At 34.6% G+C, this 144179-nt stretch overlaps 4 protein-coding genes across 9 annotated transcripts; 2 read left to right on the forward strand and 2 right to left on the reverse strand.

Moving 5' to 3' along the window:
* Positions 1–4072: 4072 nt before the first annotated feature.
* LOC129750777 (mitochondrial nicotinamide adenine dinucleotide transporter SLC25A51-like) lies at positions 4073–7212 on the reverse strand. The gene is made up of 4 exons (XM_055745818.1): positions 6900–7212; positions 5853–6681; positions 5656–5785; positions 4073–5099 (listed from the first exon to the last, which is right to left on the reverse strand). Exons 2-4 carry the CDS (start codon positions 6341–6343, stop codon positions 4815–4817), a joined length of 906 nt encoding a protein of 301 aa, XP_055601793.1. The 5' UTR covers positions 6344–6681; positions 6900–7212; the 3' UTR covers positions 4073–4814.
* A 14092-nt stretch (positions 7213–21304) lies between these two features.
* LOC129750776 (cyclin-dependent kinase 7-like) lies at positions 21305–22560 on the forward strand. Its single transcript, XM_055745817.1, is given in 4 exon segments — positions 21305–21476; positions 21541–21598; positions 21601–21743; positions 21745–22560. Coding segments are annotated over 4 exon segments (1026 nt in total). The 5' UTR covers positions 21305–21422; the 3' UTR covers positions 22516–22560.
* Positions 22561–24948: 2388 nt separating this feature from the next.
* Positions 24949–25710, reverse strand: LOC129753907 (uncharacterized). The gene is made up of 2 exons (XM_055749757.1): positions 25255–25710; positions 24949–25200 (listed from the first exon to the last, which is right to left on the reverse strand). Exons 1-2 carry the CDS (start codon positions 25708–25710, stop codon positions 24949–24951), a joined length of 708 nt encoding a protein of 235 aa, XP_055605732.1.
* Positions 25711–31768: 6058 nt separating this feature from the next.
* Positions 31769–84742, forward strand: LOC129750774 (phosphorylase b kinase gamma catalytic chain, skeletal muscle/heart isoform-like). Of its 6 annotated transcripts, XM_055745809.1 has the most exons (11): positions 31770–33013; positions 52007–52176; positions 52510–52642; positions 60859–61010; positions 61075–61165; positions 61477–61613; positions 67875–67972; positions 72899–72982; positions 73624–73638; positions 75454–75612; positions 83321–84742. In XM_055745809.1, the coding sequence occupies exons 1-11, from the start codon at positions 32922–32924 to the stop codon at positions 83453–83455; spliced, it is 1266 nt and encodes a 421-aa protein (XP_055601784.1). In that variant the 5' UTR covers positions 31770–32921; the 3' UTR covers positions 83456–84742. The 6 variants fall into 6 exon arrangements, with proteins under 6 accessions (XP_055601789.1, XP_055601784.1, XP_055601790.1 ...); XM_055745814.1 differs by lacking the exons at positions 75454–75612; positions 83321–84742 and adding an exon at positions 75093–75441 and having other exon boundaries at positions 31769–33013; XM_055745815.1 differs by lacking the exon at positions 75454–75612 and having other exon boundaries at positions 84163–84742.
* Positions 84743–144179: the final 59437 nt, after the last annotated feature.

Below are 144179 nucleotides of genomic sequence, written 5' to 3' on the forward strand. Positions count from 1 at the left end.
CCGAATTCTGGAGCATCGGTTTTCCTTCACCAAGTTTAGAATGACCGCTTCGCAAGAGCTCGAAGAAAACCCGTGCACCGATCACCATATTGATGGGACCCCGCGTAGCAAACGATGGATCAGCAAGACGAACGTTCTTCGGAATGGCCCAATCGCTTGTATCAGCGGTGCTTGTTGGAAGATCGCTGGTAACCTTATCCAAAACAATAAACTCCAGCGGAATTCGGAAGTTGTTGAATCGTGAGGCAACCGTAGCGACAGTCGAAAATAGTGAAACTGCAGAAATACTTCCTCCTATGCCAGCAATCTCCGTGTTACCAGGAGTCTTCCGCGAATTCAGAAGACGACGAAACCATTCAGTCATGAGATTCGGCTGTGAAGCGCTATCAAGCAGAACCCGAGCGAGGAACGATGTACCCTTTGGACCGAAAACTTTGACAACAGCAGTGGCAAGAAATACCTGATTCGAAGGGGAGAGGTCGAGACGTTTGGTCCCCGAGTGCGTATGGGCGGAGAGGCTGAGAGGAGCGGAAACAGAAAGCGAACGATCGTCACCAGCGGAATTCGAAACTGATGACTGGTTCTCGCTTTGGTTTATGCTGGACCCACGAGCTGTATCCAAATCCGGGACGTGCAATAGTGAGTGATGCTTATTTCCGCATATTCGGCAGGCTCCGTACTTGCAAGTAACGAACGAATGTTTTCCAAACAGGCAGTTAACGCACAATCCAGCTTCGTTCACGATCGCAGCACGTTGAGTATATAACTGGCATTTGTTTGAACTGGTCGCAGAAATCGCATTTTAATATTTTTAAAGAATTTGCTTAGTGTCTTCTACCAAAATAAACACACCCTCATAAAAAAAGCTCGTGAAAATTCTGAACAGTGTTACTTAAATTTCATATCAGTATTTTATTTCAATTTTTGTCACGATTTTCGCAAAGTTTCAAAGGAATCTCAACATATCCAAGCTTTAAAAAGTGTTATTCGAAATTTTCTGGATAAATTATGACCAGTTGTCGAAAAATGTTAATTTTGAAAGAACAACTTAAAAAAAATGATTTGGACCCCGTGATGGTATTTTTTTTTAACTCTGGAGTTAAACATTATCATAGCATAGCATAGCATAGCATAGCATATCATTGGGTGACTACACACATCTTGCATTGGCTGATACATGCGGTACAACTTATTATCAAGAACAATACAAGATGCCAAAATGAGTATCTGGATTCAGAACTCATTTCAAGTGTTGCCATTGAAAATCAGTGTAGTACTACAATGCACACCTCGACAAGTCAATGTAATCATAGTGGGGATAATCTGAAACAGCTAAAGAAACTTTTTAGGTGCAGAGAACTCATACGACCCAGGATGCTGTTTTCAGATAGGAAGGGGAAAGGTTGTTTTATAGGAAATCCTACTTGGCGGATAGGATTGATGAAGAATTTAAATACAATTGCTAAATCATATAAGCTTATAAAAAAAAGAGAAAACAGGAACGAGCTCACCAATCTGTAGACAATTGTAGATGGACATCGTACTATGCAAGATGCGCCGCGATACACTTTTACTACGCCTACATCCACCGGCTTCTGATTTAATGAATGCAAATCGCATTGCAAAAATATCTTCAGATGGTAGCAGTAGTTAGAGTCAAAAACACACTGGCGATGACTGCGTGGAAGCGCTACAGCAATTCGTCTGAAGATAACAATTTTTGTATTGTTAATAATTAACTTATTTTTCGCGGTATACATTCAAATTTATTAAATGAACATTTTAAAGCTGGAATTTTCCACTACACTAAGTTTGTGATTTTCTTCGTTTTATATTTTCATCTATTCAAACTACACTTCCGGTCATTTTGCTCTCACAAAACACGTGCATCGTTTTTTTAAAGACTCACATACGGCATAAAAAGCACTTTTACATCCCGTTAACACTGAATTCTGATGATAGCACAAAACAAAATAAACGCTCTGCTTTTCGGAGCTAGCGGTAAGATCCGCTAATTGAAATGAATGCACCTATTTTCCTCTAAATTTCCCGAACAACTTGCGAACTTTTTTCTCTGCATCTTAGTTGTTAATAGCTTCACCACGTTTCACCATTATTTTGTACTTGAAACTAAAAATTGATTAGATTTTTAATCGAATTCACTAAAATTTTTTATTCGCGAAAAAACGGACGGAAAAAACGCGACGTCGGAAAAACCACGTGCGTTCAACTCTGGAGTTAAACATTATCACTCGAAAATTAGAGTATTAGCATCTTTTTAAAGTTTCCAAATTTGAAACAAAAATTTAACTTTGATTCGTTTGTTTTTACATGATTGATAGTTTTTTTTTCAATAAATCATGATGTGCGATACTTGAAGAAAATTTAAGAGCCTCTTTAAAATTTTAAATTCAGGGATTTCGGTAAAATTTGTGTTTTTTTTTTCAATTTAGAGGGGTAATTGAAGAGATATTTTTTAACTGTTCAATTCTGTCTTGGAAATTTAAACTATTATTCTTAATCTTGAATTTTGGATTGAATCCCTGATCTTGGAACCAAAACTGAATTTCGGTTTCCTTTTGTCAATTTTCCCGGTTTTGGGTCTAAATTCCCGGTTTTCCCGGTTCTGTGGCCACCCTGTGAACGAATATTAAGCTGCGTGAAATAAATCTTCGGATTAAGTTTTCTTTTGAATGAACCTTTTGTGTGAAAGTTCCCGTATTTTGGTTAATCGGAGGACAAAAATTTCCTAAAATGGATTTTTTTCATAAATACTCATTGCGCAAGTTCAAAAGATCTAAAATTTAGCAGAAATACTTGAAAATGCATTAGGCACAACTTAGGCGGCATCCATAAATTACGTAACGCAAAAATTGCACTTTTTTGACCCCCTCCCCCCCGTATGTCACAAATTGTAACGCTTCGACGTACCCCCCTATGAAAATTACGTAACGTTGATAATAACCCCCCCCCCCCCCCACTCATCTTCAAAGGTAAAAAATTATTTCAACATATATTTTCTAACGTTCTTAAAAACGGAATTAATATCGATCTATCCAAATCGCTTCTTAGTACTCATTGATGATAACTCTCTCATAAAGTAAATTGATTGTCTTGTTATGAGTTGCTCTTTGCTTGTAAACTGATGATCAACCTTGTTTACTTTAATTTGTTCAAGAAGCCTATTTGTTATGCGAAATATATTCCATTGAGTAATATTAGTCGCAAGAATCAAAATTGCATATTTTGAATAAATTGAGAAAAAATAGTAGAATTTACGTCTTAAGGTTGAATTGAGTTCTAGGGGGTAAATGTACCTAAATATAGGGTTTTTTTAACGGTTATTTCACGGATATTCAATACACTTTTCAAGAAGTCTATTTCAGAATCTTTAAAGAAGAAAGATTACAAACCAGTTTCAATCATGTTGAAGCTTACAAATTTTAAACTGATTTTGGTTTGCATATCATTCTGCCAAAATTGCATGACACAAAAAAGTTGCGATTAAACTGAAATTTTTAAGGAAAAAATCGTTACGTAACGATGAGCATACCTCCCCCCCTCCCCTATGTCACAATTCGTAACGTTCGAGCTAACCCCCCCCCCCCCATAAGAGCGTTACGTAATTTATGGATGCCCCCTTATATGAGTCCAGCTTTGATCTGCTAGTCTGATCTTGTCTGATACATATCCGCAATTAAAATTATTGTGAGAAAGAAGCTCCCGATGGTTCCAGTTGGATAAAATAAATTTTGTCTGTTAAAATTTGAAGATTTTTTATTTAGGTACAGCTCCATAATTGGAATTGGTTTCTAATTTTGAACCTTGGGAATGAAAAACTGAAATTGAAAAATTAAAAAATAATTCCACGATGCCAAAAATAATCAAATGTTTCAACGGTTATGAAAAACGTAGTATGTTAGTATGTAGGTAAACAAATGTCATCGAAAAAAATGAAACTAACTCTGTGTCTTTAAATATACCAATATCAAGTTTAATTGATTTTGTTTTCCACTTGTGTTAGCACATGTCAAATCGATTCGCGATAAACAGTTTTCTCGAAAAGAAAAATAAACTTCAGACGACATAGGCACACACAAACTGTGCGACGAAAGACAAAAGTACGGCTACGTTATGCCTAATATTATACATAGTAATGTTCTAAACATTTATACAACATTTTTATACACTTCCAACGGGATTCACACACTGGTCGTTCGTTTTCGTTATTAACATTCAACTTATCATAATTAGGTAGTGGGGTTGCTTGCAGCAAATCATAAAGAAACTATGCATGAATTACGGACTATGAGAAAGGTGCGCTTCTTTGTACAGACACTCGATGAGAAAACGGTTGGTGTGATCAATTTTATTGAATCACATTCCGGACTGAGAGAAAGGAACGAAAGTCTCGCGGTTTCTATTGCTGGTGTGGTAAATGCACATTTTGGGGAGTTGAAGGCATAGGTAACTAAAATTATAACTTTATCGGATTCTAAAATGGTATTTACAGTGGCTGTTCAAAGTGTGAGACTTCGAAAATGTGTATTGAACTATTTTTTTCGTGTATTTTAATAATCAGTTGACTTTCACGTGTCAATTTGCTAGACTAGAATACTAGTGATTTGTTGCTAATGAATTCCAACCGACCATTTCAGCTAAAGGAAACTATAAAATAAAATATTTACATCACAATAGTTGATCTCTTTGAATGGTTCTTAAACGACCAAACACTTCTTTCAGAAGTGTTTTGTTTTCCCTATTACACACTATTCAAGCTTATTGTCAACCCCTCCCAAAGCGACGCCGCTTTTCTAGTAGAAAACCTTCTTCAGCTGCTCGTAGGCACTGTTCATGATGCCCCAGCTGAAGAAGGCCCGGGTGCAGTTCATGCTGACGCCCTTGTACACATTCCGCAGTTTGCAGTCCCGTTCACGGTAGATCTGCTGCATTGCGACCCACATGCTGTCGTGAGGACCTCCGCAGCGGCTTTGCATCATCACCTTCAGTACATTGAGCGGGTAGAACACCGAGCTGATGAAGGCCCCGATGAAGGCGCCGGCAATGAATTCCTGGGTCCGTTGGCCGGCTATGGTGGCCTGAAATTGGGGACACAGAAAAAAAGGAAAGTTGTTAACACCACTTAATCACTTAACCACGCGAAGGAAACAGAATAATAGTAATCGTGAATACTCCCACACTCCCATTCATAAAGCGTGTTGGCGGTTGAAATGCTAACGGTTATTAAACCTGACAACACGACCTAGATTTTGAATTCAGGAATCACATTAATATACCTCCGAATTTATCAATATCAATATAGAACAATACATTTAATGAATCTTATATGAAGTAACAAATCACAGTATGGTTTTTTATTCTAGTTCAGTCGATTTTTTTTAATTACGGTAGGCTACATTTTTAAAACAAGAAAGATGCAGAATTCAGCCCAAACCTATTGCGGGACCACAATTTAAAAGGGATCTCCGTTTAAATAATGAGAGGAGCCTATAGCTTATCTCCTACAAGCCTGTCTGATGCTAGTCTATGCATCGGTTTCTTCACTTCCGTAAATAAAATGTCTATTTATGAGCTTCATTCATCACGACGCCGCACGTGTCAAAAGAAGCAATAAATAAATCCCAGTTTACATACCCGTTTAGTCAGCCGTTCATCAGCTTCCTCTCGCAGCACAAAAAACATAGCATTCGAGGGCCCGTTACGCCATAGTACGGGAATTAGTCCTCGATACAGCTCCCGGAAGCCGTACTCGATGAAGATAAGTCTAAAAAGTGTAATCGATGTTATGAGAAACATTTTTACTGAGAAAAATAATGAAACTCGATACGCACCGGAAAGCATGAGGCGTGTTGCGATACTTCTGATGGTAGGTGGCGTCCGCCAGAAGCGTTTGTATCCGTTCGAAGGGCATCAGCACAGCTTCCACAGTTCCCGCCGTCATACCGGCTACGATTTTAGCGGTATACTGATTGACACCCCAGGTTTCCACCAGAGGCCTCCGGGTCCCGTCGTACACTCCGAACATCAGCGACAGGGAAATGGTTTTCTGAGCCAGCGGCGGAAATATCCCTCGGTAGAGAAAGGTAATACCTTCGCTCCGCAGCTGTCCGAAGGCCTGATTCAGCTGCACCCCGTGAAGCATCTGACGAAAGATCATTTTGTAGATTGGGTAGGTGACGGCAATGTTCACGAAGGCTGCCCCCCAGCCACAGGCAAATTCTCGCCAGCAGAAGAGGGGCACTGTTTGGCTAGCTCCGCATGCATTTTTCCTTGAGGGAGGTCTCGGAGGGTCTAACTCCTTGCCCGACCGAATCATGGCCATCGTTGGTCGGGCGTCCGGGTTTTGTTTTTCGTTTGAGGGAGAAATTTTGAATGATTTTCTATGTATTCTAGCACCGGATTAATTTGGGTTTTCCTTTATCACAAATCTCGCTCGGTGCCAAATTTCGTTGCAGTTCAGTCAACTTGCAAGGAGGCTATTTGTTTTGTCGTACGAATCAGTTTTAATTTAAATCAGCATATCGCCGTCCTTCGTGCAGCTGCCGTGCTCAAGATTTGTTGCCTTTTGAAGTACTTTCTCATTTTATTTGTTGTTTCATTCTTTGGAAACATCCGGCTCATGCCTATCCTTGCAGAATGTATCGAATTCTTCCGAATCACCTAAAATCAAGTGATAGATCCAAATTAAAGGTTTGTTATATAATGTGCGATGTGGTAATGATTGCTATTATTCAGTGTCACTTTATCAAAAAGCGTAAATTTCTGGTTTTCAAACGTGCCTCCCCATGCATTGCTCAGCATTTATTGTTCACTCGCAGTCGATTATCTATCGAACAAAAGTGCATTGTTGAGCGTTTTTTGCTATACAATATACATACCAAACTAACTAGGATCAGACAGAATCTTCACCCAGAACGCGAGTCACGCGATTAGAAGAATCTATCTGCGTGGTGCTGCTGCTGCTGAGTGGGTGGCAAATTTTAAAGCGACGTTCTAAAGTTGAACAACGACACTGTTTGCTAAATGTTTATCACCAATCGGCTCAACTTTTCACGGAAAAAAGCAAACAAATCCACCTCAAAATCCAATCGAAAACTACTTAGAATTTAGAACAACCACTTGAGCAGCGCGTTAATGTTTTGTTGCTGCTGCCTTGCAAAACAGCTGCTGCTGGCTGATGATGGGAGGGATTTAAATTGCGATGACGTTTAAAAATTTTTGCGAGAGTTTTCCACAGGGTGGTTCGCCGATGTGTTGATGTAAAATTCGAGCTGAAACCATTCGAGCAGTTAGCACTGAAACAAAATATAGGCTCACAATATATTGCTAGAGTTCTGAAAAAAATGTGGTATAGTTTAAAATTTGTTTTAAGGATCTAAAACCGCTAAAACCTGTTGACAAAAATGACAAAAATGATAAAAATGACAAAAATGACAGAAATGACAAAAATGACAAAAATGACAAAAATGACAAAAATGACAAAAATGACAAAAATGACAAAATGACAAAAATGACAAAAATGACAAAAATGACAAAAATGACAAAAATGACAAAAATGACAAAAATGACAAAAATGACAAAAATGACAAAAATGACAAAAATGACAAAAATGACAAAAATGACAACAATGACAAAAATGACAAAAATGACAAAAATGACAAAAATGACCAAAATGACAAAAATGACAAAAATGACAAAAATGACAAATATGACAAAAATGACAAAAATCACAAAAATGACAAAAATGACAAAAATGACAAAAATGACAAAAATGACAAAAATGACAAAAATGACAAAAATGACAAAAATGACAAAAATGACAAAAATGACAAAAAATGACAAAAATGACAAAAATGACAAAAATGACAAAAATGACAAAAATGACAAAAATGACAAAAATGACAAAAATGACAAAAATGACAAAAATGACAAAAATGACAAAAATGACAAAAATGACAAAAATGACAAAAATGACAAAAATGACAAAAATGACAAAAATGACAAAAATGACAAAAATGACAAAAATGACAAAAATGACAAAAATGACAAAAATGACAAAAATGACAAAAATGACAAAAATGACAAAAATGACAAAAATGACAAAAATGACAAAAATGACAAAAATGACAAAAATGACAAAAATGACAAAAATGACAAAAATGACAAAAATGACAAAAATGACAAAAATGACAAAAATGACAAAAATGACAAAAATGAAAAAAATGACAAAAATGACAAAAATGACAAAAATAACAAAAATGACAAAAATAAAAAAAAAAAGACAAAAATGACAAAAATGACAAAAATGACAAAAATGACAAAAATGACAAAAATGACAAAAATGACAAAAATGACAAAAATGACAAAAATGACAAAAATGACAAAAATGACAAAAATGACAAAAATGACAAAAATGACAAAAATGACAAAAATGACAAAAATGACAAAAATGACAAAAATGACAAAAATGACAAAAATGACAAAAATGACAAAAATGACAAAATGACAAAAATGACAAAAATGACAAAAAATGACAAAAATGACAAAAATGACAAAAATGACAAAAATGACAAAAATGACAAAAATGACAAAATGACAAAAATGACAAAAATGACAAAAATGACAAAAATGACAAAAATGACAAAAATGACAAAAATGACAAAAATGACAAAAATGACCAAAATGACCAAAATGACAAAAATGACCAGAATGACAAAAATGACAAAAATGACAAAAATGACAAAAATGACAAAAATGACAAAAATGACAAAAATGACAAAAATGACAAAAATGACAAAAATGACAAAAATGACAAAAATGACAAAAATGACAAAAATGACAAAAATGACCAAAATGACAAAAATGACAAAAATGACAAAAATGACAGAAATGACAAAAATGACAAAAATGACAAAAATGACAAAAATGAAAAAATGACAAAAATGACAAAAATGACAAAAATGACAAAAATGACAAAAATGACAAAAATGACAAAAATGACAAAAATGACAAAAATGACAAAAATGACAAAAATGACAAAAATGACAAAAATGACAAAAATGACAAAAATGACAAAAATGACAAAAATGACAAAAATGACAAAAATGACAAAAATGACAAAAATGACAAAAATGACAAAAATGACAAAAATGACAAAAATGACAAAAATGACAAAAATGACAAAAATGACAAAAATGACAAAAATGACAAAAATGACAAAAATGACAAAAATGACAAAAATGACAAAAATGACAAAAATGACAAAAATGACAAAAATGACAAAAATGACAAAAATGACAAAAATGACAAAAATGACAAAAATGACAAAAATGACAAAAATGACAAAAATGACAAAAATGACAAAAATGACAAAAATGACAAAAATGACAAAAATGACAAAAATGACAAAAATGACAAAAATGACAAAAATGACAAAAATGACAAAAATGACAAAAATGACAAAAATGACAAAAATGACAAAAATGACAAAAATGACAAAAATGACAAAAATGACAAAAATGACAAAAATGACAAAAATGACAAAAATGACAAAAATGACAAAAATTACAAAAATGACAAAAATGACAAAAATGACAAAAATGACAAAAATGACAAAAATGACAAAAATGACAAAAATGACAAAAATAACAAAAATAACAAAAATGACAAAAATGACAAAAATGACAAAAATGACAAAAAATGACAAAAATGACAAAAAATGACAAAAATGACAAAAATGACAAAAATGACAAAAATGACAAAAATGACAAAAATGACAAAAATGACAAAAATGACAAAAATGACAAAAATGACAAAAATGACAAAAATGACAAAAATGACAAAAATGAAAAAAATGACAAAAATGACAAAAATGACAAAAATGACAAAAATGACAAAAATGACAAAAATGACAAAAATGACAAAAATGACAAAAATGACAAAAATGACAAAAATGACAAAAATGACAAAAATGACAAAAATGACAAAAATGACAAAATTGACAAAAATGACAAAAATGACAAAAATGACAAAAATGACAAAAATGACAAAAATGACAAAAATGACAAAAATGACAAAATGACAAAAATGACAAAAATGACAAAAATGACAAAAATGACAAAAATGACAAAAATGACAAAAATGACAAAAATGACAAAAATGACAAAAATGACAAAATGACAAAAATGACAAAAATGACAAAAATGACAAAAATGACAAAAATGACAAAAATGACAAAAATGACAAAAATGACAAAAATGACAAAAATGACAAAAATGACAAAAATGACAAAAATGACAAAAATGACAAAAATGACAAAAATGACAAAAATGACAAAAATGACAAAAATGACAAATATGACAAAAATGACAAAAATGACAAAAATGACAAAAATGACAAAAATGACAAAAATGACAAAAATGACAAAAATGACAAAAATGACAAAAATGACAAAAATGACAAAAATGACAAAAATGACAAAAATGACAAAAATGACAAAAATGACAAAAATGACAAAAATGACAAAAATGACAAAAATGACAAAAATGACAAAAATGACAAAAATGACAAAAATGACAAAAATGACAAAAATGACAATAATGACAATAATGACAATAATGACAATAATGACAATAATGACAAAAATGACAAAATGACAAAAATGACAAAAATGACAAAAATTACAAAAATTACAAAAATGACAAAAATGACAAAAATGACAAAAATGACAAAAATGACAAAAATGACAAAATGACAAAAATGACAAAAATGACAAAAATGACAAAAATGACAAAACTGACAAAAATGACAAAAATGACAAAAATGACAAAAATGACAAAAATGACAAAAATGACAAAAATGACAAAAATGACAAAAATGACAAAAATGACAAAAATGACAAAAATGACAAAAATGACAAAAATGACAAAAATGACAAAAATGACAAAAATGACAAAAATGACAAAAATGACAAAAATGACAAAAATGACAAAATGACAAAAATGACAAAAATGACAAAAATGACAAAAATGACAAAAATGACAAAAATGACAAAAATGACAAAAATGACAAAAAATGACAAAAATGACAAAAATGACAAAAATGACAAAAATGACAAAAATGACAAAAATGACAAAAATGACAAAAATGACAAAAATGACAAAAATGACAAAAATGACAAAAATGACAAAAATGACAAAAATGACAAAAATGACAAAAATGACAAAAATGACAAAAATGACAAAAATGACAAAAATGACAAAAATGACAAAAATGACAAAAATGACAAAAATGACAAAAATGACAAAAATGACAAAAATGACAAAAATGACAAAATGACAAAATGACAAAAATGACAAAAATGACAAAAATGACAAAAATGACAAAAATGACAAAAATGACAAAAATGACAAAAATGACAAAAATGACAAAAATGACAAAAATGACAAAAATGACAAAAATGACAAAAATGACAAAAATGACAAAAATGACAAAAATGACAAAAATGACAAAAATGACAAAAATGACAAAAAATGACAAAAATGACAAAAATGACAAAAATGACAAAAATGACAAAAATGACAAAAATGACAAAAATGACAAAAATGACAAAAATGACAAAAATGACAAAAATGACAAAAATGACAAAAATGACAAAAATGACAAAATGACAAAAATGACAAAAATGACAAAAATGACAAAAATGACAAAAATGACAAAAATGACAAAAATGACAAAAATGACAAAAATGACAAAAATGACAAAAATGACAAAAATGACAAAAATGACAAAAATGACAAAAATGACAAAAATGACAAAAATGACAAAAATGACAAAAATGACAAAAATGACAAAAATGACAAAAATGACAAAAATGACAAAAATGACAAAAATGACAAAAATGACAAAAATGACAAAAATGACAAAAATGACAAAAATGACAAAAATGACAAAAATGACAAAAATGACAAAAATGACAAAAATGACAAAAATGACAAAAATGACAAAAATGACAAAAATGACAAAAATGACAAAAATGACAAAAATGACAAAAATGACAAAAATGACAAAAATGACAAAAATGACAAAAATGACAAAAATGACAAAAATGACAAAAATGACAAAAATGACAAAAATGACAAAAATGACAAAAATGACAAAAATGACAAAAATGACAAAAATGACAAAAATGACAAAAATGACAAAAATGACAAAAATGACAAAAATGACAAAAATGACAAAAATGACAAAAATGACAAAAATGACAAAAATGACAAAAATGACAAAAATGACAAAAATGACAAAAATGACAAAAATGACAAAAATGACAAAAATGACAAAAATGACAAAAATGACAAAAATGACAAAAATGACAAAAATGACAAAAATGACAAAAATGACAAAAATGACAAAAATGACAAAAATGACAAAAATGACAAAAATGACAAAAATGACAAAAATGACAAAAATGACAAAATGACAAAAATGACAAAAATGACAAAAATGACAAAAATGACAAAAATGACAAAAATGACAAAAATGACAAAAATGACAAAAATGACAAAAATGACAAAAATGACAAAAATGACAAAAATGACAAAAATGACAAAAATGACAAAAATGACAAAAATGACAAAAATGACAAAAATGACAAAAATGACAAAAATGACAAAAATGACAAAAATGACAAAAATGACAAAAATGACAAAAATGACAAAAATGACAAAAATGACAAAAATGACAAAAATGACAAAAATGACAAAAATGACAAAAATGACAAAAATGACAAAAATGACAAAAATGACAAAAATGACAAAAATGACAAAAATGACAAAAATGACAAAAATGACAAAATGACAAAAATGACAAAAATGACAAAAATGACAAAATGACAAAAATGACAAAAATGACAAAAATGACAAAAATGACAAAAATGACAAAAATGACAAAAATGACAAAAATGACAAAAATGACAAAATGACAAAAATGACAAAAATGACAAAAATGACAAAAATGACAAAATGACAAAAATGACAAAAATGACAAAAATGACAAAAATGACAAAAATGACAAAAATGACAAAAATGACAAAAATGACAAAAATGACAAAAATGACAAAAATGACAAAAATGACAAAAATGACAAAAATGACAAAAATGACAAAAATGACAAAAATGACAAAAATGACAAAAATGACAAAATGACAAAAATGACAAAAATGACAAAAATGACAAAAATGACAAAAATGACAAAAATGACAAAAATGACAAAAATGACAAAAATGACAAAAATGACAAAAATGACAAAAATGACAAAAATGACAAAAATGACAAAAATGACAAAAATGACAAAAATGACAAAATGACAAAAATGACAAAAATGACAAAAATGACAAAAATGACAAAAATGACAAAAATGACAAAAATGACAAAAATGACAAAAATGACAAAAATGACAAAAATGACAAAAATGACAAAAATGACAAAAATGACAAAAATGACAAAAATGACAAAAATGACAAAAATGACAAAAATGACAAAAATGACAAAAATGACAAAAATGACAAAAATGACAAAAATGACAAAAATGACAAAAATGACAAAAATGACAAAAATGACAAAAATGACAAAAATGACAAAAATGACAAAAATGACAAAAATGACAAAAATGACAAAAATGACAAAAATGACAAAAATGACAAAAATGACAAAAATGACAAAAATGACAAAAATGACAAAAATGACAAAAATGACAAAAATGACAAAAATGACAAAAATGACAAAAATGACAAAAATGACAAAAATGACAAAAATGACAAAAATGACAAAAATGACAAAAATGACAAAAATGACAAAAATGACAAAAATGACAATAATGACAATAATGACAATAATGACAAAAATGACAAAAATGACAAAAATGACAAAAATGACAAAAATTACAAAAATTACAAAAATGACAAAAATGACAAAAATGACAAAAATGACAAAAATGACAAAAATGACAAAAATGACAATAATGACAATAATGACAAAAATGACAAAAATGACAAAAATGACAAAACTGACAAAAATGACAAAAATGACAAAAATGACAAAAATGACAAAAATGACAAAAATGACAGAAATGACAAAAATGACAAAAATGACAAAAATGACAAAAATGACAAAAATGACAAAAATGACAAAAATGACAAAAATGACAAAAATGACAAAAATGACAAAAATGACAAAAATGACAAAAATGACAAAAATGACAAAAATGACAAAAATGACAAAAATGACAAAAATGACAAAAATGACAAAAATGACAAAAATGACAAAAAATGACAAAAATGACAAAAATGACAAAAATGACAAAAATGACAAAAATGACAAAAATGACAAAAATGACAAAAATGACAAAAATGACAAAAATGACAAAAATGACAAAAATGACAAAAATGACAAAATGACAAAAATGACAAAAATGACAAAAATGACAAAAATGACAAAAATGACAAAAATGACAAAAATGACAAAATGACAAAAATGACAAAAATGACAAAAATGACAAAAATGACAAAAATGACAAAAATGACAAAAATGACAAAAATGACAAAAATGACAAAAATGACAAAAATGACAAAAATGACAAAAATGACAAAAATGACAAAAATGACAAAAATGACAAAAATGACAAAAATGACAAAAATGACAAAAATGACAAAAATGACAAAAATGACAAAAATGACAAAAATGACAAAATGACAAAAATGACAAAAATGACAAAAATGACAAAAATGACAAAAATGACAAAATGACAAAAATGACAAAAATGACAAAAATGACAAAAATGACAAAAATGACAAAAATGACAAAAATGACAAAAATGACAAAAATGACAAAAATGACAAAAATGACAAAAATGACAAAAATGACAAAAATGACAAAAATGACAAAAATGACAAAAATGACAAAAATGACAAAAATGACAAAAATGACAAAAATGACAAAAATGACAAAAATGACAAAAATGACAAAAATGACAAAAATGACAAAAATGACAAAAAATGACAAAAATGACAAAAATGACAAAAATGACAAAAATGACAAAAATGACAAAAATGACAAAAATGACAAAAATGACAAAAATGACAAAAATGACAAAAATGACAAAAATGACAAAAATGACAAAAATGACAAAAATGACAAAAATGACAAAAATGACAAAAATGACAAAAATGACAAAAATGACAAAAATGACAAAAATGACAAAAATGACAAAAATGACAAAAATGACAAAAATGACAAAAATGACAAAAATGACAAAAATGACAAAAATGACAAAAATGACAAAAATGACAAAAATGACAAAAATGACAAAAATGACAAAAATGACAAAAATGACAAAAATGACAAAATGACAAAAATGACAAAAATGACAAAAATGACAAAAATGACAAAAATGACAAAAATGACAAAAATGACAAAAATGACAAAAATGACAAAAATGACAAAAATGACAAAAATGACAAAAATGACAAAAATGACAAAAAATGACAAAAATGACAAAAATGACAAAAATGACAAAAATGACAAAAATGACAAAAATGACAAAAATGACAAAAATGACAAAAATGACAAAAATGACAAAATGACAAAAATGACAAAAATGACAAAAATGACAAAAATGACAAAAATGACAAAAATGACAAAAATGACAAAAATGACAAAAATGACAAAAATGACAAAAATGACAAAAATGACAAAAATGACAAAAATGACAAAAATGACAAAAATGACAAAAATGACAAAAATGACAAAAATGACAAAAATGACAAAAATGACAAAAATGACAAAAATGACAAAAATGACAAAAATGACAAAAATGACAAAAATGACAAAAATGACAAAAATGACAAAAATGACAAAAATGACAAAAATGACAAAAATGACAAAAATGACAAAAATGACAAAAATGACAAAAATGACAAAAATGACAAAAATGACAAAAATGACAAAAATGACAAAAATGACAAAATGACAAAAATGACAAAAATGACAAAAATGACAAAAATGACAAAAATGACAAAAATGACAAAAATGACAAAAATGACAAAAATGACAAAAATGACAAAAATGACAAAAATGACAAAAATGACAAAAATGACAAAAATGACAAAAATGACAAAAATGACAAAAATGACAAAAATGACAAAAATGACAAAAATGACAAAAATGACAAAAATGACAAAAATGACAAAAATGACAAAAATGACAAAAATGACAAAAATGACAAAAATGACAAAAATGACAAAAATGACAAAAATGACAAAAATGACAAAAATGACAAAAATGACAAAATGACAAAAATGACAAAAATGACAAAAATGACAAAAATGACAAAAATGACAAAAATGACAAAAATGACAAAAATGACAAAAATGACAAAAATGACAAAAATGACAAAAAATGACAAAAATGACAAAAATGACAAAAATGACAAAAATGACAAAAATGACAAAAATGACAAAAATGACAAAAATGACAAAAATGACAAAAATGACAAAAATGACAAAAATGACAAAAATGACAAAAATGACAAAAATGACAAAAATGACAAAAATGACAAAAATGACAAAAATGACAAAAATGACAAAAATGACAAAATGACAAAAATGACAAAAATGACAAAAATGACAAAAATGACAAAAATGACAAAAATGACAAAAATGACAAAAATGACAAAAATGACAAAAATGACAAAAATGACAAAAATGACAAAAATGACAAAAATGACAAAAATGACAAAAATGACAAAAATGACAAAAATGACAAAAAATGACAAAAATGACAAAAAATGACAAAAATGACAAAAATGACAAAAATGACAAAAATGACAAAAATGACAAAAATGACAAAAATGACAAAAATGACAAAAATGACAAAAATGACAAAAATGACAAAAATGACAAAAATGACAAAAATGACAAAAATGACAAAATGACAAAAATGACAAAAATGACAAAAATGACAAAAATGACAAAAATGACAAAAATGACAAAAATGACAAAAATGACAAAAATGACAAAAATGACAAAATGACAAAAATGACAAAAATGACAAAAATGACAAAAATGACAAAAATGACAAAAATGACAAAAATGACAAAAATGACAAAAATGACAAAAATGACAAAAATGACAAAAATGACAAAAATGACAAAAATGACAAAAATGACAAAAATGACAAAAATGACAAAAATGACAAAAATGACAAAAATGACAAAAATGACAAAAATGACAAAAATGACAAAAATGACAAAAATGACAAAAATGACAAAAATGACAAAAATGACAAAAATGACAAAAATGACAAAAATGACAAAAATGACAAAAATGACAAAAATGACAAAAATGACAAAAATGACAAAAATGACAAAAATGACAAAAATGACAAAAATGACAAAAATGACAAAAATGACAAAAATGACAAAAATGACAAAAATGACAAAAATGACAAAAATGACAAAAATGACAAAAATGACAAAAATGACAAAATGACAAAAATGACAAAAATGACAAAAATGACAAAAATGACAAAAATGACAAAAATGACAAAATGACAAAATGACAAAAATGACAAAAATGACAAAAATGACAAAAATGACAAAAATGACAAAAATGACAAAAAATGACAAAAATGACAAAAATGACAAAAATGACAAAAATGACAAAAATGACAAAAATGACAAAATGACAAAAATGACAAATGACAAAATGACAAAAATGACAAAAATGACAAAAATGACAAAAATGACAAAAATGACAAAATGACAAAAATGACAAAAATGACAAAAATGACAAAAATGACAAAAATGACAAAAATGACAAAAATGACAAAATGACAAAAATGACAAAAATGACAAAAATGACAAAAATGACAAAAATGACAAAAATGACAAAAATGACAAAAATGACAAAAATGACAAAAATGACAAAAATGACAAAAATGACAAAAATGACAAAAAAATGACAAAAATGACAAAAATGACAAAAATGACAAAAATGACAAAAATGACAAAAATGACAAAAATGACAAAAATGACAAAAATGACAAAAATGACAAAAATGACAAAAATGACAAAAATGACAAAAATGACAAAAATGACAAAAATGACAAAAATGACAAAAATGACAAAAATGACAAAAATGACAAAAATGACAAAAATGACAAAAATGACAAAAATGACAAAAATGACAAAAATGACAAAAATGACAAAAATGACAAAAATGACAAAAATGACAAAAATGACAAAAATGACAAAAATGACAAAAATGACAAAAATGACAAAAATGACAAAAATGACAAAAATGACAAAAATGACAAAAATGACAAAAATGACAAAAATGACAAAAATGACAAAAATGACAAAAATGACAAAAATGACAAAAATGACAAAAATGACAAAAATGACAAAAATGACAAAAATGACAAAAATGACAAAAATGACAAAAATGACAAAAATGACAAAAATGACAAAAATGACAAAAATGACAAAAATGACAAAAATGACAAAAATGACAAAAATGACAAAAATGACAAAAATGACAAAAATGACAAAAATGACAAAAATGACAAAAATGACAAAAATGACAAAAATGACAAAAATGACAAAAATGACAAAAATGACAAAAATGACAAAAATGACAAAAATGACAAAAATGACAAAAATGACAAAAATGACAAAAATGACAAAAATGACAAAAATGACAAAAATGACAAAAATGACAAAAATGACAAAAATGACAAAAATGACAAAAATGACAAAAATGACAAAAATGACAAAAATGACAAAAATGACAAAAATGACAAAAATGACAAAAATGACAAAAATGACAAAAATGACAAAAATGACAAAAATGACAAAAATGACAAAAATGACAAAAATGACAAAAATGACAAAAATGACAAAAATGACAAAAATGACAAAAATGACAAAAATGACAAAAATGACAAAAATGACAAAAATGACAAAAATGACAAAAATGACAAAAATGACAAAAATGACAAAAATGACAAAAATGACAAAAATGACAAAAATGACAAAAATGACAAAAATGACAAAAATGACAAAAATGACAAAAATGACAAAAATGACAAAAATGACAAAAATGACAAAAATGACAAAAATGACAAAAATGACAAAAATGACAAAAATGACAAAAATGACAAAAATGACAAAAATGACAAAAATGACAAAAATGACAAAAATGACAAAAATGACAAAAATGACAAAAATGACAAAAATGACAAAAATGACAAAAATGACAAAAATGACAAAAATGACAAAAATGACAAAAATGACAAAAATGACAAAAATGACAAAAATGACAAAAATGACAAAAATGACAAAAATGACAAAAATGACAAAAATGACAAAAATGACAAAAATGACAAAAATGACAAAAATGACAAAAATGACAAAAATGACAAAAATGACAAAAATGACAAAAATGACAAAAATGACAAAAATGACAAAAATGACAAAAATGACAAAAATGACAAAAATGACAAAAATGACAAAAATGACAAAAATGACAAAAATGACAAAAATGACAAAAATGACAAAAATGACAAAAATGACAAAAATGACAAAAATGACAAAAATGACAAAAATGACAAAAATGACAAAAATGACAAAAATGACAAAAATGACAAAAATGACAAAAATGACAAAAATGACAAAAATGACAAAAATGACAAAAATGACAAAAATGACAAAAATGACAAAAATGACAAAAATGACAAAAATGACAAAAATGACAAAAATGACAAAAATGACAAAAATGACAAAAATGACAAAAATGACAAAAATGACAAAAATGACAAAAATGACAAAAATGACAAAAATGACAAAAATGACAAAAATGACAATAATGACAAAAATGACAAAAATGACAAAAATGACAAAAATGACAAAAATGACAAAAATGACAAAAATGACAAAAATGACAAAAAATGACAAAAATGACAAAAAATGACAAAAATGACAAAAAATGACAAAAATGACAAAAATGACAAAAAATGACAAAAATGACAAAAAATGACAAAAATGACAAAAATGACAAAAATGACAAAAATGACAAAAATGACAAAAATGACAAAAATGACAAAAATGACAAAAATGACAAAAATGACAAAAATGACAAAAATGACAAAAATGACAAAAATGACAAAAATGACAAAAATGACAAAAATGACAAAAATGACAAATATGACAAAAATGACAAAAATGACAAATTTGACAAAAATGACAAAAATGACAAAAATTACAAAAATGACAAAAATGACAAAAATGACAAAAATGACAAAAATGACAAAAATGACAAAAATGACAAAAATGAAAAAAATGACAAAAATGACAAAAATGACAAAAATGACAAAAATGACAAAAATGACAAAAATGACAAAAATGACAAAAATGACAAAAATGACAAAAATGACAAAAATGTCAAAAATGACAAAAATGACAAAAATGACAAAAATGACAAAAATGACAAAAATGACAAAAATGACAAAAGTGACAAAAATGACAAAAATGACAAAAATGACAAAAATGACAAAAATGACAAAAATGACAAAAATGACAAAAATTACAAAAATGACAAAAATGACAAAAATGACAAAAATGACAAAAATGACAAAAATGACAAAAATGACAAAAATGACAAAAATGACAAAAATGACAAAAATGACAAAAATGACAAAAATGACAAAAATGACAAAAATGACAAAAATGACAAAAATGACAAAAATGACAAAAATGACAAAAATGACAAAAATGGCAAAAATGACATTTTCCTTCATTATTGTTGTTACGTGATATTCATAAATTTTTTTGTTCATTTTGCCATTTTTAATTTGTTTTTTTTATTTTTGTAATTTTTATATTCATCTGCTATTTGTTTTTTTTGCTTTTTTTTTTTTCATTTTTCTGTTAAGTTCGGTATTCATGAACAACAAGTTTGAATTTTATTTTATAAAGTTTGAATTGAAGCTTCAAAGGTTTAATTGCGCAAAAAGGAAATTCATTATCAAAAACAAAAGATAATTATCATTAATGATTTTGTTTTGATCGTTGTGCTGAACATGTTTTTGATTTCCGAAATCTTAATGAAATTATTCAAACAAGTTTTCTGTACTGGTTTGAGGAACCTGATGACGCATTCAATTTACTAAGGTAAATTTATTTCAGTGTGGTTTGTGCTCGAATTTGAATCAAATCAAACAAACAAACAAAAAACAGGTAAACACGTTGTGGTTTTCGCAAGTTTACGAAAAGTTTACCGGTTTTCTGAATCCAAAAAGTTTTATTGATATTCAACAAGTTGTGTGTGAGTAATTAGTCCCATAATTAGAATGGACGCTCGTTTAACGCGATACGAGAAAATTGAATTCTTGGGCGAAGGTCAGGTATGGTAACATCGAGTTTTCCATTTAAGAAAAAAAAATCTAAACAGGTATTACAAATTTTCAGTTCGCTACCGTTTACAAGGCAAGGGATTTGGAAACGAACGAAATTGTTGCGGTCAAAAAATTAAGGTAGGAAATCGAGAGGAAGCAGCCGATGGAATCAACCGGACTGCGTTGAGGGAAATAAAGCTGCTTCAGGAATTGCACCACGAAAACATAATCGGCTTGTTGGATGTTTTTGGGCACAAAAGTAACGTGTCTCTTGTTTTTTGACTTTATGGACACGGATCTGGAAATAATTATCAAAGATCAAAAAATCATATTTACCCCAGCTAATATCAAGAGTTACATGATTCAAACTCTGAAGGGGTTAGAGTATCTCCACATTCACTGGATCCTGCATCGGGATTTAAAACCTAACAATCTTCTCCTCAGCGGGTCTGGGTTATTGAAAATAGGAGATTTCGGTTTGGCGAAATTTTTCGGGTCTCCCAATCGAATAAACACCAACCAGGTGGTAACCCGATGGTATCGTTCTCCGGAACTGCTGTTCGGAGCTCGGCAGTACGGAATCGGGGTAGACATTTGGGCTGTTGGATGTATCCTTGCCGAGTTGCTTCTTCGGGTTCCCTTCCTACCGGGAGAAAGCGATCTGGATCAGTTGACTAGAATTTTCCAGGTAATGGGCACACCGACGGAAGAAAATTGGCCGGACGTTAAATCGCTACCAGATTTCGTTCAGTACAAAATGTTCCCAGCCATTCCACTGCGGGATATCTTTACAGCAGCAGGTGATGATCTGCTGGAGCTAGCAAACAAGCTGTTAGCACTGTGTCCCTCGAATCGGTGTTCCTGTACGGAGGCGCTGAAAATGCCATATTTCTCGAATAAACCCGCACCGACCATGGGAGGCAAACTGCCGATGCCGGCTAGTTACTACGCCGGCGGAAAAGATAAGGAGGAGAAGCAACCCACCCTGAAGCGAAAACTGCCGGAAAATGTTGACGGAGCGACGTTGCCCAAACGGTTGCAGTTTTAAAAGGGAAGTATTGATTTTCTTTTTTTTGCTATTTAAATTATGTTAGGTTGTAAAGAATAAAACTCACTCGTTTCCTAAACTGTCTCCACCAAACAAATGCAAAAGAAACCTTCCCTATTAGATTAGGTTGATTCTACAATAAGCAGAGGTGCAAAGAGTTCCCTTTATGCTATATGCAGCGCCGATTCTAACCGCCCAATGTCAGCTACGGAAGAATCATTTTTCAAAGTTGCAAAATGATTCTTTCTTCTTTACGAACAGAACGTCGAACATGTCTGCAAGTAAAAGTCAGCCCATTCGATAAAATCCTTAGACTCCACGTTCCGAAAAATTCAAACGATTCTCCGAAGTTAGGATCACTTGAAAGTCCGAAGATAAAATCACTTGAACCGAACAGAAAGTATCATTTCCAAAGATTGTGGCATGTCTGCATGTTGCTTGCTTGCGCAGTGATGCACGATACTAACAAATTACGCGCGAACACAAACGATTGCTGGCGAAAAAAAACCACCTCCACCCCGGCTGGGGCTGAGTAAATGACCTAAAGTTTGTACAAATGCAGAGGGTTTTTTTTGTAAATAAATGCAGAGGGTTGTTTGTATAAAATATTTCGATCCAGACCGATTTTAATCAAACCGATTGCGCGCTCATTCAAGCAGTGCCTATGCACGATGAAAATCGTCGGTAAAGGACATACAGTCAATCGCAAAATTAGTCGTACACCCGTTATTCATTCTAAGTTTATTGGTGTTTTACAATAAATAATTAAAAACAACTTTAATCTATTAAAAAATACCTCCTTTTTACTCTTTAACTGTGAAAAAACAAAATAAAAATTATTTACTTTTTCACTTCATATTTGAAAAAAAACAACAAAAAAAACACCATTTCAGGCTTGGCAAAATTTATCGTACAGTACTACTTTTTCTTAAAATCTTAATAAACATCAATTGATAGAAAGTAGCCAAATCAAAAACAACTAAATTATTATTTGGTTTGACCGTCTTTGGCTTCTATCACTTCTTGCAAGCGTCGTGGCATCGATTCGACGAGGTTTTCGGTCGCACAAGATGGAATTTTCTCCCAGATCTCCTTAATCGCCGTTCTGCCTTCTTCCTAGGATTTTTTATTTTTTAGGCGATTCTTGACCTCCCACCAGATGTGTTCTATCGAGTTCAGTCGGGAGACTGCGGAGGCGTTTTTAGTTGTTGAGGTGTATTATACCTTTCTCGTACAATAGCGATATGTTTGGGATCATTATCTTGTTGGAAGTAGTAATTACGAGGTAGCCCCAATTTATCCACGGAAGGCTGCAGGTTACGCTTGAGGATATTCAAATAACCCATCTTGTTCATCATTGAGTCAATGAATTCCAGGTCCAGAGGCCGACATTGAACCCCACAATATCTGGTTGCCGCCACAGTGTTTTACAGTTGGGACCGAATTCGTGGGGTGGAGCTCTGTTCCAGGTTTTCTCCACACCATTTCTTGTCCATCCGATCCGAAAAGGTTTATTGTTGTTTCGTCGGTAAATATAACTTTGTTCCAGAACTCTCTAGGCTTATTAACATAAGTCTTAGCGAACTCCTGTCGTTTTTTCATATTTATCATTGAGGGCTTCTTACTGGCTACACGACCTCTCAAACTGCTCCTGTGCCTACCCTCCGGACAGTATCTGCGCTGACAGGTCTTCCGATGGTCTCAGTGACTTCAGCCGTCAATTTCGGAATATTTGTTTAAGGTTTCCTTTTAAGAGTTCGCATAATTAGCTGTTCATCTGTAGGAGTCAAGATGCGTTTTCGACCTCTTCCAGCGATATTTTTCTCGGTTTCCTCGTATTTTCACTTTTTGATGATGTACTACACTGTAGAGTGAGTTCTCCTGATAGCTTCTGCTATTTCCCGCAATGAATCCGCGACAACACATATGACATACTTATTATTATTATCAACCATCGCGTCGCAATGTCCGATTCCTTGCGCTTGCTTGCCATTTCGATCAAAACTCTTCGAAATTCTGCAAATAGGTAAACAAAAAAACACTGCCCAGGCAGCTGCTGGGTGTTGACATTACACACTGATAAAAAAAACTTCGATTATCCGCATTGGTCTTGTTTACACATCAAACATTTCAGATTACGATTCAGGTGTACGATCAATTTGGCATATCTCTCATATAGGATTTTTATCAACTTCTTGAATTATAAAATAAGTAAAACATATTTTTCAAAATCTTCACGATCAGATCAATAGCTAAATCTGTAAACAATTAATGTGCATCAAAATCATAATAGTTGAACCATTTTTTCAATTGAAATACACGTGTGGTTAAGTTAACGTGTGACAGTGGAATGATTTATTTTAACTATCTTACAACTAGGCACGGATTACTAAGATAAGATCATAATTAAATCTACGCCTCCTACACTCCTCCCTAATTTGTGACGCCTACAAGTCCACAAAATCGCTGCTGCTTCTGGATAGCTAGAAGCTTTGTGAACCCATCAGCCGGTTGATCCGTCGTCGGGATGTACTTCACCTTCACCGCTCCTTCCTTCAGACTCTCATGCACAAAGTGGTAACGAATGCTCACGTGCTTCGTTCGGGGGTTGTACGCTCCGTTTCCAGCGATGTTGATTGCTCCCTGGTTGTCGCAATAAATCAGTACTGGTTCCTCCTCGAAAATCTGCGACCGCAAGTTCGTTCACCACATGGCCTCTTGGATGGTTCGAGACAGAGCCATGTACTCCGCCTCACAAGATGACAGGGCGACAGTCAGCTGCTTCTTGACGTTCCACGAAACGGCTCCTCCCTGCATCGTGAACACGTAGCCAGTCGTCGACCTTCGGTTGTCCGGATCTCCTCCCCAATCGGCATCGCTAAAACCGACCAGCTCAGATGATCCACGCTTGCTGTACTCCAGCTTATTCGTTGTAGTACCCTTCAGGTAGCGGATGATTTTCTTGACTGCTTCCCAGTGCTGTCGTCCTGGATTCGAACCAAATTGACTCACTGCATTGACCGCAAAGGAAATATCTGGACGAGTTACTTGAGGTGCGAACGACAAAGATCCCACCGCTTCTTTGAATGGCACCTTCTTCATTTCAGCTTCTTCTTCCGGACCATTGGGACCCATGGACTTGCCCAACCTCACGCTCGGATCTGCTGGAATAGACATCGGTTTCGCATCTGCCATGCCAAACCGCTGGGTAATCTCCTTGACGTATGCTTGTTGATCGAGCCAGAGCTTTCACTCTTCTCGATCCCTCGTAATTCGGACACCTAGACAGTACTTGGCCTCACCGAGATCCTTCATCTTGAACTGCTCGCACAAGTACGCCTTCAGCTTCTGCTTCAACTTCCGGTCATTGGTGAAGATCAAGAAATCGTCAACGTAGATGGTGACGAACATTAACTTTTCTTCACGCACCATCCAGTACAGGCAGGGATCGACTGAAGAACGATTCAGTCCGAATCTCTGCAGTACATCATCCAGCTGAGCATTCCAAACGCGGCTTGACTGCTTCAAGCCGTACAGTGCCTTCTTCAGCCGGCAAACCTTGCCGCTCCGGTTCTCGACACCCTGCGGCTGCACCATGTATATTTCTTCGTCCTTCAGCTCGCCCTGTAGAAATGCCGTCACGGCGTCCATCTGATCGATGTCCAGATCATAAAGCACAGCCAACGCCATGAGGTATCGGACCGTCGCGTACCGCACGACGGGGGAATACACCTCATCATAATCCAGTCCTGGCCTCTGGGAACAGCCCTTGACTACGAGACGAGCCTTGTACCGCTGAACAACTCCATCGGGTCCACGCTTCGTTTTGAAAACCCACTTGTTCCGTATAGCTTTCCGCCCCTCGGGCAGATCGGTCAGCACCCACGTCTCGTTTTCGCTCAACGACTGCAACTCTTCTTCCATGGCTCGAACCCAATGCTCTCTGTCGGACCGACACAGAACCTCGTCGTAGGTAGTTGGATCGTCCATCTGCTTCGCATCATCGGCCGTCTCGGGTGGCAACTGAGGGGAAACACTTTCACCAGAAAAGGATCCATAGCTAACGAAATCAGAATACTTGCCTGGATACCTGCGCTCCCGACCGCTGCGCCTCAACCCTAGCTCATTAGCTGGTCTTTGAATTTGTGGTGGGAGCGCATTTTCGGCAGATCCGGCACCGTCACCAGCAACTTCATTTCCAGCATTAACGATGCCAGGAAGGATAACGGCATCGCCCGACAACTATTTAGGCACGGATTACTAAGATAAGATCATAATTACATCTACGCCTCCTACATTTTCACACCAAATAAATTAAAAGAGTTGGAAAACCATGTGTGCACGATTTATTTTGCGATTGACTGTAGGTGTCGAGTTGGATGACGAAATCAGTCGGTTAAAGCAAGTTCACTGGTGTTGGGAAAAAGTGGTAGAAATTTTGTCACTTTTTGCACGTTTTGAAAATTTTTCCATGCAAAAACATTTTCAAGATCTGTAGCCTTCAAGTTTTTTAAAAACACGTGTTGTAGTTTCGCATGCAGTGATGCAAAAATAGCAATATTTCTATCACATACGGCTGAAATAGAAACAGTGCTGTAAAAAATACAACGCCCAAAGATCTTGAAAACATTTTTGCATGGTAAAATTTTCTAAATTTCTTCCACTTTTTCCCAACACCAGTGAACTTGCTCTTAGGATTTGGAAGCAAACTCCATGTACGGTATGGTAAGAAGGATTTGTCACAAGGTAGGTAACCCTTTCTGTTGAAGCCCCCCCGTTCGTGGAAAGGAGAGATCGTTTCTACTTTCTGGTACAGCGAGGAATACTTCATTTACACATGATAAATGAACATCATACATGTGTTGCTATGCATCTCAGGGGGCTCTTCCTAAAGATGTGGTAGGTAGTGCTCGGAATACTTGCAACAGAAAAGAACTAATATGTATGTTAAATTAATTTCTTCTTGTTTATTGCAGAAAGTTGCGGCCGAACTGTTTTCAGTAAATAAAAAAAGTATTGAAACAATCTGTTCAATCGCTCCGATGGGTTCAATGTATTCAAAATTAGTTACTGATTTATAGAATTTTGATATTATCCAGTTGAGGTTTAAAGTGAAATATCTTTCATGAACAAAGCAAGCAAGAAGGAACAAAGTCTTACAAGGAAATTCGGCAGATGACGTAGGTTGCCATGTAAAAATTACACGAGTATGCATGAACGCTGTATAAAATGTAAACTTGTGTGCGTGAGTCCCATTGATCTTCAGCACCTGGTTATCTAGACAGATTGGTCCCGAGTATTGCTCAAATTTATCGTGATTTTTGGAACATGTGTGTGTGTGAGCGAATTGAAAGATGGAATCGTTGGAGATTTGGATGGAGGGTGTGAGCATGTCATTCTGTATTCGAAATTAGAAGACAGTGGTTATCAGCGGTTTTACGTAGTTTGCGAAATGGAAAGCCGGGGCTCCTCTTCAACGCACGCATCGGACCTCATCCGTGTAGAGGATATAGATAGAAAAGTAGAAGATAGAGAAACTAAATAGAATTGAGCATCCATATGCATACAAAATAGAAAAAGTTCTGAACGAAAAATGTTCTCTTTATCAATTTAACCTTCCAAAGCCGTTCGCTAAATATCCGTTTAGGGCAAATATGAGTTGTAATTTGATTTCGTTCTCCTGGCTGTAAATGTTAACCGATTTTGATGATATTATATTCATTGTGTAGGTAATTTATTCTAATTACTCAACATTTCAAAATAAAGTCGATATGTATTATCAGGTTTTCAGAAACTGGTTCAGAAAGTTAAAAGTCCGAAAAATCAATTTTATTTTTAAAGTACTCATAACTTCTGACAGCTTTTCTGTATTTAATTATTTCATTGATGTTTGAAATCGTCAAGAATCCATCTATCCGACAATGTATAGATATGTTGGGGTCCAATGAAAGTTTTCACCGCTATGACAGATCTTCCGGTAGAAAAAAGTCTTAATTTAAAAAAACGACATCCAGTTTTCACTTTGCTAAGCTGTATTTCATTTCTCAATGAACCGATTTTAAAAACTCAAATTTTAGTTTTTTGGCGTTAATTTGATCATTATTTTCATGGAACATACTTGGTCTGTCAAAACTACCAGTTCATCAGTATATTGGAATGATGATAAAGATGTTTGAAATGTGCGCTTCGGGTCATATTGACCCGAACGGCTTTGGAGGGTTAAATCCAGAGAGAAAAAACCCATCGATTTTGCTCCGCCCATTTCTCTGACGCTCGGGTATTTGACGCTATAAAAAGAGCGTACCCAACGCAGTAGGGCTCAATTCTATTTAGTTTCTCTATCTTCTACTTTTCTATCTATATCCTCTACAATCCGTAGCCTTCAATGCACGACGTCTCCACTGCCCGCTTCTGTTGTAGCTCCACGACCTTTCTTCTGGCTTCCGGCTAGACAATCTAGTGGCTCCAGCCCGTCGAACTTCTGGCTCGACGTCCTCCAACTAGCCTCCAGGTACCATGACCTTCTACAACAACCTTCCAATTGGCTCCTGGTTCGACCACCTTCCAGCTGACTTCTGGTCTTCCTTATTACGGCTCGAAGCTTTCTCCTGCGCCTCGAATTGGCGATGGGCTCGCTCGGAATCACGATATACGATTTCTCATGTGTTAAACGGAAAAAGCAATAGCCTTCACTCCAATTTCACTCCGATTAGCTGTCATTTGTATGGAAGTCTGTGTAAGAGTAGAGAGAAAGCATTGTTCTTTTTAGCAGTCTCATGCCCAATAAAGCTTGCTCTTTATTCTTGCACAGACGTTCATAGGCATGACAGCAGATCAGAGCAGCGATGTCATATTTTTGTCTGTATGATCAATATATCATATCTCTTTCTGTTTCATTGGGACTCTTATGGACGAGAATAGGACACACTTCCCAAGCAACCAAAAATCACATATTTACTTGAATGAAGGCATTGAAAGTTACATATTGACTGATAAAGAGAATCAACTGCCCAATTCCCTTTAGTGAACTTTATGTACTCATTAACGAACTTGAAAGTTGCAAAAGTGATTAATATGTACGTTGTATGTGACTTGTTATGCCCAATTCCCATGAGTGACAACTTGAAAGTTGCAAAAGTGATCTATACGTACGTTATACGGTACTTAAGTCACATAAAGGGCACTAAAGTGCTCAAACCGGGATTTGGTTAGTCACAAAAAGTGCATTGATGTGCTTTCAAAATAAAATCACCACTTCGAGTTTTAGTTTCAATTAGAACAACATCTAGGCGTGGTCTTGTGGTAGCGTGTTCGATTCTCACCACGAAGGTCGGCGTTCGAACCCCGAGCCGGTCAAGTTTTTTTTTCCATTAGTTATTCAGTAATTGAATGGTCACTCAATTACGTTTATGTAGGAATTGTAGGAAAGAAGCAATTGAGCAATTTGTCGAGTTTGGAATCCGGCGCGTGACATTATGGCGGCACCGGTACAAAACACAGTAAATACTCAAGAGAAGATGATATGAACCGAAGCCAAGAGTTCAGTTGAGATAGAGAGAGATATTTTGCTCATTTTGCGATTTTTTGGAAGCTGAATTAAGAGGCCACTGGAAGCTGAATAGAAGGTCGTCGAGACTTGTTTTTGAACTTAAAAGTATCAATAAGAACTTAAATTTTGAGCTGCAAAGGACGTACTTCATCCCGAATAGCCAAGACCGCGGTCTTACAGTGAATAAACAATAATTTTTAACATAACAGTGAATAACAATGTAAAATCAAAATCTTTCCTTGGAAGTAAAATTTGTGTATGAAGATGAAATTACCATGAATATTACAGTAACCATGAAAACCACTGTAAAAATATATTCTTTCATTGTATGTTCTGCCTAGTTAGTTGGATTTCAAAATGAGCGTGTAGCATTTGCTGTCAAACGAAAATTTTCATCAGGTTTGGTGCACGTGGTACGCGGAGGTGTTTGAATTTTTTTTTGTTCAAACTTTGCCCAAGAGCTGTAAATTCACTTAAAATAATGGTATGTTGTATCGATTTTAAGGATTAAGCTGTTCGAAACTTATGTTTTTTTTATTTCAGGAGAAGCAAACGATATTGAGGCAGATCAGTCTACGGAGAATCGCGCTACCGAATGTCTGCCGAAAAATGAAATTCTGTGACGGTGGATTTCTCAAGGAGGATTTCTGGAGCTCAACCTGAGCTAGTATACATAGAACTCGCGAAGAAACAGTGACTCTCAAAGAAATATTTATGTAAATTTGTAAGTGGATTGTGATTTGTGAATAAATATTATGACATAAATGAATCTATTTGTTTTTTTTATTTCCCTGACTAAGCAATGCAATATGAGCTGAAGCGAAAAAATATAAAATCCATGAAAAAACCGTGAAAATTAATGATCATCGTCAAAACAATGAAAGTAAAATGAATATCACGATTCCCTTGTAAACAGCTGGAAGCTAAAATAACCATAAATATTATCGTTTTGTGTTCCGAAATGTATGGAAAAAAGTTGATTTTTTCATTGTTAAGTTGCTTAACAACCCCCTTTTTTCATGGTTAATTTCGCGAAAACCATAAATTTCAATGTCGAAAAAGATTAACTTCACAGTTAATTCAAGGTTTCCTGCACCATGATATTCATGTGTCAACCGTAAAATCCATGGTAGTGTGAAAATGAAATTCATGGTTTTTTCACAATGTTTTTCTATTCGGGATATCAATGATGGGCTGAGTAAGCGTTTTTGTACCTGTTTTATGGGACTTTTGGTTGCTTGGGAAATGATACAGATTTTTTATGGCACCGCTGGATCTGAGTGAAATTCAAGTGAAGGCTATTGGTTTCTCACTTCTACACTTCGGAAGTTGTAAATACATGATTGCGTGTGCGCTCATCGCCTATCAGTTCGAATCATTTCCAAGGTGTTTGCACCATACTCGACCTTTCGAATGAATTGTTTTTGAGTGAATGTGTTATGTGTATCTGTCAATATATTTTCAAAGAACAAGTCAATCAATTGCTCAGATCATGGAAAATTAGCAAAGCTTCAATGTTGCATAGCTACTCTAACAGAACCTGCATATACCTAGGTAACCCTAAAAATTTGTTCACCCTCTGGTGTCGATTCCGAGAACTACCGTAGGCAGCTTTCTTGATTTGACAGTTCGCACTTGCTTCTGTTTTGTTTATTTTTCTGTCCACACTCACGATATATCTTCGCCTGCACATGTATCGGTCCGGTCCCTGTCGTAGAGCTGGCATGTGCTTTCTTTACTTGCTCGTGTTCTTTCGTTCCGATTTGGCAGTTTTGCAGTTTTTCCCCATCTATCATTCCGTTAGATACGGTTTCGTGAAACTCTCTGCGGAGACGACTACTGAATTCAATCACAAAATCGACTGCAAACACACCTGAACATCCGTCTATTTACATAATTTTTTTCTTGGAAATTATCATCATTCATCGTTCGAAGTTGGTGGTCGCCATTTCATTAAACATTGGAACGCACATTGCAACGGATTGTGCATGTCTATCGAGAGTTGATTCAAGTTGTTTAAACGCTTGTATACGCGGATCGGAGTGATGTGACAGAAGTTTTTTTTATGGTGCGTTTGATTTTTTTTTTGTTTTCCTATTTTCGTGTGTTCTAACCGCACTGTCGTTGATTTTCGCTGGTGAGAGTGTCGTGCCCCTTTCTCGGGCAATCTCGTTTATGGTGTCTTCGTTCGTTGAAGAGTGTGATGTGTGATTACTTTACTTTGATTGCTCTTAGTGGTACTGAACATTTAGTCCGACTTCGATTCCGTAAATTCGGTGGCCCGCATCGTGTGTAGTTTGATATCTTGTGAGTGACAATTTCCCTTCCCGTGTTTCGTATAAGTGTCACACCCCCTTGAATGCTTGCATGGTCAGCAGATAAATAATAAAAGCAAAAATAATAATAACAAGGCGGTGTAGCAGTGTTGGTCAATCGCCAACACCACCAAAACCCACCAGTAGTCGGGAGTCGCTTTAACCTTTCTGACATTGAAACTGCGAGCTGTGGGTTCACTTCTCTGTGCGAATCGGTTGTGGCAAGTTCGGTAAAAATTGAGTGTTGCTCTGTGCGGGGAACCAAGGTTGGCGCTACCTGTAGTAGGGACTCCAATCGGAAAAAAATCCTAGGTAGTGCGTGGTCAAACCGGAGTATCACCAATCAAAACTCGAATGGTGTTGTGAAGCCAACCAATTCTAGATTGTGCATTTTTTTTCTGTGTTACGACACCCTTTCTTCGGGGGTTTCTATTCTTCCTTTTTTTTCCTGCCCACGTCCGAATTCCGGCTAAACCAGCGATCGAGGAGCCTCTTGGGCGAGGGCTAGGGCCAAGAGGAAGAAGATAAGTCAGTTGAAAAGGATGGCCAAAGACGAGGAAGATGATCTGCTGCCGGATAAGGATGCGGCCAAGGGGTTCTATGCCAAGTACGAGCCCAAGGAAATTCTCGGAAGGTATGTCGATGTTCAACTATTTTCACCCTAACACGTTTAATATCTTGTGAAAAATCAAAATGAAAATTGCATTGCATCTTGAACCCTAGGAAAACATAACTTACCAACATGCATACGCTCGAAATATGTTAAACGATAGGTGTATTTAAACTGATCGCCAAAAATTAATGAATTCAATAAATTGTTCGGTCTGTGAACTATTATCTCCTACTCCTATTATAACCTACGATGAGTTGATATACCTATGTACCTACGTAATTGGTAAATGAAAGTCTCAAAGCGGTATAGTGTAATGTTGCATCATGTCAATCTTTTGACCATTTCTAAACTATTTGTTTACATTGTAACACTCGGTTGGTCTGAAATAAACATTTTTTTTTATTTGTATGCGCATATATTACACGACTTATGCCTAAGACCAATGAGTCCAACTCGGCTTAACAGTGTTTATTCAAAGTTATTCTTTTTTCTGGAATAGTCGGAAATATTGACTGAAAAACATTGAGTTATGTATATAAGGTACAAACCCAACAATCTGGTAATGTTCTTCAACACGTTCATCAGCAAGCCCAAATGGGATGAACTTCTTTCCAGGCCCATTGAAGTCTGTAGTCTCCCGAGCAACCAGAAGTCACATATTCACTTCAAAGAAGGTTTTGAAAATTACATATTGGCTGAAAAAGAGAAACAACTGCCAAATTCTCTTGAGTGAGTGAACTATATGAACTCATTTATGAACTTGAAAGTTGCAAAAGTGCTATATATGTACGTAGTAAAAGAGTTAAGTCGAAAAAAGGGCACTAAAGTACTCTAAATAAGATTTACTAAGTCACAAAAAGTGCATTGAGGTGCTTTCTGCCTGGCTGGCAGGATTTCTGGTCAAGCGGGTGCGCATGCAGGTTTATATATTACTACGAAATCATATCACTCCCAGGGTGGCCACTCATTCGGGAAAAAGTCGGGGATTCCTCCAAGGAACCAAGAATCTTAGGCTTAGCTGCTCAGTGCATATTTTTCAGTGCTTTGAATGCTCCAAAGTAACTAAAAAATTATGAAACTAACAGTTAAATAAAAAAAAATTAAACTCGAAACTTCGAGCAACTCAAAATTGATAAAATTGTGTACTTCAGTCCAGTTGTAACCGAGAAAAAGCTGGTAGAAATATGATATTTTTCCGTTTGAATTTCTTTGTGATTTTTAATATGTAAAATCAACTTTTTTGTTTAAGTAATGGAATGCCTTTTCCAAAATTCCGAATATCAACCAATGAGGCATCTATTGGAAATTACAAGTTGCACATGTGTAATAATTGCATTAGAAATTGGAGCTCCGGAGGATATCTGCAGACTGCATATAAAGCTAAGTGAGAGATTCGTCGTTTACTTTTCTTAGAGAGATTTGTTGAATTTCAATACATGGCGGCTCCAAATAATTAAGAAAAAGTCATATAAGCTGATGTCTAGGGTGAAATTGAAATAGAAAGAGGTTTTTTAAGCTTTGCTGAATAGACTTGTTTTGGAACTTGAAAGTATCAATAAGAACTTTAATTGTGAGCTGCATAGCACGTACTTCAGATCAATGATGGGTTGAGTGAGCTTTTTTGTACCTTTTACCTTATTCAGCTTCTAGCGGCTTTTTAATTCAGCTTCAAAAATCGCAAAATAAGCAAAAAATCTCTCTCTATCTCAACAGCACCCTTGGCCTCGGTTCATATCAACTTCTCTTGATTATTTACTGTGTTCTATACCGGTGCCGCCATGATGCCACGCGCCGGATTTCAAACTCGACAAATTGCTCATTTGCTGCTTTCCTACATATATCGCCTCAGAATGGTCACTCAATTACCAAATTACTTATCGAAAAAAAACTTGCCCGGCTTGGGGATCGAACCCCGACCTTCGTGGTGAGAATCGAACACGCTACCACAAGACCACGCCAAGATGTTGTTTTAACTGAAACTAAAACCCGAAGTGGTGATTTCATTTTGAAAGCACATCAATGCACTTTTTGTGACTTACCAAATCCCGTTTTGAGCCCTTTATGTTACTTAGTAAATCCCATTTTGAGAACTTTTGTGCCTTTATGTGACTTAAGTCCCATACAACGTACATATAAATCACTTTTGCAGCTTTCAAGTTCATTAATGAGTACATATAGTTCGCTCATGGGAATTGGGCAAAATAAGTCACATACAACGTACATATTAATCATCTTTTTCAACTTTCAAGTTCATTAATGAGTACATAAAGTTCACTAAAGGAAATTGGGCAGTTGATTCTCTTTGTCAGCCAATATGTAACTTCCAAAGCATATGTTACATGCTTTGGACGGCTCATTAGGCGGCGCACACCTTCTTCGTCCATCGTTTTAGCTATCTTATTCCACCAGGCCTTCATCTGATTGATGTCTTTGACAACCTGCATGTTCAAAAATGGTAAGCCTAAAGACCTTCTTAATTCTTTGATCGAGAAGGCAAACAACGCGAGGCAAAAAGTACCCAGCCAACAATTTGGTTGGTATATCAAAAGATATACGTACGTCTATGTCAACACTAATCATCGTATAAGACGTTAGAAAAAAGCATATACCTACCAAAAGTGGAGACGATATACGTACATGTTTTCGAAATTTTCTGGTTTACAACTTCGACATCATATATGATGTTATTTACGTTGCCAGAAATGCGTTGATACTTTATGTCGCATTGGCAGCCTTCTGTACGTTACATTAAAGGATTCGATTCAAGCACAACTACGATGATGGGATGATTGACAGTTCCAACCACATTTTATGCGATGTGTGTTTTACTCTTTTACTTGAAGCGATCTGACGATGAATTGGTGATCTAAGTCAATGAGGTACACTTTTACTAAGGTGGCACAAAGGAACGCACACTATTGCACGTCGGAGGGAAAAAAGAAAAATAAACATAAACAAGCCCTGCGTCGCGACGCGTCGTTGTCAAGAAGCTTAATTTATCCTAGGCAAAATTCGTCGCAAAAATGGTCGGTAGTGACGTCACTTCTGGCATGGTAACTATTGCCATATTCGTTTTCATCTGGTGGAAAGATGGTTGTGCACCAACTGCTGTCATCTTCATATAAAAAAACGTTTTGACAGCACTTGGTGCACTGCCGGTGCACCACCAGGATGAAAACGAATATGGCATATGTTTACGAAGAAAAAACTTTACTTCTACTTTTACAACGTTTCTTTCTCATCACCTCTCTTTCCATCACATTGGATCTAATTCACCCTTTATGCGAGGTTTGTAATACTTTTGTACGACTTGAAGCAATCTGATGATAGATTGGCGATTTAAGTCACCCTTTTTGCGAGGTGTTTTGTACTCAAGTACGACTTGAAGCAATATGACACACGACTGACTGTTTAAGCGACACTTTATACGAGGTGGGATGAAGGACTTGTACAATATGTCTGCTAAAATAACGTACAAGAATTAGAACGATATGGCGTCATGCGCGATGAATATCAATATACTCATATATGAAGTCGTACATTAGGTTTAAGTTATTACGAATCGGAACGGCGATCTATACGACTGGTTAAACTCGTGAAAATGTTGTAGCTATATCGAAGCGACATGATGTTAATTTACCTCTTAGTGTGGCATTCTATACAATATATAAAGTGAAGGGATAGACGTTATATTCTTTACGAATCTATCTGAAGTAATTTACGATTTCGATACAGAATTGATTTATGTTCAAATAAAACGTTTCTTAAGAATTCTTTTGCGATGGTTATAAGATTTTATTCCTCATTGATCGTAGTATATACGACTTCATTCAACACATCGTAACTAAATCGTATTTCATTTTGGATCCAACATCTTCTACGATGGATATACGATATATTCGAATGTTAAGTATACACATTTACGAATCCGATTTGAATTGCACCCGTTTACGAGTTTGGTGATTATTTATTTTACGATTTCATGTTGGCTGGGTAAACCATTTAAAGGGTGAACATAAATTGGAAAGATAATTTCTAGTCCCGAACCCAAAAGTCCCCTCCCTGTATTGCCTTCCAAAAATACACAAAAACCCGATTGCGATGAGGCCTATTTCTTCGAATATTTGCACTCCAACTGAAAAACTGGCAGCGTGGCTGGTCGAGGAAGTGAGAAAATACTCGATCAAACACGAAAAGAGTGTCAAAAATTCGGTGGAGCTAGTTGAAAAATTGAAAAACTTCATCCCCGACGCTTTACGCAGCCTTGGGAGACATTTGGAAAGACGCAGAGTACCATCAAATTGTATAGAAGCATACGTCACCATAGCTGAGGTACGTATGAACCAGAACTATTTCATTTTTCGGGGTAGATTCTTCAAACAAACCTTTGGCCTCAGTATGGGAAGCAAACTAACCCCTTTGCTCGCTGAGCTGGTCATGAGCGATTTCGGAGGCGATCTACCGATATCAACCGGTCGCTACATAACGGTAGATTCAAATCATTTTGACACAAAAACAAGCTGCGTATCATTCAATGGCACACCGACTGTTCAACATACAAAGCGAAAAATAAAGGATATTATTGGCGGCCAATCTGAACGGTTATGATGAAGAATTCGTGTATAAAATCCTTCGCAAACATGAAAGAAAAAATGTTCCGAAGTAATGCTACCGCTTTCAAACCAAAAAAGGAAGAATCTCAAAGGGTCAGTTTGCCCTTCCACTCACCTCTAACTAATGGTATTCGGAAGATCCTTTCCAACCATGGTTTGAAAGTGGCATACAAAAGTTCCAATACCTTAAAAGATAGTTTGGTCAACTAAAAGATAAGGTGCCTCCGGAGGAGGCAGATACCTTGCAAGACCTGGCCGGCAGTCTATATTGACCAAACAAGGCGCAAATTTAAAACACGGATAAAGGATCATAAAAACGCCGTAGACAACAACAGATCCAACGAATCCAGTGTAGCCGCCCACGCATCAAAATTCAACCATTCCATAGATTGGGAATAGGTGAAATTCAAATAATTTGTTCGAAAAGCGTCGCATTTAAATGCCTGGGAATCGATGTACATCACGACTTCAGAGAGGCCTTATAAGAACGAGGATGGCGCGTCAATCATTTCGCTGCTTTTCAACTTGGCAAACAAAAATGTTTAAAAAACCAACCCCCCTTCGACAAATGCTGTAGTAGGATAGTATGATGCTCTGTTAGTGTTTTTCTTCTAGGTAATCAACCCAACATCGTCCTGTAGATGGGCAACATCGAGCCCGAAACCGATCGACAAAAAGATAATTTGTGTTAATTGTGTAGTTAAAAGTTCTTACGTTGGCACAACCTACTAAAATGAGTAGCAGAGTAGTGGGGCTTGAAAGTCATATGACTGTCTAAACGAAATCAAACATCTTTAATTCTGTCTTCACGATGCAGTTGTTCATTAACAACATAATATTCGTGCAAGAAAGGTTGTTTCCTGCGTCCAAATGTTATGATACAACACTTAAAACTAGACGGTTGACAGCACACCAATGATATATGATCCGAAATATTTTCAGATCATCCGCATACAGGAGTACGCCACATTCAACAAGAAGCATGTTTATATCATTGCAAAACAGCGTAAACAGTAATGGGCCAAAAATACTGCCTTGTGGTACCCCTGAAGTTGGAATGAAATCGGTTGATTCAGCGGAGCCAATTCTGACAGCTAGACGACGGTTTGAGGTTACTGATCTTTTCGGAAAAAAATTCAGAAATCCAACTCCGGCCAAACCTTTGAGCAGACAGCTAGGCGACGTGACACCTCGATAATTACGCACATCCTATTTGTCACCTTTTTAAAGACAGGGCTCATGATCTCTTCCAGGTGGCAGGAATATTTTGTTGTTTGATGGACTGGTTTAATATGTGAGTTAGTGGCTTTACCAGTGCGGCGCTACACCTTTTCAAAACCCACGAAAGTATGCCATCTTTTCCGGTTGTGGTAGAACACTTCAAATTGCTGAAAGCATCAAGAATCATTTTTTCGGAATAGCGAAGACGTCAAGGTCTGAGAAATCTCTGGGATAGTACGACCACTGCATTGATTTGATCTGTACTTAACGATTGGATCGGAAAAAAACTAGAAAAGTGACTGGCAAACAGGTTACATTTCTCGGCAGAAGATGGCACAGAATAAGTTATTACATCATGATTAGTTGTGATTTTGGAAATTGTTACGCGAGAAACACATCGAACCTTTATCATCCAGAGCAGATTAATTTTGCAATTAATTAGGGATCATTCAAATATTACGTAACGCTTTTAGGGGGGGGAGGGGGTATTGCAGTTTGTTACGCTTTGTGGATTTTGCTTTGAAATTTTAAGACGAATGTGTTACGTAGGGGAGAGAGGGGGTTGAAAATGCTCGAAAATTGCGTTACGTAATATTTGAACGGCCCCTTAGCAGTAGCAGCAGAATTTTCACTGAAAACTTTTTAAATGCGTGTAGGTAATAAGAAATATTTTACCAACACTCATAATGATTGGATTTGTAACCGAGGCACTTCCACGAAAAATATTTGACAAAGTACAAATTGCGATCAAGGCCACGCCGAGTTCAATAAATGAAGGTGTCGACTGGAAGATCAACTTTCACTGTACGCCTAAATTTGTAAGTATACCTAGTCCCATTACATTCTCGTTACATCTACAGAGTGATTTCGAGGAAGCAAGAGCGCGTATTTGAAACCGTTCATTATCCATGAACCAGAACAGAAAAGAGACATACGGGTAAACGATGTGGTAGGGATCCGGAATGAGGTTTTGCTGGTGGAAGCATCGATCAATCTACTCCAATTGGACTCAATTGAGGCGCCTCGACGAAAACCAATCAACGATGGTCAAGTTTGTTTGCGGCAAGTTCCCGGCACTCTTCGGGTTTCTCAAGTGTCCCCAGAAACGCCGGCACTGAAGTAAATACAGCGCCATGAATGGGCTAACCAGGGAAAGGAGCAGTCGGACAAGGGCACTATTGCATCATCTATTTACCCGAAACGATGGACGAGGACGACGACGACGATGTTGGAAGTGCTTAGGAAAGCTCCATTCTTGCGTTCTTCAGATTTGCGTATACTTATTCGTATAGAATGTTCAGGTTCGCGAAAATGCGAACTTCGCCGTATGTATCAAGGGATTTTTCGTGTGTCGCTAATTGAAACGAACCCAGTTCACAGTTCTATTATTAAAATCATCGGCTACAACATTCAATAAGACGTTGTCGTCGTCGTCGGCCTAACAAGCGTCACCGAGAGTATCGGTTTTCAAAAAAAAAGTAGCATTTGTCGCGATACATTGGGCGGCCACGCGCCGCCAATCGGCAGTTGTTAAAAACCGTTTTGGCCCCCACAATTCGTTCAACACGGCACTTGGACGACATATGTATAACAACTCAATATAAGTACTATGAATATGTATTGAAACTTTTAAGACGGTTGTCTGTCTCATCGACAAATTGCGAAAAGCTCAGCGAAATTGTTCGGTACATAGGTAGCCATCCACATCGCCTGAGCTGTTCGGGTACATTTCAAACACGAAGGAACTTTCTGGGACGATGAAAGAAAAATCTTGTCAAGAAGAGGAGGGTGTGAGTGAACAGTAGAGATTAGGAGAGGCAAAGAGGGAGGCCGGAACACGGGTTGTCTGGTTGATGACGACAGTGGCCCAACCTCCAATCGGACAGCTGACGAAAGGCCAACGCTACGTGCTGATTGGTCCGACCGAGTTTACGTGCCTGGCGTTCGAGGAAAAGCGCTTACAAATTTGAAACGATATTATGATAGCTGGCTTCCAAACACACAAACAAACCGAAAATCGCACCACCAGCTCAGCTCACAAGCTCAGTGCCAATGGACGACGCGTAGTTAGCCTGTACCTACTAGTATGTTAAAATTTGTGTCCTAGCCAAGCCGGTCACCGAAAACGGTTCATGTGACTTCATGGCGTAGAGCGTATAGTCAGCTATTTACTCAAAACTACGGGTAAAGAACAGAGGGGACGGTAGTCTGACCCACAGCTTGAATGTAAACAACAAGCGGAATCAACAAGAAAACAATCTACTAAGCTGAGTAATTAAAACGACTACTAGGTAGTCGCAGAACAGGCCTCCAACAACAATAACCCGAGACACCTATTAGTACTACAACACGGATCGATTCTTGTGTGACCTGACTCGGCACACGTATATAATAAACGCGACTGTGTATTTATAACGGATATTTTTGGAACAGCAGCGCACATTTGATTGAATCCGTAATTGGATTTGAATGGGGAACATCGATAGCAAAATAACTATTATTCAGCAAATCAATTGTGTGATTTTGCAAAAACAAACAAAACTGGCTGATGTGATGGTGCCCGATATTATTATCAACGGTTGAAGGATTGATGAACTTGAATGGAATGCGATTTTTGCGGAGTCCGGCAGGCGACTCGAGTGCCGGTTCAGTATGACGCAGCAAAACATGATCGATGCCGGGTATGCCGATGCCGTCCCGGTGTAAAGTAGATTGTAAACTGAATCCGGAAACGTACAGCAAATTGTTTACACACCAGAAGCTGTCGCCCCCAAACGTTCGAAAGTGAAACTCATCATCAACGTTATGTCGTTCGTTGACATTTGTCCGTCATTGCCATGACAGTCATCTTCAGAACTGAAATTTCAATAGTATTAAAACGTTTATCCAGAAGAAGTTCTACGTATAAGAAAATGTCTTAAAAATTTTCTAATCACATCATATAACGATGATCTCAATTTAAACATTGTTCATCTAGCTAGGTTCTAAATTATCAAACACTAACAGCTTGACTCAAGCCAACTTAATGTAAAGGTAAATGCCACCCGCACACGACCAAATCACGACATAATCAGCTGCCGCCCACCCCACAAGAGTGCCCACTTACACGGATTTACTTAGATAATACGTAATTGGGGAACTCTCTTCTCTAAACTCAAAAATCATCTAACTAAACATATTCTCTGAATCAGTAGTTGGTTCCTTGTGTAAACGTCTTGTTTACGGATTAAAATTTCTTTTGTTGTCCCTTTGGTTGCGGACGACTAGCTAAATCTACCCTCCTAGGAAATGCAAATTTACTTTCTGATTATACCGGCACGTCGGTCTCACGCCGACAATAAGCGCTTGAGAATGGCCGTTCAAGGGATGTTACTACTGAGCGAGTCAGATTTTCCAATTGATGATCCCTTCCGGGTAATGGACTTGGAGAATTCAGATTGGGCTGCCGGATGTTTGATTCTCTTATGTTCGAAGAATAATATGCTTTTTGGAAGTCGTGATTCTGGCACCGATTATACTGACATGACACTTATAATAAAAATCCAATCATTTTCTGTCTAATTTTTCCATCTATCATCGGTATCGCGAACCTTGCAAAATTTGATTAGGAAAAATTTACCTGTTTAGCCCGGTGGCATTGCCTATTTTCCTAGAAGGTTGGATAGCACTTTCCCACTGGGATAGCATTTCATCAAAAGCGATCGATGCGCACTCTGGAATCGATATTGCGGATGCGGTGGTGGGGGTGAAACGCAGCCAAAGTTTGACAGCTAGTTGTTGGCTGGCTGCTAGCTGGCTGGGAAGCCAGGTGCTCTGATTTTTGGTAAAACACAAAGTTTTGCCAATCATCAAGATATTGCTCAGACAAAGATTTCGCCTTGGTTTTTTCAAAAATAATCCTTTGAAGCGAAAAAAATTCTTCCGGCTGAGTTCCGGGCTGGTAACTAAAGCTGGATAACGTTGGACCAATAGACGACGGGGCCAGCTTTGTCGGTAGCAGTGAGTAACATTAATTATCCATTACTTATAATAGATTTATGCTTATTCAACACTATTTTCTTCCAAGAGCTGTCTGGAAGCAGCAGAAAGTCATCGAATCGGATGGTAATATGGCGAGGGATGACATTCCATCGTCCGAGTAGCGGCTGGCCTCCCTGCAGGAACATGTGATCTTCATCGAGATGAAACAGCTGCTTCAGGAGGACCCCCGGCTGTTGCCATAGCTGCTCCAGAAGATCCAATCGAGTAATCCGAATCTGATGGGTATCATTTGGGAAAACCAGATGAAGTTTTTGGCCCTTTTGAACGAGGGAACCGGTGGCAGTGTCGTAGTGCATGATGTAGCCTCGACTGCCGCTTCGATGGTGAACACCCTGAGTCTGACCTTGATGCCATCGATCGGACAAGCAACATCCGGTTTAGGATTATAGTTGTTTGGTGCACCCTTAAAAGATCCTTCCTATTATCATGGTTAATCACAGCTATTTCGGAGCATCCGAAAAGTGCGGAGTGTATTGTAATTAAGAAAACAAACCAAAACCCAATTTGATTTTAAATCTTTTGATCTTCGGTCTACGACATGCACAGACATACATAGACTTTTTTTGTTTAATTTTGTATCTCAAACACCTGGCACCCCTGGACCCCCTTTTTCGTAAACACTTCAGCCAGCTGTCAAAACTTTTTTCAATATGACTGATCGTGCGATTTGGCATGAGAGACCACCATACTAGATTCATCATGGTCTGAACCATTCTTCAGAGCCTTGAAGGCTATTTTATGTTTAATATTCACAAATCTTTTGCCGAGTGCGCCTAATTGCGGTTGCTCTGTCGGGCGGGTGGAAATCGCTCGCTCTTAACACTAGAAAGACTGCACCATTCAAAATGACTGGTTTGACACTTTGTTTGATGAATATCTTTTAAATACTTCGCTTTAAAAATTCGCAAAAAATACGACTTTTCATGAATTTTGAATCTCTACAAAACTGTGTATTTTTTATTTCACTACAGCTCTTTTAATACGCGAGAAAAATTTCGCCATGGACACTCGGACCGTGACCAGTCAAAATGACTGGTAAAAATCACAACCCTATAACTCAAACAAAATGAAATTTTTTCGCTTGCTTTTGGTTTCATTTGCAATCTAGATTCAAGACAATGAACCTTAGTTGATTAAAGGTGGTCAGAAGTGTCTCATTCCTCATGAAATTATTGATTTTCGATGAGAAGTCATGAAGATTTGTAGAAAAAGTTCCCGGATTGGCCGCTGTGCAAGCGCTTCAAGCACTTGACTCCCAATTTTTTTGGTCTGTTTTGTTGCTCAACTACAATCGAACTTTCTGTCAAAATTTGGCGAAATTTCATCAAGATTTGTAAAAGTTATGTTAGATTGAAAACAAGTCCATTCGAGTAATCGAGTTGTTTTAGGTGATAAATATGTTTTATACTAAACTAGCAGACCCGGTAAACTTCGTCTTACCATGTTTAATTTGGCGTCTCGCTTTCGTGAACATTTCCTAGTTTTTTTTTTTTACATATCCTTCTTTTCCGTTTACTCGAATTGTTACGCTTAATTCTATCGGAATCAAACCTAAAAATTTTAACTCAATTCTACGGGTCTGTACATAGATTATCAAAACATTACCATCTTACAGGAAAACTTTTCATCTACTTTTCTTTGATTCGGATGCTTTGAATATTGTCGAATGGTGTCAGGTATCAGCTTCCCGTTGAAAATTTGAGCTTTTCAGCACTCAACGTGACCATCAAACCTCATGCAGCATGCTTAAAAATACCACTCTTTATAACTTGTTCCATAAATAACTTTATGTTGATAATATCCATGTTTCATTTATTGAATACCATTAAGTTGATTTACTCCGTTTTGCTCGAGTTCACATTAAGGTTTAAATCGAAATCAAAAGTTTCTCATTAATTGGAATTTATTGCTTATGAAACTTTATGAAAATAGAATTTTGAATATTGGGACCATTTTAGGAGTATTTGCCCAATATTATGCCTAACGCAGTACTTTCAGCTCCCGACTTTCTTCGGATGGTATAGTTTTTAGAACTGAAGAAATAAAAAAAACATTAGAGAAGATTTTTTACTAACCATTTCCAAGCAGCTTTTTGTTCACTATTTTCACCCTTGGTTATTAAAAAAATCCATATTATCATCAAAACCGTGACAAAAAAAAATCACCATTTTATTATTTATTTCAGCAAAAAATGCGAATTAAATTCCTTTGAACATTAATCCAAATTATTTAAGAGGAGAAATCACCGTGAATTTGTTTTATGAAATGAATTTGCGGCTTTATCGGTGAGGGTTAAAGAGTTGAAATGAAAGACGGATAGAAGATCAGAAGAAAATTCTAAGGTGGTGAAAAGAGCGAAGAGCATTTGAAATAGAAGCTTGACCACATACTAAATTCTTTGTCCCACACCAATTAACTGTATTGAAGAAGTAGTACCCAATAGAGAAGGCACTACGTTTTTCGATACAGTTAATTATGGATGGTTCGACCGCCATGTGAGTGTGCACATGTGCCGAACGGAATCATAAAAACTTCTGCTTCCGCTATCAAAAAAATAATGCTTCTGGAATATAAATCACAGAACAACTTTTCAACAAAAAAAAAAGGATCTAAAGTCTCTTCTATGAAACCAAAATATGTTAAACATTAACACACTTTCATGTTAAGTACGTAATTGAATTCTGTGTAAACAAACAGTGAACTTGTAAACAGTTTTTCGGTGAATGATTTAAAAAAAGGTGAGTTTATTAAGACAGATTGTTTATTTGGGGCTTGGGTTCAACGATTTATAGATGAAGAAATAATGTATACATTTTTTGTAAATGCTGAACGTTTGCACTTGCTCTAGTGTATCTTTTAACTGAAAATTCTTTCTATTTTATTGATAAATTTCACTTTGCAAAAAGTCAAAAAGTTCTTTGCATTAGGTCTTGAAAAAAACATCAATTCTATATAATCCTTTTTAAAGGACAGGCTCTTGTTCAGTTCATGTGTCTGTTCATCTTCAATAGATTTTGATGTTGTTCTGTAAATATCAAAGCACCCGAAAAATCTTCAGTTAAGCACATTTGTACATGTTCGAAAAATGTTTCTAGCGGTATTGGATCATAAAATTGTATGTAAATCTTCCCACTTTCTTTTTTTTTTTCAAATGTCCGCAAAGAGTCGTACCATAATTTTATATGCATCAGTACTAAATTCATATTTTTCAGACAACAATTTCTTCTGAACTTAAAATAGTTTTTTTTAATCGTTTAAATGGTATTGGTTTGATCGGCAAAATATCAATCTGGGTCACATCTAGGCGTCATTCATTACTATGTGCTGTACAAATGATTGAGGAATCAAGAAGAAAAGAAAACACATCTAGGCTTCATATCGCCACCACATGTATTGAAATTACGCCGGGTTTAAAAATGCGCGCCCAAATATTTCAACTAATCAGTATGCTATGCCATGGGTACTATCCTCTCTCGACGCTTGCCTGCGACGCCTTGAACGACCATGGAGACGGAAAAAATCGCCCGGCGCCCGTAGTGAAGAAAATCTCGAAAAATGGATGTCATGACTTTAATTTCATTCAAAAAACTACAAATTTAATTATTACGGACTATTGATGCGACTTTCTGTTATTTTTATTCGATATGAACCGATTCGCATGGCTACAGAATATTCTAAAAATAATTTCATTCAAATCGTTTTCGTCATTTCGGAGGAGTAGTACTACAAACACCGTTACAAGAGAATTTTATATAATAGATTAGAATGAATAAAATAGTTATGAATTGTGTACTCATTTATTCAAATTTGAATACATCAGCTATTAAACTGATAAATTAAATGATATTTCAACATGGGTGCATGGAATATTTTTTATATGTTGGTTATCCACCATGGGTGCACGGATTCACCGCAGTTTCTGCCCAAGTATGTATTCACATGCATTCTTAGATTATCAGGTCCGAATTTCCAATGCAACACTTACAGGTATTCCGGCACCCGTGTATATACCTGGCCAGCTGTCAACTGATTGAACATTCTTAGTGAACATTCTTATTATAAGAGGAAACACCTCTTACCTGTCGGCAACTTATGGGGTTTGAACCCAAGAGTTTTCTTGCCGATACTGGGAATCGAACCCAGTACGCCTGACATATCTAGACCAGACTCGCGCCAGCCTATCTTATAGACCACATCGGGGCTAAGATATTTCAACATGAGTGCACGGAATGGCTGTAAATTCGCCGTTGTAAATTATATAGAAATAAATAGTTTTCAACTTGCTTCAGAACTCAAAATATTTTTGAGTTAGATATGCTAGGTATTTGAAATGCAATATTGGTCAATCGGAAAACAAATCAACGTGTACATTGGACAATGTTGATTCATTATTTTTAATTTTATTGTTTTCCGTCACACGACATAACTTGATGCATATAATTCCTAAAGTTCACTTGGTCCATGGTAACCGTTTTACAATTTCTTGGATGTTGATCAGATCTTATCAGATAAATATACGATTGCAAAAACCTGTTTTTTAATAATAAATAAATAAATTTATTATTTTAAGATATAATTGGAATATTGTCTTTTCCAGGAATGAAGAAAACGGAACTTGAAATAAAAATCGTTATTTAAATCATTATGTCTGAACATGAAAGACATGGTTTCGACTTTGGTTTAGTTGAGATTTTGTAAAAATACTTTTCAAAAATTTGCAAAAAGTCTAATATTTGATTAAAACGCGGTGAATCCGTGCACCCATAATGAAAAACCATGTATATAACACAAATTTTCATTTGAATCTATAAAAGTCTTTATTCTTTACCTTTAGCATGCAAACAAAATGATTTTGGACGAATGGCGGTGAATCCGTGCATCCATGGTAAATTGCCCTACTTATAGAAAAAATATGCTTAAAAACCTACAATATCAGGTATAATTTATGGGCAACGTGTTGAAAAATTTCAGAGCGATGGATGCTAGAAAATATCTACTAAACAAAATTGAAGTGAAACCGTGCACCCATGGTCAACACTCATAGCCATCTAACATGATTTTATAATTAGATTGATAATGTGTTTTAATTTTTTGATAATTATTTGAAATATTCATTTTATGACATACACGCGTTCGTCAACTATGCCAAAATGAGGTGATTCCGTGCACCCATGGTGAAAAATTATTTCCATTTTATAACAATAATGTTATCGAATAAATAACAAAATAATTTCAAAAGAAAAAAGTTAGAAATATTATGATATAAAAAATTTCCCCTTTACCAGTCATTTTGACTGGTCACGGTCCTAATAGGTATATTCAATTTGCCGGTTCTTCTAGTGTTAAGAAAAGAGAGGGAACTGGCTGTTTTCTACAAAAAGCCCTCATACGATACAGTGTATCAGTCAAAGAGGATTCCAGTGTAGGTTTATGTATTAGCATTCCAGAATTATTTTTGCACGTAGCCGGGACGGGCATTTTATGGCAATTTTTTTAAACCTTGTGAAAACCAAGCGTAGAATGGAAATTCTGAAATTGTTTATAAAATATATCTGCTTCGTTGATAAATGTAACGGTAGAATCGATATAGCTGAACTAAATTTCCATCTAGATGTTGATGAGTGATAAAATAAGAAGAGACAAAATTTGTAAGATAAATTGACAAATAAAACTTAATTTTTATACAAAAAAAAACGGGTGAATAATTAAAAAAAATTTCATTCCAAAAACCGTACAATATCCGGTCAAATCTGAGAAAGTATCCTCAAGGGAAAAGTGAAGAAAAATGATATGATTTTTTTTGTTGCAGCTCATCATCAGTATTGACTTCTTTTTTAAAGCATCCGAAAAAGAAGTTTTTTTTTATGTTTGATTAATGGGAAAAATCCGAGTAGTTTTTTACGATATTCGGACATTCCTCAAAAATTTCATTGAAAAACCGGGCGAGCCCGTTTAAATCCAAGTAATCTGGAATACTTATTATGCTGATCAAATTTGCGATTGGCGTTCGAATTCACCGTCTAAAAGCACGTTTGATATCCATTTACGCCAGGTGCCTAGAAAATATAAAAAAATATATCCTTACGGCACTAAGTGCCATTAACTTTAACAAAATACACATTCCATTGTAACGTGAGTTAACTTTTTCGTACTTTTTTGCATTGTTGTTGTTTAAGAGGCCAATAAATTTATTCTAGAATTAAGAAAATAAATGCAAATGGAAGCGAATTGAATTTCTTTCAAAACTAATATTGTTTGGTCAATAACAATTTTATGGTGTTTGCGTTGCCATCGATAACTTTTATGACGAGAATTCGCACTATAATTGATCATTTCTGACTATTGTATACACCACCTCAATTTCCTGTTCTCTATGTGGAAATATCGTTGTAAGTTGTAGAAATTACAAATATCTACAATTTAGTGTACGAGATTTGTTGATTAAATAACAATAGACAGAGTTACGCCCTTCCTAAGTTGTGACAGTTGATATTTGATTGCAAGTTTTCTGAGTATAAGCTTCTATGAAAAACTTGTTACATATTTGAAAGTGGATTCAAATTGAGTTTACGACTTTTTCTCTACTCTTCTCGTTCAATAGGTCCAATATCATTTGAAATCTTTTAAATTACAGTATTATTCTGCAAAAAATTGATCAAACATATGTTTTCCATGATTTACAGCGGGTTTATGAATGTCAATTTGCAAGGAAACTTGAAACAAGCTGGTGGGTTTTGATTTGAAAAAAAATTTTTTTTGTTTGGTTCAGCACCAAAATAAGACAAATTCATTTAAATTTCAAATTCATTTCTCAGGGAAATTGATTGATTTCTCAGGGAAACATTAATTTACAAAAGTACTGCTTCGCTAGGTAACATTAACTTAAATTAGCCAGAAATCTTTGCCTATAGAACACACCGTGAAAATAACGCGGGAATCTGGAAAAAATTTTGGAAATAAATCTGCCAAACCACCACAAATCGTAAAAGTAAAGCGTTTCACCGCAATTTTTTTTTTAATTTTTTCGATTGAACAAAGCTTTTGTAGCTAGCCATTGGTACAAGACACATCTATCTAGCGGAACTAAATGAATGGCGCCCAGCGATGAAAAGATAGATTTCTTGGGCAACGTTGTTAATTCGCATATTTTCATATAAAGTATAAAGTCGAGAGGTTCAAAATAACGCAATAAAAATAATAACTTTTTTGTTGAGCATTTTTTAAATTAAATTTTTATAAATTTATACGTATCTCCTTAGGTTGAAATTGTAGAACTTTGACATGTTCAACAGAGTTATGTATTTTGTTGAAATAAACAACTTTGTAGAAGAAATCGAAGCCCGAACGAGTTTATCTGACTGAGAACGCACTTCAATAGCTGATTTGCTTCTCTTGCCACACTTGAGTGGACGCTTGGTTGCTCTGAAGATTACTGAGCATTTTTGAAGCTTCACAGTTGGGAAGAGCACAGCGAATGAACTGTTCGCTATAGCATTGAGAAACTGAGATAACTCTGTACATTCTTTTCACTAACCTTAGGTTCGCGTCTTAACTATCTATAAAAGATCTTGTTTGGACTTGCATTTCTATGACCACGCAGAAAATTTTGTTGATGTTTAATTTTCAATCTAGGAATTTCAGCAGGAATATTGTTCATTAGGTTATGTTTTAAAACGGAATACCATGTGTATAAACAATAAATAGGAATTTCAGCCTACTTCAATTTTTATGTTTAATTGTTAAAGCAAAGGGAAAATCTGCAAAAAATCTAGGCATTATTCTAAAAAATACAAGAGAAAAAAGAAAGGAAAATACTTGAAAATTAAAAGTTTTTATTGAATCACAGCAGCAGTGTTAAAATTTTATCTGAGTAGTAAACAAAAATTTATGTTCATTTTAAAAAATTTTAAAAGTCGTTTTCAAACACAAAATCTAAAATTTTTCATAGAAAAATTCGAGTTTTTCATTTGAGTTAGAAAATAATCTGAATAAGCCCGGGTAAAATCCTGGAAATTTCAAACAAATATCTGGGCATCCCGGCCAGTTTTGATTTGACTTATATCGAATTCTTTATTGGATTGATGGGCAAACCTGGATATATCAAGAAAATCTGGAATAAACGATTATCGATGTATAAAGCGGAACTTGTCAGCATTCTCCTGTACGATCTACAATAAAAGATACACGGATACACATAAATGATTTACTCAAACCATAAGTTTTTGATGATTGTGTAGCTTTTTCAACATTTCTTTTAGATATATTATGAATTATTCAAAATCATTTGAAAATTTTGACAAATGTGTTATTTTATAAATTTTAAAAATAAATATTCGGTCTATTTGGCCGAATACTTAGCTCAACTATTCTATGAGCCGAATATTCGGCTTAACGGTTTTTTGGCGTTATTCGGAGCCGAATATTCGGTACATCTCTAGAAACTTAGTTTTTTTCGATAGCGTTTATTCATGTTGGTTAGATCTTTTCTCACATGTGTCTTGTGTGTTTTTGGAGAGTTAAGTATATTCCTATTATTATAATTGAAAGGAAGTTTTTTAAACGGTACCATACTATATAAAACCCAGTAAAATATAAATATATCTTTTTTTAAGGTGAGGAGGATGGGTCAAAGGTTGGATAATAAAAAAAATGCGTAAATTCTCGGCCCGAAATTCGATTCTCCACTTCAATATCAGTCATTCTAAAATCTTCGGAATCGTAGATTATTTAATATGAAATATTTTCAATAATGGAAATATCTAATTCAAATTTCTTTTTTTTTTTTAAATATATGAATCAACCCAACTTTCGAGATAAAAATAATTTCTTATTTAAAAAAATCGTAATCTTGGACAATTATGGAAATTGTAATGGTATTTCAAAGTCGAATGCTCGTTCATAAGCTAATTAAATGTCTTATGGACAGTTTTTTTTTTATCATTCAAGTGCATTTTTGAAAAATGAATTATTGATCTTTCAAGCATTTTTATATCTAAAGCTTTTTAAACATATAAATTTTAAATTCAGATATCCCATTTTATGCAAATTACGTGAAGTTTTACGAATCTCTTATTTTAAATATTTGTGTGCTACTAAAAAAACTAAACGGTTTCATTCTTTCTCAACTTCCCCATTCCAGAGGCATCAGTTCCACGGTGCGACGATGCATCGAGAAGGAAACGGGCAAGGAGTTTGCGGCCAAAATCATCGACCTCGGAGCAGCGGAATCCGGGGACTCGAATCACATGCTCGAAGCAACCCGGCAGGAGATCCAAATCCTCCGGCAGGTTATGGGCCACAAATTCATCAGTGAGTGTTGTTGTTGTTGGTGGTGGGAGGGTAATGAGTATGAGGTTGATGATGCTGATGCAATTCATGTTCGACTGGTGTTAGTTGCTAATTTATCGGAAAGTTGTGAAATTGCTTCACATTGCAACCGAAGACATTTTTGTGGGGGGTTAACCTTCTGGGAGGTTGCCGAAAGTTGTTGGGTGCTTGCCTTCGATCCGGGCAGTCATCGATCTTCCAAAGTGGTGATGCGTGCAGCTTTTAACGTGCTCTTGTCTTGTTCTCTGTTTTGTTTCCCCGAATCTTCCGGACACTTTCATCATCAACATCACCATCCCCAAATCGCCCAAACAGTCGAGCTGCAGGATGTGTTCGAGTCGGATGCCTTCATCTTTCTGGTGTTCGAACTTTGCCGGCAGGGTGAGCTGTTCGATTATCTGACATCGGTAGTGACACTGTCCGAGAAAAAGTCACGTTATATTATGAGGTAAGTGAGAGGCCCCCTGAATGATTTATTCAACCATAAACGCGCTAGAACTAACAAGTTGTACAAATATGTATGTTGGCACCTGCCAGGGCACGTGAATTATTCTAAGTAGGAACGGAAATTAGATCCCTTTTAAAGAATGGCCTACCCGGTCCAGTTAAGTTGTCTCGCATCGGACATCAGATGTCTATCCATTTTGGTGACGCGAGAGGCTTTCATGTGATTCGAAGAATGTTGATAACTGTCGATTCCTCGTCAATAATCAATCAGCTATGACCGAATAGAGAGAGTGAGTTTGACTGGTCGGGTGGTCCAATTAGCGGGATTGACCGTAAAAAGATCGAAATAATGTCTATCGGTATTGTGTGAAGCACAATAATTTTGTTCTATTTCTACGCAGGTCAATAACAACATTGCTAATGTTCTCAGTTCTAAATTTAGAATCTTTAAAGGGTTCAACAATATTATAGGAAAAAAAACAACTGAAAAAAAAAATCATAAGTCCAGTGTCAGGCAAACATTTTATTTTCATTATTGCTAGTAGTTAATCCAACATGGAAAAATACAGAAAAACGCAATAAAATCCTGTTAAATATATTTATTAATGTGTATATGTGTGTGGAAAACATAAAATCTCACACGCAATAACCGAAAAAGCGGATATTTGAAATTTGAAGCCCACTGATAATCATGAAATTTAAAAATAAGAACTTGATCACGAAATTCAGGACAAATTTCTAGAGACGAACCAACCAAAGGCTGAAAGTCTCTTAAAATAAAGAAAAAAATAAGGACAAATTTTTAAAAATGTCATCAAATGCAAAAAAAAACACATTATATGAAAATAAATGCAAAAACGGCTTGAACATGCTATAAAAAATGAAATTTAAATTATTAGAAATTCTCGCTAAATCGTGACAAAACCTTCAAAGGTCGAATCAAGTAATAACGAATCATGAATGTCGGTTTAACTGAGATAGGAACACGATCACGAAGCTCATGTTTAAGAATATAAAAATTGCACAAAAAAAATAGCGATAAATGTTCAGAACTGCTTGGCAATGCAAAAATGAAAGTAACTCTATCCAAATCTCATAACACGCTCGGAATGTCATCTCAAAGTTTGTTTTAATAACTAAAAAATGGATAACATCTCGACAAATGACAAAAAAAATAAATAAAAAAATGATCTCAAAGTTTGGCTTTAGTTGCCGAAATAGCTATTGTTCGCTTAGAGATTCAAAAAAAGTTCGATACGATGTCAAAAAAAAACATTTAATTTTTTTTGGGATTCCAAGAACGTTATTAAAACGCAAAAAATACACCAGCAATTTGGGCCGTTATAAAAAAATTCGAATGTCTTTTTTTTAATTTTTTCATCGAAATTGGAAAAGAATTAGTCAAGCAAAAAATGAAAAAATAATATTTTAACTAATTTCTCTCCCATTCAAAATTTGTTAAACTTTAACAATATGCAAAACAATTCGAAATTTGATCCTAAAATCGCTCATAACATGAAACATTACTCATAACGATGCTTGGAATGTAAAAATGCCTTAAAATACAAAATGAAGAAATAAGAACGATGTTAGATTTACAAACAAAATGGTTTGGAAATATAATATGATCCAAATAGCGCTAAAGTTTGGAGCGGCTTCAAATAGCTAAAAATTTTAAGAAATTTTACCGGAATCGAATGTTTAAAACTTATTTCCCATTGCGAAAAAACGCTGAGAACGAAATGGCCAGCGAAAGAAAAAACCAAATGGCAAAATGTCCACGAAATTATAATTACGGAAAAACATTTGAAATGTAAAAAGAAAAATTAATCGTGTTTCACTGTTACAGACATCTTTTTAAGATATCTCTTGGAATATGTTGTGTTTATGTTATTGACAAGTACAAAAAGGAAACCCAATTCTAGAGAAAAACCCTCATCAACATTCTCGTATTGTCTTCATTCTTTGCGCTACCAATCGTGTTCGTTAAAAATCTGGATGTGCAAATTAAGAAGGATCAGGATATGGTTCAGTATGAGTCTGGATCAGAATTAGAATTAGAAACAGGATCAAGATGAATATCAAGATCAGGATCTGGATTTGGATAAGAATCCAGATAAGGATCTGGAACAAGGGGGAAAACGACAAAAATAACACAAATGACAAAAATGAAAAAAAAAAAAATACAAAAATGACAAAAATGAATAAAAATGACAAACAAATAACAAAAATGATAAAACTGTCCAAAATAAACAAAATGGCAAACAGGCAAAAAAGAGGAACGACAAAAATGACAAAAATGACAAGAATGCCAAAAATGACAAAATTACAAAATGTCAAAAAATTACAAAAATTACTTAATTGACAAAAAAGATCAAAATGACAAATATGACAAAATGGACGAAAATGACAAAAATTGACAAATGACAAATTTGATCAATTTAAAAAAAAAAGATAATATGACAAAAATCACGGAATTGAAAAAAATGACAAAACTGACAAAACTGAAAACTGACAAAACTGACAAAACTGACAAAAATGACAAAAAATGACAAAAAATGACAAAAAATGACAAAAAATGACAAAAAATGACAAAAAATGACAAAAAATGACAAAAAATGACAAAAATGACAAAAATGACAAAAATGACAAAAATTACAAAAATTACAAAAATTACAAAAATGACAAAAATGACAAAAATGACAAAAATTACAAAAATTACATAAATTACAAAAATTTCAAAAATGACAAAAATGACAAAAATTACAAAAATGACAAAAATGACAAAAACGATAAAAATGACAAAAATCACAAAAATGACGAAAATTACAAAAATTACAAAAATGACAAAAAATACAAAAATTACAAAAATAAAAATAATGACAAAAATGACAAAAAAGAGATAAAAGAAAGAAAAGACAAAAAAGACAAAAATGACACCTAACCTACCTAAGGGTCCAGCGCCGATTGACCGGCGCATAGGGCTGAGATAAAAGATCTCCACTGCTGGCGATCCGGAGCCAGCGTCTTCACTTGCTGCCAGCCAAGGTTCTCGTCAACTGTGCGGATTTCAGCGGCTAGACTTCGCCGCCACGAGCTTTTGGGCCTGCCTCTTCTTCGATGCCCATCTGGATTCCAGTCAAGCGCCTCTCTGCAAATCTCGTTTTCATCTCTTCGCAGCGTGTGCCCAATCCATCTCCACTTACGTTCCCGAATCTCGATTTCTAGCGCCTTTTGATGACACCGGCGATGAAGTTCAACGTTTGAGATCCAGTTGCCAGGCCACCAAGCGCGGATGATGTTCCGCAGGCACCGATTCACAAAAACTTGCAGTTTTCGCGTCGTCACCGCATATGTGCACCAAGTCTCACACCCGTACAGCAATACGGATTTGACGTTTGAGTTGAAGATTCGGATCTTAGTTCGTAGAGAGATCTGGCGTGACCGCCAGATGTTTCGGAGACTCGCAAACGCAAATCGGGCTTTTCTGATCCGGGTTTCGATGTCCTTCTTGGTACCACCATCAGGCGTAATCTGGCTACCAAGATACTGGAAGCACTCCACTGTCTCAACCTGTTGTCCAGCTACCACGAAATTGGAACGATTTTCTGTATTGATTTCCATCGACTTGGTCTTTCCGACATTGATTTTGAGACCTGCTGCCTTGGAGCTTTCGGTGAGGTCGTCGAGTTTGCTCTGCATGTCTTGTTGTGTTTGGGCGAGCAAAACAATATCGTCTGCCAGGTCAAGGTCGTTCAGTTGCTCCATGGTTGAAGGATTCCACGGCAATCCTCGGTTTGGTCTACAGTCAATCGATCCAGTCAAGATCTCATCCATTACGATGAGAAAAAGCAGCGGTGACAAAATACATCCTTGTCTCACTCCAGCAGTTACCGGGATTGGTTCGGACAAGACACCGTCGTGTAAGACCTTGCACGAAAATGCCTCGTACTGTGCTTCGATGAGATGGACTAGTTTCTCTGGGACCCCTCGTCGTCTAAGAGCAGCCCAGATGTTTTCGTGGTTCAGTCGGTCAAATGCTTTTTCGAAATCAACGAACACCAGCAGAAGAGAGTCCTGGAATTCGTTGATTTGTTCCAGTATTATTCGTAGCGTTGTGATGTGGTCCACACATGATCGTCCGGATCGGAATCCAGCTTGTTGCCGTCGGAGTGTAGCGTCGATTTTCTCCTGGATCCTGTTCAGGATCACTTTGCAGAGTACTTTAAGGGTTGTACAGATCAAAGTTATGCCACGCCAGTTACCGCACTCTGTTAGGTCTCCTTTCTTTGGGACCTTTACGAGGATACCCTGCATCCAGTCGGCCGGGAATGTTGCAGTATCCCAAATGTCAGCGAAAAGACGGTGCAACATTTGTGCTGACAAGGCAGGGTCGGCTTTGAGCATTTCAGCAGGAATGCAATCGATTCCAGGCGCTTTGTTGGATTTCATGTCCTTGATTGCCGCTTCTATTTCAGCCAGCGTGGGCGCTTCCGAGTTGACGCCATTAATGCGACTTACTGTGGGCGCCTCGAGCTGCGGGTTCTGTTGGCCATTGCTATTTGTAACTCGGAAAAGTTGATCAAAATGCTCAGTCCAACGCTTGAGCTGATCTGTTCGATCTGTCAGCAGCTGACCTGCTCGGTTTTTCAGCGGCATTCTTGCATTAGTCCTTGCACCACTAAGGCGGCGAGAAATATCATATAATAATCGGATATCTCCAATGGCGGCGGCTCTTTCTCCCTCTTCGGCTAGGGAGTTTGTCCAGGCTCTCTTGTCTCGTCTACAAGCTCGTTTAACTGCCTTTTCCAGCTCCGCATATCGTAAGCGGGCGGCTGCTTTGGCTGACCCGGTACATGCCTGCTCAATTCCGACTTTCGCCTTTCTCCGATCATCGATCATCCTCCAGGTTTCATCCGACATCCATTCACTTCGTCTTCCACAAACTTTACCGAGAGTACCATGGCTCGTCGTGATAAAGGCATTCTTGATTCCACACCACTGTTCTTCGACTGTTCCGTCTGTCGGCAGTTCCGAGGCTCGGGATTCTAGCTGTTCAACGTATGCCCTTTTCACCTCTGGATTCTCCAACCGGCGGACGTCGTATCGACACCCGACTTTCTCCTCGCGCCGTTGGACACGCGCAACCCTCAGTCGTATCTCGCCAAGGACGAGGTGATGGTCGGATGCAATGTCTGCGCTTCGTTTGTTGCGGACATCAAGAAGGCTCCTTCTCCATTTTCGACTGATGCAGATGTGGTCAATTTGATTTTCTGTTCGGCCATCTCGGGATACCCAAGTGACCTTATGTGCTGGTCGATGGGGGAAGAGCGATCCACCGATCACCATGTTGTTGTTGCCACAAAATTCTACAAACAGCTCTCCGTTTTCGCTCATCTGTCCTAGACCATGGCGCCCCATGATGCGCTCAAAGTCCTGATTATCGGAGCCAATCTTTGCGTTGAAGTCGCCTAAGTGGATTTGAATGTCACCCTTCGGAATTCTCTCAACCACGCTGTTCAATTGACTGTAAAACTGCTCTTTCTCCTGCAAATCGGCAACGTCAGTTGGCGCATAACACTGGACCATTGTAAGGTTTCTAACCCGTGTTCTGAATCTGGCTACGATTATTCTTTCGTTTATCGGTTCCCATCTTATGAGGGCCGCATGGGCCTGCGGGCTTAACAGGAAACCAACTCCTCGTTCCCGAGTAGTTGTCATGACAAAAATGACAAAAAAGAGATAAAAGAAAGAAAAGACAAAATTGACAAAAATTTCAAAAAATACCAAAAATAAAAATTATTACAAAAATGACAAAATTGACAAAAATGACAAAAATGACAAAATGACAAAAATGACAAAAATGACAAAAATGACAAAAATGACAAAAATGACAAAAATGACAAAAATGACAAAAATGACAAAAATGACAAAAATGACAAAAATGACAAAAATGACAAAAATGACAAAAATGACAAAAATGACAAAAATGACAAAAATGACAAAAATGACAAAAATGACAAAAATGACAAAAATGACAAAAATGACAAAAATGACAAAAATGACAAAAATGACAAAAATGACAAAAATGACAAAAATGACAAAAATGACAAAAATGACAAAAATGACAAAAATGACAAAAATGACAAAAATGACAAAAATGACAAAAATGACAAAAATGAAAAGAATGACAAGAATGACAAAAATGACAAAAATGACAAAAATGACAAAAATGACAAAAATGACAAAAATGACAAAAATGACAAAAATGCCAAAAATGACAAAAATGACAAAAATAAAAATGACAAAAATGACCAAAAATGACAAAATTGACCAAAAATGACAAAAATAACGAAAATGACAAAAATGACAAAAATGACAAAAATGACAAAAATGACAAAAATGACAAAAATGACAAAAATGACAAAAATGACAAAAATGACAATAATGAGAAAAATGACAAAAATGACAAAAATGACAAAAATGACAAAAAAAATACAAAAATGACAAAAATTACAAAAATGACAAAAATAACAAAAATGTAAAAAATGATAAAAGTGACAAAAATGACAAAAAGATAGAAATGACAAAAATGACAAAAATGTTAAACTGACAAAAATGACCAAAATGATGAAAATTAGAAAATTGACAAGAATGACAAAAATGACAAAAATAACAAAAACGATAAAAATGACAAGAATGACAAAAATGACAAAAATGATAAAAATGACAAATATGACAAAAATGACAAAAATTACAAAAATTACAAAAATTACAAAAATTACAAAAAGAACAAAAATTACAAAATTACAAAAACGACAGAAATGAAAAAATTGACAAATGAGAAATTTGATTAAATTGAATTAAATGACAATATGACAAAAGTCACAAAACTTTAAAAAAGACGAAAATGAAAAAAATCGCTAAAATGGCAAAAATGCTCTAAAAAGACAAAATTGACAAAATGCCAAAAATTATTAAAGTAAGAAAAAAAAATTTTCGAGTGGAATCATTTCGATTGTGGACCGTAGACTGAGTCGATTTTGGGTCATTTTTGAATTCCTTAAACCCTGGGGTTTGAAATGCGTCGACTTGGTCCGAAACTCATCCATGATTTTTTGTAGGATTTTTAAGTAATGTTTACATATTTGAAGTAAATTTGAACATTTATTTTTGTATGGAAAAATTGAATATTTGTACTGAAAAATCAACATCATGTTTGTTTCTTCTGTGGAACCGAGCCAGCTAAGGGTTTTTGTGCCAATTTTTAAAATTCCTAAAGAAATTTTTCCGCTGAACAACTTTGTCGAAGACCGTTCCTTCGTATCTTATTAGGAAAAAAAGTTATTAGCTGTTTAACAGGGGTATTTCTTTTCGCATTGATACCCAATAATTCAATTAACATCACTGCTGGGTGTGCCTAGCGAGGTATTTCATGACTACTTTTCATACAATACTTCGCAAGGCTCAAGTAGTGATGTCAATTGAATTTATTGTTTATCAATACAAAAAGACATACCCCTGTTACAGCAAATAACTTTTTTCCTAATAAGATACGAAGTAACGGTCTTCTACAAAGTTGTTCAGCGGCAAATTTCCTTTAGAGAATTTATAAATTGGCGCAAAAACCATCAGCTGGCTCGGTTCCACAGAAAAACCAAAATGATGTTGATTTTTTAGTACAAAATATTCAATTTTCCCTTACAAACCGAAAAGTTCAAATTTACTCATGTAAACGTTACTTAAAAATTCTATAAAAAATTATGGATGAGTTTTGGACCAAGTCGAAGCATTTTAGACCCCAGGGTTTGGGAAATTAAAAAATGACCCCAAATCGACTCAGTCTATTGGGACTTTGGGACAGTCTTGTGGTTTTTGAGAAAAAAACGGTCTTCTTTCCGAACAACTTGAAATATTAGATTTATATTCATTACCTACGATTGACCTAAAATTTATTTCTACCGTTGAAAGAAGCCGAAATTGAAATAAATTGGAAGGCCCACCCTCCTTAGAAACATGTCATTCGTGACTACCAATTGTCACCTCCAGAAGACGAATGCGGTAAACGCTGGACCCTGGCTGATAATTACTGGCGTGTGGCTGACCGAAACCGTTTTTGGCTGGTCGTCAACCAAAGAACAACTGTTGTATTTTAGATTTCGTGAAGAGTGTTTTTTTTTTATTTTTCTCAATAATGTTTTTTGAATTTCTCCACAGGCAAATCTTCGAGGGTGTAGACTACATCCATTCGAAAAACATCGTGCACCGTGACTTGAAGCCGGAGAACATCCTGCTGGACGACAGTTTGAACGTTAAGATTACCGATTTTGGTTTCGCCCGGAAGCTCAAGGAAGGCGAAAAGTTGTACGGTTGGTTTCAATTGGGATTTAAAAAAGTTTCTGATACTAATTGCATGTTTTTTTATTCTTCTAGATCTCTGCGGCACCCCCGGTTACTTAGCCCCGGAAACGCTGAAATGCAACATGTTTGACGATGCACCGGGTTATTCCAAGGAAGTTGACATGTAAGTATCACTATTCAAAATCGGTCTCGATCCAAATTAAAGCAAGAAGCTTTACGGTTGTTAGAAACTAAAACTGCAAAAAAAAAAACTGCAGCTCGTGATCGTTCGCGTTCGCCGACGACGATCGCCACCATCAAGGGGCGGATTCACGGTTTATGATTTTCCAATTTGAACGTTTTTTTTTCGCTCTATCGTTTCATGCGTTTTCTATTGAACCCTGGGCGTTTGAACTCGCTTGACTTCGTCCTGGTGGAATTTTCTTGGACTCATCGACGACGTATCGATCGTTTTTGACGACCTGTCACCGACAGTTGGGCCTGTGGTGTCATTATGTTCACACTGTTAGTCGGTTGTCCCCCGTTCTGGCATCGGAAGCAGATGGTCATGTTGCGGAACATCATGGAAGGCAAATACAGCTTCACCTCCCCGGAGTGGGCTGACATATCCGGTGAGTACAAGTTGTGTATTATGTTAGCTTGCAGGTTATTGGGTATTTATTATAAGTTGGTTCGGAAAAAATGATTGGTGGTAATATGAATATGAATAAGTGAACAGCAATTCAATTATTTGATTCCTATCACATCTTCGACACTCACTTGAATAGACTTCAATTTGATATGAAGGTATCAAAATACTTGTACTTCTTACACAGTGGCCCGAATACCACAACAATAGCTTGATTCACACCTTCGACCACCGTGAGAATGAGCATGTGATAAATAACATCAAGATTGATTTGGGAAATTACAAACAGCTCTTCGTTTTTTGACAACCTCAAGTAGTAAAGATTAAGAGGCTATATTTATAGATATATAGAACTAAACAAAAAAATCACAATTAAAAGGATTCAGAGAGAAAAGGACTAGAAATATTTGATCGCAATAGTCCAAAGTGTTTCCTGATCATATTTCTGATGAACGCAGTAATTGAAAAGACGTTTGAAGTGTTTGGTAGTCTGGTAACAACTAAAGTTTTATGGCGTCGATATACCAAACCAATGTCCGAAGTGGCTTCCAGATACCCCAGAATTCGTCTCAGATGAGTCCAGTGAATGTCAACTTCCTCTTACGATTCTGTGAGGTACTTTGTCGAAAGCCTTGGCGAAATCTACGTATATCGAATCCACTTGCAGTTTTTTCCCGTTGCAGAATGCAAATCGCTGGCATAGGTAATTAGTTTTGTCAAGGTTGATCGTTTCTTGATGAACCCGTACTGGACATCGTTGAATATTGGAGTGGCTGCTGAATAGATTCTCTCGTATATCAGGACTTCTAGCACTTTGGAAAATCAGCAAAGAACCGATATTGACCTGTAATTCTCCACACGATGAGCATTTCCTGACTTATGGATCGGTGAGATTGATGCGATTTCCACGGAGTAGGAAAAGTATCTTCCGAGATCGATCGATTGAAAATCATGCACAGCGGTGTGACATGCGAAGCCGCTAACTATTTCTAGAACAAGCGATGTTGGAATCCCATCAGGCCTAGATCCTTTCGAGGGATCAAGAGAATTTAGCACTTTTAGAACTTCTTGTTCACTGAAAACGGGTTGCGGTAGACTGATGTCATAGCTAGTAAGTGTATCAAAGTACACATTGTTACAATCAGGAGTGACTGGGCTATACACGCTGCTAAAAAAAAACCGGCAAACAAGTCAGCTGACTCTTTGATGCTTTCCGATGTGCGCCCTTGAAGCGTCACAGACGATGGGATACAGTTAGTAAGGCGGCGGCCTTTGATGTATTTCCAGAATGTCGAAGGATCTTGTTTCACGTTGCGTTCGATGTTAGAAATGTATTGGTTGAAATCAGCGTTGCGAAGAGTCGAATATTCAATCTCTAGCCTTGAGAGCATTGACTTGTTTTGGTCCGTTCGGTCTCGAAGGTAGCGTTTACGGGCTTTGCGAACTAAGTTCCGGCTTCTCCGTAACTCAGAATTCCACTAAGGGAGCTTGTAAGGCTGGTGTCGGTGTAGTCGTTTAGGCGGCGTGTGAATGCCTGAGACGTCCCAGAGATGATCATAGAAGGTTGATACAGCAACATCGATGTTCAGATATCCGAAAAGTATTTGCCAGTGTGTGTCCAGTAACATTTTCATAACACGGTCGGTATCACAATGCATAAAATCTAGATTTAGTCTATGCGGGCTAACGGGATCCGTAAGCTCGTCAGAAAAATAGTCGAGCAGTTAAACAGTAGGATGATGATGTCGGTCGGTATTTAAATTACCTTTGGAGGGTGTAAAATAACTGCTGAATCAGGTTTATTAACAAACAGAAGGTATAGAATTCTACCATTGGCGTTCGCAAGTGAACACATCTGAGACAACCCGCAGGCAATCGTCGATTCGATGACAGCAAGCTCCTGCTCGGTGGAGGCGTTCACTGGTAAAAATCCATCTGCATCCTCGTCGAGCAAAGCAGTAGCAAATTCAGTAAGTTGTAATCCTCAGCTACGACGATTATATCATTACTACTAACCATATTCATCAGGAAATCGAGAACAGACATGTGAGCCGCGTACATGACAGTTTCGCTGTTTGGCCTAAAATAGGCACAGCGGAAATAGACATTCCGATTCCGATTTTCACAACAACTTACTCTAAGCGATCACAGCCTTTTTTTTAGTTGGCAACCACAGGTGGTAAATCCCGGTTTACGGATTGTTTTTCAAGGCACGGCGAGCCACCGCGTCCCCCCAGTTTGCTACTGGGTCCATGAGAACAATGGGAAAACTCATGATATACTCCGTGTATACCCCCTACTCCGTAAACTCCACCTGGGGCCGCAGACCTGGTTCCCACCTCGAACTGCTTAGTACACTATGCTTCAATAGCGGGAGGTCTATTCGCGCTAATGCGCTCCAAGGCAATACTCATTAACGAGACCACTTTCAGCAAAACCTCTCATCCTTACGACTCGTCGCCTGAACTCTCCTCTAACGACTTGAGAACCGACATCTCCTCGCAATGACTCGAGATTCCTACACAAACCTCTCCTCTTCGCGACTTGAGGCCTGATCTCTCCTCTAACGACTCGAGATCCGACCCCTCCTCGCATCGACTCGAGGTTTACCTCTCCTCTGCACGATTCAAGGTCTGATCTCTCCTCTAACGACTTGAAATCTGACCTGTCCTCGTAATGACTCGAGGTGACCACTTGTACCCCTCCTCTTGTTGATAAGGGTCCTGATCCCTCCTCTCACGACTCGAAACCCGACCCCTTATCATAAAGACTCGAGGTTGACCACACAAACCTCTCCGCCTGAAGGTTTGAGGCCTGACCTCTCCTCTAACGACTCGAGGCCCGACCTCTTATCTTCAGGGTTCGAGGCTTGCCACCTTGCCCGTCGTGTGCCTGATCGAGAACAGCTTATCCTAGACTCGCGCCTGTCACGGCACACGCGCGGGACTTAACGCTACGACTCGGATGATTCCCGACGAAGACGTCATCCTACTCCGACTCGAATGGCTCACCCGGCGTCGAAAGCCACTCTACCCGTGGGTATTCCCCGAACGTGGAATAACCCTTTCCCAACGATTTCCACTGGGAAGAAGGTCAAGTCTCATCTCCGCAGCTTCTGTCGTTGAGAATCGCCCTACTCGGTTACTCCCCGAAGGTGGAGCATTCTACGCACGAACGCGGCGCACCCACGGCATCCGCTACGCAGAAGATGTTGTCTTATCTTTGTAGCTTCAAACCGTGGGGTCGGACGCACTCTACTCGACAGCCCCCCGTCGATGGAGTCTGTCTACTCCGACCGTTGTCCGGTCTTCTTTATCCACCTTGGCTGGATTTTTGGCCCGCGGATTTTCCTGCCCGTTGTGTGCCAGATCGAGAGCAGCTTGTCCTGGACTCGCGCCTGTCACGGCACACGTTCGGGACTTGGAACGCTACGACTCGGCGATCACAACCTAGTTTTGCCACCGAGGCTACGTCTATACCATGTCTAACATGTCTATTAACACACCTCCTCCACGTCATAAATGGCTTGTATTAGCATTTCTATCACTACGGTAGATCTTAAAGTTAGAGGCTAGTTCACTGTTGCCGATGACGTTCTTTAGCCAAGTCTCTGTTATCTTGATGACATCATAGTCACATGAAGACAGTGCTAAAAAAACTCATTAGTTTTGGTACGCATACCACCGGCGTTCTGGTAGTACATCATTAGCTGGGCGTTTGAGTTCATTGGGGCGGAATGAGCGAGAACTGATGTAGAAGGAGCAGCAGTGGCGGGTTGAGTTTCTAGATACGGTTGATTATCGAAATTGGTCGCCTCGCTCAAATAGGAGTCGCGAAAGGTGTCATTTGATTCGGTTTGAATTCCAAACGGGGCTGCTTCGGGTTGGTAAAAAAACGTTCGGAGGTATTCTCTACAAACTGGCGAAAACGAATTCCAGCGGGCCAGATCTCTGATGACAAAGCTTTCTCTTTCAGGTCGAGAGAAATTCAAACTTTGTAAGGAACAAATGACATGGTGCTAACTTCTCTGCCCAGGGGAACCAATTTTTGAGTTGGACTTCATCGGTACCTTATTCTGAACGCACAAACTGCAGAATGTTTTCTTCAGGCGCATTTGTAGCAATACCCGAAAGATAGGGCCAGAATGAGAGAGGTGCCGTAGTTTTGAATCGTGATTTCGTTAGGCCTCGGAGTTTAACATCTGGTTCGTCGCTCTCGAGTCTACATACCAGTCGATTTTTGATCGAGCATCAGTTTTACCAAAACTATGCAAATTACAGCCCAGAAAAAACTAGCGAAGCTTCAAAGACTAGCAACGCTAGCTATAACTGGCGCAAAGCGAAGCACACCGAATGAGACTCTAAATGCACTACTAAATATTCTGCCTCTACATCAATTCATTGAGTTAGAAGCGGAACGTAGTGCCTTGAGACTCTCCAAACACAAAACGTTCTATGAAGAAGATCTTACAGGACACCTCAAAATCCTAAAGAAATTTAAACTAAACTCACTTATTGTGAAAAATGATGACTGGATGGAGCCCATTTTTAACCTAGACATACCAAACAATTTAACTATCAATGATAGGGATGTGTGGGAATCAGGTGGACATGCGGTTCCTCCCAGATCGATCCTATTCTTCACTGATGGGTAAAAAATGGATAATAAAACTGGGGCAGGGGTCTTCGGACCTAGACTCAGGATCTCAATTCCTATGGGAAACTTACCAACAGTATTCCAAGCTGAAATTCAAGCAATTCTAGAATGCACTTTAGACTGTTTGAAAAGGGGATACAGGTACACAAGTATCTGCATATTCTTTGATAGCCAGGCTGCTCTTCAAGCACTAAGTACGTTCACATGTTACTCCAAACTAGTTTGGGGGTGTATAGTTGCACTAAGAAACCTGGCCATAAGGAACAGAGTATCTTTATTCTGGGTACTGCGGGTACTGCCACTGCGGTATCCAAGGGAACGAAGAAGCAGACCAACTAGCTAGGGAAGGATCTCAGGGACTGTTGATTGGACCTGAACCTTTCTGCGGAGTATCGAGAAGTGCCTTGACTATGGAGCTCAAGAACTGGGAAAGCACCACTATTGTTTCCAACTGGAAAACAGCAGAGGGAGCAACTCAGGCAATAAGATTCATTGAACCTAGCGCACGACTCTCCAAAAACATGTTGAACTTAAGTAAGCACGAGTTAAGTACTTACACAGGTTGACCGGACATTGTCCAACAAAACAGCATCTCAAAAGGATAAATATAATTCAAAACGATGACTGTCGGTTCTGAGGGTTCGAAAAAGAAACTGCAGAGCATCTTCTATGCAACTGCTGCGCCCTCCTAAATAGGAGAGAGCGAGTACTTGGGGCAAAGTTAATAAGCGCACAAGACATATGGTTGCATATCAGCCCTAAGCAGGTTATATCATACATGTTTGATATCATACCCGATTGGGATAAAATGCTTAGTCAGCAATCAACTGTCACTCCAATCAATAGTGCAGGTGAACCTGAAAGCATATAGTAACGCGGGGTAAATACCACAATAGATCAACTACTGGTCGCAGGGGGCTCTCCCCTACAAGAAAAAAAAATCAGTTTTGTGCATTGAGCATAAGCTTCTAAACTCAAGACTTATTCTTTTGATTTTTGAGCCTGCTATCATGTTATTCGGAATGTTAAAAATGCAATAATTACGTTATCCTGACCAGCTCTGCTTTACTTACATAGCAATCACTTGGGTACCAAAATCTAAGTTTGTTAAGGTTATGCTGAAGTAACAATCACCCAGAAAACTGTGCTTTTGACGAAGAACATTTAGAATCATCTATCAAAAAACCAATTTAAAGTCAAATTCACGAAGGTCATTCATAAATTAATTGAACAACAGTGAACTCAAGTGACATCCTTGGGGAACTCCACAAGAAAAATAAATTTAAAGTTCTATACATGTATGTAACTCTGTCTGCCGAGTGCAATCTGCCTCAAAGCTATGACTCTAGCCTTTGAATCAACTATGTTATGGGTTCCATTTGATCCAGTTTATCAATCAGAAAGTTCAAACTTGAATGCTTCAGCAAAATTCACATCCACTTACATCTTTTTCACGAGACAATTACTGTCACACACATATGTGAAATATGTCTTAAATGTGTTTTTTTTTCTTGAAAATATTTGAGAATGCTAAAATATAATATTTAAGTAAAAATACTAATCTCCTTTTTCTTCCTTTCATCCACAGAGGACCCGAAGGATCTGATCCGCAAGTGTTTGGTGGTGGATCCGTCCAAGCGCATCACCGTGACCGAGGCCTTGAAGCACCCGTTCTTCAATACAGTAGTAAGTAGTAGCGTTGGCGTGGCCAGGGAGGAAGCGTTCTTAAACGGCGCCTTCAACCCATCCCAAGCATCGCCACAATCATCGCCATCATATTCGAGCATCTTTGCTCCGCGGTTGATGCCCGCAAAGTTTGCAACAACAACAACAACTAGAACCTTGACAGTTCGTTCGCTTCCAATGCAAAAACAACAGAAACCACAGCAACAATCACAGCAACTACACCAAGAGCAACTTCAGCGGAAGCAACAACAAGAACGACGTCTTCGTCGTCGTTCTCAACAGTTGCATCTTCAGTTGCGAAAATCAAAAAATTTGCACCCTCAACTTATAGCTAGGTTGATCCGATTGGCACACTGTAGTAGTTTGGTGCCGAATAAGCATCGAGAAAAAAAGTTAACTGATCATCGATTGCAGAGAACGCAACAAGCACTGCTGATAGATGCATTTCTATTTCCTCACTAGATAGCACCCTTAACAGTAGAACGCATAGTTTAGTAGTCGAACTCAGTATTATCTAAATTTTTTTTAATTGGTCAAAGACTCTTCTAGAAACAAACTCTTCAAACAGCTTTCCACTTTACTGTACAAATAAACAAAGACACACCCACCCGGCAAAAATTCAGCCGACACATATGTGGGGCTTCAGTGAGTGCGCTTTTCAAGTTCACCCCTCTCGTTCGTTTCAGTTGTATGATTCTGTTTTTTTTTGTTAATTGTTTCCCCCCTCTTATATTTAAGTATTGCTCCAAAACAACAACGAAAACAGTTAACCTCAAACATTCGTTTGACCGTTTGAAGAGTTTTGTTTAGGGTTTTTTTTTTCTGGGTAGCTTCTTTTTATCCTTGCTTTATAGATTGCTTTTCGGAATCGTTTAGATTTAGTTTCCACTGATTTCATCACCATCCAAAATCTTCTGTAGAATAGCAAAAAAAAATGCATCACTTTTTATACGGTGAAAGAGAGAAATGTTTGCAGGAATTCGGTTTTAACTGGACCATTTTAAAAATAACTGTAACCTGTATAATAGAGATGAAAAATTTATAAATTGTATGTTTTTAGAGTTTTGGAATAATCGGATCCAAATATGAATATTGCAGACACTCTTGCTGACTTCGAAACGAGAAAAAAATATTAAATTGATTACCTGACATTTAGAGTTACGATTTGTAGACAATCATCAAAGAATAAAAATAATGACTTCATAAATAACATTTGTTCGTCACAATAGACGTCTGCTCAAGTCATGTGACGATGTGACAAATATTGGCGTTGGTTTAAAAATAGTCCCGCATCGCATTTATTCGGTGTGTATCATCCTGATGGGGGTGACAATTTTTTCTAAGAAGGAAAAGAATACTTAAACAGACGATTATTTTTGCTATCGTGAAACGCACCTACCTGAATTGACCTCAAGTTTTTTTTTCAATTTATCTTATAGCACAAACAAAAACAAAGCAAACCAAGCAAAAATTTAGTTAGTAGTTAGTAAATAAGATATGAAAATAATTTGATCATAATTGCCAATTTGATAATAACAAAATAAATCAAATAAAAAAAAACTTGTTAAAATGAAGAAAATAAAAATGTTCGAAATAATCCGAAAATTTGAACAATAAATTAAATAAAACAATAACCTAATTGAAGCAAATAAAAAAAAAAAATTAATAAAAACAAAACATTTTTAAGAATCGAAATTTACATAAGACAAAATCAATGCATAAGATTCAAAAATATTGAAAACGTTCATATTTCTGGACAAGGTTTGTCTTTTAAACCGGCAGTTCGTTTTTTTTTTCTAATGTTTCGAAATTCATGAAAAAAAAAACAAAAATAATAACAAGTTAAAATCGAAAAAAAACTAACTAAAGAATACATACCTATTAAGTACAATGTAAAATGAATAAATCTTAAAATAAATTAAGAACAAGTTACAAAAAAAATTAAAATATTAAACCGTAAGAAAAAAAAATATTCAAAAAAATAAAAAATAAATTTTAAAATTACATTAAAAAAAGTAAAAGAAAATATAATAAAAAAAAATATAATTAAGTAAATAAAAAAACTAAGTAAAGAAAAAAAAATAATTAAGTAAATAAAAAAACTAAGTAAAGAAAAAAAATAAAAAAGTAAGTAAGGGAAAAATGTAAATAAAAATTAAAAAAGTAACTAAAAGTAAAGAAGAAAATTCAATTAACGAAAAAAATAGGAAATGAAGAAAAACTAAAGGAAAATATATTAAATAAAGCACCACAATTGTAAATAAAGTAAAAAATTCTACAAACATAAAAAATATATCAACGAAAAAAGGGAATGAATAAAGCAAACTAGCAAATAAAGAAAATAAAACAAAACTAAAGAAAAAATAATAATAAAAAGAAAAATAATTTAAAAAAAAATAATAAAAAAAACAAAAATAATAATAAAACAAAAATAATAAAAAATAAAAATAAAAAAAAAAAAAAAATAAATAATCAAACCAAAAAAAAATTTCAAAAAAAAACAAATAGAATAAATAAAAAAGTAAATAAAAAATTATTTAAAACTATTAAAAAAAAGAAATAAAAAAAGGAAATTTAACAAAATTTTCAAAACTTGGTAAAAAAAATAAAAAGAAAGAAATAAGAAAAATAAGAAATAAAAAAAATTTAGAAAAATAAAAAATAAAAAAAATTAAAAATAGAAGAAATTAAAAAAATTATACAAATAAACTTTATAAAAGTTAAATTAAAAACATAAAAATGAAAATTGAGTAAAAAAATAATTCAAAAAATTAAAGTAAATAAAATAAAATAAAATATTTTTTTTAAAAATAAAAAATAAAAGATATAAAAAATCTTAATAGAAAAAAATAAAATTTCAAAATAAAAATAAAATTTGAAAATAAAATTTAAAAATAAAAATAAAATTTAAAAATAAAAATAAAATTTTAAAATTAAAATAAAATATAAAAATAAAAATAAAATTTAAAAAAAAATTAAATTTAAAAATAAAAAAAAATTTAAAAAAAAAAAAAATTTAAAAATAAAAATAAAATTTAAAAATAAAAATAAAATTAAAAAAAATAATATTAAAAAAAAAATAAATAAATAAAATTTAAAAAAAAATAAAATTAAAAATTAAAAAAAAATTAAAAATAGAAAAAAATTTAAAAATATAAAAAAAATAAAAAAAATAAACTAAGAAAAACAAAAAGAAAAATAAAAAGAAATAAAAAAAAATAAAAAATAAAAAAAATAAAAAAAATAAAAAAAATAAAAAACATAAAATAAAAAAAAATAAAATAAAAAAAAGTAAAATAAAAAAAATTAAATAAAAAAAAACAAAAAAAATAAAAAAAATTAAATAAAAAAAAACCAAAAAAATATAAAAAATTATATAAAAAAATAAATAAATTAAATAAAATAAAAAAAATTAAATAAAAAAAAATAAAATAAAAATAAAAATAAAACTAAAATAAAAAACAATAAAATAAAAAAATTATAAAAAAAAATCAAAAAAAAAATGAATTAAAAAAATTAAATAAAAAAAAAACATAAAAAAACGAAAGGAAAAAAAATTAAAAAGGAAAAAAAATATTAAATAAATAAAAAAAATTAAAAAAAATAAAAAATAAATAAAAAAAATAAAAAAAATAAAATAAAATAAATAGAAATTGAAAAAAAATTGAAAAAAAATTGAAAAAATTAAAAAAATAATTTAAAATAAAATAAAACCAAAAAAAGGTTAAAAAAGAAAAAAAAATAAAAAAGAAGAAAAAATAAAAAAGGAAAAAGTAAATAAAAAAAAATTTAAAAAAATTTAAAAAATAAAAAAAAAAAAAAAATTAAAAAAAATTAAAATTAATATAAATATAAAAAAAAGACAAAAAAGAGCAAAATCAAAAAAATATAAATTTAAAAAGAAATTTATTAATTTTTTTTTAAATAGAAAAACACCTTTAAAAATAAGAATGAAATGAAAAAAAAAACTTAAAAAAAATATGAAAATTTGAAAAAATTAAAAAACTTAAAAAAAAATTGAAAAATTATTAAATTTAAAAAGCATAAAAAGTATTAGGAAGCATTAAAAAAATAAATGAAAAAAAAGAAAAATTAAAAAAAAATAAAAGAAAGACAAAAAAAATAAAAAATAGAAATAAAAAAAACACAAATATTTCAAAACCAAACATTAAAAAATATATTTGAAAGTAAAACAGACATAAATTGACAAAGAAACATAAAAATTATAATTAAATTATAGCAAGAATGAAATAAAGAAAAAAATATAGAAAAAAAAGTTAAGGAACAGATTATGGGAAACCAAATTTTCTCCTAACATTCAGAAAATGTTAAAGCAGAATTTTAAATTCATTGAATATATTTTTAAGCTTTTTTTCTTTTCCGAAACATTTCAATTCTCCAATTGTTTTTTTTCGTGTCCAAATGTCGAAAACAACTGCGACAAACTGCTGCAAACATTGTCATCTCTCTCTCTCCATTAAAATAGATTACCTTCTATTACTTCCATCATATTAACTGTTTAAATTTCTTTAATTTTTATTTTCAAATCGTTTTACTCTGCACACCTCATCGTTTGTAAAAACCAAATCAAAAAACCCAAATTACAAACATCATCAATTCAACGTGCACGGTGCTGGAAAACCTATATTCGATACTAAAAACCAAAACCAAAAACAATGTTATTATTACTCCAACTACTACTACTCCAATCTCTACCCGGAAATCTGGAAACCTGGCTTTGCCCCACCGATTGGTTGTGTTAATCATCTCTACTCTCAACACCCACACCAATGTATTCGGACTCTGCTTTATCGGGATGGAACCAAATGAAAAAAAAAACGAACACAACTCTGATACAATTGTGTTTCGTTCGGGCCGCATCAAAAACACCAATCAAAATTACGTACCGCTTCTGCTGTGATCCAGCTTTTCGAGCAAAATATCGGCGTGCTGAAACGCAGCCTATCGGTCAAATCGAGACGTTTCAGTCACATTGCCACCCTGGCACTGGTAACGTTTTTTTAATCCATTTTTTAAGCCCATCCTCCTTATTTTTTCTGTTTGTTATTCCGTTTGCCCGTTTATGTTTTGTTTCCGTTTATCATTTGTTTATGTTTGCAACCTTTTCTGGTCTAACTAAGAAAATAAACTCTTGTAAAGTCCCTGTTCTGTTTTTAAGACATCAAATTATGTTTTTTTTTCGCGTAACAAATTTTGTTCCAAGTAGTATTGTCTGTTCATTAGGAATAACTAACGTTGTTCCAAATAATTCTGTTTTTGTTTTTTCTCTCCAAAGTATATACAATATAGTATTAGAAACGATATTTTTATCGTTTTCGGTGCGTATAAATCCCGATGCAAAGCTCTTCCCTTAGGGAAGTTTTGTGTTTAGGCTAACCGACTAAAGAAAAACCTTCGCTTATAACACTCTCTAAAGTAGTTGAGAACAGAATTTGTTTTGTATTTCGCCAACCAGCAGCGGCTTCGGCTACGTTAACTGATCAAAACTTTCTATTTTTTCTCTCCCATTTTTTATCGTGCCATCCCGAAACGAAACGAAACAAATGAAAATATTAAAAAAAAACTGCCCACACTCACACAACCAAACTTTGGCCCAAACAAAACCTTCTGGAATTTCGAAACTGGCGCAGAACGTGACGGATAAAGTACGAGCCTTGAGCATTTTTCACGACCGTAACACTCAGCAGTGCTACTTTTCTTTGCTTGGAATGCCCCATTTTAACGTAGTGGCCGCACACATATTCGCTTGCTAAATAATAGTAGAACAATTCATGCTATTTGACCCTGTCGGAATGACCCGAATAAAAAGGTTATGGCACGCACACTTACCCACTAATTGGCTTTTAGGAATCCTTTCGATTAACGTCCGTTTGGCGCTTCTCGTGTAAAGTACCGGATAATTTGTAGACTCTTTCTCGAGCGTTGAGTAGTCTCTTGTTTCTGCCCTAACATTTTTTTTGTTCTGTTTACTCGGGGTTGTGGGATCAAAACATCTTCACACACACATTCGAATTGTGCCGTCATCAAATTGTTTACTGTACTAACTCTAAACTCATACACACGAAGCCATTGGTAAAACTTCATCTGTGATTGTGAGACATCTAGCGACCGGGGGATCGCTCACGAGTGCTGTGCTGTCCCAAAAACAATAAACAAACTGTAACGTTTGTGCGTGTTTGTGCTTGTGACGAACGATTTCTGTTGCATTAGACCAAATTACAAAAAAAAATAAACTAGACTATATCTCTGTGTGTTCGTTCGATTTGTAGAACAAAAACTAGCACCCACATACAAGCTTTTGTTCGTGATGCATTGATTCTTGAACGAAAGCTTGAATCGAAACAATAGAATCGATGCATTGCGAGAAATAGAGATTTGTCCGGGAAATAAGAGCATTTTTGCAATCGAAAATTCGAATTAAACTAGTTTCAGGTTCGAATAATCATGCTGAAGTATTTTCGTTTCTAGCTGTAATCAGTTGAGAACACAGTTTACTAATAGTTCATAACGTTGTTTATTGTTTCTCGAAATCCGACAGATGTTTTTGGACAGCGTCGTTTGCATTCCTGTTTGTATTTCGGTAATTCAAATATTTCGTTACTAGACCTCAACCCAATCCATTTTATAGCCAAAATTCCATTGTTTCTAACTCTGTGAAGAACAATGTTTGTTATACTTCAACATGATTTGTTCTTTTTAAATGAAAAAAAAACCTGAGCTAATTTTTCAAAACTTTTTACAGCGCTCCAGTGATAGGTACACTTCTACTAGTAACACGGTTTGTTTGTTTTGTTTTCCTTCTCGAGTGGCTTTGAATGTCTTCCATTAAAAAAAACTAGAAAATATAAACAGTGTTGCACTAACACAGCAGCAATTCCAGTAATGGCTTTTAATTCATGCATTTTTATAAAAAAGCAATCATCATTTCCGAGCAACTGTTTAGGCGCATTAATTCCAACAGTTTGTAAATCAAAATAAAACAAAAATAATAGACAGCCACAACACCGCACTCTCGCTCTCTTTCTCTCAGAGATTGTGCGCGCGAAATGTTCCTCTCTCTTGATACATACTCAATTTTTCTCTCTCGTTCCATTCGCAGGGAGCAAAACAAACAAACTACTATTCCGATAATACCAATAACAAACACCATTTGTGCTCTTGTTTCCCGAATCTCTTAGCTTGTTACCTTCATGTAAATCTAGCCAAACCTTGCTGAGTAAGAGAGCAAACTCATTTGATCAATATTAACGGATTGCTTTTCTTTTCTCTCTCTCTTCCTCCCGAATATTTCATCCTTTCCTTTCTACCTTTTCTACAATTTTCTCCATCATTCCTTTTTGCAATTGATTTTCCCTTTTTTGTATTGTTTTCCAAACTCATTATCAACTCTCTCCAATCCTTCCCTATCATCCCGTGTCATCTTTCTCTCTTTCTCGTACTACTCTGTTCTCATTTTACAGTTACGTAAACAAAGTCAGTTTAACGCTAGAAAAAAGTTTCAATTCGCTATATTGTGTGTTAGAGCAATGGTTAGAATAAAGAGGCTACGGTACACGCCGGAACCGCTGCGGGCCGAAGACGCCCTCCGGGATCCCTACCGCATCAAGGTGCTGCGAAAGGTGAGTTGGAAATTGTCTTGTTTTTGCTTATTTGTTGATATTTAATTATTATTTTTATGAAGAGATTATCCACCGTAATTTATGTTGGTTACTTTAATAAATCGGCCTTAGCGGTGAAAAGTGATGTCCTTTTTAGTAGGGACATCTAAAGATTATGAAATTTTAATATAGATGGATAGAAGGTTAGATGAAATGAAAGATGGTGAAAATGGGCGGGTAGAATTTATCATATATCAAATGTTTGTTCCTCACGGGCCTCACCGCTAAGGCCGATAAATTAAAGTAACAAACTTTAATTTTTATTCCATGAAGTTCCATTTTCACATATCTATAAATCTTTCTTGAGTTTTGTTGATGGGAGCAAGATCAGGAGTACGCGATTTTTTATACAGTTCTTGCTCACAACGAGTTGACTCGTGGCTTCGATAAATGTTGAATGATATTCGTGGTTAATGTTTATAACACAAACAGTAGAGTACAGCAGTAAAGACCCCTTAATAACAGCATTTACCTGAAACCAGAAAGATTATACGACAAAAATACGCTTTGTCGTAAACGAAAATTTATAAGCAGTCACTAGGAAATCAAGGTTCCCTAAAGTCATCGATAAATGAGGTCATCGAGGTGCTTAAAGGTCCAATAACTGCTACCTTCTAATGCTCTCAAACTCCATACTTATAGAAGTAATCGGAGCCCAAAAAAAAAAAAGAAAAAGTTTGAGAACGTACCACATAAGTACAAACGGATGCCATTTGGTATGAAAATAACCCCTGGAATGTTCTAGAGAATGATTGACATGGCCATGATTGGAGTTTTAGAGGTTCAGTTTATGCTTGTCGAGAATAACTATTCTAGAGTATCAAGTTTTATTCATAAAGTATTGTCTTAATATGCATCTTAAGGATATTTAAACAGATTTAGTATTCGGGACTTGGAACGCTACGACTCGGAACTCGGAACAGATTTAGTATACAAGCACTTCATGGGTACATGGGTCCATGGGTACAATTGGACGACTCTAGATATTATGTACCCCTACGCCATAAAGTCCACATAATTCCCATAATGGCCATAATTCCCATTCACTAAACCAACTAAGGCTAAACCCGTGATAGGAGACCAAGTCCGCGCTTCTGCGCTCATCGGCTTACTCCGTTTCAAGTCAAACTCTAACATATATACCCTTTCTCTTATTATGATTCAAGACTAAAGACCTCTTCTCTGACGACTTGAGGTTCGGCCTTTATTCGTAACTCGAGGTTCGCTCGGTTACCACAACTATCGTGTGCGCCGCCTCAATTTGAGTCCACTATTTGAGAGCAGAGATCTCTCCTCTAAAGACTTGAGGTCTTGGCTCCGCTTGTTTTGGCTCGAGGGCCTCTCTCCTTTGTCCGGCAAAGACGTCATCCTAAACCGACTCGAGTGACTCAACCACCGACGACGTGAAGTAATCTACCCGAGAGTACTCCGCGGCGTAAACACTCTTCCCCCCGCGAGTTCGGCTGCGGAGAAGGTATTTTCTTATATCCGCATCGTAAAAAGCGTCGTGAGGAGTGCGTTCTACTTAGATACTTCGCGGGAGTGTAGGTATCCCACACTACGTCCGCGAAGTACCTATTATAGCTCGGAAAACGCCGAAGGCAAAGTTATATCTTTGTATGCTTTACTCCTAGGTAACCAACTGAGACTAAAACCCAGTATAGCAGAAATGAGTGCGTGTTGGAATAAAACGAAAAGTCACAAAGAATTAGTGTCAGAGGAAAGAGTAATCCCAAATCCAGACCTACAGAATCTTCCAGCTCCAAAAGAATTTGTGGAGGGCCGGTCCGAAATAATAATTATAGTTAAAGTTGTCAAAAGTGAGCCAAAATGTACGACTACAGCGGACGCGGCTTCGTGGCTTGTGAGCCTCCTTGTCAAGGCAAATTTGGTGCTAAAAAAGGGCGCACAATCCAAAACACGGTTCAACCCAGTGAGGGTATAGGGCAAAAAATGTCGTTTATCTAAATTTCAACCACAGTTCAATTAAAGTTGAAAATTGCGATAGTGTTAGACTGTACTGACTTCGATATGGGTACCTAACAGAAAGGCTAGTGACAAAAAAAAAACAAAGACTGTGTAGTAGCTAAAGTTATCGAGATCTTCTTCTGTGGCTTCTAAGCACCACCAAAGCGGCGAAGTTTTGTACTATGATAGTTTAGAACGTCGAAAAGCTCACGGGTAGGAGCCCTATAGTATTGCTGGGGAAGACAACGCGCTATTAACCAACCCCAGAGACTTATAATATATAGGTAACACCACGTGACGGTCATGGATCGTCGAGGCGGCTTTTGTAGTTTATTGTTTATTTATTACCAATTAACGGAACACATATTGGTCCAAATGATTACTTAAATTAATATAAAAGGAGTATTAAGTCTGATTACAGGGTTCTCAATACACTGAAAACTGTACTTCGGAAAACATCTCTCGAAACGTCGAAGTCGAAGTGCTCAGGAAAACGGTTGAATGTGTTCAAAACACCGATGATAACGCTTTTAGCTCCATAATTGTTCAATCGAATGGGAACATACCATCGAAGATCATGGTTTTTAAGTCCACGGGGTCGCACACTTAGAGGAACAGCTTTCAGGAGCGTGGGGCAGCCGATTCGCCATGTCAAGAGATCGGCGACGAAAGAAGCTCGTGCGGCGTTCCTGCGGGCTTGAAGAGTGTCCAATGTCCATGTCTATGAGACGACATCGATGTTCATAGCTTGGCAAGTGAAACGGGTCTAGCCAAGACAGGTGTCGAAGGGTGAATCGCAAGAAGCGCTACTGTATAGGCTCGATCCGTTCGGCTCCTTTCTGATACTAGGAACACCAAATAGCTGATGCATATTCAAGAATAGAGCGAACAATACTGCAACGCAAACTTTTCAGGCAGTACACATTCCTTGAAGTCCTCGGACATTAGAAATAAGAATCTAAGACTTCTCGAGGCTTTGTTGACAACGTAGTTTATGTGTGTCCTGAATTCCAGCTTCCAGTCTAAAATTACGCCCAGATAATTGATGTGTTCTACGCGTGCGAATGGTTCATCTCTGATGAAGTACTCAACGGAAAAAGGCTGCCGCCTTCTTGAAAAACTTATGACTGCGCATTTACTGCGCTTCGATGGCAGGTAGGAAATCAATACCATCCGTTGATGTTGTAAAATCTATTTGCCTTCTTAAGTAGTTCTGTCGTGAACCAAGGAGTCCGTATATTCTCTTCAGTAGAGCTGGTATCAGATAAGTCGAGCTCAGATTTCTAGTCGATGGCAACCATGCACAGAGAGACAGACAGACAGATATGGAGTGTAAAAAAGTAGCTGAGTTTTTTTCACGGGCAACATCTCTCGTGCGATCAGGAGGCAGATACAGTGCGCAGGCATATAACTTACGGTCACCAAGATCAACTTGGGTCAATACAAGTTCCAGATCGCTCCAGAAAATTTTCGGTGAGAAAGGCTGAGAGATCCGACTTAACGGCATTAACCATTTGCCACCAGTGGTCTTCTTGCTATTACGTGGACTGCGATCGCAACGACACACTACATAGTCAGGGCCAAATATCTGACTCGAAAGAGTACGGTCGCTCAGCCATGTTTCTATGAAAGCGACGACGTCGTAACCGCAACATAAGCTTGCTAGCATATAGTCTGCTAAACACGAGTTCATACCACGATTTCCGATGCAAAGCTAAATCCCCGAACACTGGAAAAAATAGTACCATCAGGCGGAGGAAATCGGTCGGGAAACTCAGACGAACTCAAGGTCGGAATGACGGAAGACGCTGGCGGGAAACAGCGCGACTGAGTCGAAGGGTGAAGAGATCTCCGATAGACCTGATACGTTGCGCCCCGGTGCTGAAGGCCAAGTACAAGTTGCTACATTTTCAAGACCCGGAAAAGAGCGTGCCGAAGAGCTAGTGAGCGTAACACGTTGATAGGCTTGCAGTGCACTGGAAAGGGAGAGTCCATCACGAGGAAGAAGGCCAACTTAAAATGGATACTTGACTGTAGTGTCAGGCTGGAGAACCCCGTCGCCAAAATCAAACTCAGGGTCGGGACGACTGATGATGCGACGGGAATTAGTGCGGCTGAGTCGATGTGCTCAGGGGTCTCCGGAACGCCTTGGTCGGTGAAGAACCCGTGAAGAAGCTGTACTACGATCGTACTCGTAGGCAGCAGCAGGGCGATTTAGGTTAGAGCATGCCATGTCTGAACAGCTAGAAACCGGGGCTTAACGAATGATTAAGGAGTAAGAGAGTTCTTCAAGAATCGCGATCGTTTTGTAGTTAGGTATCGTGTGTGTGTATATAGCCTCTGCAAGACAATACACATGGGCCAAAACGTCTTTATCGAAGTGTTGAAGTGGGAGAGGAGCATGGACATTAATGGACAACCTTCCGATGGAAAACTAGACGAGAGTACTCGCACGAGCTTGAGATGCGGTGATGTCAAAGAGGGCCAACACACTAGGCCACCCATTTATTATAGACAAAGAAAGAAACAATTCTTCGTGCCAGCTGCTCTAATGCACAGACTCTATCAGTAGGGAATCATAGGCAGATAGCTCTTCACAACAAAATGCACATTTCAGGAAAGACTGACAGGATGCAAAAGACTGCCCTAATCAGGACGTTTATTGGATAGTTCTGGGCAAACAAAAAGCGTGCACGCACCACCTGAAATGTGCCCAGTTAAGCTGCGAAAGATTACTAATAAGCTGTTTCCTCAGCACAGTGTTACCAGTTGGTCTTCAGTTTTATAAGCTTGGGGTACGAAGCCAGGGTGAGCGTATAGCGATGAACAAATTTGACAACATCGGAAAGCCTTTTCGTCTGAAGGAAGCTCGCAACCTGGATGGCATTCCGAACGTTGAAGTGAAGGCAACGATTCTGGAGTGTTGTAACCATGGAAAAGTTTCTAACCAAGATTGTCAAGATTCGTCGCGTGAATGTCCACGAAGTGCTGGTGATTAAGTGTAGAGTGGAGCGGACCTGCCCTTGAACTCCGAAAGAAAACCTCGTACGGAGCCAACCAACATAAACGCCCGAAGCCTCAACAGATGGCAGTACCTGATAGGCTTCTGAGGTCAGGGTTTCCATATAGCCGCAGACAATGGATGCTGAGCTGCTGATGTGATACCGGAAAAAAGGAATTAACGGGGCATGAAATCTTAAACAATAGTCATTCTTCGTTGCAACTCTGAGCGAATTCTACGGCAAGTTAAGCGCCAAAGGCTAAGTTCCAAAGGCTAAGTTCCTATTTAAAAACCCATTGTACCTTCAATGGTCTAAGCTCGAGATAGCGAAAAGCCAATAATTGTACACAGAAGAAGTTTTCCAGGTAACCCAAGGCTCTCAATGCCATCAAAGTACCCGATCCAACGCCATGTCGCCATTCTTTCCCTCTATCGCCAGGACCCCGTAATTAAAGCTTTAAAGTCCGGTAAGAGTACCTGAAACAGCTTTCCTAAGCGTCAATCCTATCTTCGAAATCCCATCTTCCCGTTTAGAGCTGCGGAAGTGTGAGCGTCTCTTACCATACATTGAGGCTGTCCGATACGGCAGGCGGCGACCTAATCTTCGGCGTCGTGTGGCAACGACAATGCGTTGCAAGCTACGGAGACATACAAATCCACCAAACCCGCTTTCGATATGCAGCACGACGAGTTGCTGTAACTCCGATACATCGTAACGAGAAGGTGCGCGCAGGGCGCAAGGATCGGGAAGCAGACGACTGAGGTAGGAGGTATTTACTACTATCTGGAAAGAAGTATCAATCTATCGGCATCACAATTAAGGGGAATAAAGTGAGCGAGCAAAGCTCAAATCCTCAATTGCTTATAGATTCCTCGAAGCTTTTGAATTCGAAAAGCTGACCCTGAGGCAAACATTGGGGGAGTCTTAACAGTGCTGAGTAATGACTCAACCAAAGGTTACAGTGTCCTAAAATGTTCCAGTCGTCACAGCAAAATCTACGCGACAGAAGAAGTATTCCAGATACATGCATGAGGCAGTAGGTCCTTTTCGGGTAAACCTTCAGGAGATCCGTCAGTATACCGGCCAGTGATGCCAGCTATCACTATAAATCAGGGGTCGGGAAACTTTTTGAATCATTACCCCAAAACATTTTTATTTAAGTTGATATTACCCCATGACGAAGAGCAAAAAAGCGAAATCGAAATTTTTTCAACATCTTCATATTATGCACCAACAAATTCATGAAATTGTAAAATGAAAATATACACTTTTCACTCACAAAATATTCACTGTTACCCCCAAGAATTTCACTTTTACCCCATTTGGGGTAATTTACCCCGGTTCCCCGACCGCTGCTATAGATCTATTACCTCAGGAAAGGAGATCGCTTTAGTACCGTGTTGCTACCCTGAATGGGTAGAACACCTTCAACAGTGTGTTTGAGTGATGAGAATCCCGTCATATTTCTACAGACTAGTGGAACTTTCTTTCCACTACCACGAGCTACAGTATATGACCATCTGCAATAAGGGTCGAAGATTTTAGTGATCCCAGCAGGTTTTCTGCAAGATCCGGTCCTGTGAAACATCACGCATTACTGTGCCTTACTGTGGTTGAGCCTACCGATGACAGGCAAACCTGTAAAATCCTGTAAATTCAGTAATGCGTCTAATTTCTGGAAGTTTGTCAAATCTTGACGTCATTCCAACAGCTTCCCATCGCGAGTTACATTTGATGGTCATCCCTCTGAAACTGCTGCCGAATCCGCGAACCTGTTCCCAGAATTCTTCAAGAGAATCCACTCTTCACAATCACAGCCTGCCTTTAATGAGTACTTTGCAGCATTGCCCAGCTCTGACGTCATTTTACCTCATCCAATTTACACCCAACATGAAATTTTGTCTGCCTTAAAAGCCTTTAATACGTCAAAAGGACCCGGTCCAGATGGTATTCCTCCGTATCTCATACTGAAAATGGCGGCTTCGCTCGCCGAGCCATTACGGATAGTTTTCAATCTATCGGTTACTGATGGTGTTTTTCGTTTGGAAAATGGGTGCTGTAGTGCTGTAACTCCTATTCACAAATTAGGATATTTACTTCCACGGTTGAAGCTAAACCATATGACCTCCACACAGTGTGGGTCTTGAAGGATATATTCCACTGCCCCTGGTTTAGAGAGTCTTACGGCGTCTTCGGTTGAGGTTCCCGAATCAGTTTGGGTGTCGTAATCGTCGGAAAATAACCGAGTCGTAGCTTAAACGCTTTTGCCGATGGAGCCCAAGTTTAATGAATATAGAAGAAGAGACGGGGAAGAAGTATACTCGGGTATACCATGAGTCGTTCCGTGAACCCCTAGTAGCAAACTTGTAAGTGGTTTGGAGCAGAATTCATAAAGAATATTTTCCACTTGATTGACTAATTGGAAAGATTTTCAGGGGAGCTACAAATGTATGTATTATAGAGTTGGCCAAGCAGGGATCTGCCATATAGATTTGTAAGACATGTAGACAATTGTACGCTACTGGCTGTTCTTCGCATGATCTACGAATGTCTATAAGTTTTTATAATCCTCTAAAAAGTAAAGATTTAAGCCACTGATTAGATGTGCTTGAGATGTGTGAAAATGGAACAATTTCGCTAAAAACTTTTCGTTTAATGTAATCTTGCACTAACGCTTTCTTCTCCAAACTCTCCTCCAGGTCATCGACGGTTGCGCATTCCGCGTCTACGGCCACTGGGTCAAGAAGGGCGAGGGCCAGAATCGGGCCGCCCTGTTCGAGAACACACCCCGCTGCGAGGTCTACAACATGTACATCAACAGTTTGAACCGATAAAATGAAGACGACTAGTATATCGGAAAAGGTAGCATCACCATCACCAGCGCTTTTGGAAGTCGAAAGTAATCGGAAGCAAACAGTTGTGGAAGCCGGCCGAACCGTTCAGTACGATAAGCCGGGTATCTTATAGTTTTGATTATTTTTTTCGTGTTTTTTTCTGGTCAGTCTAGCCCTGAAACGGTGGCTGATTCAAATTTTTCGAAACGGATTTGAATGAGGATTGTTGGATGGAACCCGTTCGATAAACTATGATTGAAGAACGAGGTCTTTCCAAAATTCGGTATGACTGAGATGTGATTTGTGAAAATTCTGAATGTGAAAAGAGTTATTCGACGAAATGCAGGAAAAATTGGGAGTGGTTCGGTCGAAAGCAAAAATAATGAAGCTGAGCTTATCATTCTTGATCCACTATTTAGCACGTAACAGTTGAATAGTTTCGATAAGAAATTCAAGTTAAATGTACATGTTTTATATGTTTTGTATGCTAATAATAATTTATTTCGCTACCATATAGCTTTCTTCTCTCTTTTATCCACAATCTACTGTCTGACGCTAGTGTGCTAGCGAGCTAGCATCTTCATATCAGTCCTGTGACATCTGTTTCCCAAAGCAATTGAAAAAAAAATCTGTTAAAAAACATTCGTATCGCTAGTTTTGCGTAGCAGCAAATCAATTTCGATAACGATTTCTTCTCTTATCTTTAGCTGAATTGTCGTCGTTTTTCCAACAATGGTAACCAAAATTTCCTCTCTTGTCTAACTAGCTGTAAGAACTGCGTTCAAATATCAGTAACGAGCCTAAGGGCGGACAGATAACATTAAGAAATAAGTTTAGGAATATAAATAAATAATAGACATACAATAAACATCCGTTTACTAGCCAAACAATTTTATTATTTTTTCGGATATATACTATATGTTTCAGTTGATAAAAGAAAATAGGAACATTAAGAAATCTATGAACTATATTAAAAAAAAAAGAAACTCAGAAAACTATTAGGCTAAAGAGAATCGTCGCGTGCTATGAACACTGAACCGTGTGGTTAAAATATTTATGATCAAGATAAAGCAGGTGAGGTTATTGAATTTGCAAAAAGTTGAACTAATTACACCACAATCAATGTTGAAAGAGAAAAACACACAGATTTCCTGTAGGCAAAGTGAAATGATACATTGAGAAGCTAGCAAAACATAACTATAGAGATTATTGACAAAAAAAAAATGATCCTACATTGACACCCATCTACCTGGAGCTATATAGGGAAAAAATGCTTGCAATAAAACACAGTCACTTTAATTGTGCGTTTTTTAAATACCATGAATAAGAAAGAAATAACCTTGATTTCACCTTAGACTTTTTTAAGCGGAAGTCAAATGCAAAAAAAAAGTTGTAGCTTGATTATTAGACTGCTCCAAATTTGTATGGGAAATTTCAAGCTTGTGAAATGTTATGCGTTGCAGGCCTTATTTGATCCTGTAGGCCTAGTACACAGTCTCATGCCAAATTCGGGCCCGATCGGATCACGGGAAGGGGCCGCTTAAGCCTAAAGGAAGGAACATGAAAATCCAGTTTTTCATGAACAACTTTGGTCCCCTTCGGCCGATTTCTTTCGAAAACGGTTTTTCTTAAAGCCTAAACTATGACAAATATTTCATCCCAAAATTGCATTTCAATTTGACTTATGATAAAAAAGTTATTAGCTTTCAAGAATGGGGTAACTTAATTCAGGGTGATATTCATCACTATTAATGAACATTAATGCTTCGAACATTTTGAAGCAGCATTAACAGTGTTGAATGTCACCCTGAAGTAAATTACCCCATTTTTGAAGTCTTATAACTTTTTTATCATACGTTGAATTGAAATGCAGTCTTCGGATGAAATATTTGTCATAGTTTTAGAAAAAAATCGTCTTTGAAAGAAATCGGCCGAAGGGGACCAAAGTTATTTATGAAATACTGGATTTTCATGTTCCTCCGGAACAAAATCTCTCAAAATCCCATACAAACTTTAGGCTCGTTGAGCGACCCCTTCCCGTGATCCGATCTGGCCCAAATTTGGCATAAGACCTTGTATTAGGCCTAGGCACTCTATTGATTATGCGAGAATAGTTCTAAAACTGAAGATCACTGAGGTGGCTTGGTCATCTGGTGAATCTGGTATCTATGATTTTTTTTCTGACGCCGACACCGTGGCTTAGAGGATAGCGATTATGTCTTCTAAGCCAGAGGGCATGAGATCGCTTCTCGATCACGGCATAAATAGTACTCTTTCTGTTGGTGGTTTCAGCATTTATAAGATTCTAGCCATTATCCTTTAACGATGTACACGCTTCAGTGTTGAATAGAATTTAGATCTCTTCAGACAAACACGAAGTTTCACCGAGATCCTGTATGTGTGTGTTCGATACAGTTCCTTGCGAACGCTATACCAGCTATTGGGCTTGGGCCTGCTAAAAAGAATAAAGCTTGCTCTTTACTCTTACACAAATTTCCATAAGTATGACAGCTAATCGGAGTGAAATTGGAGTGAAGGCTATTGCTTTCTCTGTTTAACACCTGAGAAATCGTATACCGGGATTGCGAGCGCGCCCATCGCCCATACTGTCCGTTCATATAGCTGAAAATACGAATCGTTAAGTTACATAGTTTGGCCCAGGATGCGAAAGGTTGTGTGTTGTTCTTGGGGCCTGTTCACGAAAAAGTTTAGTGATAAACGGCCTGGCCCTCCCTGTTGAACAGTCACACATAAACTGTTTGGTACTGCTTGGAACGGGAAAAGTTTTTAATTAAAATGAAGAATTGGTTGAAATTGATGGTATGTGTAAATGTGACATTTACGTCCTTCTAGCATGTATTCGAAGTGACGGACTCAGAGATACATTGCAGTTAATTCTCGATCGTCTAACGCTGTTGGTATTGATCAGATCTCGAGAAAAATCCCAAAGACTGACAGAGTTCGTAAGCTATTTGGTGCAGAACTGAACCTGCTGCTAAATCAGATGCATCTACTCAAAGGAACAACTTTGATGATGAACAAGAGGTGTTTGAGGATGAAGGATGAGCAAGTAGTGTTACTTGCGAAAGCTGTTATTTACAGTGGCCAATAGCTTGCCTGCCTTCATCCCCCCATCCTAGTTCTGATTTATCGTTACGCTTGTTGCAAGAAACCATCGAAAGCAATGGAGCTTGCATTTCTGGCAGCTGGTATAAATCTTCGATAGAAATTTAACATTACAGGGCAACTTTTGAGCTCTTGGACTGTGTGCGACAATTGGAGCTTTGGGAGAGCTTCTACTCGTTCGGGCAATGGTCGAAATCCTTCGGGGGAAAGTAAGTGACCGAGATAAACGATATCGGTAAGACCGAATTCGCATTTCGCTACTTTGATCGTGAGCTTATGTTGCTTCAGTCGTAAGAACAATCCTCGTTAGTGTTGGTGGTGTTCGGTAGGTGAGGATGAAGCAATGAACAATAAGTCATCTATGTAAGGGAACACGAAAGTTGAAACCGCGTACTAGGTACATCATCAGACGTTGGAAGGTTTGGGCAGCATTTCGTAATCCGAAAGTCATAAAACCTAATTCAAATAACCCGAAAGGAGTAGGGATATAAGTTTTGAGGACATCTCTGGGGTTTATGGGTACTTGATGGAAAGCTTTTTGTAAATAGACCTTAGAAAATATTATTTTTCCTTGTAGATATGCTGTAAAATCTTGTAGATACGGCAACGGCAACGGGTATCCATCAGGAACTATCTAAGCGTGCAAAGCAAGTTAATCCCCACAGAGTCATGAAAATCTATCGGCTTTTTCACCATGTGCAGCGGACTCGACCAGTTGCTGTTGGATGGACGGCAAATTCCGAGTTTCATCAACAACTCGAAATCGGTACGGGCTGCTGCTTATTTGTCGGGTGGCAATCGTCTTGAACGACTCATCGGCACCTGTGTCGATAAAAACATTCATGTTGGTAGTAGGATTCTAAATTTGAAGCTGAAAGATTGCAGATGCGTCAGTTTGTTGTCTCGTAACCGACACAGTATCAGCCAAGTTGTTTCATTTACGGGACGAAGTTTATGATGTCGTGAAATGGAAGTTTCAAGGTGCTCGGGCTAGCATGGACCACCAACCGTTAGTGTTTCACGAGACGAGAAGTCGTAGAAGTCCTAGCAGAAAAAGCTCTAAGGCATGGGTGCCCAGCATTTCCAATATGCGGGCCAAATTTAAAAAAAGAGATCATCGAGCATCGAGCATATATTCATCTAAATAATTTATTTTTGTTACTTGCATATTTTCACAAATTTTTCTCCATTTGAAAAATATAAGAAATATTACGCAATAGGAAATGAATTATCCCTCCCAACTTATGTATGCACGTCAATCTTTTCAAGGGATTTAAAACCTCCTCGGTTTATTTATTTCAGAATCGTCCTCAAATTGCGTGACTACAATGGTAATTTGGTAAGTCAATTTTATGATCTCCAAATTTAAAAAATGACTACTCATTTTCCAACATGTTCATGTTCACCGTTCTCCATAAGAAAATTTGACAGAAAAAAAACGCAGAATGGGATTGTTGAAAAATGAAAAAAACGTTTACAAGCTTTTGACATTCAAAAGAATAATATTTTCAACGAACATTAGTTAAATCATAAATAATATTGATTTTTCAAAGTATGGACCGCAATCTCAACTCTTTTAAATTTTTCCAGTATATCGATTTGATAAATGTATTGGGAAGGCCATCTATAATTAGAAATGATTCCAACTGGATTATTTTATAATCATTGCACCTTTTTAAATTATAAATTTTTCTACAAAAAGTCGTTCTTCTGAGAGATTTGTCAGTTCCAGTTTGACAGTTGAATTATACTACCGTACTATAAATTCTGTTTAGTTTTTGATTATTGATGTACATAAATATAGAGCACGTTGTCAATTAAAATGTATAACTTTTTCTGTTAAAGCGTAGCAAAAAATAACAAATTGGAAAAATTTACAGAGCAAACTTTCTACATTTTACATAATTTGTAGAAGTTTTAGAGCCGAAAGGGTATAAGTGTAAAAATGATCGATTTTCAGTAAATAATGCCAAACCATTCTCCATGTTTTCAATTATATTTGGTATTTTTTCAGATTTTATAAATTATACAAGCTTACTTTTACGTTTGAAAGAAAATAGCAAATGTTCAAAAAATGTATGGAAAATGTCCAAACCGAACAATTGAAAAGCGTGTTTTATCGAAATCAGTTTTTATACACTTCTACCTGTGCTTTTACCTATTTGGCTTACATCAATTTAAAGAGATTGTCAGATTTTTGTTAAATTTGGTTACTTTAGATTCAGATATATTTGTCCAAATGATATATGCAGACCAAGAAAAACGTTCAATTCTTAGAGCATGGTTTTTCCAAAAAGTGCTTCGCGGGCCACAAAAAGTTGGTCACCCATGCTCTAAAGCTTAGTTACTTACTAAGCTCACTTACTAGTAATCGGACATTCAAAGTTTTGACAGCCTTTTGCTGCCTGTGAAAAAAACTCACCGACCTATTTTTCTCAAAATTTAAAATTTACGAGTTTTAGAGATATTTACGATGCAAGTGAATTTTTTTTTTGCAGTTTCCTTCGAAATCCATCATTATCAAATTGATAGCAGACAAAACGGTTGATTATTCAAAGAATTATTGTGTGTGAATGGTGGAAAAGTATGCAAACACTGCCAAAAATGCCCACAAATAGTCCGACCACTAAAAAAATGCAAATTTTTTTTGACCATAACTTAGTTGTCTTACAAGTTATTGCAGATCGGATTGGCTTATTAGCAAAGTTATAAATTGCACTTCATTTGGAAGACTTAGTTAAAAAATATATTTCAAATAATTATCCTCAAAACGTTAACCAATATAAGAACATTAGTTTTTAAATGAGTATGAAGTTGTGTTGAGTTGAAATGTCATAAATTTTGGCTTTTAATAACTACTATCTGACCCGGTAAACTTCGTTTTACCTTCTAAAGTATAAATCGTAATAAATGTTTAATTTCATCTACACGTCCTTAACTGCACCGTGCTTGCGAATAGATTCTTATGGAAATCGTAACCAATAAAGTTGAATTTGTATTGGGACCCCCCTTTCATAAAAAGTGAGATTCTTGAAACTATTATACAAACTATCTCTGACCCAAAAAACCCTCGGATACCAAATTTCACTTCATTCCGACCGACCATTCATACGTGATGTTGTTACAAAGAAAACGCCTCCATTTCTATATATAAGATTTCATAACAGGTCATACGCTTTCAACTAAGTTATGGTAAAAAAAAATTGAATATTTTTTTTAAGGGCGGACTATTTGGTGAAAATTAATCACAAAATGATGAAATTTTAGCTAAAGTTCTTAAGAAGTATAGCTAAAATTTCATCATTTTCTGATGATTTTCACCAAATAGTCCGCCCTTAAAAAAAAATATTCAAATTTTTTTGACCATAACTTAGTTCTTAAGAAGTTAATCTTCAAAAATATTTCAACTAAGTATCCATAAAGCAAGTTCAACTCATTAGCTTCCAAATCAGCTTACCAGATAAACAATACGTTGTTTGATAAGAGAGATACGCGTGAAATAAAAGTGCATGTTTTAGAAGACTGATCACAAACTTTTGGCCGTTACACCATACTACGGGGTGATACTAAACTTCGGACGATAACTTAAGTAGCTATTTATACATTTTAAGTACATTGCAAAATGTACCAACTTTTAGCTAAATTTAAGTCATATAAGCTGAATATTAACATTTTGTCAAAAACATACAAATAAGGTTTTGCTCACGATCTCTTGAATGAGATCAAAAGTATTTCAATTTGTGATAAGATATGGCCGATAAAAATTTTCATGTTTTTGAGGGGGTGATCCCAACTTTTGTCCGGCAGTGTATATTTTGAGTGAGTTTGAGATATTTGGTGCGTCAGATATGAACATAAGCCGAAATTGTATGCTGAATGCCACATCAAACCTATGGTCTTCGTTACGAATACAAATCATCCAGATGATGGGATCATAGATTTTTAGCCATCTTGATAAATTCGACGTTCATTTTTGGTTGCAGATTTCCGCTTGGTTCCTCTCTTCTGCTGTACCGTTATGAATTTTCCCTTTTCGCTCTTAATTATCTCTCCTGAGAAAGTTTAACATATGGTAAGTATTGTTTCAAGGCATTAAACCTGCTGCTTAGAATTTTTTGGGATCTATGTCCATTTTTTACCATAGTGCAATGATTGAGAAAATTAATATTCCCCTATTTTTGGAAAATTTATAAGTTGAAATGCAACTACCGGGGCATCATGCAAAAGCAGGGTTAGATACAACATTTGTATATCACAACACTCATTCAACTTTTATTTCAATATACTGTAATAAAATTATCATTCAATGATAACAAAATGATGATGACATAGTTTTTAACATCGTGAAAGAGTTTTTAATCGATTTTGGTTCTAATAAAAAATTTAAAAAATCGAGCACTAGATGTACAATTTTTCAACATTTTTCGATGCCGTAAAAAACTTTACCCAGACGGATTGGCTTAATGATATCACCTACAAACTTTATATTGCTTTTACTATCCTATACCAACACTGTTGGTGTAGAAATATGTTTCAGACAAACGCCAAGTTTTTTTTAAATATATATTTTCATAATTCAAATCAGAACTAAACCTCATAAATCTCGTTTTCATTTTGGGATATGATTGTTTTGCATTATGCGTTTGTTTACTTTAAAATTTCACCCATCCTAAGATTTGTTTTCACGATTTAAGCTAATAGAATATTTTGTGATATTTTTTACCCCTAAATGTATGCAGCAAATTTACACTTATTCCTTAAAAACATTTTTGACAGAAAAAAATTCAAAATTTAATTCGAACATAAAAATTTTGATGTACAAGCGGTATGATTATCTGTGGACATCAGGTTTAGAAGCCATTGAAGTTGAAAATTGTTGCATGTTGTCCCAGTTGACGGTACCTCTGACATAATTGAAAAACATTTTTGAGCTTTTGATGCTAAAGATATTAGACCAAATCACCCACAGTCGTCGAGAAAATGGATCATCAATTTAAAACATTTTATTTGAGTTCCTAGTAATGTTCTGCAGTTTTGAAAAAGAAGTGCTAAAAGTTTTAAGTTGATTTTTCCCCACTTCACTCTTGAATCATAAAAACAAAAACTGATAGAACAATTGCATATTTGAAATCTGCGCCATTAAGTTAATCAAAATTAGCTATTCAACTCTTGGCACCTCGGAAAATGGGAATTCTGTTGCCTCTTTTGTTATCAATATTTTTATATGAGACTACTTTTCTATATTTTATTATAAGCATAAAAGGGAGTGGGTGAGGGGGTGTTGGGGGTGAGGGTTTTATCCCCTTACAACTTCTCCTCCATTCGCAGTTTACTGTATCAAAAATTCCATTTGAAACGGTTTTAAAAGATTCAACATTGGCAGTTAGCACAGCAAAGATAAAATTTCCTAGCTCAGGTTCGTCGTCTTTTCCTGCAACCAAGTCTTTTGAAAGAACATCGAACCCAGTCGATGTTTGGTTAGCTTACCGAAGACAAGAACCAATTCGCCCGGAAAAATTCTACTAGTTCCAACTACCACCGCCAGATCACGCTTCAGAGCCTTAGCCAAGATCTCCACGAACGGTCGATTTCTTCACCAGTTCTTAGGGATTTCGGGGAGGCACCACGTTTCCACCAACTCTTGGGGGTCTTAATCGTTTGTCGGACTTCACTCGCTCCCCCGTTCTTTTCGATCCAACTGTCCAGCATGGGTATTGGTGAGCCCCTCGAACGTTGTTCGGCTGCTCGGTTAGGTTCGGTTTAGTTTTGTTTTTATTTCTGTGTGTTTCGGATTTAATTTTCCGGTGAAAAGTGATCGAATCCTTCATTGAAGAATCGTGTTTGTGAAGATGTGTTCCGGTTCGGGGAAAATCGAATTGGAAAGTGCCTTACGGGATTCTGGGATTATGGGTCCTGTATTTGGACCTTTTTTTTTCGTGCGGTTGTTTTGGTGAAACATGTTTGTTATTGATTACTCGGGACTCGTGTGATTGTGTTAGTGGTCGTCCCAAGAATGGACTGGACAACGCGATCGGTAAAGATTGACAACAAGCATCGGTTTCTTGTAGGTTTTCGTGTGTGAGTGAGCGGAAAGTTGTACTGATCATGTTGTTTTGCTTTTGATGGATTTTGTTTATCCATTGATCGATGATTGGAATGATTGGATTTATCAATCCTTGACAAATTTGTTCCCTGATCAACTGAAAACTAAATACTAAAAATTCTAAAAATAATGTGAAAACTCAATTGTCCTAAACCTCTGGAAAAACTACTCTCGTGGAAATTCCTATAGGCTCCAAGTGCGTGTCTGTGTGAGAGTGAAGTGTTTTGCACATCAGGAATTTGCTCGCGCATACCGATCCGGAATCCCGCAATCTGAACCTGCTGCTCAGGGTACTCCAAGAGAAGAGGAGGAAAAAAAATATTAAAAAGCATCCATTGAACCCACAGGTGTGTTTAATTTTACTCATTCCCTTACTCTCTCCCCCATCCACTCGAAAAGTTGTAAGATTACCTTATCATGGTACCGAGCGGTTGAATATCTTGTAACTCGGGGACGAAGCCCAACTTTAGAGTTTCAGATCGCTGCGAAACTTGTCAACATCGGTTCTAGAGCGAAACTTGGGGACCCCTTTTGGATGTAGAAGGGGCGAAAAGATTCATCATCAAAAGAAGTGATGAAGCAAATTGCTTAAGGAATGTGAGAAGGAAGATCGCAAATTGTGCGTGTCCAGCTTGATCGATCGAGGCACGAGGCTCCCCGGTTGAAGGTTGATGGCATCAGATCGATCCATTGCACAGCCAATTGACTTGGTTTAGTCGGACTCCACAATGTACAGTGGCCACGTGAGCGCTGCAGATGAGATTGGGATTTATGTGTGCGTGTACCTTCTTGTTGTGAATTTGGACCCTAAAGGAGTGAACCGAATTTTCCTCCGACCCACAATGTTTGTTTGTTTGTTTTCGGTTGATGACGTCAATTGATGCTCTCGAGTGGATTAGCTGGAATGTGGAGTGTTTTCTGTGATTGGATGCCGGCGTTTACGTTTGTTTTCGGGTGAGTTATGCTTCAATATCATGTTGTTATTAGGTATACTTTTTGGTTATCGATTCAAAAACATCTGAATTTGTGTCAATAAGAGTAACTGAAATCGTTCAGAAATTCTTAGTGTCTCCGTGCTGAAAAAGTGCGGAATTTCAACTAAACCTTCTAGCGTTCATGCACAGGCTTGAACTCTGAAATATGAGTTTTTGTGAAATCTTGTTAGAGAGAAGCTTTATGATTTTTTTCAATGTAGGGTAAATGATCTTGAGCGGAACTAAATGGCTCAAATGGCGGAACAAATGGCGACAAAAATGAGAAAAATGACGAAAATGACAAAAATGACAAAAAATACAAAAATGACAAAAATGACAAAAATGACAAAAATGACAAAAATGACAAAAATGACAAAAATGACAAAAATGACAAAAATGACAAAAATGACAAAAATGACAAAAATGACAAAAATGACAAAAATGACAAAAATGACAAAAATGACAAAAATGACAAAAATGACAAAAATGACAAAAATGACAAAAATGACAAAAATGACAAAAATGACAAAAATGACAAAAATGACAAAAATGACAAAAATGACAAAAATGACAAAAATGACAAAAATGACAAAAATGACAAAAATGACAAAAATGACAAAAATGACAAAAATGACAAAAATGACAAAAATGACAAAAATGACAAAAATGACAAAAATGACAAAAATGACAAAAATGACAAAAATGACAAAAATGACAAAAATGACAAAAATGACAAAAATGACAAAAATGACAAAAATGACAAAAATGACAAAAATGACAAAAATGACAAAAATGACAAAAATGACAAAAATGACAAAAATGACAAAAATGACAAAAATGACAAAAATGACAAAAATGACAAAAATGACAAAAATGACAAAAATGACAAAAATGACAAAAATGACAAAAATGACAAAAATGACAAAAATGACAAAAATGACAAAAATGACAAAAATGACAAAAATGACAAAAATGACAAAAATGACAAAAATGACAAAAATGACAAAAATGACAAAAATGACAAAAATGACAAAAATGACAAAAATGACAAAAATGACAAAAATGACAAAAATGACAAAAATGACAAAAATGACAAAAATGACAAAAATGACAAAAATGACAAAAATGACAAAAATGACAAAAATGACAAAAATGACAGAAATGACAAAAATGACAAAAATGACAAAAATGACAAAAATGACAAAAATGACAAAAATGACAAAAATGGCAAAAATGCCAAAAATGACAAAAATGACAAAAATGACAAAAATGACAAAAATGACAAAAATGACAAAAAATGACAAAAATGACAAAAATGACAAAAATGACAAAAATGACAAAAATGACAAAAATGACAAAAATGACAAAAATGACAAAAATGACAAAAATGACAAAAATGACAAAAATGACAAAAATGACAAAAATGACAAAAATGACAAAAATGACAAAAATGACAAAAATGACAAAAATGACAAAAAATGACAAAAATGACAAAAATGACAAAAATGACAAAAAGCACAAAAATGACAAAAATGACAAAATAACAAAAATGAAAAAAATGACGAAAAGGCCACTTTTTGACGGCAAAGTAACACAGTTTTACAATATCGAAAACTTACAATTGTACGATTTTGTGATGAAGTTTTTTTTCCCAGAAATCTTTGAGTTTAAAAGTATTTCTATTGAGTAAATAGTTATGTAAATATAAGCAAAAGAAATCGTGACGTCTCAACGTGCCACTTCTTCCACTTTTCTGCTTTTTTTAAACTGTATTTGCTGCTCTTCTATTCAATCAAATTTTAAGAAAATTTCAGAAAAGTATTGTTTCATTAAAAGCAAAAATCGCTGTTTTTAATCTTTTTTTCAAATGTTGATTTAAATTTACTTTCAAACACGGTTTTGCAAAGCGAAATTAATCAAAGTATAATCTTAATATTAATGCTGATTTACTAAAATTGCTTAGAAACTCAACCAATAATATGATTTGGTGATGAAATCGATCCGTTTATTCCCAAAAAATTAAAGGCATGGAATCTAAAGGCCCATGTAAGCAGATAAGGTTTGCAACACATTAATTCGATTCGAAAATTATTTGTGCAATCATTTGAATATTATTCAGAAAAAACTATCACGGGAAAAATTTATTGAAATGTGTTTCTGAATCTTTTAAATATTTATTTGCAAAGGAAATGAATAACAAATGATAATTTCAAAAGATTTCGATCTATTTAAAGTCAGTTAACGGACACTAGAGTGCTCAAATCAGCCAACTTATTGAAATCTTATAAGTTGCAAGCTAAAATGCTAAATTTGGGGGATCGGATCAAGGAAATAAATGGCTCAATGAGCCTAAAATTTATATGGAATTATGAGCAATTTAGTTTGAAAGAAACATGAAAACCCAGATTTGCACCAATTTCTGAAGTCTCTATCGGCTGATTTGTTTTCATTCACAAAGCTTTCATTATGACATATAGTTTATCTCATGGTCCCATTTCGATAAGGGTTATGGTTAAAAATCTTTTGTGTTCCAAAAATTGACTTCTAAAGGGTCAATTACAAAAATACATGAATGATCGTTAATCGACGCTTGTATACTCGTTTTTGAAGCTTGAAAACTGTTTTATGATAACTCTAAAACCGATCAAAATCCACGTAATTCTATACAAACTTCAGGTTTGTAGTGCGACCCCAACAAGTTTTGTTGTGAGAAATCGATGAGGATGTTTATTACGTTTGGCTATTCTCGAATCAAGTGTTCAACAAACGCGGTTTTATAAATTTTTTTTATTGCGTTTTGAAACAACCGCGTTTATTGAAAATAAAATAAGTTTATTAATTTCGATAAAAACTTCATAATTGAGTTCATTTATTGAAGCGCATTGTTATGTAAAACTTGTATTGAATAAAATACGATAAGGGTATATACGGTCGATAATATTGGCGAAAATTGGCCTCAGCCATAACCTCAAATTTTTATTTGCTGGCGGCCTCACCAGTGATGCTAGGTGCGTTACTAAAATTAGTATTTGCTTGTTTTAAACTGATTATAATATTTCTGAATTGATTAAATTTTTTAACTATCAACAGCTTAACATTTGAATTAATTACGGGGCGACCCTAAATGGATGAAGACAAGCCATTTTTTGCTAATGAAATATCAAAGTGAATTCAAAACATCTAAAATATATTTTTATGTACTGCTTGGTAGGTTAAAAAAGAGTTTTCTCTAATTTCTAAACGAATACAAAGTCATTCACTGTTTCAAACAAGCAAATTAATGAAAACCCCGTCTATGTTGACTTTGAAAATAATTGCCTAGGGGAGAGGCGGGCTATATGCGCATATTAAGGAAAGCACTAATTTTCTCCCATATTCCAAAAGATAGGAGTCTGAAAACCATATACACATGAGCGGACATCTGTTTTATATACGTTAGAGCAATTTTTCTGCTAAAATCTCTTACAGTTTTTGTGAAAATAATTTCATTATAAATAGAAGTCAAAATATTTCCGAAACTGGCGGGCTAAATGCGCATATTTATGTTTTTAGCTATATTTCATTAACACTTGCAATATTTTGATATTATTTAATTGAAAATGGTAGAAACGGATGTTAAGCATACGTTAAGGCTGAAATATTGGTGAAATTTTTTACATCACTAGTTCTTTTGCATGAAACATAGTTAAGTATGCCATATGGCCATATTTCAGGGTAATATTTTGTTCATATCGTATTTTTATCGGATCAGTATGAAGTTCTTCTTTTTTCGCTGTAAGACCGTGATTTGAGCGTAGATTTAATGTTTAAGTGATAAAAAATAAAAAAATTATAAAACTAATCTATTTTTCTTAATATAGGCATTTAACCTGCCTTGATATGGGCATTCAGAACCTGTCTCTAATACCAATATCTTATCATTTACAACTTTGCCAAAAGCTTAAATTTGATGAATTTCCGATTTCCAGATGAATAAGAAAGGAAAACCATTAAAACTTTTATTCACAGAATCTGTACGCACGATAATTAAAGTTCAATATATTCTAACAAAACTAACAAAAATCTTGTTTGAATTTTTAAATTTTTTCGACTGTACATAACAATTTAATTTTTACATGCCATGTGTTAAAAGCGTATTACACTCAAACTGCTTACTTACTTACTTAATGATCCCGCGCCGATCCTCCGGTGCATAGGGCCGTGGTAAAAGACCACGTTGACGATCCGGAGCCAGCGTCTTCACTTGGTCGCAGTCAAGATTCTCGTCGACAGCTCGGATTTCAGCGGCTAGGCTTCGCCGCCACGAGTTTCTGGGTCTGCCTCTTCTTCGATGACCTTCTGGATTCCAATCTAGCGCATCTCTGCAAATCTCGTTTTCATCTCTTCGCAGCGTGTGCCCAATCCATCTCCACTTACGTTCCCGAATCTCGATTTCTAGCGCTCTTTGATGACACCGGCGATGCAGTTCCTCATTCGAGATCCAGTTGCCAGGCCACCAAGCGCGGATGATATTCCGCAGGCAGCGGTTTACAAATACTTGCAGTTTTCGCGTCGTTACCGCATATGTGCACCAAGTTTCGCACCCGTACAGCAATACGGATTTGACGTTTGAGTTGAAGATTCGGATTTTCGTTCGTAGAGAGATCTGGCGTGACCGCCAGATGTTTCGGAGATTCGCTGCCCTCAAACTGCACTGATTAGATATGATGAATCTCCAGCCATATCGTCAATCGGCTGTATGCGCATATTACCCAACATGCGCATTTAGAAACACTTCCCCCTACATGCTCTGATTATTTTAAACATACATATCTACATCGTTTAAGTGTGCGATACAGTAAGTTGTTTTAGATAAATGATGCGTTTAATTCCACATTCGAATAGAAATCGACGGGAAAGTTGCAAATTCTCAGTACTGATCAAAATGTTTTTTCAATAACAATGCAATTAAAAAAATGTTATCATTTTCCAAATATCAATGCACTTGGCAGCCCTGAGCACCCAAAACACCAAAACACGAACATCTGTGTTTCGACAGGACGAATTTGTCGATATTAGTATTGGAAAATCGCGTTTACCGTGCGCCCTTCTCAAAAATCGATTCTTTTCTCCCATGGTTTGAGGTTAGGGCTGAGGCCTCCTGCTAAGGTGGTGTTCGTGTACAACTGTCAATATATCCTAATAATAGTGTTGAAATAAGAAGTCATGAGCATTTCCTAAAAAGTAAATCAATTTAGGCAAAAATATAGCAAAATCCAAAGATACAAAGTTCGTTCATATTAGATCTCATTTCACAGTTTGTAAGTGTCAGACAAAAATAATTCTAAAAGTTTGTTTACTACCCTAGTGTCATTGCATATTTTAAGGCGTAATTTTCTAGTATTTGGGTAAATAAAGTATTATGTGTCCATTTTAAAATATAATTACTGGAAAACCTTTAGTTATTGGACAAATGTTAGTAATTTCGTGATAACCAATGATCACGATCCATTCAGAAGAAAAACATATCTTTTTGGAGTCTAGGGATAAATTAAACCTTTACCATACATTCTGGAAAAAATTTTATAATTAAAAATTTAAAGCTTACTATTGTTTTGAATAAATGGCATTTCGAAGTTCATATTACACTCTAAAGAGTGGCATATTGGAAACATTTAAAAAAAATCTTCAAATCATATTTTGTTCAAGTTTTAAAACAAAGTTCAGTTACTCGAAAAAAAAAATTTGCAAAATTTGTTAAGATTACAGCATAGTTGATTTGTTCTATTTGGCATATTTTTCTAGAACCATTGATATTAATGAGACGTTCCGGTTTCGAGATATTGCGAAGAAATCAAGTATCCACAGGGATCCAGTATCCTCATTCTCTCCAACTAATTTTTCAGAAATACGTGTAAAATTCTGGAGCATTTTCTATAGTTTTCTGCCACAAATGGTTTTCTGATTGCGTTCAATAATTTTGCATTGTTGAAAATTGAATGAAAAACTTGGTGTTTTGTCAAATATGCTGACGCAACATTCTGAAAAAAACTATCACAACAATGATCCAAAGAAAGGATTTCAAAAAAAATTATTACATATTTATTAAAATACATTAAATACATTGGTGTCGATGTGAAATAGTTGAATATTTTGAATCATTCGGCTCGTACTACTCGCTGCAAATATTCCAATGTTGAATTCAATTTTATACTTAGTCCTACATAAACACTTATACGTGTTCTTATCCGATATGCCGATCGGAATTGTTCTTTAATTGGGATGGTCCATATAAGGCAGGTGAAATGCCTCTTTCAAGAAAAAAATAGGTTAAACATTTAAAATTTATGCTTTTTAACATTGAAACATTAAATCTAGGCTTTAATCATAATCTTCAAGTGAAAATAGAAGAACTTAATACTGATTTAAAAAAAAGACAAATGAACGAGTTATTACTATTGAATGACATCCCTAACTATGTTGTATGCAAAAGAACGTGGGATTCTTTAATTATGCCAAAGTTTCAGCTCTGACATATGCTTATGATAATTTTCCACCATTTTCAAATGAATTTTCTTAAAATATTACAAGAAGGACTGAAATATTGCTCAAAATATGAATATGCCCGTCTATAGAAAACAGATGCCGGTTCATTGTGCATATAGTTTTTAGACACCTGTAGTACTGTTCATAATTGTATAGACATTTAAAGCACGCACACTATCACTTCGGCTTTGAACTTCCATAACTTTTTACTCTGATGATATTTTTTTTATCAAGAACGAATTCATGAGACAAATATTTTTTCCATCCACAAATCAGTCAAAACATGTCTGACATAAGCAATTAAGACAAGAAAAAAATGGAATAAATTATCCACTTGTGTTTTGAAATCAGAATCTTTATGGTAAAAGTCCCAAAAGTCCGATTTTCGTACCTTTTTTTTTCCTTTTTTCTCAGGGATTAAAAAAAAAAAGAAAAAAAAAGAAGCTACGAAAATCGGACTTTTGGGACTTTTACCATTAAGATTCTGATTTTCGTAGCATAACTGTATCTCAGGCCACACAAACTTTAGAAAGATCAAATTTTGTGATATAATAGTGTGATAGTTGATCTATCTTACGCAGAAAATTTGATCAAAAAATATCATCAGAGTAAAAAGTTATAGAAGTTGACAGTGACACTGCGCGTGCTTCCAATTTACAGTTATGATAGGTCTATGAAATATAGGAGAAAATTAGTATGCGCATTTAGGAATACTCCCCCCTTTCAAATTTCAACAATTCAGGTAATCTCTATTTTTTCTGCTTTAATTGTCTTTATTTCGCAAAATTTACAAAATTATACACTTATCTTTATTTATAAGTAATTACATTTTCCATAATTATTTTAAAATTATTTCAGTTATATTTTAGAAGAAATACTGAAATAGCTGACATTCTTTTGAGCTGTATTACTTTCTAAATAATATTGATGCCATCTGCGTAGAAAATAGCGTTGATAAATTTATTTTCTGAGAGACATGTAGGAAATCAACTAACAATATAATATATTATTCAACAAGTAATTAAACGGAGGAACTTCAATGCTATAATGGTCAATACTATTCGATTCATTTCTTTCCATCATTCATATTACGTGTGCCGATAGCGTCGATCGGACTCAGCGCTATTTTCTGCTCCTTCTTGCCTATTCGTTTTTCTTTCGGCGAACTATCCGAGTCGGTGCTTGAGATTGTATCCGATGATCGTTTTAGAGCGTAGGTATGTTGATCTCAACACTATCCAACGTTTTACTATCGGTGGGACAATCCACCTGAAAGCTCCGAGTGTTTTTTTCAAACGAGTCTAGCTTGTCGTGTATGTCAGGTTCGGCAATTTCTTTGTCAGTTCGCTTCGTATTCGGGATCGGATGTGACGTCATGATCGGCTTCAGTACAGTTGCACTCGACGATGCTCCGATAATTCCATTGGCAACTACTTGACTGTAAGCACCACTCGGAACTGTAGGGGAAAAGTTCATATAACGCCCCATGTGGCTAATAAGCGCCACCCTTGTTTCGAAGAATCTGGAACATTTTGAGCATGCAAAATATTACCAATTTGTTTTAAATGCTGTGATTGGTCATGGCAAGTATGAATTTTTCCTTAAAATGCCCCTGTGTCGTGATAATTTCACAATTTAGGTTTTTCTTCATTTCGATCTAAATTTCAAAACACTTTTAATAAGGTGTCACCAAGCAGAGAAAAACGAATAAGACAATATTTTCTGACACATCGATAGAGGAGAATTTTAACTATGATTTTATGCTAAAAAATCATACTGAACTCGCTTAGGTATGCTTTTTATGGGTATGTTCTATCACGGCCCATGCGCTCGCTATAACGCGCCAATCGTAGTAGGCTGAAAATAGCATTAATTTTCCAAAAAGGTCAATTTTCATTGAAAATGAAAAAAAGTCTAAAACCATATTTTAAGCGTTAATGCAGCACAAAAAATCTATTTTTCATTTTTTTTAAATTTTAATTAGTCCATTTTGATATTCTTTTCAGTCAAAATGTTTGTAAGTATTGGTGTGTTTTCGGTCTTCGGCTGCCTTCGGGTGTGTTCGGCTGCTAGGCGCGTATTGAATACACAGCGGCGCGTATTTGAAACACAGTTTTGTTCAGTGGCCCTGAATATGGTTTTTAAAAATCAAGTTTTTGAAGAAACTATAGCAATTTGAGTAATAAAAAATCATAGGCATTTGTAGAAAACACTTTTCTTCAACGATTGCACCCATTTTCAACACAATTTGTTCATGGAATACATAGAAAGTCAGCGATTCGCTTAGGTGGCGCATAATAGGGCATGTTCCCCTACTCAGTTTGGTCAGCTTGGGACAATTTGCCTTCAAATAACCTTCACCTTTACAATAAAAACATTTGTTCTTAAGTCCTTCATGATATAACCGTACCTTGAAGTGTCCAATAAACAGGTTTGCGGGTACCTCTTTAGCGATTTCCATGTGCACACCTCTGATGCCGCTGTACACTTGGAAACCGTATTTAGCCGGATACTTTTCACGCACGTCATTCCTGACTGTTCCAAAATGTCCCAAATCCAAAGCGATGTCTTTGTCCTCGATTCCTGGGGGCAAGTTAAAGATTCGCAAATAACGAAACATACTACTAGCAATCTCCATTTTGACCGGTGTAAACGTTCCATCATCATAAGCAAAATTATACTGCTCCTGTAGGTTGCTAGAAAATGTGTTGAAAGCTGTTTCTTCCACAAATTTTAGGTAAAAGCACCGATCATTTTCGTCCTTGTATATCGAATGAACATCCGCGACCAATACTTTGAGCGTGTTTTCAACAAACCGTAGAACATCCAGATATGCAGGAGCCTTAGCAGTTGGTAGGAAAGCAATCTTCAGCGTGTGTTTTCGAGTCTTATCAATTATTAGCGACGCAGTAAATTCCGTAAAAAAGACAGTTCACGACCTGTGAACAAACAACAGCTGACCCGAGAATAAAGCCAAAACGCTTGCGTTCGTATCAACGTCCGAGTGTAAAACTGTTATCAGGTTGCTCATAGACGAAGTTAAAGTTTTCATAAGATTTAATTGAAACTAAAATGTGATAATCACTGTTTGGACCTGATTAAATGTGTGTGGATTCATTGATTTATAAATTTGGATTTGGATTTGGATATAGATTATCAGGGGTATGTCGATGCGGTTAAAGGCTTTGCTGAAGTCGGTATAAATAGCCTCAACATGAAAGCCTTAGCTCATGGGATTGATAACCCGAGCCGACTTTGATGCCAAAATTGATAGCAAACTGATACTCAAATGAGGTGTCAATAGCAAACTGAGAGCATAATTTGCTGTTGAATTTCACACGATAGTAAAATTAGGCATAATTAAGGTCTCAAAAAATATTGGATTGATAGCAAGCTGAAACCTAAATAAGGTATCTTTAGCAAATTTTATGCAAAATGAAAGGTAGGGTTCATAGGGAATTATATGAAAGCAAACTGACACCAAATTGAGCTTTCATACCAAAATGATTGCAAAATTTGGAGTTGTTTTTTATTTTGTAAAGATTACGCTTCACGCATAACTACAATTGATAACAACTGCTAAATTTGGCATCATTGGGGTAATAATAAATTTTAGAAATTGAAAACTTAATAATAATTTAGTACTTAAGAATTTAATTTGATAGCTAAATAAAAAATCATTGAGGTAACCATCACGATTAACAAATAAGTAAAATTAGGCATCATAAGGCCATCATAAGGCTTCCCAAATTTGGAATTTCATCGCATTTCTGCACATGTTGTGTAGTCTATGGCCCGCTTTAGACTTTGATGCTGGAATAAAAGTTTTGTTAAAAATATTTTTGACATCTTAAACTAATAGGAGCAAATTTTGTTGAATAATAAAATAATGTACGATTTAATCGCCTTTGAATAAATTTTTAAATAAAAACATGTATTCTGCCGATACTCGCAAAAATGTCACATGTGCCATCTTATAATCCTGAAAAACCCTTTTTAAATGCACTGTGCGGATATCTTGCATTTTCTGCATACATGCAAGTAAACTTAATGATTTTTTAAAATCCTACCTTGAATTAACGTGAGTTACGGATGTCAATTTATGTGGAAATTAACACATGGAACAAATAAGCAGGTACATTAAATATGGCAAAAGCATAACTTAGTTAATTTTATAGTATTTGAAAACACATGATTGTTTCTAATCTCTATTGAGACATCTAACTGTTGAAAAACTATTTTCGAAATAATCTGTAACTAGATGAATACGTCAGTTTTGTCAGTAGCGGCAATTTTCCTCTTCCACTATTTATGATTCAAACTTTGTATGCAGTCGTTTTCATTATCAAATTCTGTTCTTAATGTGAAATATTTAATAATTTAATGTACATAGATTAAGGCGTTTAGTGTTCTCTGTGGTTTAGTCACACATAAAAATATTAACGAACACGGGGATGTTTTTCCAATAAAAATCCGTAACAGGAGAGATGTATTTAATTTATAAGAATTTCACTATAAATAATTTTGATTATCATGTATTTTAATAAAAAAATTAACTTAAGTCATTATTGGAAGTTACCTGCAATACACTCAAAAAATAAAAGAATGAATCATTCCAGTGTACAAAAATACGAGTTGTCATTTTATGCGGTTTGTTGTTTTTGTTTGTTTCGTAACCGTCTCGTCCTGAACTTTGTTTGTGTTTCGAAATCCATCCGGAACCCCTCGAAACAGTCCGGTAGAGTGCCATTTGTGAATTTGTTTTATTTTTTGGAAGCTTCAGCTGTGCTGTCGAGAGGTGGGCAAAGTGCATTACGACGGAAGTAAACTTCACAGCTACAAGGCGCACGGCGGAACTGGGAACCGATAGTGGTGGAGATGTAAAAAAGCACATCCGAATCGACAATCAGGACACCATTGCTTCGGTTACCGACAAGCATTTAGATCTCAATCAGGTGAGAGTTTATTAAATTTCTTGTATGACTCTAACTAATAGCAATTCTACAGCGCGATAAAATACGCTCAGTGTCGGACACCGGAAGGACAGGCACCAGAAGCTGGCTTCGTCGACATCCACGGCGCAGTAACAGGATTATTTTGGAAAAAGTTTTACTTAAACCTGCCACGATTCCCAAAAATTTTAAACTGCACATCTGAGGATTATGTTCCTACATTGGGTGTAAGCAGGAACGCAGTGGGTGAAAAAATCAATGGTTGCATCCAGTTCGGCAGTTTGTTCGGGTTTTGGAACAGGTAAGTATCAGTTAAAAGGTGTATCTGGAACCGTTATCAGAATTTCAAATCTTTGCAAATTTCCAATCTCCATTCTCTTTGCAATCTCCATTCTCTGATGTATTTTTTCATAATGGAAATCGAAGGAATCAAAATAAAAACAGTTTGCAGGTGTTTTTCTTTCTGTGATCGGTTCCAGATTTATTTTTCAACTTTTCCCCATCGGTTTATATTTTATCATCGATTGAAAAAAGAAGACAGAACAATTAATTTTTAAATTTGTTTTCCCTTCATGTTACAGCTGCTGCATATTGTACAATTTTGAGGTAACATCAATATCGTTCTTCGTATGTCATTTGAGTGTTTCGATAAAGCTGCGCTCAATTTTCAGCAAATCTAATCGGTAGAAAGAATATAGTGTGAAGTCGCCTAGAGGTGCTCCGGAAACTACAGCAGTTGCAGCAGTGCTGGTTGGATTTCAGAAATCTTATTTCTGAACTGTTAGAAAAAGACAAACAATAAGCCGATATGTTTTATTGCTGCCTGAGTACTCCAAGACAGCTGATGCGACGCCCAGTATTTGAACTAACAGAAAATTTGGCTGTATTTAAATCAAATATGCAGGTGAGTACCTACATTTCACATGTCTTTAAATTGCGTATTGTAAATATCACTATTGGTCAGATTATAAAAAATCATATTTAACATGAGATAATTTATATTTCCGTTTGGCAATGTTGGTTCAAAATTATTTTTAGGAGTTTCCTGTAGCATTTTTGCTTTGGATTTAGACTTTGAACTGATCTTGCAAACTTGTTCGAATTTCGTACTTGTTTGTTGAATAATAAGCTTATTTAGAGCACGAACAAATTCACCAATACTAAAATAATAACTATAGCTTTTAATTACTCTTAACGTACGAGTTAAATGATTAAAGCTTATTTTACTTTATTTATATTTAAAATCAACTCTCACGATGGTTTCGCAGAAGGTTTGTTCATAAATGTTCGATAAAAACAAAGCTTTCGATGAATGTTTTTGGTGAGATAAATTATACTAGAGAAAAAAATTTGTTATATGTACATTCATTGCCTACACAAAGGCGGTTTTTTATTTGAACAAATCCTGTTTCTTTTAAATGAAAAAAAATATCGATATAAAAGTATTATGTATAACACATTTACAGAATTAAAAAAACATAAATTTATAATTAAAATATTGATTTGAATTGATTTACTTAAAATATCAAAACTTTGTATGGTGCCTCGTGCAAAACCGCACCATATTGTAAACATTCAGTAAAAACTGAGGAACCGAAATAAATACAGCTTGAAACTTAAAGCTCCAAACGATTTTTTTACCTATTCTATTATACTATATATAATTATAAAACAAAAATCTTTTATCTCGGCTTAGTCATAAAATCGTGATAGTTATGAAACAAAAATTATCTTCAACTCTTTTTTAATGCATAACTTTTTTTAAATGTTTAAATTACTGATGTAGTAGTTTTTCATTTTTATTCGAGTAACATACTGGATTTGCTCGAGTCCGTTATTTTAAGCTTTTTGAAAGTTTATTCATCAATGTTAGGAACTAATTTGTGGAATTTTTGGATTACATTTTTATTTATTTTAGCAACATTTGTCATTTAATGCGGGTTCATGTTTGTGATTGATTCGGACTAATAATTTGATTGAAGCTCGAAATCTGTAAAAATAACGACGATTTTCCAAAAAACTCCATATCTGTGCAATCCATTTTTATTTTTAATAATTTCCTTGCATATCTTATCTAGTATCTTACACAGAGATAAAAATTTACTTTTGAAAATATCATAGGATGTTTGCTTTTAATTTTTGGAGTATATTTCAAAACGAAAGTATTCGGCTTCTGTTTTTTAGGACAACACCACCCATTGAAGGGTTAACCGAGCTGGCACATTTATACGAGTTTTGATGGTTGCATAAGCAAGGGCGATTTATGTCTAGCATGAGACTCATGTTACTCATGAATTATAACCAAATAGATTGCATACGTTATGGCGTTTTACGAGACGATACATATTCTACGAGCAGAATTTTACGATAAAACTACATTAAATTTTGCTATCACGCCTTAAGTGTCAAATTCGCTTTCATTTTTCTTGACATAAGGTGGTACACAACAAAAATGAGAACAAAATTTTCATAGATGAATAGCAAGGTACAACTACATTTTACTTGTTCTGAGTCCTAAACGCCATCTCGTTTTTTATAAATATTGAGAGCATATTGATACCAAGCTTTACTATAAAAAAAATATTTGATGCCTTGTATTGGCATGATTTTGCTCTCCAAGCTCTCAGAAAATGAGGCATAGTTAAGGTCTCAGTTTTAGCAAAATTAGGCATCACTTTGCTAACCAAGTATGAAAATTTGTGCTCTCATTTTTGCTGTGTACCTCCTTATGTCAAGCAAAATGAGAGCACATTTGGCTGTCAGGGCGTGATAGCAAAATTTGGTATAATTTTGCCATAAAAGTCTGCTCGGGAACGTATACAACGTATTCTAGAAGATTTGATGCAGTAGAGAGCCTTGTTGTTTGCTGGTGAGAATATTTGGATTTATTGATAAAATTTTTCATTTATTGTTGATTTGGTAAAAGGCTCCTACTTAAATAAATAATAATAATTTATTATTGATTCAAGGATATGCAAGGTTATTGATTGATGCAAGATAGTATAGCTTTTCCTCGATAATTCCATACATTTGATTTTTTTTTATAATTTAGATACGTTTCTATGAATTAACGACAAGTTAAAAAGGATCAGATGAGGGTCAGTCAATTTGATCCCCAAGTTTATAAAGAAGCGTGGGAAGAGTCCACTATGCCCTGCTTATTTAGAAGCAAAAAGTTTTCTGAGTTTTTCGTTCAACATTATTGTATGCAATTTCATTGACTTCAATGTCATACGATAAATCTGGAATGAACGAAATGTATTTTCTACCACGACAATTCTCAGTAGAAGAGGTGTACAAAAAGGCTGCAAGTAAATTACAAATTTCGCACGGACTATTTGCAATGTTACCTGCAATGTCTAGTGTCAACCGGGTCGAAAAATTTGATTTTTTCATCTGCATTTTGACAAATCGAAATAACGCTCCTGTGTCTTGTTTAATATCGTTTTAAATTGTATTTTCCAAACAATCTTTTTATACTAGAATTCAGCTGATTGCATACATCTATATAATTTTCATGATTTGTGTAGATGACTGTAAGACCATCTTTTAATTTTGGCAGTTTATCAGATTGACTATTAGATATGTTATAAAATGATTCTACTGATGTATCAACATTTCCTTTATTCTTCAATATACTTGACCACTCAATTGTATGTAAATTAAAACTTTTTCTTCGAAACCGTACTCAGCAAGAAAAAAACTAACTATTTTAAAAAATCAATCGCTTGGATAGGAATAAGCCGATAATTTGGCACAGAGCAAATTACCTTCAAATACCTGATGATACCTACTTAAGGTAGAAACTTTAAACAAATAGGATGCACTAAAACATGGGCTCAAATTTTGTTTCAAAAACATTAAACAAATTTTAGAAGGAAAAACTGAGAAGAATACGAAAAAGAATATTATTAAGAAATAATCTCAAATCCAGTAAAATCAAATTCCACTACTTTTCCAGATTGACCTAGTAGGAGGCCCCCCGGATGACCAGAGAAAGACCACCCACCGATCGGATGCTGACGGTGTTCTACGACAGCAATGATGACGACGACGGACATTCGATTGAGGAAATTAAGATGGTTTCAAAAACAAAATTCACAACTTCGACGACGATATAACTGTTTCCGCGATCGGCCTGTCATATATTGCTCTAGATTATTGACTTGTTTTCATTTCGCGGGAGATGGGTCGTAACTCATATTAGTTTAGGTGATACTTGATTTTGGGTTCTTTCATGAATATAGCCATTTGAGGGATAATGAGAAAGTAAGGTCACAAACAATCAACATTAATTGATCAGAAATATTGAGGAATTATTGAAAAAGGGAAATAGTTTTTTCTGTTCAGAGAAAATTTAATCCAAGGATTTCTTTTTTTTGGAAAAAAAAATTGCAAAACAAAACCTCAGTCCCAACGAGAAAATGACTCAACGCTCCGAGAAGTGGAACTACTCTTCAGCAACGTCTCAGCCAGATCCCAAATGAGGAAGGCAAACGCAGGGGGAAGCAAATTCCAGGAATACAGATGGTTCCCATTTGCATACGAATGTCAATTTAATCGATTAATGATTGAATAATATAGCTCTCACCCGATCCCAGCTGGGGAATGAATTGGCGGGGCGGATGGATTCCGGGGGATAGTCACCGATGTCCAACTGATTGCAAAGAAAGGTTATTTGATTCATTTCAGCCGCGTGCAGTCAGTGGGTGAATGGATCTGTGGCCAGACTGGAGTCGATGGAGAAGGAAAGGGGGGATGATTTCGGAGGAATTGGAGGTGGATTATCAAATCTGGGTGATGATTTGGATTTTTATGACCATCGGTGGTCGATCGATCGACGTTTAAGATCTGGTAAACTGGGGATCGTTTTGTGGGGATGTTTTTTTTCCTACCTCTCTACTTCTTCATATTTATATTAAAGATCTGAACGCTTAAGGGAGAGAAAAAAAATAGAAACTAAATGTTTTCCGAATGGTACGGCACACAGCTTGGGGGCGATCATTTCTTTCTATCCATGTATATTTTTTTCTATTAATATTTTCCCTCTTTGGTTTAGCAGGGGCGATAGAATTTTTACTACCCTGTCAACAGAGCGTTTGATTTTTATGATCTCACAAATGGGTGACATATTTTTTATTCCTCTCCCTGATTCATCCCGAAAAAAAGAAACACGCATCTGAAGTGGATGATTATTTCATAGCTCATTACGAGAAAAGGTTAACTACGAAAGATGTCGTTAATGGGTTTCTACAGAGAAATTTTCCTATTCGATGGTAGATAGTTAAAAAGAATAATTTGTTCTTGTAGATTTTCTCAGGTTGTTCTAGAAAACGTATAAAAGTCAAAATTTTGACTCCAATTTTCAGAATAAATTCACTTGAAAATGTTGCACCATTTATTTATTTAATCAATTTGGAAACAATCTGTTTCAGTAATTTGAACAAACTTCAAAACTCAAATTAATTTTCAAAAAAAAAAAAAAAAACAATCAAAAAGTTCAAAAGACTTCAAACGCAAGCGACGAACCCCTTCTTTTTCCCAATTCGATCATCTCCAGCACTTTTGAGGCGGCGTGTCCTAATCCTGTCGATTGTTGATGTCGACATCATACCCTCAATTATCGGCCGTTTCGGGTTCCGGGGAGGAAGTTGTTTGGCCGTTTGGGATTTGACCATGAAAGTGCAGTCCCAAAAATTATACGTCTGCTGCTGGAAGTTGCGGTTTTATTGCCGTACGCAATAACAACAGGAAAGACACTCGGCGATTGTGATACCTTCCTTTGGCTGGCTTGAGGCTGGCAGTTTGTGTAATTCGAAAAGCATCAGGCAATTATGGGTGATTTCGAAGAATTTATGTTGATATTAGTTGTGGTTATGACGGACCTTAAATGTAATTATTGAAATAACAAAACCAATCCAGTTCGTTCTTCCCGATTGCTCAACAATTTTGAAGTTCGAGCTACGTTTTTCTGGTTTAATATTGCAATTCATATTCTAATGCCTTCAACAATCATAAGAAAAATATTCAATCAGCATCTATTTATAAACAACTTCGTTGATCCAACAAACATCAGTAACTTAAAACAAAACTGACAGCTTTCCTCCCGTATGGTACAGAATGTTAATTGACTGTAGCTACTATATCTACTTGTTATTCCGAGGAGACGGTCAATAAACCATCCGAAACTACGAGTCATTGAAGGTCGTAAAATGTGTCGCTCACGGGGGCCCAAAAGCATACCATGAAAGAACAAACGCAAGAAAGAAAGAAATTCCGAAGCATAACATCGCGATTCCGACGACTCCCGCGAATTCAAATTGTATAATGATTTCTTTTTTTTTTACCTATCCCGTCTAGTGGAGCACGCAACATTCTTAACATTTTCACTAGGAGCTGCGTCTTCTCAAAAGAAGCCCAATTTCATTTTGGCGAAAGAAAAGAAGAATTCCACTCCAGGGAGGTGAACACATATATTTTGTCATGCTGGGTGACTCTGTTCTAGCAGTGTCGTGGAAAGCAATCAATCTGAATGATTATCCAAAATTTTATTACTAGAGAACGATTGAATAGTAGTCGAAAAGACTTCAACGAATTTAAAAGCGACGAACCTTTACTTTCGTAATTGTTGCTTATGTTTCTCTGCAGAAAATGATTCTGCATTGCACAGGTAGGGTAAGTGAGCCTTAACTTGGCATGCTCCTTATCTTGGCATGCTCCTTATCTTGGCATGCCAAAATGCATTTTGGTGATTTTCATGTCTAACATACGCCTAAAAATGAAAAAAAAAAATCAAACATAAAAGAAAATCGCATATGGCAACATTCTGCATAGCATTTATCCACATTTGAATCCAAATGACTGCGTAATTATTTTTTTTCGCATGACAAACTGCAAATAAAATTATGATCTTCGGAAAAAAATCTCAAATGAACCTACCTTGCTAGTGCATTTGCCATCTTCGGATTGATTTCCAAAACACACTTCTTTATGGAAAAATCACTAAAAATTACCATTGGTTACAGCAAAGCATGGCAAAAAATTCAAAATTATAACTTACTCCAAACAACGTACATTTTCTATCTAGAATTGAAGAAAATATAAACATTTTTTTCGCCTAATCTTGGCATGCAATTCCACAAATAGAAGTATGCATGTATGTGCATACAAATACAAATAGAAGTATGCATGTACATCAGCAGGCAGTCGGCAGCCGGCGGCCGTTCGTCGACCGGTGCACAGTGGGCTGGAAATTGAAAAGCCGGACGAAAGTAAAATGAATGATTGAAATAACTTAAAAATATCATGAATGTTTTTTGGACTACATTCAATTTATTTATCTCTCAAGCCGACTCAAGCATATTTGGCATCTTAATTGGAATTATAATGATACAATTTGAGCTGCTCTTTTATGGTAAATTTTGAGAAACATTGAAATCTTGGATCTCAATGTTATTACTATATCCATGCCCAAAAATTCAACACTTGGAAATAAGGTTTAACGTATTTTGATTTCATTAGATTTGTATTGAAGATGAACATTTGCTGCATATGTGTCGTTTTGAAAGGAATTGTTATAAAGTTCAAATTATGACACTCTAAATATTATGCTTATTTAAAAAAATAATTGCACTGCAATATTGAAATACTATGTTTTAACGAGCTTGAATTTTTATTGTTTTCAATTTCATATGAAATCAAAAATAATATTTTGACCAATTTTGTTTTTTATCATACATCACTGTGCATCAGCAGGAGGTGATGACGCTTGTTCTCTGTAGGAATGGAATATGCGAAGGAAGCGCTGCCTAGTTCGGGTAATGATTTTGCATGAGTGCGAGTGGGATGCAGCCCTTATTCCACCCAGCTTTTGAATTTGCTATTCGCTTCCATTGCCTATAGTTCAAAAACGAACGAGTGAGATGCAATCTATTTCTATCAGACTGGCTGGAGCAAAAGTTTGTCTTGTTCTGCTATCCGAGTTTACGCATACGATTGCTAGAAAATTCCTAAGGGCGACATTTTAAACATTTATGATTCAAAGAATCGTTCGCTTACTTTAGTTTAAGCTTTCGTTTGCCCTCTTGCCTCGGTCATAATGGTTTTTAAAATGTCGGACTTCCTTTTAAGGGAGTGGAATGGAAAAGAAATATGATCATTTACTATCTTATGTTAACCTGTTAACTTCAATGGGAACAAATCTATCATGATTGCATGTTAAAAATTGAGCGAATGATTTGTTTGCTTCATTAATAAACATATTTATGTTAACCAGTGCAATAATTTGGAACCAATTTGTTTTAAATTATCATTCTTATAATAGAAATTATAAACACACAAAAACTGAAATAAACAAGTAAAACTTTTTTACGAAAGATTATCATTCTACATGCAAATATCAATTCTAAAAGTTGATTGACATTTCGTACTTCCGACATTTTGAAAGCAATACAGAAAATTGTTGTGCTTCCTTCCGGGATATTTTCAATGAATTCGTGGGGGCTGCTGTTGTATTAGTGAGCTAAGTTTTTTCTAGAGACGGCCAATTTAAGGAACTCATAAAGGGCCAAAATTCGGCGCGGGGGCTAAAATAAGGAGCATTTCAATCAATAGTTTGATCAGGTTTATCTCAAATTATCAACCGCTTTCAAGCAAGGCCATATTTTTACTGTCTTTCAGGCTAGTAAGCAATCATATTTGTCGAAGGACTTTTGAAGGTACACATTACAGGAAGACTACAATCATGGGAAATCTAGTCAACCATGCCTTAAGGGCCAACATTGGGTACATTTATCCTATAACATTTCTCTAGAACTTATTTACCAAACTTTTCCACTTTCATCCATAAAATTGTAAATATTATGGATGAAAGTGCAAGAAACACACAAAGTGTATAAAAGTTGTCGATCGTAGTATTATCAATGCATGGGAATTTCATTATTATGGAGTACATTTCAACCATTCTAATTTGAGAGCAATTGCGATCGACATCCTGGAGAAGAATATGTTTGAATTAAGATTTAAGGATTGATTGATAAATTGAATGATAAATTTAGGTATTCTGTCACTCAGTATAAGGAGTGTATCGAAAATAAGTTATAAACACATTTTTGCCTTTCTTTCAGAAAGGTATAGTTATCGGTCGATTTGGAAGATCATAAATTATGGGTCTTAGATATACCTTTATAGGTACCTATCGAATCAGCTCGACGAGTTCAGACGTCGTAAACCCAAAATTAAAGTTCTTGAAAAGGGATTGCGCCATGAGGTACAACCCCGAAATTGAATGACTCAAGCCTAAGAACTAGACCCTCACATCGCATATTTCTATAGTGATGGTAAGTCCAATCCTTCGCCCAACGTTAGATTCTCAAGAACAGATTTCTCTGAGAAGGGGAAAACGACACGGGAACGCGGTCGATACCAATGCACACCATCTCATCTTCTCACGTACCGTTCGTGCTCAGGAAGCTTTTTCTAAGCACGAACGACAGGAGAGAATTTCGCCCGTAGAAGCAAATTGAATCCAATAGGGGGCCGTTCACTAATTACGTAAGCACGATTTTGGAAATTATCAACCCTCCCTCCCCCCCTGGTAAGACGAAGTAAGATTTTTCGAAACCCCCCCTCCCCCCCTAGTAAGATCTAATGTTTTTAATTCTATAAGAAATTGACACGTTTTTTCAAAAACCAGCTTGAAAATATTAAAAAAGTGTCATCCATTCTTTAAAGCAGAGCATTTTTAAAGTAAAACTTAATAACCGCATTTGAAAAGCATAATTCATACAAAACAACAGATGAAACGATTATAGAAAACATTAAGTTTGAAGGACATAGCATGTTGGGGGTTACTACAATCTGCAATAAATTTCCATAATCGAATAAACAATATAAAATCTAAATTCCGATTAAAAAACATGTACCTAAGAGATCAGGTTAGTACAAGGTACCATAAAAAATGTTTTGTTTTTGAACTAAAAATCTTAAAAATACATTATTCTATGCTACTAGAATTTGTGCGAAAATGTTTAACGACAATTACGTTGTTAATTAACCTAAACGCTGAAATTCACTTCAGCGATAAGCGATAAAGTTTTACGATTTTTTCTGGGAAAAAGTTTGTAAAATTTAGAGTTTATAGTGGCTTGATTGGTATCATTGAAAAAACTGTCTAGAAATTTATTATCTAAAAGCCTCCATATCGATTTTTGAAAACTTACTTGATGAAGTCATTTTGGTTTGGTTTGGTACGCTGTTACACCAATTAAAGTAATTTTTGGTTCTATTCGAACTTAATTTTACATCTTTTCTGTCCCTAAAACTGACATAATAAGAAAAATACAAAGAGGCTGCTTACATTCAGGGGTATAAAAAGCATGTGAAACATTAGGCATAAGGCAGCGCACCTAGCGGTTTATTTCGGAAGCTAGTAGTTCCGCTCAAGATCATATTTTAGTTTTAAAAACTACGCCATTAATTGATATTTAGATGGAAAACTTGTTACAAAAACCCGAATCATGCTTTTTTATGAGTTTTCTTCCATTTTATTAATTAAGAATCAGTTTACAACGGTCAAGGGTGAAATGGATTGACTTTTAAAGTCAGCGTAGATTGATGAAAATGGCATCAGAAATGCATATGTTTTTAAATTTTCTTACAACAATATTTCCTTTCATAAATTTTAGCAAAACTGATTATGCTTGAATGAAAAGATCTTGGAAAAGTGTTTTTACACCATTTCGATAAGATTCATAAACAATCATTGCCTAGATCTTAGGAAAAGTAAATGGTTCCGCTCAAGATCAGATTTCGACTAGTTCCGCTCAAGATTATTATTTACCCTATATAAACACCGAAACAATTCGGGAACGTTTATTAGAAAATCCAGTTAAATTTATTTTGGAAAGTGTTATGAAATAAGCATGCGTACACAGGTGAACAAAATTTGTTGAAAATTTGCTCATACAGGACAATGGCGAAGGCATTTGGATTGGGATTTTTATCCCGACACTCTTCTGTGATATCGAGATGGCCCACATTGACTCATGGCCCACGATACCAAGATGATAGTTTTATTATAGAGTAACTATTTCTGGAAACTGAAGTACATTGTTAACAATATAGCTGTACTGTATTGAATTAATTCTATCATGAGCTCTAAATTCTATTCGGTCCATCCAAACGTTACCAGCACATGTCCAAATTACCTTCCGATCCCAACGATACCCTGAACAGTTTACCGAACATTACTGCAAGAAGGTAAATTTTCTGCAGTTCCGTTTTGATCCCAAGCAATCGTCGTATGCAGTGCACTGTCAACAACGGCGAAAACAACGATCGGCCGAAACGAATGGCGGACCAAAAACGAGAAGGAGACACACTAAATTAGCGCCACATGGTGGTCTTAATTAATGTGTGAATCTAAAAAGCTCAAAAATTAGCCCAACAATTTGAGTCTGCTCATGATTTTAATTTAAACGTTGTAAGTCCAATTGATGCTCAAATTTCCCTAGAATTTGATGATATTCTTTCTAAGCAAATTGTGTTTGAAAGTTCTTGTGAGACAAATATTGATGAACTTAAATTGATTTTCAAAAAATTTAAAAATATGAAAGCCCCGGGGGAAGATGGGATTTTCTATATTCTTATTAAAAAGTTGCTTGAAAGCACTTTAAATTTTTTAGTTAAAATCTTCAATAAATGTTTTCACTTGGCATATTTTCCCAATAAATGGAAAAATGCCAAAGTAACTCCAATTTTGAAACCTGGAAAAAGTGCTTCAGAGCCTTCAAGTTATCGACCAATTAGTTTGCTTCCTTCTTTAAGTAAACTATTTGAGAGAGTTATTTTGAATAGAATGATGATTCACATTAATCAGAATTCTATTTTCCCTGATGAACAATTTGGTTTTCGTCATGGACATTCTACTACACATCAACTTTTGAGTGTAACTAATATGATTAACGCTAGCAAATCTGAGGGTTATTCAACTGGTGTTGCTCTTCTTGATATTGAAAAAGCTTTTGACAGTGTTTGGCACAAAGGTTTAGTAGCTAAATTAGCTCGATTTGATTTTCCTTTATATCTCACTAAAATTATTCAAAATTACTTGACTAGCCGAACCTTACAAGTAAGCTATCAAAATTCATGCTCTGAAAGGACTCCCATTAGAGCTGGGGTCCCTCAGGGCAGTATACTTGGGCCGATTTTATACAATATTTTTACTTCTGATCTTCCTGATGTACCAGAAGGAAAAGGTAGAAGATTATTTGCTGATGATACTTTGCTTTCAGCCAAAGGTCGAAATTTACGGGTGGTACGCAGTAGATTGCAACAAAATTTAAATTCCTTTTTGAATTACTTCAAAATGTGGAAAATTTCTCCTAACGCTTCCAAAACTCAACTTATTTTATTTCCCCATAAGCCAAGAGCTAAATTTTTAAAACCTAATGAAAATCATTCCATAACTTTTAATGGGGTTTCATTAGAATGGTCTGATCACGTGAAGTACTTGGGACTCACACTTGATCGGAATCTTACTTTTAAAAATCACATTGAAGATATTCAATCAAAATGTAATAAATACACTAAATCTCTTTATTCTCTCATCAACAGGAAATCCCGACTTTGCCTGAAGAATAAGATGCTTATTTACAAGCAAGTCTTCCGACCAGCGATAATGTATGCAATTCCGATTTGGTCTAGCTGCTGCGCGACGAGGAAGAAAGCCATCCAGAGGATTCAGAACAAGGTTCTGAAAATGATTTTGCGGCTTCCACCTTGGCACAGCACCGAAGATCTTCATCGGATAGCAGGCATTGAATCTATCGAAGAGATGGCCAACAAAATCATCTCCAACTTCAGAGGCAAATCGATGCAGTCTTCCATCGCAGAGATTCGCTCTCTCTACAATTAGTTTAATTTTAGGATAGCTTTAGTTTTAAGTTTAAAATATTTTTTTTTTCACTACAGGATGTTCTCCTTTATAAAAATGCTTGATTGTGCTCAGCTAATTTAAGTCGAATAAATAAATTTTAGTGATTATTAAACTATAGGGCTCTGAAAGTTCATTATTGAACTGAACACCTAATTTAATGTATTAATGTAATATAAATGTAATGATGAATTGGTACTAATAAAGATATATTTAAAAAAAAAAAAAAATGTGTGAATCTCACATTCGCCCCAAATGTGATGGCGGCCAAAGATGGGGAGATATCTGTGAGTGTGGGGAGCTTATTTCCGCAATCGGCAACACAACAGCGCGAATGCGCAAAGGAATTTGTGGCTGGCTGGTTCGCCAATTTTGAGCCCGGCTTTTTAGGTGGGCTGGTAGGTGATTTTGGAGCATAGCGCGAGTGTATGTACCTACGATTTTTGACATTTTCATGTTCGGCTCTGATTGGGTGCACGCCAGCCGCCTGGATTCTTTCCCGTTGAACGTTCTGGAAATTGGCCGGATCATGTACCTTAGGCCTTAGGGTGAGGGGAACTCGAAGGAGGAAAGGAATGTTTGTGTACTACTCCGACATACACGTTTGCCGGTGGGATTTTTGTGTGACAGAAACTTTGCCGGAGAAGAACTTAGTGAAGGAAACGAACAGGTGCCTGGAGAGTAGGGGTAACAAATAAAAATTAATGAAAGATGGTCGCCGGTTGTCGTCGCCATGGCTGCTGCCTTCTGATCTGATGGACGGACGAACTTCTCGGCCTACTGCTGCCGGTGGTTGTTGTTATTTGTTGATGAGAGAGCCCGGCCACCAGTTCGAATGACGATCAGAGCAGAGCAGAGCCGGCCGAACTAAGTCGGCGGCGACGATGTTGGGAGAAGATGACGACGAAAGAACAAGAAGACGCGGATTAAACACAGGAGGCCACACCGCTGCTAACCGAAACGTTAAAGTCGGATAAGTAGGAACACCGCTGGAAGGAGAGCGAGGGGAAAAATGAACTGATGAAATTTACATTCCACAGCCAATTTAGTGTTATATTCGTCTCTTTGGCGGATCAACAAGTCTTCCCTCTCTACCCATAGATATAACGTATATGTAGGTCTCTTGATGGGTTGTTGACTGACTGACTAACTGACGATATGCTGGCCAGATCAGCGAGGCTCAAAGGCTGAATAAGGGAGGTGTTACTCTTGGGCGGCTACTGGTTTCTTTCTGATGATGGCTAGCCGGCTGACGAAAAAATCCTGTGGTGTTGATGGATTGATCTCTGAGCACTCGGGCAGCAGTCAAATCGAAATACCAACCAACCTTCTTCAGCTTCGCCCCAAAATACCGTCGCCGTTGATCTTAACTAAGCCGACCTAAGGGGGCTAATTTAGTTTGGGGGTAATCGGTTTGACAGAATTAACCTGGCAGCACTCAATGAGCTTTCAAAAATCACTCATTTAATCTACTTTGAGAATTCGGAATAGAGATTGCAATTCAAATTTCGAAATCAACGAAACGAAATTACGATCTGAATCTTTATGAAAAAAAGATTTTCGAGCTAAGAACATTATGAAAAAAATCATTTTTGTCATTTTTGTCATTTTTGTCATTTTTGTCATTTTTGTCATTTTTGTCATTTTTGTCATTTTTGTCATTTTTGTCATTTTTGTCATTTTTGTCATTTTTGTCATTTTGGTCATTTTTGTCATTTTTGTCATTTTTGTCATTTTTGTCATTTTTGTCATTTTTGTCATTTTTGTCATTTTTGTCATTTTTGTCATTTTTGTCATTTTTGTCATTTTTGTCATTTTTGTCATTTTTGTCATTTTTGTCATTTTTGTCATTTTTGTCATTTTTGTCATTTTTGTCATTTTTGTCATTTTTGTCATTTTTGTCATTTTTGTCATTTTTGTCATTTTTGTCATTTTTGTCATTTTTGTCATTTTTGTCATTTTTGTCATTTTTGTCATTTTTGTCATTTTTGTCATTTTTGTCATTTTTGTCATTTTTGTCATTTTTGTCATTTTTGTCATTTTTGTCATTTTTGTCATTTTTGTCATTTTTGTCATTTTTGTCATTTTTGTCATTTTTGTCTTTTTTTGTCATTTTTGTCTTTTTTTGTCATTTTTGTCATTTTTGTCATTTTTGTCATTTTTGTCATTTTTGTCATTTTTGTCATTTTTGTCATTTTTGTTATTTTTGTCATTTTTGTCATTTTTGTCATTTTTGTCATTTTTGTCATTTTTGTCATTTTTGTAATTTTTGTCATTTTTGTCATTTTTGTCATTTTTGTCATTTTTGTCATTTTTATCATTTTTGTAATTTTTGTCATTTTTGTCATTTTTGTCATTTTTGTCATTTTTATCATTTTTGTCATTTTTGTCATTTTTGTCATTTTTGTCATTTTTGTCATTTTTGTCATTTTTGTCATTTTTGTCATTTTTGTCATTTTGGTCATTTTTGTCATTTTTGTCATTTTTGTCATTTTTGTCATTTTTGTCATTTTTGTCATTTTTGTCATTTTTGTCATTTTTGTCATTTTTGTCATTTTTGTCATTTTTGTCATTTTTGTCATTTTTGTCATTTTTGTCATTTTTGTCATTTTTGTCATTTTTGTCATTTTTGTCATTTTTGTCATTTTTGTCATTTTTGTCATTTTTGTCATTTTTGTCATTTTTGTCATTTTTGTCATTTTTGTCATTTTTGTCATTTTTGTCATTTTTGTCATTTTTGTCATTTTTGTCATTTTTGTCATTTTTGTCATTTTTGTCATTTTTGTCATTTTTGTCATTTTTTTGTAATTTTTGTCATTTTTGTCATTTTTGTCATTTTTGTCATTTTTGTCATTTTTGTCATTTTTGTCATTTTTGTCATTTTTGTCATTTTTGTCATTTTTGTCATTTTTGTCTTTTTTTGTCATTTTTGTCTTTTTTTGTCATTTTTGTCATTTTTGTCATTTTTGTCATTTTTGTCATTTTTGTCATTTTTGTCATTTTTGTCATTTTTGTCATTTTTGTCATTTTTGTTATTTTTGTCATTTTTGTCATTTTTGTCATTTTTGTCATTTTTGTAATTTTTGTCATTTTTGTCATTTTTGTCATTTTTGTCATTTTTGTCTTTTTTTGTCATTTTTGTCTTTTTTTGTCATTTTTGTCATTTTTGTCATTTTTGTCATTTTTGTCATTTTTGTCATTTTTGTCATTTTTGTTATTTTTGTCATTTTTGTCATTTTTGTCATTTTTGTCATTTTTGTCATTTTTGTCATTTTTGTCATTTTTGTCATTTTTGTCATTTTTGTCATTTTTGTCATTTTTATCATTTTTATCATTTTTGTCATTTTTGTCATTTTTGTCATTTTTGTCATTTTTGTCATTTTTGTCATTTTTGTCATTTTTGTCATTTTTGTCATTTTTGTCATTTTTGTCATTTTTGTCATTTTGGTCATTTTTGTCATTTTTGTCATTTTTGTCATTTTTGTCATTTTTGTCATTTTTGTCATTTTTGTCATTTTTGTCATTTTTGTCATTTTTGTCATTTTTGTCATTTTTGTCATTTTTGTCATTTTTGTCATTTTTGTCATTTTTGTCATTTTTGTCATTTTTGTCATTTTTGTCATTTTTGTCATTTTTGTCATTTTTGTCATTTTTGTCATTTTTGTCATTTTTGTCATTTTTGTCATTTTTGTCATTTTTGTCATTTTTGTCATTTTTGTCATTTTTGTCATTTTTGTCATTTTTGTCATTTTGGTCATTTTTGTCATTTTTGTCATTTTTGTCATTTTTGTCATTTTTGTCATTTTTGTCATTTTTGTCATTTTTGTCATTTTTGTCATTTTTGTCATTTTTGTCATTTTTGTCATTTTTGTCATTTTTGTCATTTTTGTAATTTTTGTCATTTTTGTCATTTTTGTCATTTTTGTCATTTTTGTCATTTTTGTCATTTTTGTCATTTTTGTCATTTTTGTCATTTTTGTCATTTTTGTCATTTTTGTCATTTTTGTCATTTTTGTCATTTTTGTCATTTTTGTCATTTTTGTCATTTTTGTCATTTTTGTCATTTTTGTCATTTTTGTCATTTTTGTCATTTTTGTCATTTTTGTCATTTTTGTCATTTTTGTCATTTTTGTCATTTTTGTCATTTTTGTCATTTTTGTCATTTTTGTCATTTTTGTCATTTTTGTCATTTTTGTCATTTTTGTCATTTTTGTCATTTTTGTCATTTTTGTCATTTTTGTCATTTTTGTCATTTTTGTCATTTTTGTCATTTTTGTCATTTTTGTCATTTTTGTCATTTTTGTCATTTTTGTCATTTTTGTCATTTTTGTCATTTTTGTCATTTTTGTCATTTTTGTCATTTTTGTCTTTTTTTGTCATTTTTGTCATTTTTGTCTTTTTTTGTCATTTTTGTCTTTTTTTGTCATTTTTGTCATTTTTGTCATTTTTGTCATTTTTGTCATTTTTGTCATTTTTGTCATTTTTGTCATTTTTGTCATTTTTGTCATTTTTGTTATTTTTGTCATTTTTGTCATTTTTGTCATTTTTGTCATTTTTGTAATTTTTGTCATTTTTGTCATTTTTGTCATTTTTGTCATTTTTATCATTTTTGTCATTTTTGTCATTTTTGTCATTTTTGTCATTTTTGTCATTTTTGTCATTTTGGTCATTTTTGTCATTTTGGTCATTTTTGTCATTTTTGTCATTTTTGTCATTTTTGTCATTTTTGTCATTTTTGTCATTTTTGTCATTTTTGTCATTTTTGTCATTTTTGTCATTTTTGTCATTTTTGTCATTTTTGTCATTTTTGTCATTTTTGTCATTTTTGTCATTTTTGTCATTTTTGTCATTTTTGTCATTTTTGTCATTTTTGTCATTTTTGTCATTTTTGTCTTTTTTTGTCATTTTTGTCTTTTTTTGTCATTTTTGTCATTTTTGTCATTTTTGTCATTTTTGTCATTTTTGTCATTTTTGTCATTTTTGTCATTTTTGTCATTTTTGTCATTTTTGTTATTTTTGTCATTTTTGTCATTTTTGTCATTTTTGTCATTTTTGTAATTTTTGTCATTTTTGTCATTTTTGTCATTTTTGTCATTTTTATCATTTTTGTCATTTTTGTCATTTTTGTCATTTTTGTCATTTTTGTCATTTTTGTCATTTTGGTCATTTTTGTCATTTTTGTCATTTTTGTCATTTTTGTCATTTTTGTCATTTTTGTCATTTTTGTCATTTTTGTCATTTTTGTCATTTTTGTCATTTTTGTCATTTTTGTCATTTTTGTCATTTTTGTCTTTTTTTGTCATTTTTGTCTTTTTTGTCATTTTTGTCATTTTTGTCATTTTTGTCATTTTTGTCATTTTTGTCATTTTTGTCATTTTTGTTATTTTTGTCATTTTTGTCATTTTTGTCATTTTTGTCATTTTTGTAATTTTTGTCATTTTTGTCATTTTTGTCATTTTTGTCATTTTTATCATTTTTGTCATTTTTGTCATTTTTGTCATTTTTGTCATTTTTGTCATTTTTGTCATTTTGGTCATTTTTGTCATTTTTGTCATTTTTGTCATTTTTGTCATTTTTGTCATTTTTGTCATTTTTGTCATTTTTGTCATTTTTGTCATTTTTGTCATTTTTGTCATTTTTGTCATTTTTGTCATTTTTGTCATTTTTGTCATTTTTGTCATTTTTGTCATTTTTGTCATTTTTGTCATTTTTGTCATTTTTGTCATTTTTGTCATTTTTGTCATTTTTGTCATTTTTGTCATTTTTGTCATTTTTGTCATTTTTGTCATTTTTGTCATTTTTGTCATTTTTGTCATTTTTGTCATTTTTGTCATTTTTGTCTTTTTTTGTCATTTTTGTCATTTTTGTCTTTTTTTGTCATTTTTGTCATTTTTGTCATTTTTGTCATTTTTGTCATTTTTGTCATTTTTGTCATTTTTGTCATTTTTGTCATTTTTGTCATTTTTGTCATTTTTGTTATTTTTGTCATTTTTGTCATTTTTGTCATTTTTGTCATTTTTGTAATTTTTGTCATTTTTGTCATTTTTGTCATTTTTGTCATTTTTATCATTTTTGTCATTTTTGTCATTTTTGTCATTTTTGTCATTTTTGTCATTTTGGTCATTTTTGTCATTTTGGTCATTTTTGTCATTTTTGTCATTTTTGTCATTTTTGTCATTTTTGTCATTTTTGTCATTTTTGTCATTTTTGTCATTTTTGTCATTTTTGTCATTTTTGTCATTTTTGTCATTTTTGTCATTTTTGTCATTTTTGTCATTTTTGTCATTTTTGTCATTTTTGTCATTTTTGTCATTTTTGTCTTTTTTTGTCATTTTTGTCTTTTTTTGTCATTTTTGTCATTTTTGTCATTTTTGTCATTTTTGTCATTTTTGTCATTTTTGTCATTTTTGTCATTTTTGTTATTTTTGTCATTTTTGTCATTTTTGTCATTTTTGTCATTTTTGTAATTTTTGTCATTTTTGTCATTTTTGTCATTTTTGTCATTTTTATCATTTTTGTCATTTTTGTCATTTTTGTCATTTTTGTCATTTTTGTCATTTTTGTCATTTTGGTCATTTTTGTCATTTTTGTCATTTTTGTCATTTTTGTCATTTTTGTCATTTTTGTCATTTTTGTCATTTTTGTCATTTTTGTCATTTTTGTCATTTTTGTCATTTTTGTCATTTTTGTCATTTTTGTCATTTTTGTCATTTTTGTCATTTTTGTCATTTTTGTCATTTTTGTCATTTTGGTCATTTTGGTCATTTTTGTCATTTTTGTCATTTTTGTCATTTTTGTCATTTTTGTCATTTTTGTCATTTTTGTCATTTTTGTCATTTTTGTCATTTTTGTCATTTTTGTCATTTTTGTCATTTTTGTCATTTTTGTCATTTTTGTCATTTTTGTCATTTTTGTCATTTTTGTCATTTTTGTCATTTTTGTCATTTTTGTCATTTTTGTCATTTTTGTCATTTTTGTCATTTTTGTCATTTTTGTCATTTTTGTCATTTTTGTCATTTTTGTAATTTTTGTCATTTTTGTCATTTTTGTCATTTTTGTCATTTTTGTCATTTTTGTCATTTTTGTCATTTTTGTCATTTTTGTCATTTTTGTCATTTTTGTCATTTTTGTCATTTTTGTCATTTTTGTCATTTTTGTCATTTTTGTCATTTTTGTCATTTTTGTCTTTTTTTGTCATTTTTGTCTTTTTTTGTCATTTTTGTCATTTTTGTCATTTTTGTCATTTTTGTCATTTTTGTCATTTTTGTTATTTTTGTCATTTTTGTCATTTTTGTCATTTTTGTCATTTTTGTAATTTTTGTCATTTTTGTCATTTTTGTCATTTTTGTCATTTTTATCATTTTTGTCATTTTTGTCATTTTTGTCATTTTTGTCATTTTTGTCATTTTTGTCATTTTTGTCATTTTTGTCATTTTTGTCATTTTTGTCATTTTTGTCATTTTTGTCATTTTTGTCATTTTTGTCATTTTTGTCATTTTTGTCATTTTTGTCATTTTTGTCATTTTTGTCATTTTTGTCATTTTTGTCATTTTTGTCATTTTTGTCATTTTTGTCATTTTTGTCATTTTTGTCATTTTTGTCATTTTTGTCATTTTTGTCATTTTTGTCATTTTTGTCATTTTTGTCATTTTTGTCATTTTTGTCATTTTTGTCATTTTTGTCATTTTTGTCATTTTTTTGTAATTTTTGTCATTTTTGTCATTTTTGTCATTTTTGTCATTTTTGTCATTTTTGTCATTTTTGTCATTTTTGTCATTTTTGTCATTTTTGTCATTTTTGTCATTTTTGTCATTTTTGTCATTTTTGTCTTTTTTTGTCATTTTTGTCATTTTTGTCATTTTTGTCATTTTTGTCATTTTTGTCATTTTTGTCATTTTTGTCATTTTTGTCATTTTTGTCATTTTTGTCATTTTTGTCATTTTTGTCATTTTTGTCATTTTTGACAATTTTGTCATTTTTGACAATTTTGACCATTTCAACAGTTTTGACAGTTTTGACAATTTTGACAATTTTGACAATTTTGACAATTTTGAAAATTTTGACAATTTTGACAATTTTGACAATTTTGACAATTTTGACAATTTTGACAATATTGACAATTTTGACAATTTTGACAATTTTGAAAATTTTGACAATTTTGACAATTTTGACAATTTTGACAATTTTGACAATTTTGACAATTTTGACAATTTTGACAATTTTGACAATTTTGACCATTTTGACAATTTTGACAATTTTGACAATTTTGACAATTTTGACAATTTTGACAATTTTGACAATTTTGACAATTTTGACAATTTTGACAATTTTGACAATTTTGACAATTTTGACAATTTTGACAATTTTGACAATTTTGACAATTTTGACAATTTTGACAATTTTGACAATTTTGACAATTTTGACAATTTTGACAATTTTGACAATTTTGACAATTTTGACAATTTTGACAATTTTGACAATTTTGACAATTTTGACAATTTTGACAATTTTGACAATTTTGACAATTTTGACAATTTTGACAATTTTGACAATTTTGACAATTTTGACAATTTTGACAATTTTGACAATTTTGACAATTTTTACAGTTTTTACAATTTTAACAATTTTGGCAATTTTGACAATTTTAACAATTTTTAAGACTTTGACAATTTTGACAATTTTGACAATTTTGACAATATTGCCAGTTTTGACAATTTTGACAATTTTGACAATTTTGACAATTTTGACAATTTTGACAATTTTGACAATTTTGACAATTTTGACAATTTTGACAATTTTGACAATTTTGACAATTTTGACAATTTTGACAATTTTGACAATTTGGACAATTTTGACAATTTTGACAATTTTGACAATTTTGACAATTTTGACAATTTTGACAATTTTGACAATTTTGACAATTTTGACAATTTTGACAATTTTGACAATTTTGACAATTTTGACAATTTTGACAATTTTGACAATTTTGACAATTTTGACAATTTTGACAATTTTGAAAATTTTGACAATTTTGACAATTTTGACAATTCTGACAATTTTGACAGTTTTGACAATTTTGACAATTTTGACAATTTTGACAATTTTGACAATTTTGACAATTTTGACAATTTTGACAATTTTGACAATTTTGACAATTTTGACAATTTTGACAATTGTGACAATTTTGACAATTTTGACAATTTTGACAATTTTGACAATTTTGACAATTTTGACAATTTTGACAATTTTGACAATTTTGACAATTTTGACAATTTTGACAATTTTGACAATTTTGACAATTTTGACAATTTTGACAATTTTGACATTTTTGACAATTTTGACAATTTTTACAATTTTTACAATTTTGACAATTTTGACAATTTTGACAATTTTGACAATTTTGACTATTTTGACAATTTTGACCATTTTGACAATTTTGAAGATTTTGAGAAGTTTAACAATTTTGCGTAAATTCGTCTTAATTAATTTCATGACGATTGCATATCGATGTTCCTTGGGAAGAAACTTTATTTTAACAAACTTAATAATCCCTGTATCTGAAATCAGAATACCTTGAACATAAATCTTATAAAGCTGAGCTATAAACCAAAATTTGGAATCAAATTTGCCGATTTTAAAGCCCGGTTACGTCTACCGTTGTAATCACGCCACGAATTTCAATATTCCCAGAGCTGCGCCGGAATCCAATAAATAATTTTGCGTTTGAACTCTCAAGTGTTACCCGAATAAACCGTTAATTTATGACCCCGCTTCCATAACCTCAATCCGGCGCGCGAAGCCCAGATGGAATCAATAATAATAATTGTAGGATTTTAGCAGTACGCTCTTTTATGCAACTGATGATGGCTTTATTGCTTCCTTTATGACAGAATCAATTTTAATCTTTCGCCGCGTGAATTTCATCTCCACATCTTACCTACATTTGGAGAGCTGCAGTCAGAAGGGGGAAAAAGCCGATCGAGAAAGCCAGCAAATTTTCACAAATTTGTGATTTACTGCTCCCCATGGGTGCAGCTGCATCCTTTTATCATTTTTCGCCTCAATGCGTTTCCTTTTTTTTTTTCGGTGTACCATTCACCATGCTTTCCGAAAAAAAAAATGAAATAAAATAAAAGCGCCAAAACCTTTCCTTATAATTGCAGTCACACCTCCGCGATAAATATTTCTCAGCCAAACCTTTCGATGGCGGTTTTGAGAAAGATGGTCCGGTTGATGTTGGTGGGGTATTTTTTTCTACTTAAATCTGCAAGCCCTGGCATTTGCGGTAGATTCGAGCAGCTCATGTAGGTCATACGTATATGCATACATACATATTTTGTGGGTCGAGGGGCATCAATTTCGCTAATCTTTCTCGGAGGGTCGTTCTGTGCACTTAAATTTTTTTTTTCCTGAAGGCGGCCCTTTGCTGAATTGATGATTTTATTTCCGTGAAAATTGTTCAGTAGAAAATTCGACTTACAATGTCCTATATTCAATCTTTCGAGGTTTGAGTTTTAGAATTGACATATTTGAATCGTGGAAATTTTAGAATTAAATTTTTCTTTATCAGTTTTTTTGACCGGATGATGAAAACAATTTTTCTTGTGAGAATAAAATGGATAGAAGACAAATAAACTTCAATAATAATGTTCTGACTGTTTTCAAAAAGCAATCTTTCGATTTTTCAAGGTAAATTTGGAAAATCATTTTTTGAAAAACAGAATAGAGTGAGTGTGAGAGCATCAATTAAAGATTGAACGCCCAAAACAGCACAAATTGACCTAAATGATGAAATCTTCAAGTGAAGGATACAGGAACGTAATCAGATATCTGCAAAGGCTCAAAACCGTATTTTACAAACGCCTAAGGGCGTTTGGGCAAGCGTAATGATGATGACGTTAAAGTTGACGACGTCAACGTTCGGTGCATCGAATTCGATGCACTCGGCTGGCTGCACCTTGGCAAATAATAACGCCAACAATCGGTTTCAAAGTGTTGATCCATTCTTCCTTTAGTTTTATTTCTCCTTTTTTTGGTGTATTAAACTCGAATCATCATCAATAGCACCATCACCATCACTGTAAAGTGTTAATGAAGACATTGAGCTGGCATCGCAATTTGGCATCATGCCTTCCGGGGTAGTGTTTATTGATGATTCGAGTTGAATTGCCATTCTTTGTAGGGTTTGGCGACATCAAAAACAGATATGGTAGCCGTAAGACAAAAGTAACAGCTGGAATTGACAAGCTTGGATAATATTAACGTCCTCTAGCTCTTATCTAATTTTTTAACTTGGAAACTAAACAATAATTTTACGAGTTCTGTACAGTAAACAATCGACGATGTTTTTTTTCAAAATAAAATAATCTTAAAACACAGCAAAACGAAATATCCATGTCTGGATGAAGTAGTTTATAGTTGATACTTTTCGGTGTCAGAGAAGGTTTCGCCTCGGTCCAGGGTGGTTGTCATTATCTAAAATTATTATTATGGTTTTACCAACCGGTGGATCATTGTAATTGCCCTGGACAGGGGGCAATCTCCCGTGTCCAAAGGGCTCGGGAAGAAGTGCTATGGGAAAAGTTTTCCACTGTCTGAACAAAGAAGAGCTGCCAAAAGATTTCTTTTCCAACATTTTTTACCTTTTTACCTTTTAACCTTTTTACCTTTTTACCTTTTTACCTTTTTACCTTTTTACCTTTTTACCTTTTTACCTTTTTACCTTTTTACCTTTTTACCTTTTTACCTTTTTACCTTTTTACCTTTTTACCTTTTTACCTTTTTACCTTTTTACCTTTTTACCTTTTTACCTTTTTACCTTTTTACCTTTTTACCTTTTTACCTTTTTACCTTTTTACCTTTTTACCTTTTTACCTTTTTACCTTTTTACCTTTTTACCTTTTTACCTTTTTACCTTTTTACCTTTTTACCTTTTACCTTTTTACCTTTTTACCTTTTTACCTTTTTACCTTTTTACCTTTTTACCTTTTTACCTTTTTACCTTTTTACCTTTTTACCTTTTTACCTTTTTACCTTTTTACCTTTTTACCTTTTTACCTTTTTACCTTTTTACCTTTTTACCTTTTTACCTTTTTACCTTTTTACCTTTTTACCTTTTTACCTTTTTACCTTTTTACCTTTTTACCTTTTTACCTTTTTACCTTTTTACCTTTTTACCTTTTTACCTTTTTACCTTTTTACCTTTTTACCTTTTTACCTTTTTACCTTTTTACCTTTTTACCTTTTTACCTTTTTACCTTTTTACCTTTTTACCTTTTTACCTTTTTACCTTTTTACCTTTTTACCTTTTTACCTTTTTACCTTTTTACCTTTTTACCTTTTTACCTTTTTACCTTTTTACCTTTTTACCTTTTTACCTTTTTACCTTTTTACCTTTTTACCTTTTTACCTTTTTACCTTTTTACCTTTTTACCTTTTTACCTTTTTACCTTTTTACCTTTTTACCTTTTTACCTTTTTACCTTTTTACCTTTTTACCTTTTTACCTTTTTACCTTTTTACCTTTTTACCTTTTTACCTTTTTACCTTTTTACCTTTTTACCTTTTTACCTTTTTACCTTTTTACCTTTTTACCTTTTTACCTTTTTACCTTTTTACCTTTTTACCTTTTTACCTTTTTACCTTTTTACCTTTTTACCTTTTTACCTTTTTACCTTTTTACCTTTTTACCTTTTTACCTTTTTACCTTTTTACCTTTTTACCTTTTTACCTTTTTACCTTTTTACCTTTTTACCTTTTTACCTTTTTACCTTTTTACCTTTTTACCTTTTTACCTTTTTACCTTTTTACCTTTTTACCTTTTTACCTTTTTACCTTTTTACCTTTTTACCTTTTTACCTTTTTACCTTTTTACCTTTTTACCTTTTTACCTTTTTACCTTTTTACCTTTTTACCTTTTTACCTTTTTACCTTTTTACCTTTTTACCTTTTTACCTTTTTACCTTTTTACCTTTTTACCTTTTTACCTTTTTACCTTTTTACCTTTTTACCTTTTTACCTTTTTACCTTTTTACCTTTTTACCTTTTTACCTTTTTACCTTTTTACCTTTTTACCTTTTTACCTTTTTACCTTTTTACCTTTTTACCTTTTTACCTTTTTACCTTTTTACCTTTTTACCTTTTTACCTTTTTACCTTTTTACCTTTTTACCTTTTTACCTTTTTACCTTTTTACCTTTTTACCTTTTTACCTTTTTACCTTTTTACCTTTTTACCTTTTTACCTTTTTACCTTTTTACCTTTTTACCTTTTTACCTTTTTACCTTTTTACCTTTTTACCTTTTTACCTTTTTACCTTTTTACCTTTTTACCTTTTTACCTTTTTACCTTTTTACCTTTTTACCTTTTTACCTTTTTACCTTTTTACCTTTTTACCTTTTTACCTTTTTACCTTTTTACCTTTTTACCTTTTTACCTTTTTACCTTTTTACATTTTTACATTTTTACATTTTAACATTTTTACATTTTTATTTTTTTACATTTTTACATTTTTACATTTTTTCATTTTTACCTTTTTACATTTTTACATTTTTACATTTTTACATTTTTACATTTTTACATTTTTACATTTTTACATTTTTACATTTTTACATTTTTACATTTTTACATTTTTACATTTTTACATTTTTACATTTTTACATTTTTACATTTTTACATTTTTACATTTTTACATTTTTACATTTTTACATTTTTACATTTTTACATTTTTACATTTTTACATTTTTACATTTTTACATTTTTACATTTTTACATTTTTACATTTTTACATTTTTACATTTTTACATTTTTACATTTTTACATTTTTACATTTTTACATTTTTACATTTTTACATTTTTACATTTTTACATTTTTACATTTTTACATTTTTACATTTTTACATTTTTACATTTTTACATTTTTACATTTTTACATTTTTACATTTTTACATTTTTACATTTTTACATTTTTACATTTTTACATTTTTACATTTTTACATTTTTACATTTTTACATTTTTACATTTTTACATTTTTACATTTTTACATTTTTACATTTTTACATTTTTACATTTTTACATTTTTACATTTTTACATTTTTACATTTTTACATTTTTACATTTTTACATTTTTACATTTTTACATTTTTACATTTTTACATTTTTACATTTTTACATTTTTACATTTTTACATTTTTACATTTTTACATTTTTACATTCTTACATTTTTACATTTTTACGTTTTTCCATTTTTACATTTTTACATTTTTACATTTTTACATTTTTATTCGGCCGAATATTCGTTTGGCCGAATAGTTGAAAAGGTCAATATTCGGTATTCGGCCGTTCGCCGAATACCACTATTCGGTACATCTCTAATTTTTACATTGTTACATTGTTACATTTTTACATTTTTAAATTGTTTCATTTTTAACATTTTTACATTTTTACATTGTTACATTTTGAAATTTTTACATTTTTACATTTTGAAATTTTTACATTTTTACATTTTTACATTTTTACATTTTTACATTTTTACTTTTTTACATTTTTACATTTTTACATTTTTACATTTTTACATTTTTACATTTTTACATTTTTACATTTTTACATTTTTACATTTTTACATTTTTACATTTTTACATTTTTACATTTTTACATTTTTACATTTTTACATTTTTACATTTTTACATTTTTACATTTTTACATTTTTACATTTTTACATTTTTACATTTTTACATTTTTACATTTTTACATTTTTACATTTTTACATTTTTACATTTTTACATTTTTACATTTTTACATTTTTACATTTTTACATTTTTACATTTTTACATTTTTACATTTTTACATTTTTACATTTTTACATTTTTACATTTTTACATTTTTACATTTTTACATTTTTACATTTTTACATTTTTACATTTTTACATTTTTACATTTTTACATTTTTACATTTTTACATTTTTACATTTTTACATTTTTACATTTTTACATTTTTACATTTTTACATTTTTACATTTTTACATTTTTACATTTTTACATTTTCAAATTGTTTAATTTTTAACATTTTTACATTTTTACATTTTTACACCAAATTTCAAACGAGTCAGATTTTAGAAATTTCATAAACTTACAAATTTTGTTTATTTAATAATTTTTCAAAATTCTTCATTTTACATAAATTTTAATTTTTTTTTCTCCTAATTTCAAAAAACGACATAAAAACAAGTCAAAAAAATAATTTGTTGTTCCCGAGCTTAAATTTGTAACCTTTACAATGTTTTTTCGCTTTTGTCATACGACAATGACCACACACAACTGACCCCAAGTGGTCAATTCCGGTTCACGTTATAATTCTGTGCGACTAGCAGCCAAACCAATGAATGACCCGCAATTTCGTCCGGGGTGGGGGGGCAACAATTTTTTTCGCCATTGTGCTATTGATCCAGGAAAAATTTGCTAGGGGAAAGTTCAACAAACTCAGCCAATCTCAGCTCTGATGAAATGGAGATGACTGAGTCAAATTATTCCTTTCAAATATTATGCTGAACGAAAAAAGGGAAGGGAAGTGGGGTGAGGTTCGAATGCCGATCGATTTTCTTTGTTTGACCCAATTTTGCGTTTGAGAAGTCACAATAATCTGTAGTAATACAACTTATATGGGAAGACATGCGTGTGATTAGATTAACGACGGCATTGCCATTGGCAGATCCATTTCTTTGGACTCGGTCTTGGCCCCTTACTAGTAACCAACAACAGTCTACGGGGGGTTTCCGTCCTGGACGTCCATTGAAGTCTTCTCATTGAATGGATGAGGGCTGGCCTTCGCGAAACACCAAGATCTACTTTTCTTCCCATCATCGTGCTTGTAGACCTAGGGCGGCCGTAATAAAAGAGTCTTTCCAAGGTGTAGTAATGATCTGGCAATGAGGTGAGAATTACTACGAATGGCCACCGGTCGATGTAAGATTGTGGGAGCATGATCTGAATTCCGGTGGCATTCCCATTAGAGATTTGATAACATCACGATGGACGGAATATATCAACCTCCAGTTGAACTATATTTGATTTTTTTTTTAAAGATAGGATCTCAAGAGTATCAAAGTAAAAAACTTTGGAATTATATTTCAGAATTTACAATTCAAAACTATTTATGTAATTCACAATCTAAACTTTATGCTCCTGAAATAAAAACAAGGAATAAAAAAAACATAATTTTCAAAACAAAACGTTAAAAAACAGAACGTCCTCGGTGGTCGAGTGGTTAGCGTGGTAAGGCGGTAATCGCTGGTCCACTGATGGCATGGGTTCGATTCCCATCTCGGTACTGGGTGTTTAATGTGTTAATCTTGAGTTGTCCACGTCATTTATTCAGTCTGTAAAGCCTAAATCGGCTAAGACGGTGTATATCTTTTAAAAATACAGGACTTAAAAAAAAGCACAATAAAACTTGCTAAAATGGGGATAAATTTTTATAAACACCACAAGCCTATTTTTTTAAATGTAAAGTATAAACATTTTAAAAACGTGAGGGGGAGGGTGAGGTTTTCAATTCATATCTGTTCTATACAAAATCTTTACTATCGCGAAGTTTAGAACTGATTAATTAATCAGCACTTTGGACTAAACAATAAATGCATAAGTGATCCTTGAGTGAATTTTGGCCATTTGTGAATTCATGTAAATTTTAAGTGACCGTCAAATGAAATACTTTCGAATTAGTTCACTGGATTTCCACTTTTAAGAGAAACTTCAAGTATATTTTAAGTGTGATTTTAGGTTTTTTTCGGAGATAATAAGCATTTTTTTTACTTAAGCAAAACTTTAACACCCGATTGTAAGCCTTATCGACTTCCATATCGGATTGCATATCTTAATTTAGTTTTGGCTGCATATTCAGATTTGAAATTTTAATTTTCAACCAGGATTTAAAGCCTTTCATATGAAACTATTACAATTCTCAATTTGAACGTATAAAAACTGAAATCTGAAGGCAGTATCTGCATATAAAGCTGAATTTAGAACTTTATCCCGAACCTCGAATGCGGAATGTGAATTAGAAACCTTAGTTATAAGTATTATCTGTTTTATATGATTTTATGTTTTTATTTCGGTCATGAAAAAACGTTGGTTTTACCAAAACGAAGGTTATACTGGATATAGAGATAAAATTTTGAAGGCTAAAAGTGAAATCAGACAGAACAACTGGAACAGCTTTAATCGAATAATAAATTTAACACAGGATCCGATTTTTACCTTGTTCCATATTTAAAAAAAAAAAATATTGAAAACCTATTTAGTATCAGTAGTTTTTTAATTTTTTGAGTTGGATCCAGCACTTTTACTTTTTCCGAACCGCTCAAGCAACCTAAAGTTACACTTTAGTTTTACTTAAATGAAGGCTATTAATTTTCCGAATTTGTAACACTCCTTTATTCGTTTGAAGTTGGGCGAGTTTTAAATTCCTACGGGTACAATTCTATTAACAAATCATAATGAAATTGTTGTTTTTCTATCTTACGTTTAGTGGCCTTTTAATTCGTAACATTTTGTCTGAACTTTTCAGCTTTGTGCCTCCGTTTTTCACCTGATCTTTCAAAATGTATATTTAGAACAAGCTTCAATAAGTTCTCAAAATATTTCTCACTTCCGCTGGATTTCTTTTGCTGTTCAACAAACTTGTGCACCACCGTATTATCAGGTTAGCACTTAAGCCTACGTTCGAATAAAGTTAAGTTAAAAAAAGGTACAAATCCAAATTCTGTTGGCCTACCTTAGCTGAGATGTAGTGAATTTCAAAGTTATGCTCAAACGTTTGGCGATACAGTTCAACTTCAGAAAAAAACAATTTTTGCGTTTCGCAAATTCACCTATTGTGATTGTTAACAATTTTTCTATGTTTTGCTTCTAGCTTTGCCGCTTAACTTATGAACTTATGAAATGCGGCTCCCGCCAGCTAAGTCCAAGATGGCAGCCCCATCGCGGGATAGGGACTTTAGGCTAACAACCTACTGCTCCCGATTCATAACTTGTTACGGAATCCGAAAGAAATGACCGATCTGGAACTTTGGCGACGACATTTAGCATGAAAACACGGACACGAATTGGAACTTGGAATGTTTTAACCCTTGCCCAACAAGGCAAACTGGAACAACTTGCAAGAGAGGCTAGCCGCCTCAAGCTTGAAATTCTGGGACTGAGCGAAGTCCGTTGGCCTAATACTGGAGAACACAAGACACAATCCGGGCAAGTCCTGCTTTACTCTGGCATACGAGGAGAACATGCTACTCGGGAACGAGGAGTTGGTTTCCTGTTAAGCCCGCAGGCCTACGCGGCCCTCATTAGATGGGAACCGATAAACGAAAGGATAATCGTAGCCAGATTTAGAACACGGGTTAGAAACCTTACAATGGTCCAGTGTTATGCGCCAACTGACGTTGCCGATTTGCAGGAGAAAGAGCAGTTTTACAGTCAACTGAACAGCGTGGTTGAGAGAATTCCGAAGGGTGACATTCAAATCCATTTGGGCGACTTCAACGCAAAGATTGGCTCCGACAATCAGGACCTTGAGCGCATCATGGGGCGCCATGGCCTAGGACAGATGAGCGAAAACGGAGAGCTGTTTGTAGAATTTTGTGGCAATAACAACATGGTGATCGGTGGATCGCTCTTCCCCCATCGACCAGCACATAAGGTCACTTGGGTATCCCGAGATGGCCGAACAGAAAATCAAATTCACCACATCTGCATCAGCCGAAAATGGAGAAGGAGCCTTCTTGATGTCCGCAACAAGCGAAGCGCAGACATTGCATCTGACCATCACCTCGTCCTTGGCGAGATACGACTGAGAGTTGCGCGTGTCCAACGGCGGGAGGAGAAAGTCGGGTGTCGATACGACGTCCGCCGGTTGGAGAATCCAGAGGTGAAAAGGGCATACGTTGAACAGCTAAAATCCCGAGCCTCGGAGCTGCCGACAGACGGAACAGTCGAAGAACAGTGGTGTGGAATCAAGAATGCCTTTATCACGACGAGCCATGGTACTCTCGGTAAAGTTTGTGGAAGAAGAAGTGAATGGATGTCGGATGAAACTTGGAGGATGGTCGATGATCGGAGAAAGGCGAAAGTCGGAATTGAGCAGGCATGTACCGGGTCAGCCAAAGCAGCCGCCCGCTTACGATATGCGGAGCTGGAAAAGGCAGTTAAACGAGCTTGTAGACGAGACAAGAGAGCCTGGACAAACTCCCTAGCCGAAGAGGGGGAAAGAGCCGCCGCCAATGGAGATATCCGATTACTTTATGACATTTCTCGCCGCCTCTGTGGTGCAAGGACTAATGCAAGAATGCCGCTGAAAGACCGAGCAGGTCAGTTATTGACCGACCGAACAGATCAGCTCAAACGATGGACTGAGCACTTCGAACAACTCTTCCGAGTCACGAATAGCGATGGCCAACAGAACCCGCCGCTCGAAGCGCCAACAGTGAGTCGCATAAATGGCGTCAACTCGGAAGCGCCCTCGCTGGCTGAAATAGAAGCGGCAATCAAAAACATGAAATCCAACAAAGCACCTGGGATCGATTGCATCCCTGCTGAAATGCTGAAAGCCGACCCTGCCCTGTCAGCACAAATGTTGCACCGTCTTTTCGCTGACATCTGGGATACTGCAACATTCCCGGCCGACTGGATGCAGGGTATCCTCGTAAAGGTCCCGAAGAAAGGAGACCTGACAGAGTGCGGTAACTGGCGAGGCATAACGTTGATCTGTACAACCCTCAAAGTACTCTGCAAAGTGATCCTGAACAGGATCCAGGAGAAAATCGACGCTACACTCCGACGGCAACAAGCTGGATTCCGATCCGGACGATCATGTGTGGACCACATCACAACGCTACGAATCATACTGGAACAAATCAACGAATTCCAGGACTCTCTTCTGCTGGTGTTCGTTGATTTCGAAAAAGCATTCGACCGACTTAATCATGAAAACATCTGGGCGGCTCTAAGGCGACGAGGGGTCCCAGAGAAACTAGTCCATCTCATCGAAGCACAATACGAGGCATTTTCGTGCAAGGTTTTGCACGATGGTGTCTTGTCCGAACCAATCCCGGTAACTGCTGGAGTGAGACAAGGATGTATCTTATCACCGCTACTTTTCCTCATCGTAATGGATGAGATTCTGACTGGATCGATCGACTGTGCACCGAACCGAGGATTGCCGTGGAATCCTTTAACAATGGAGCAACTGAACGACCTTGACCTGGCTGACGATATTGTTTTGCTCGCCCAAACACAACCGGACATGCAGAGCAAACTCGACGACCTCACCGAAAGCTCCAAGGCAGCAGGTCTCAAAGTCAATGTCGGAAAGACCAAGTCGATGGAGATCAACACAGGAAATCCCTCCAGTTTCATGGTAGCTGGGCAACAAGTTGAGAAAGTGGAGTGCTTCCAGTATCTTGGTAGCCAGATTACGCCTGATGGTGGTACCAGGAAAGACATCGAAACACGGATCAGAAAGGCCCGATTTGCGTTTGCGAGTCTCCGAAACATCTGGCGGTCACGCCAGATCTCTCTACGAACAAAAGTCCGAATCTTCAACTCAAACGTCAAATCCGTATTGCTGTACGGGTGCGAAACTTGGTGCACATATGCGGTGACGACGCGAAAACTGCAAGTATTTGTAAACCGCTGCCTGCGGAACATCATGCGCGCTTGGTGGCCTGGCAACTGGATCTCGAATGAGGAACTACATCGCCGGTGTCATCAAAGGGCGCTAGAAATCGAGATTCGGGAACGTAAGTGGAGATGGATTGGGCACACGCTGCGAAAAGATGAAAACGAGATTTGCAGAGAGGCGCTTGACTGGAATCCAGAAGGTCATCGAAGAAGAGGCAGGCCCAGAAACTCGTGGCGGCGAAGCCTAGCCGCTGAAATCCGAACTGTCGACAAGAATCTTGACTGGGACCAGGTGAAGACGCTGGCTCCGGATCGTCAACAGTGGAGGTCTTTTACCACGGCCCTATGCACCGGAGGATCGGCGCGGGATCATTAAGTAAGTAAGTAAGTTTGCCGCTTAATTTGCAACTTTCTTTTCTTACTCTCTCATCTTCCCAATTTGAGAACTGTCATCTATATATGAGTGCGCTCAATGCTGTCGGCACGTTAGGCCCGTTCAGTGACAGAAGGCTTTGAAAGTTACGTATTGACTGAAAAAGAGAAAGAACTGCCCAATTCCCTTGAGTGAACTATATGTACTGATTGATGAACTTGGAAGTTTCAAACGTGATTTTTATGTACGTTGTAAGGGACTCAAGTCAGAAAAATGGCACAAAAGTGCATAAAAGTACTAATACGGGATTTACTCAGTAACAAAAAGTGCAATGAGGTGCTTTATTCATATCACCCGGCCGCCTGGAGTACGTCTGTGGCGTATGGATTCTCCAGCCTGTTTTATCAGGCAAGTAACCATCCTCTATTGGCTTTCCTCTTCGTGATGGATCCTCCCGTTCCAGCGTACAACGACCCGGTTTTCCTGGCGGTAAACGTTGGCGGCATCAATTCCTGTGTTAAAGAATGTTTGCTTACCACCTCAAGTTCCTGTTACTACATCGTTATCTTCATCTAAACTTGCCTTAATGACAGGACCCTTACCAGTCAGGTTTTCAGCTCGGACTATCCAGTGATCCGTTGTGATCGAGGCTTTCACAACAGCACGAAATCTACTGGAGGTGATGTTTTGATTGCCAATCAGTCTAGTCTATATGCTATGTCCATCGATGATGTGGCATGGATGAATTTGGAAATGGTCTAGACCAGGGGTGAGCAACCTTTTGAACCCACGGGCCAATTAAAATTTGAAATCTTGTCGACGGGCCGCACTTAGAATAACATTTTATTTTATAATTAGCAGAGCTTCACGTCATTTTTTATATCTACAAATATTTGGCGAAATCAAATCTGAAAAAGGAAAGATAAAACGAATTTATATGTTTAAAAACAGAAATTCAACACGACTTTATAAATACCCGATATGGAAAAGGTCAGTGTTCGGCATCGCTAACTGAAAAATTAGCGCCGCTAATTAAATCGCTAACTCATTCAAAGTTAGCGATCGCTAATTCAGTACGCTAAATGTGATGAAAAAGTTATCGTTTTAAGCTAAAAGCGCTAATCGCTAACTGATGACCAACATTAAGGCCGAATCAAATATCAAATTTATCTTTTGTCACGCCCTTCTTATTTCGATTTTTACAACTCCGCAAAGGGGCCTTAAATAATGTTTCAAGTATTTCATTTAAAATTCAATATATTGATCAAGGTTTCATACAATTATATGTGCACAACCAAAACTGTCAAACATGGGAGTAAAAAAACACCTCTCTGTGTTCTACAAATACAAAAAACGCTTTTTCGAACAATTACAATAGCAAAAGAATAGAATGTGGAAGATGGGAGCCATATCCCTCTTTTTTTTCAAATTTTGGTTGAAAATTAACTCGATTAATCGGTTTTGTGGAAAATAGATACTATGGAATTTTGTTGCAAAAATATGTTTGTGCAATTTATTTAATTTTATTGTTTTTTGCATTATTTTACATTATCCTCACTTAAATCTTTAACATGTTTTCTCCTTTTGCAGAAGCATTATCAAACGTGAACATTGATTAAATTTCTATTTGAACTTGAAACGAAGGCTACAATGAATTAGTAACAACTTAACAATATCAATTCATTCTATGGTAATTTTATCATATCTTTATATGAACTGATCTGTTAAATCTTTTAAAAACTGTATTGTGAAAAGTAAATATCTCAACCACTTTAAAACAAAAGCTGATTAAGGGATTTCCAAAATAGTTTTATATCCTTTAATTTTTATCTTCTTCTGTAAATGTTGCCAAAAAAGTACTAAAAGAGGCAAAAATGATACTAAATACATCTTTCCTCTAAATCGAGTACGCATTCCTCCAATGAATCCAATCAAGCAATCAGAATGATGCACAATGTCACCTTAACTTGAAAAAAGACAAAAAGTTTATTCTATCACTTATAAGAAATTTGAGACATAGATACAAATATAACGAAGTTAGCGGTCTTCAATTAGCGGAACCAAAAAATAGCGAAACTATTTAATTCGCTATATCAAACAAAACTTAGCGGCAAAATTAAACCGCTAACGAAAAGTTAGCGGATTAACTAGCGATTAGCGGTTTAGCGCTTTTGTGCCGAACACTGGAAAAGGTACATTACTAAATCTTTGTCATTTTTAAATTCTCTCAATTTTTTAATAATGCTTCTTTATGAACATTCATTCTTACAATATTCTGGTTGAAATCGATGGTACTATTCGTCATCACTTTCATTCAAAAATCTTCAGGAACTTGCCACAGTGATAAGTAAGAGTGTGAAAAATATATATTTGATGCGTTGGTCGTTGAATCGCTACTTGACTTTCTGTGATTTTTTTTCCACAATTCGAACGTGTCCTTAAGGGCTAGATTTTTTACCGTTGAAAATAAGATCTTTAAATTGATGTTCTGCATTGGATCATTGCTTTGGGATGTTGAGCAAGGTCGTCGAAATCACAGAAAAATGTTCAATTTTAAATGTTTCAAGCAACTTTCAGAACTACCTTCTTGATTCTTAAATTTTTATCCAGATTTTTATAATTTTTATCCTGATTTAGATATTATTGGGATAGGATTTCTAAAGCTACATTACGACTTTGGTAATGTGGAATACGAATCATAAGTGACGTTACTCAATTTAATTTTTTTCAGATATCTATTGCTTTAATCAAGAACTTATAATTTTTTCAAAGCTACCGATGATGCTGGCTGATTCATGTTGATAAAAAATCTTAAATCGTTCACCCAATTTTTGTTATTAAACTTTCGAAATTTTCTTCAATATTCAGAAATCAAAAAAATATTTCACAAGGTTTTAATTTTAATTTCTTCCAGTAACAGAACAAGCCTTTTTTGCCGAATTTGATAGAATAATTTCGAAAAATATTTCAGCTAAGCATAATTTTTATCATACAACGTTATTTACGCTTGGAACGAAAATAATGGCTGCACTAACGAACTTAGAAATTCCTTTGATCATGTGAGCTTCCGTTTTTTTTGCTGCTTTTCCGACTCACTTTAATGGTTTTTTTTTTTCAAAGCGTTAGGAGTTCAATAATTAGGAAAAATGTATCCTGAGTAAAGAAATAACTTCAATGTAACTTTATGCCAATAAAAAATATCGCATTTATGCCTTGAACAGAACATAATAAATGCTTGAAATGCCAGAAAAAAAGTAAACAATCTGAATGATTGTGGGGCAAAAGCAGATAAGTGCATATTTGATCAAGTCATATAAAGTTTCCCAACAGTCCATTGTAGAAAAAAGTTAAGATATAAAAATTTGAAAAAAGCATCGCGGGCCGCACAAAAGGGTCTCGCGGGCCACATGCGGCCCGCGGGCCGCGGGTTGCTCACCCCTGGTCTAGACTCGTATCGATCTCGGCGACCGACATTACTGTTTTGTATTTAGCCCCCGATCTTTTTTCGAAACCATTTCCAAGTATGCTCGTTCAGTAATGCTGAAGACAACATCATTATCATCAGAGTCTTCAATCTGCCTAGTTTAGGGTAGACCTTTGTATTTGTAGTGTCTTTAATTTTAAAGTTTTCATTAGGATTCATGTGTGATCTGTTGATGTACATTAAATAATAACAATACTATCAATGAATTTTTGCAAAATACAAACAAATGGTGCGGCTCGTAGACAAGTTCTAAAATTCAAGTTGGTTCAAAAGGTTGCTCTCCCCAGAATTTAGGTACATTTTATTTTAGTAAGATAAAAGTAGCATATGGTGCGTACAAAAGTTAACAACACATGGTAAAATATGCTTACGCAGAGCGACGGCGACATGACAGTTGGATCGAAATTTTTATTTCAACACACATCCGAGATATTAAGGTTGGCTAACGTTTCTGCATGGGCCACGATACCCCACTTTCCCCTACTCCTAAGTTAAAAACGTTATAAAATTGTTTTTGATGATTGTTGAAATAGGCTGACAATGCATGAATTTTGAATAGATTACATTAATAAATTCTATGTGATACTCTTCGATAGTATCATATGATGCCTTTCGAAAAGAGAAAACTTTATTAATATTTTTAACCATAATCTAGTGGCTTGAATAGAGCTGATATCATTCATGAGAAAATTATTATCTATGATTCAGTATTAGACCAAAAGGTTACAAAGATCATCGTTACAAGCATGTGGAAATGAATTTCATTACCTTTGATTCAAAACCATTAAAGTTATCATCGATACTGTGATGTTTTGTATCAACAAGTTAATAATTAACTCGATAGTGTACCTACGCCTGTACACATACAGCCTGATCAATCACCATGCTCCCATCAAGCCGCCATTGATAAGGAATGCTCCATCCGTGAGCCAGCTCTGACTGACGACTGGTCAGGGCAAAGCAATGACCACACCCCTTCCTCTAAAGATGGACGAAAGCTCCACGCTGCTGCTGCAAAAAAAAAAACAACATGTCGGGAGAAAGGTCGCATAATAACCCCCCTTCACGGTATTCACCAAGGCACGAGGGCTCTCGTTTGGCAAAATGTTGCGTGTTATATCCACCTGATGATTATGCGGCCATGTCATGTTTTCTTATCAAAAAGGATAGTAAGGTGCAAAATATATGTTTAGTAATTGGGGGAATACCATACATACAATGATTTTATATTAGACATTTTTTTTGTTTTGAGAATTTTTATAAAATCTTCTGTGTTTTTATTCTGTGTTCTGTTGTTTAATGATTTTTGGTCTGCATTACCCTTAACATACCATGGAGTTCCCTATGCTCCTGTGCCATTTTGCTTACATCTGCCGTACGGGTTTTGTTCTGGTCTAAGCAGGTATTCAACACATGCTCCCTTACTCAATTATTTGATGCCGTCGTCAACAACCCGTATCGCTTCCATAATGTCGGCAGATTCTTTCAAATGAGAAACGGTTATGAGAACAACATATCCTACATAGTTTTTCCCTTCGCTATAATTATGAAACTGAAGATTGATCAGCATCAGCTTTTAATCCC

The sequence above is a fragment of the Uranotaenia lowii genome, chromosome 3 (assembly GCF_029784155.1).
Source record: "Uranotaenia lowii strain MFRU-FL chromosome 3, ASM2978415v1, whole genome shotgun sequence".
NCBI lineage: Eukaryota > Metazoa > Arthropoda > Insecta > Diptera > Culicidae > Uranotaenia > Uranotaenia lowii.

Bases quoted from the DNA above. Each gene is read 5' to 3' on its own strand.
- LOC129753907 (XM_055749757.1), bottom strand. From the start codon at position 25,710: ATGGCAGATGCGAAACCGATGTCTATTCCAGCAGATCCGAGCGTGAGG. The intron at 25,201-25,254 runs GCTCTGTCTCGA...TTGCGGTCGCAG, and splicing joins CTTGTGAGGCGGAGTACATG to ATTTTCGAGGAGGAACCAGT.
- LOC129750774 (XM_055745809.1), top strand. From the start codon at position 32,922: ATGGCCAAAGACGAGGAAGATGATCTGCTGCCGGATAAGGATGCGGCC. The intron at 52,177-52,509 runs GTGAGTGTTGTT...TCGCCCAAACAG, and splicing joins TATGGGCCACAAATTCATCA to TCGAGCTGCAGGATGTGTTC. The intron at 61,614-67,874 runs GTGAGTACAAGT...TTTCATCCACAG, and splicing joins GGAGTGGGCTGACATATCCG to AGGACCCGAAGGATCTGATC.
- LOC129750777 (XM_055745818.1), bottom strand. From the start codon at position 6,343: ATGGCCATGATTCGGTCGGGCAAGGAGTTAGACCCTCCGAGACCTCCC. The intron at 5,786-5,852 runs GTGCGTATCGAG...TACACTTTTTAG, and splicing joins AACACGCCTCATGCTTTCCG to ACTTATCTTCATCGAGTACG. The intron at 5,100-5,655 runs GTATGTAAACTG...CCCCAATTTCAG, and splicing joins ATGAACGGCTGACTAAACGG to GCCACCATAGCCGGCCAACG.